The 144,179-nt window shown below is 37.1% G+C and overlaps 1 protein-coding gene across 4 annotated transcripts; it reads left to right on the top strand.

Moving 5' to 3' along the window:
- Positions 1–73,215: 73,215 nt before the first annotated feature.
- ZNF638 (zinc finger protein 638) lies at positions 73,216–142,670 on the top strand. Of its 4 annotated transcripts, XM_081254480.1 has the most exons (27): positions 73,216–74,726; positions 79,127–79,188; positions 85,296–85,334; positions 86,078–86,370; positions 87,521–87,795; positions 89,185–89,331; positions 90,322–90,444; positions 103,587–103,645; positions 103,873–103,925; positions 111,748–111,798; positions 113,683–113,754; positions 114,553–114,639; positions 114,915–114,983; positions 115,362–115,402; positions 117,354–117,485; positions 119,389–119,517; positions 121,391–121,432; positions 121,936–122,070; positions 123,226–123,351; positions 127,679–127,716; positions 131,960–133,184; positions 133,770–133,835; positions 135,682–136,636; positions 137,447–137,551; positions 139,910–140,011; positions 140,753–140,871; positions 142,352–142,670. In XM_081254480.1, the coding sequence occupies exons 1-27, from the start codon at positions 73,416–73,418 to the stop codon at positions 142,415–142,417; spliced, it is 5,922 nt and encodes a 1,973-aa protein (XP_081110606.1). In that variant the 5' UTR covers positions 73,216–73,415; the 3' UTR covers positions 142,418–142,670. The 4 variants fall into 4 exon arrangements, with proteins under 4 accessions (XP_081110606.1, XP_081110607.1, XP_081110604.1 ...); XM_081254481.1 differs by lacking the exon at positions 137,447–137,551; XM_081254478.1 differs by lacking the exon at positions 85,296–85,334 and having other exon boundaries at positions 73,327–74,726.
- The last annotated feature ends 1,509 nt before the right edge of the window (positions 142,671–144,179 follow it).

Raw genomic sequence — 144,179 nt, 5'->3', positions numbered from 1 at the left:
TGTCATGCGTCCGCAATCACTGGGGCTGGGCCCGATAGGTGTTCTATAAACAGCACACGAAGAAATGTTTGTCTAAAAAGGGAAAGAAAGAGACCCCGCAAAATCAGAAACGTGTCCCGCACTTCTTAGACATTCACAGCTGAAACCCACTATTCCAAGCCGGGTCAAGTGGAGACCTGGACGCCTCATGGTCGGCGGGGTTGGACCTCGGAGCCCGCGGCGTCGCTGGGAAGCCTGGTCCGCTCCGCCCCGCCCCTGGCTTCCTGAGCTGTGCGCCCATTGGCCGCCCTCGGGGGTGAGCGGCTCCACCGCGCGGTTCCTTTCGCCCTGGGGCCGAAGCGGCGGCGTGCGCGGAGCGCGGAGAGCTGCGCGGACACTTCAGGAGCGTCTCCGACGATGCCCGGGCACCGCGTTCCTGCCGGGGCTACGACCCGGGCGGCAGCTGGGGTCGCGGTGCCGAACTACGTCTCCGCGACTGCCGAGGTGCCGCCGGTTGCGGACTCGCTGAAGCGGTGAGCGCTTCCTGGGCTCCCCGCCCCTTTCTGTGCTCAGGGGCAATTGGCAGTGGGTGGGTAGGCAGGGGCGGGCGGGCCGGCAGGGTCCGAGCCATCGTCGCGTCACGGGGTTTGGACCCCGCACCCCACTCCACCCGGTGACTGTCACTCTCCAGTCGTCTCGTCTTCAGCGCTAAGTAAGTTGTGTTTGCGGAGGGGCCCAGCCGGTCGGCTAGCAGTGGAACGCCTCACGGGCACTTGTCACTCGACTTCGCTGTCCCAGTAACTCTTCTCGGATCTGGACAAGCTCCGTGGGCGCGGCGCTGCCCTGGCGGGTCTTAGGAGATCCCTGATTATGTAAATGATCGTTGCCCTGCGGGGTATTGGAGTCGGGGTGGGGTGAGGAGGAGTCGCCAGAGAGCCTAAGTTTCGCTTGAAGTCAATGAAATAGCTCGGATGAATTCAAGCTCTTTCTAAAGATTTCTCTTTTAAAAAATTACACCGTAGAATTGCATAATATGCTGTATTTCAGCCAAAAATAGTGTTTGATATCAAGGTAGTCGTTTGAAGGCAACACTGACACTTTTGTTTTCTAAGTAATACGTTTTGAGCTTTCTTTTTTTAGAGTAATACTTTTCTTTCATTAAAGGAATTTCTCAAAGTACAAAAAAATAAAGGAAAGAAACCATGCGTCTCAAAGTACAGAAAAATAAAAGAAAGAAACCATACGTACCGTTCTGAGTCATCAATTTTTTTTTTTTTTTTTTGGAGCCATCATTTTGGAGGGATTTTCCCCCCAGTTTGCTTAGGCTTGTTTTCACCCGCAACCGCATACCCAGGCTCCAGATTTTGGAATGGGGTAAAAAGAGAGTGCGCCCCCTCCCGGCTCCCACTGGATAGCGGAGGGAAATCGGCCACGCCCCGCAGCCCCCCTCGGCTGCGGACTCGGGTCTGTCCCCCAGGAGCGGACGGCCGCCCGGCTGTTGATCGCAGCGGTCTGCGTGTTCCAAGAGTCCCCAGGAAGCCGAGCTGCACACCTGTTGTACGGCACTGCTCAAGTCTCAGTCTGGGGGCCACTTCGTAGCAGCATCGGCTCTTTCTTTTCACTTTTGTGGCCTGAGCCTGTCTCCGGTCCTTAGAGCAATTAAGTTAATTGCTCTGACAATCCAATACCAGTACTGTACTGCCCTCTCCCAATCTCTGTGGCTTTTGTTGCGAGTTGATGGGGGCCGGGAGTGAAGAGAATGAAACACATTTTGCAGAGCGCAACGCTGTGGTATTGTCTCATGCTTCTTGGCGCTGGTTTCCGGGTCCAAGTTCTGGTGGCATTGTTTCAGTCGACTTTGCCCTTTTTCAAGCCCCCGTGGGTTAGTTTGAATAAAAAAAGAATGCTTATTTCTTAGCCCGTAAGGATGAGGAAAAGGGATTGCTGGCTTGAGAAAAAGGTGCTGGAATTTAGACTGCCTCCTTCCGAGCTTCAGATTGTGGATTTTTAAAAATGAGGGCATGTTGGAGATTGTCGAATACTGAAATTTTTGTTCTTATTAGGGAGTTGGAAAATAGAAATGCCTCTCTCTTTTATTCAGTAATTAGGAAAAGTGTAAGCCCTTTAAACACCCTTTAAAATTGTGAAAGCTTCTGTGGATTCTCTTGTAAAATCAAAAAGAACCCTTAACTTATCTTTTCTGTAAATCTTTTTTTTTGCATATGCTTAAAGTACTTGGATTGTGTTTGGCCGCCCATAGTTGTCCGGATTCTGAGTGACTTCTTATCTGAACTTCAAGTGTATTTTAGGGAGGGGAGTTGAGGGAGCTATAAGTGTAGTGAACCTTTACCTTTGGCTTCTGGGGACATTTTGTGGTGACCAGGAAAACTTATTTAGTACTGATCTATGAGAATAGAATGGTTTAAAGAATTTGTTGGGGATTGCTCTTTTTGAAAAAAGTTACATTATGTACATTATGATTTCTAGAATTGTATACTATGCTGTATCTCACCCAAAAATAGTTTTTAATGTCAGTTGTAGTCATCGGAATGCAGCAGTGACACTTGTTTCTTAAATAATAAGTTTTAAGCTTTATTATTTTATGGTAATACCACTATCTTTCGATAAAGAAATTTTGCCAAATACAGAAAAAATAATGTATATTGTTTGAATCATCAATTTTGAAAGATTACTTTTCTCCTAAATTTACTTAGGCCTGTTGCACCCACAGCTAAATACCCAGGTTCCAAATTGGGAATGGTGTTAATAGTGTTGAATATGCAATTTGGGAGACTGAGGGCTTATTAAAAAATGTTATTTTTCTCCATTGAAACGTCAGCATCAGCAGAAACTATTACAGCATTTTCTCCTTAAAGAAAGGATTGTTGGGACGTCCTTGGTGGTGCAGTGGTTAAGAATCCGCCTGCCAATGCAGGGGACACGGGTTCCATCCCTGGTCTGGGAGGATCCCACATGCTGGAGCAACTAAGGCCATGCACCACAACTACTGAGCCTGGGCTCTAGAGCCCGCGAGCCACAACTTCTGAAGCCCACATGCCTAGAGCCCGTGCTCTGCAACAAGAGAAGCCACTGCAATGAGAAGCCCGCACACCGCAACAAAGAGGAGCCCCCGCTTGCTGCAACTAGAGAAAGCTGGCGTGCAGCAATGAAGACCTAATGCAGTGAAAAATAAAATAAATAAATTTATTAAAAAAAAGGGGATGTGATGATAAAATGCTATAATAATTTTGAATATTACAATAACAAACATTAAATGCTGGAAGTTTTTTTTTTTTTTTTTTTTTTGCGGTACGTGGGCCTCTCACTGTTGCGGCCTCTCCCGCTGCAGAACACAGGCTCTGGACGCACAGCTCAGCGGCCATGGCTCATGGGCCTAGCCACTCCACAGCATGTGGGATCTTCCCAGACCGGGGCACGAACCCATGTCCCCTGCATCGGCAGGTGGACTCTCAACCACTGCACCACCAGGGAAGCCCAGTGCTGGAGTTCTTTAATGGCAGTAAGTTGGAAGATTTTGAGAACTTAAGTCTTTCTGTCATCTCTCAGTGATGTGTCATTCCTAGAAGAGTTTATCATAGAGATCTCTCTTTGAGGCCTCAAGATTTTCTTTGCAGCATTCATGTAAGAGCTGTGATTTGATGTCAAGGCTTGTCAACTTCTTTTTGAATTTTTGACATGTTACATGAGCAAAATTTTGCAGTTTTAGATTTGGGGATTTACACAGATCGAATTAGTAAACCATCCTTCGTCATTTCCCCTAAGTACCTTTTAATTTCTTTCCCATTAAGAGTTAATTAGGTTTTTGGAAGGCATATCACTCATACTTATGAAAATTCTTTAATATTTTAGATACATCTGACCCAGCAATTCCACTTCTGGGAATTTATTCTAAGGAATGGATATGTACACAGGACTAGTTACTGGATGTTTGTTGCAATGATGTTTATGATGATGGAACTTTGAAAAAACTAATTGTCCCTAAAAAGGGAAATGGTAAAATAATTTAAATCATAGAATATAATAATTCATACTATATATTAATACAATGTAAATCTATACAACCATTACAAATCATGTTGTAAATCTATGCAACCATTACAAATCATGTTGTAAATCTATACAACCATTACAAATCATGTTGTGGAAAAAATTTGACAAAATGAGAAAATGGTCATAATATCAGTGTAAAAAAGAACAACTTCTTTAAATTTATGAATATTATCCCATTTGGGGTAAAAGAAGTATAAAAAGATTGAATTGTAGTAGAGATATACTTGATTCAGGCTTGCCACTTTGAGAGAAATTCTTCTGCATAGTATAGTGCTAGACTGCAAGAAGGAAAAAGGAAAGGCTATATTCACATATCTAGGCACTGAAACCATTCTCTCTCTGAAATAATCATTGACTACCTAGAGATGAATGGGGAGTTTTCAAGTGTCCCTGCTTATCCACAAGGTTTACTCCTTTTTATTTTATTTGAGCCTCTATAATCTTATTATAGGTTAGTAGATTTACTGTTGTGAGGATTAAAAGACTGGCAAGTAGGCTCTCAGGTTGGCATGTAAGTGTGCAAGTTCAAAATATGTGATAAGATCACACTGTATGTACATCAAAATGTTTTATCTCTGGAGAGATGAGATTTGGGGGTATTGTTTTCTGTATTTTCATTATTTCCCCAAATATTGAAAATTATTATATTTTAATTTTACACCAAGATAAAGAGGTATAACTTAAAATTTTTAAAATTTTTTTCAGGTAGGCAATCATTTCACAGGGCTAAAAATCAAAAGGTTAAAAAACAGTATACAATGGAAAGGCTCCCTCTTTCCCCTGTTCTTCATCTCCTCAATTCCTATTCCTTCAATTTGCCTGCCCTGGGTAGTCATTATTACCAGTTTATTGCTTGTCCTCCAGAGATATTTAATGCATTTCCATATCAAAATAGATTTACATTTTCTCCTTCTTAGATATATTTGCACTTTTCTTCCATTGCTTTTTCCACTTGACAGTGTATCATAGAGAACTTTTTGTATCAGTACATACAGAGCATCCTCAATAAAAGTGTTTTTCTTTTTTTTTGAATTTTTGAATTTTATTTTATTTTTATACAGCAGGTTCTTATTAGTCATCAATTTTATACACATCAGTGTATACCTGTCAATCCCAATCTCCCAATTCATCCCCACCCCCCTGCCTCTTTCCCCCTTGGTGTCCATACATTTGTTCTCTACATCTCTGTCTCAATTTCTGCCCTGCAAACCGGTTCATCTGTACCATCTTTCTAGGTCCCACATATATGCGTTAATATACAATATTTGTTTTTCTCTTTCTGACATACTTCACTCTGTATGACAGTCTCTAAATCCATCCACGTCTCAACAGATGACTCAATTTCATTCCTTTTTATGGCTGAGTAATATTCCATTGTATATATGTACCACACCTTCTTTATCCATTCGTCTGTCGATGGGCATTTAGGTTGCTTCCATGACCTGGCTATTGTAAATAGTGCTGCAATGAACATTGGGGTGCATGTGTCTTTTTGAATTATGGTTTTCTCTGGGTATATGCCCAGTAGTGGGATTGCTGGATCATATGGTAATTCTATTTTTAGTTTTTTAAGGAACCTCCATACTGTTGTCTATAGGGACTGTATCAATTTACATTCCCACCAATAGTGTAATAGGGTTCCCTTTTCTCCACACTCTCTCCAGCACCTGTTGTTTGTAGATTTTTTGATGATGCCCATTCTAACTGGTGTTAGGTGATACCTCATTGTAGTTTTGATTTGCATTTCTCTAATAATTAGTGATGGTGAGCAGCTTTTCATGTGCTTCTTGGCCATCTGTATGTCTTCTTTGGAGAAATGTCTATTTAGGTCTTCTGCCCATTTTTGGATTGGGTTGTTTGTTTCTTTAATATTGAGCTGCATGAGCTGTTTATATATTTTGGAGATTAATCCTTTGTCTGTTGATTCGTTTGCAAATATTTTCTCCCATTCTGAGGTTTGTCTTTTCATCTTGTTTATGGTTTCCTTTGCTGTGCAAAAGCTTTGAAGTTTCATTAGTCCCATTTGTTTATTTTTGTTTTTATTTCCATTACTCTAGGAGGTGGATCAAAAAAGATCTTGCTGTGATTTATGTCAAAGAGTGTTCTTCCTATGTTTTCCTCTAAGAGTTTTATAGTTTCCAGTCTTAAATTTAGATCTCTAATCCATTTTGAGTTTATTTTTGTGTATGGTGTTAAGGAGTGTTCTAATTTCATTCTTTTACATGTAGCTGTCCAGTTTTCCCAGCACTGCTTATTAAAGAGACTGTGTTTTCTCCATTGTATATCCTTGCCTCCTTTGTCATAGATGAGTTGACCATAGGTGTGTGGGTTTATCTCTGGGCTTTCTATCTTGTTCCATTGATGTATGTTTCTGTTTTTGTGCTAGTACCATACCGTCTTGATTACTGTAGCTTTGTAGTATAGTCTGAAGTCAGGGAGTCTGATTCCTCCAGCTCCGTTTTTTTTCCCTCAAGACTGCTTTGGCTATCTGGGCTCTTTTGTGTCTCCATGCAAATTTTAAGATTTTTTGTTCTAATTCTGTAAAAAATGCCATTGGTAATTTGATAGGGATTGCATTGAATCTGTAGATTGCTTTAGGTAGTATAGTCATTTTCACAATACTGATTTTTCCAATCCAAGAACATGGTATATCTCTCCATCTATTTCTGTCATCTTTAATTTCTTTCATCAGTGTCTTATAGTTTTCTGCATACAGGTCTTTTGTCTCCCTAGGTAGGTTTATTCCTAGGTATTTTATTCTTTTTGTTGCAGTGGTAAATGGGAGTGTTTCCTTAATTTCTCTGAAATATCTTTCAGATATTTCATCATTAGTGTATAGGAATGCAAGAGATTTCTGTGCATTAATTTTGTATCCTGCAACTTTACCAAATTCATTGATTAGCTCTAGTAGTTTCCTGGTGGCATCTTTAGGATTCTCTATGTATAGTATCATGTCATCTGCAAACAGTGACAGTTTCACTTCTTCTTTTCCAATTCGGATTCCTTTTATTTATTTTTCTTCTCTGATTGCAGTGGCTAGGACTTCCAAAACTATGTTGAATAATAGTGGTGAGAGTGGACATCCTTGTCTTGTTCCTGATCTTAGAGAAAATGCTTTCAGTTTTTCACCATTGAGAATGATGTTTGCTGTGGGTCTGTCATATATGGCCTTTATTATGTTGAGGTAGGTTCCCTCTATGCCCACTTTCTGGAGAGTTTTTATCATAAATCGGTGTTGAATTTTGTCAAAAGCTTTTTCTGCATCTACTGAGATGATCATAGGGTTTTTCTTCGGTTTGTTAATGTGGTGTATCACATTGATTGATTTGCATATATTGAAGAATGCTTGCATCCCTGGGATAAATCCCACTTGATCATGGTGTATGATCCTTTTAATGTGTTGTTGGATTCTGTTTGCTAGTATTTTGTTGAGGATTTTTGCATCTATATTCATCAGTGATATTGGTCTGTGATTTTCTTTTTTTGTAGTATCTTTTTCTGGTTTTGGTATCAGGCTGATGGTTGCCTCATAGCATGAGTTTGGGAGTGTTCCTTCATCTGCAATTTTTTGGAAGAGTTTGAGAAGGATGGATGTTAGCTCTTCTCTAAATGTTTGATAGAATTCACCTGTGAAGCCATCTGGTCCTGGACTTTTGTTTGTTGGAAGATTTTTAATCACAGTTTCAATTTCATTACTTGTGATTGGTCTGTTCATATTTTCTATTTCTTCCTGGTTCAGTCTTGGAAGGTTAAACCTTTCTAAGAATGTGTCCATTTCTTCCAGGTTTTCCATTTTATTGGCATAGAGTTGCTTGTCGTAGTCTCTTAGGATGCTTCGTATTTCTGCAGTGTCTGTTGTAACTTCTTTTTCATTTCTAATTTTACTGATTTGAGTCCTCTCCCTCTTTTTCTTGATGAGTCTGGCTAATGGTTTATCAATTTTGCTTATCTTCTCAAAGAACCAGCTTTTAGTTTTATTGATGTTTGCTACTGTTTTCTTTGTTTCTATTTCATTTATTTCTGTTCTGCTCTTTATGATTGCTTTCCTTCTGCTAACTTTGGGTTTTGTTTGTTCTTCTTTCTCTAGTTCCTTTTGGTGTAAATTTAGATTGTTTACTTGAGATTTTTGTTGTTGCTTGAGGTAGACTTGTATAGCTATAAAATTCCCTCTTAGAACTGCTTTTGCTGCATCCCATAGGTTTTGGATCATCATGTTTTCATTGTCATTTGTCTCTAGGTATTTTTTGATTTCCTCTTTGATTTCTTCAGTGATCTCTTCGTTTTTTAGTAATGTATTGTTTAGCCTCCATGTGTTTGTGTTTTTTACGTTTTCTTCCCTGTAATTGATTGCTAATCTCATAGCGTTGTGGTCAGAAAAGATGCTTGATATGATTTCAACTTTCTTAAATTTACTGAGGCTTGATTTGTGACACAAGATGTGACCTATCCTGGAGAGTGTTCCATGCACCCTTGAGAAGAAAGTGTAATCTGCTGTTTTTGGATGGAATGTCCTATAAATATCAATTAAATCTATCTGGTCTTTTGTGTCATTTAAAGCTTCTATTTCCTTATTTATTTTCATTTTGGATGCTCTGTCCATTGGTGTAAGTGAGGTGTTAAAGTCCCCCACTATTATTGTATTATTGTCGATTTCCTCTTTTATAGCTGTTAGCAGTTGCCTTATGTATTGAGGTGCCCTTAGGTTGGGTGCATATATATTTATAATTGTTATATCTTCTTCTTGGATTGATCCCTTGATCATTATGTAGTGTCCTTCCTTGTCTCTTGTAACATTCTTTATTTTAAAGTCTATTTTATCTGATATGAATATTGCTCCTCCAGCTTTCTTTTGATTTCCATTTGCATGGAATATCTTCTTCCATCCCCTCACTTTCAGTCTGTATGTGTCCCTAGGTCTGAAGGGTCTCTTGTAGACAGCATATATATATGGGTCTTGTTTTTGTATCCATTCACAGCAAGCCTGTGTCTTTTGGTTGGAGCATTTAATCCATTCACGTTTAAGGTAATTATCGATATTTATGTTCCTATAACCATTTTCTTAATTGTTTTGGGTTTGTTTTTGTAGGTCCTTTTCTTCTCTTGTGTTTCCCACTTAGAGAAGATCCTTTAGCATTTGTTGTAGAGCTGGTTTGGTGGTGATGAATTCTCTTAGCTTTTGCTTGTCTGTAAAGTTTTTGATTTCTCCATTGAATCTGAATGAGATCCTTGCTGGGTAGAGTAATCTTGGTTGTAGTTTCTTCCTTTTCATCACTTTAAGTATATCATGCCACTCCCTTCTGGCTTGTAGAGTTTCTGCTGAGAACTCAGCTGGTAACCTTATGGGAGTTCCCTTGTATGTTATTTGTTGTTTTTCCCTTGCTGCTTTCAATAATTTTTCTTTGTGTTTAATTTTTGCCAGTTTGATTACTACGTGTCTTGGCATGTTTCTCCTTGGGTTTATCCTGTATGGGACTTGCTGCGCTTCCTGGACTTGGGTGGCTACTTAAGTCCTTTCCCATGTTAGGGAAGTTTTTCGACTATAATCTCTTCAAATATTTTCTCAGGTCCTTTCTCTCTCTTTTCTCCTTCTGGGACCCCTGTAATGAGAATGTTGTTGCGTTTAATGTTGTCCCAGAGGGCTCTTAGCCTGTTTTCATTTCTTTTCATTCTTTTTTCTTTATTCTGTTCCACAGCAGTGAATTCCACCATTCTGTCTTCCAGATCACTGATCCATTTTTCTGCCGCAGTTATTCTGCTATTGATTCCTTCTAGTGTAGTTTTCATTTCAGTTATTGTATTGTTTATCTCTGTTTGTTTGTTCTTTAATTCTTCTAGATACCTGTTAAATGTTTCTTGCATCTTCTCGATCTTTGCCTCCATTCTTTTTCCGAGGTCCTGGATCATCTTCACTATCATTATTCTGAATTCTTTTTCTGGAAGGTTGCCTATCTCCCCTTCATTTAGTTGTTTTTCTGGGATTTTATCTTGTTCCTTCATCTGGTACATAGCCTTCTGCCTTTTCATCTATCTTTCTGTGAATGTGGTTTTTGTTACACAGGCTGCAGGATTGTAATTCTTCTTGCTTCTGCTGTCTGCCCTCTGGTGGATGAGGCTCTCTAAGAGGCTTGTGCCAGTTTCCTGATGGGAGGGACTGGTGCTGGGTAGAGCTGGCTGTTGCTCTGGTGGGCAGAGCTCAGTAAAACTTTAATCTGCTTGACGGCTGATGGGTGGGGCTGGGTTCCCTCCCTGTTGGTTGTTTGACCTGAGGCAACCCAACACTGGAGCCTACCTGAAGTCTTTGGTGGGGGTAATTGCGGACTCTGGGAGGTCTAACGCCAAGGAGCACTTCCCACAACCTCTGCTACCAGTGTCCTTGTTCTCACAGTGAGCCACAGCCACCACCACCCCGCCTCAGCAGGAGACCCTCCAACACTAGCAGGTAGGTCTGATTCAGTCTCCCCCTGGGGGCACTGCTCCTTCCCCTGGGTCCTGATGCGCATATTACTTTGTGTGTGCCCTCCAAGAGTGGAGTCTCTGTTTCCCCCAGTCCTGTCGAAGTCCTGAAATCAAATCGTGCTACCCTTCAAAGTCTGATTCTCTAGGAATTCCTCCTCCCATTGCCGGACCCCCAGGTTTGGAAGCCTGACATGGGGCTCAGAACCTTCACTCCAGTGGGTGGACTTCTGTGGTATAAGTGTTCTCCAGTCTGTGAGTCACCCACCTAGCAGTTATGAGATTTGATTTTACTGTGATTGCGCACCTTCTACCATCTCATGTGGCTTCTCCTTTGTCTTTGGATGTGGCGTATCTTTTTTGGTGAGTTCCAATGTCTTCCTGTCGATGATTGTCCAGCAGCTAGTTGTGATTCTGGTGTTCTCGCAAGAGGGAGTGAGAGCACATCCTTCTACTCTGCCATCTTGGTTCAGGACCCTAAAAGTGTTTTTCTAAAAAATGATCAGAACAGTAAGAGAGAATAAAGACAGAAAATGGACCTTGATCAAAACTTCTTTTTGTTTTGTGTTTTTTTGTTAACAATGTTCATTTAATTAATTAATTTATTTATTTAGGCTGCACCGGGTCTTAATTCCAGCACGCGGGATCTTCATTGCAGCACACAGGCTCATAATTGCTGCATGCAGCGTACTTAGTTGAGGCATGCGAACTTCTTAGTTGCGGCATGCAGACTCCTTAGCTGCAGCACGCATGTGGGATCTAGTTCCCCAAACAGGAATTGAACCTGGGCCCCCTGAATTGAGAACATGAGTCTTACCCACTGGACCACCAGGGAAGTCCCACCTCTATCAAAAAATTGAAAAGACAATTAAAAGAATAGTTTTCCTCATGGTTGTTGGGGTATTGAGTACAAGACTCTCTTGCTTAGTGAAGAGGAAATCGCTCTGAGTACTGATGTAAGGAATTGTAAAACCTTCCAGTTTAGTTAGCCAATAAATTATTTTTCAAATGTTACTTCAACATCAAAGTAATAATATATATCATTGAAAAAATAAATCGATTCTTAACATTTTACTACAGAAATGTGGGACACATTCCTCTTGAGTGCTTGTTTATTTCCTGGGAGGCAACTACTTTCAACTCTTGCAACTTTTCCTAATAGTATTTACCTCTGTCTTTCTAAAAAGTATACTTTATAACTACTTCTTGATGTAAATCATTTAATGGCTTTTTTGATAAATTGGGAACTAATAAATGAAGATGAGGATTTAGCTCCTTTTCTCTGTATTCTATTTTGACTTCTTCCATCCTCTCAACTGAGATTTTTATCTCAATATTTAGTTAAATCAGTAGTGAGGTTTTATATTATTATGACTAGGTAAATATGATTAGCCTTTCAGCCAAAAGATAAACTAAGATTGTTTCTTTCATTTACTTAATTTTCTATTAATGTGTGGTTGATTTTTTCCAGTTACTCAGATGTGTTAAACAAATGCAGGAATCTGTCAATTTCATTTTTTCCTTAAGACTTCCTTTCTCTAGACCTTATTCTTTTTTTCCTGTTTTTTATTTATTTAGCAGATTACATTACATGATAGCTTATTACAAACTGTTGGGTATAATTCCCTGTGCTATACAGTAAATCCTTGTTTTTATCTATTTTATGTATAGTAGTTTGTATCTGTTAATCCCATACTCATAAATTTGTTTTCTATGTCTGTGAGTCTGTTTCTGTTTTGTATATAGATTCATTTGTATTACTTCCACATATAAGTGATAACATATAGTATTTGTGTTTCTCTGTCTGACTTATTTCACTAAGCATAATATTCTCTCGGTCCATCCATGTTGCTGCAAATGGCAAAATTTCATTCTGTTTTATGGCTGAATAATATTCCAATATATGTATATCACATCTTCTTAAGCCAGTAGGCTGTTGATGGGCACTTAGATTGCTTCCATATCTTGGCTACTGTAAATAATGCTACGGTGAACATTGGGTGCATGTATCTTTTTTAGTTAGAGTGTTCACTGTTTTTTTCCAGATACATACCCAGGAGTGAAACTGCTGGATCTTATGGTAGTTCTATTTTTAGGTTTTAAAGGACCTCTGTACCGTTTTCCATAGTGGCTACACTAATTTACATTCCCATGAACAGTATACAAGTGTTCCGTTTCTCCACATTCTCTTTGGCATTTCTTGGTAGACTTTTTGATGGTAGTCATTTTGACCCATGTGAGGTGATACCTCATTGTGGTTTTGATTTGCATTTCTCTAATAATTAGCAATGTTGAGCATCTTTTCATGTGCCTGTCAGCCATCTCTATATCTTCTTTGGAAAAATGTCTATTTAGGTCTTCTGCCCATTTTTTTATTGGATTGTTTGGTTTTTTTTGATATTGAGCTATATGAGGTGTTTATGTATTTTGGATATTAACCCCTTGCTAGTTGCATCATTTGCAAATATTTTCTCCCATTCCATAGTTTATCTTTTCATTTTGTTAATGGTTTCTTTCACTGTGCAAAAGCTTTTAAGTTTGATTAGGTCCCATTTTTAAATTTTTTATTTTATTTCTTTTGCCTTGGGAGACTGATCTATGAAAATACTGCTGTGATTTATGTCAAAAATGTTTCACCTATGTTCTTTTCTAGGAGTTTTATGGTGTCATGTCTTATATTTAGGTCTTTAAACCATTCTGAGTTTATTTTTGTATATGAGAAAATGTTCTAATTTCATTGTTTTACGTATAGCTGTACAGCTTTCCCAGCACCACTTGTGAAACAGACTCTCTTTTCTCCGTTGTATATTCTTGCCTTAGTTGTCATAGATTAATTGAGCATGGGCTTACTTCTTGGCTCTCTATTCTGTTCCACTGATCTATGTTTCTGTTTTTGTACCAGTACCATACTGTTTTGATTACTGTAGCTTTGTTGTGTGTAGTCTGAGGTCTGGAAGGGTTATGCCTCCAGCTTTTTTCTTTTTTCTCAGCTTTGCTTTGGCAATTCTTGGTATTTTGTTATTCCATATAAATTTTTTAATATAAATTTATTTATTTATTTTTGGCTGCATTGGATCTCTGTTGCGGCACACGGGCTTTCTCTAGTTGCGGCGAGTGGGGGGGCTACTCTTCGTTGAGGTGCATGGGCTGCTCATTGCAGTGGCTTCTCTTGTTGAGAAGCATGGCTCTAGGTGTGCGGGCTTCAGTAGTTGTGGCATGTGGGCTCAGTAGTTGTGGCTCACAGGCTCTAGAGTGCAGGCTCAGTAGTTGTGGCTCATGGGCTTAGTTGCTCCACGGCATGTGGGATCTTCCCGGACCAGGGCTCAAAACTGTGTCCCCTGCATTGGCAGGCAGATTCTTAACCACTGTGCCACCAGGGAAGTCCCCATATAAATTTTAGGATTATTTATTCTAGTTCTGTGGAAAATGTCATAGGTATTTTTATAGGGATTGCATTAAATCTGTAGATTTCTTTGGATTATATGGACATTTTAACAATATTAATTCTTTCAATTCAAAAGCATGAGATATTTTTCCATTTCTTTGAATCATCTTCAATTTCTTTTATCAGTGTTTTGTAGTTTTCAGTGTATAGGTCTTTTACCTCCTTGGCTAAGTTTATTCCTAGGTTTGTTTGTTTGTTTTTTTATGTGATTTTATTTAGTTAATTAATTAATTTATTTTTAACATCTTTATTGGAGTATAATTGCTTTACAATGGTGTGTTAGTTTCTGCTTTATAACAAAGTGAATCAGCTATACATATACATATATCCCCATATCTCTTCCCTTGATGTGATTTTAAATGGGATTGTTTTTTACTTTCTCCTTCTGATATTTCATCACTGGTGTATGGAAATGCAACAGATTTCTGTATATTAATCTTGTATCCTGCTACCTTGCTGAAATCATTTATTAGTTCTAGTAGTTTTTGTGTGGAGACTTTAGGGTTCTCTATAGAGTATCGTGTCATCTGCAGATAGTGAGTTTTACCTCTTCTCTTACAATTTGGATACGTTTTCTTTCTTTCTTTCTTTTTTTTTTGTCTGATGGCTGTAGCTGGGACTTCCAATACTTTGTTAAATAAAAGCAGTGAGAGTGGGCATCTTTATTTTGTTCCTGAATTCAGCAGGGAGGCTTTCAGCTCTTCAGCATTGAGTATTTTGCTGGCTGTGAGTTTGTCATAAATGACCTTTATGATGTTGAGATATGTTCCCTCTATATCCACTTTGATGAGAGTTTTTATCATGAATGGATGTTGAATTTTGTCAAATGTGTTTTCTGTGTCTATTGAGATGATCATGTGGTTTTTGCCTTTCCTTTTGTTAGATATCATTCTTCATACTCTGATCTGGTCTGGTTCTAGGTTTGCACTAACCTAAAGATTAGGATCTTTAAAGAGATAAGAAAGGAGATTGCACCCATGAAATAAGAATTGGATACTATGGAAAGAAACAGTCAGAGAAGGGGAAAGTGCCCTATAAAATTAAAAATATGTTAGCCAAGATGGAATTTTGAACTGAAGGGAGAAGATAAAGTTCTCTCAATTTGGTGCTTAGCTGGGACTTTCCTTCACGTCTCTCCTAGTTTGTATCCTTTATTTGGATCCTGGTTTGGTTTACTCAATCACTTTGGTGAAGCACTTAGTCCAGTTACTTTCTAAGAAAGGATAAATTTTCGAAGTCCTTGTGTGTCTCAGAAATGTCTTTATTCTACCCTTACACTTGATTTCTCTGGCATGCTTCTTCTGGTACACTCATCTCTGGTATTCTGAAATTTTATGGTTATGTGACCTTACTGTGGTCCTTTTTTTCCATTTATTGTGTTTTGGCTCTTTCAACCTGAGGCCTCTTTTTTCCTAGTCTGGTGAAATTTATTTCAATAAGTTTTTTTCTTTCCATTTAAAATGTTCTCTTTCTCTCTCTTTTTTTTTTTTTTTTGCGGTACTCGGGCCTCTCACTGTTGTGGCCTCTCCCATTGTGGAGCACAGGCTCTGGATGCACAGGCCCAGTGGCCACGGCTCACAGGCCCAGCCGCTCCACAGCATGTGGGATCTTCCTGGACTGGGGCACAAACCCGTGTCCCCTGCATCGGCAGGTGGACTCTCAAACACTGCGCCACCAGGGAAGCCCTCTTTTTTTTTTTTAAATAAATTTATTTATTTTATTTTTGGCTGCATTGGGTCTTTGTTGCTGTGTGCGGGCTTTCTTTAGTTGCAGTGAGCGGGGGCTACTTTGTTGTGGTGTGCGGGCTTCTCATTGCGGTGGCTTCTTCTGTTGTGGAGCACAAGCTCTAGGTGCACAGGCTTCAGTAGTGTGGCTCGCGGGCTCTAGAGCGCAGGCTCAGTAGTTGTGGCGTACAGGCTTAGTTGCTCTGCGGCATGTGGGATCTTCCCGGACCAGGGCTCAAACCTGTGTCCCCTGCATTGGCAGGAGGATTCTTAACCACTGCACCACCAGGGAAGCCTCTTTTTCTTTCCTGTTCTTTTTGTTTGTTTGTTTTTGTTTTTGTTTTGCCACACCATGTGGCTTGCATGATCTGGAACAGGGATTGAATGCGGGCCACAGCAGTGAAAGCCCAAAAATAACCAGTAGGCCACCAGAGAACTCCCGTTCTTTTTCTTTACTTAAGTGTTTTAGACCTCCTGGATTGATCCTTTAGTTTTCTTCTCTCTTCTGTTTTTTATCCTTCTCCTTTTTTTTTCAACTTCTCAAGGCAATTTTTTTTCAACTCTATCTTCTATCACTTCCACTTCTATTCCGTATTTATTTTTGATTATCATATTTAAAATTTTAACATTTCTTGTTCTCTGATTGCTTCTTTGCATTTTATAGGTGCAATATATTTTCTTATCTTTTTAAAGATATAAAGTGTAGTTTTATTTTTGGAGGTTTTTTTTGCTTTTTTCATTGTTTCTGCCCTTTGTGGTCCTTTTTCCTGTTTGTTTGGCTTTTCAGTTTCTTCAGGGAGAAGCCTCCAGTCCTCTGTAGTGTGGGATATAATCCTAGGTGTCAACATTCTGGGAGCAGGGCCAATGAAGTGGAATATGTCGAGATTACCTAAAACTACCCCCAGGTTCAGTGATTCACTAAGAGGACCCACAGGACTTGGCATGTAGTCATACTCACAGCTATGATTTAATACAGTGAAGGGATACAACACAAAATTAGCAAAGGAAAAAGGTAGGTGGGGCAAAGTCCAGAGGAAAGCAGGCACCAGCTTCCAGAGTCCTCTCTCACTGGAGTCACACAGGCTGTGCTGAATTTTATGCACCAAAATCCTAGACTCCCAGAAGGAAAGCAGGTGTTTGACACAAACCACACTGTTTGTGTTTAGGCACATTAAACCGCTTCTATCAGTTAGGGAATGGTGGGAACCTTCTTGAAATCAGAGTCTCCAGATACCAGCCAAAGGCTAGCCTTGCAAACAGGCCTTTCAAAGAAGAGCAGTCTTAGGCCTGCTATGTGAATTCTTTCCTGAATAGAAAGTGAGGGCCCCACAGTTTAATATACAGTTGACACTTGAACAATATGTGTTTGAACTGCGCAGGTCCACTTGTACACATGTTTTTTTCAATAAATATATTGGAAAAATTTTTGGAGATTTATCACAATTTGAAAAACTTGCAGACAAACTCTGTAGACTAGAAACATGGAAAAAATTAAGAAAAATGTATGTTATGAATGCATAAAATATATGTAGCTACTAGGCATAAGGTGATTGATATTTAATATAAAATTAATAATGTGTTAGTTTTCTTACTGTCTTATAACTTTGACTTCAAAGAATTACATTACCATACAGTATGCCTCTCTTTCTTCCTCCCTCCTAATTGGAGAAATTGTGTATCAGCCTATCATCACAGGTAAGTGGTTTCTTTAAAAAGGTAACAATGTTTCCAGTACTGTATGATGAATATGACTGTATTACTGTATGCCATAAAAATTTTATAATGACTTATTTATTAATGTATAGACTAAGCTTACCATAAAATAATCACATTGATTACACTAGGCTACCATAAAACAATCATGTTGCTTCTTCATTATCAATGCATGAATCGTTATACCTGTAAATAAATACAAATTTCTTTTTCACATTATCCTTTCATTTTTGATGTCTGGTGTTAGTAATACATATAATATCTACAATGTTTTGTATCTTATAAGACAATATGATGTAGATACTTATAAACAGTTGTAAACTTACAGTATCAGTAAATACAGTCCAGTACTGTAAATGTATTTTCCCTCCCTTATAATTTTCTTAAAACGTTTTCTTTTCTCTAGCTACTTTATTGTAAAAATACAGTATATAATACATATAACATACAAAATTTGTGTTAATCGACTGTGTTATTGGTAAGGCTTCTAGTCAACAGTAGGCTAGTAGTATTGATAGTTAAGTTTTCGGGGAGTCAAAAGTTATAGGTTGATTTTCTGCTGCATCAGGGAGGTTGGTGCCCCTAACCCCACATTGTTCAAGGGTCAACTGTATAGGCTTTCTCTTAACCTCCTTATCTTTGCCTGGTGCCCTATCCTTGCCCTCTACTGGTAACCTGGTGGCTGGAGCCTTTCACCTGCTGTAGGTGACAAAGTCACCTGTTTGCAACAGGGTAAGAGAGTGGCCCTGGGTGAATGAATATCCAACATTTTGCTGTTTATTTGTCCTATAACTAGGTGACTGGTTCTCAAAGTGTGGTATCAGGGGGCTCCTGAGACCCTTTTCATAATAATACTTACGTGATGTTTGCTTTTTTCTTATAAGCATACAATGGAGTTTTCTATAGGCTATATAGTGTTACAATAGACTGAATGCAGAAATATAAGCAATGCCACTCTTCTCACTAATTTATTTTTTGTTTTGGAAAATACGGGTTTTTTTCATAAAAATCATGAGCTTATTATTTTTAAATTGGACTAATAAATGGAGTAAAAATTTAAAATAATTTGAATTTCTCAGTTTTTCTTAAGATAATAAATCTAGATAGATATAACCCACATAAACAAAAGTTCTTTGGAGTCTCAATGCTGTTTAAATACGTGGGTCCTTGGACCAAAAAGCTTGAGAAACCTACATTTCCCATTCTTCTGAGTCTAGCAATTTGTCCTTTTACTAGTTGTCTATCTATACCTGTGTGTCCAATATGGTAGCCATTAGCCACATGTAGCTATTTAAATATAAGTTAATTAAAATGAAATAAAATAAAAAAATTCAGTTTCTCAGTCATACTAACCAAATTTCAAGTGTTCAGTAACCACATGTAGGTAGTTGCTACTGTATTGGGCAGCACCGATCTAGACCATTTTCATCATTGCAAAAAGTTCTGTTGGACAGTGCTGATCAAAGCTGTTAACATTTAGAAGCTGTTCTTATCTCTTCCCCTTATTCTTTTCTACCCTCATGCTCTGCTTACATTACGATAGCTGAGCCCATATACATATATTGTTGGTTCATAAAACATTTCATCACCACCAACCAAGGCAAAGGGACAGGACAGCCTTTCCTAGTGCACACACCCATGCACGCTTGTGAAGTGGAGGTGGTGTTGCCATATATGCAGTGCAGACCTGTGCAAAGCACTATGCAGTGAAGCACATTCAGAAAAACTACAATGTGAATGGCTCCCACTGGAGGTACACAGTGCAGGGGCCCTGAGTGCCTCAAAGAGCCAGGATTTGAATCCAGGTTTGTGTAATTCTACAGTCTGTGCTTTTTAAAAACTTTGGTTAAGATCACGCAATCAATCCCTCCTCTTGTCCTAGATATATGTGCTGTTGGAGGAAAACTTTCAAAAATGGGTAAAATCATGGTTTTTATACAGATATAAAATGAACAAGTGTTAAACATTTTATTTAACTCACTGATTAAATGAGGGAACCAGGGCTTCTCTGGTGGTGCAGTGGTTGAGAGTCCGCCTGCCGATGCAGGGGACACGGGTTCGTGCCCCGGTCCAGGAAGATCCCACGTGACTCGGAGCGGCTAGGCCCGTGAGCCATGACCGCTGAGCCTGCGCTTCTGGAGCCTATGCTCCACAACGGGAGAGGCCACAACAGTGAGAGGCCCGCGTACCGCAAAAAAAAAAAAAAAAAAAAGAGGGAACCAGTAATATGTTACAGCCAATTCAAAGGGAGAGTTCAAAGGGAGAGTCCAAAGAACAGATATGTTTATAGATCAGAACTATTGAAATGAATGTGCCCACGAAGGCAGAACTGGCCTCTTCCATTGTGGAGGGAAGTCAGTTGAACCTCCACCAGACAGAATTCACATGCCTAAAGGCAAGAGTTATTTTGCATCACTATCAGTTTTCTTCTGTAGAAACTAAGTAAAACAGCTCAACGGTAATCAGAGGCTAGAATCAGATAACCTGGGAGGGCGTGATCTAAATGCAGCATAGTTTTCCACTGAAGCACACATCTTCTCTTACAAAACTCATCCAGCAAATTTTGGATTTTAATTTGCCTGCCCATGTAAAATTATCTAAATGAAAATTCTGGTTAACAGAAAAGTTACATCTAGCATTGAATTGAATAAATTTGTGTTCTGGGTTCATTTTGTTTGCTAGGTTACTTGCTTGTTTTAAGCAAGTTGTTTAGGTTTCTAAGGCAAATCAGTGATGAGCTGAACAGATAATTTAGAAGGTTTCTTGCTTTGGTCCCAGATAGGTTTCCTTACTGATACAGTACTGAGAGTGACTAGCAGTTTTTTTAAGTTCAACACTGCCTGGAGCTTGGGGGGGCATCAAACTTAGTAAGTCTCAGTCCTATATTTTCATTGGAGAGACAGCCGTATACATAGCAAATCATTGTACAGTGTGATAGGTACTGCACCAGAAGTGGGAATAGTGTGATATAGAATCACGAACAAGGAAGCAATGAAATCTGGCTAGGGAGTTAACATTTCGTCAGGGCCTTGGAGGACAACTAGAATTTAACCAGAATGATTTTACCATTCATACATATATGAGAACTTCCAATTGTACTTCCAAGTAAAAAGCCCATCTCCTAGATGATCCCCAGACCTAGCCTCGGGGTAGTCACAGCCTGTGTAGGCTCCTTCAGCATTGTATCAAGATTGCTTTGTATACTTACATACATAGTGGTGGAAGTGGCAGTGTATGGATTCCAAGACCATAAAATCCATTGCTGCTTCCATCGTGGTCTCTTTTTTTTTTTTTTTTTTTTAACATCTTTATTGGAGTATCTCTTGGCTTTCTTGCTCTGAGCGTAACCAACTGTCACGTTGTGGGAACACATAAGCAGTCCTATGAAGAGGCTCCTATGGGAAGAAACCAAGTTTACCCTCGGCCAACAGCCACCCAGCCAAAGAGTATTTCCTAGCTTCCCTGTCTTTGTGACTAAGTTCTTGGGAGCAGAAGAGATGTGTGCAGCTTCTCTTACTTGCCTTTAAAACATAGTTTTGCAATCTGTTTTTCATTATCACTTCCGTAAGTAGCCTTCTTAGACTTTTTTCCCCTAATTGCCCCCATGAAATTTTTTTTTTTTAAGATGTTGGGGGTAGGAGTTTATTAATTTATTTATTTACTTTTGCTGTGTTGGGTCTTCGTTTCTGTGCAAGGGCTTTCTCTAGTTGTGGCAAGCGGGGGCCACTCTTCATCGCAGTGCGCGGGCCTCTCACTGTCACGGCCTTTCTTGTTGCGGAGCACAGGCTCCAGACGCGCAGGCTCAGTAGTTGTGGCTCACAGGCCTAGTTACTCCGCGGCATGTGGGATCCTCCCAGACCAGGGCTCGAACCCATGTCCCCTGCATTAGCAGGCAGATTCTAAACCGCTGAGCCACCAGGGAAGCCCCACCCCCATGAAATTTTAATACCACAGATGTCTATCTATTTATGCACTGTACGTAAATATCTGTGCTTTAACCATAAAAAGACTAAAGTTTTTTTGCCCTTCCACCGCCCGTGAGCCAGATTTTGCCCCTTGGGGGCAATATGTCCTTTCTGAGAATTCATGCTTTCATGGGCTGGGTTTGTTCTCCCCTTCTTCTCTTTCTTCCTTCTCATGGGCAGAATTGTGCAGTGAGCTAACTTCAACTAGGCAGACAAAAAAAGAATGCAAGCAACAAGATAGAAGGAACCTGGATGCTTAGACATCATCACAGAACAAAGCTGCTAGCCTATGTCTAGACAGTTAACTGAGAAAGAAACCTACCCTGATCTAATTTGACCCATTTTACTACAGCAACTTAGTCTGTATACTAACAAAAATGCCTCCCAGTTTTTCAAAATTGTTTTAGAAATTTAAAAAATGTCTCTTCTATTAGTCCATGTCACCCAGATCTGCTTACCCATGATACAGAAACATGATTAACCCTTCTGCCATTTGCAAGCACCTTATGATTACCAGTGCTGCAAATTATATACATATTAACATTATTTTATTCAAAATTTGGGCCCCTCTAAGTGATAGTTCATAATCATTAAACCAAGGTGTTACCATGCTTTATCTCACAGCATATATTACTAATTGGCTGCAGTTTTGTTTTGCTGGGGTTTTTTAACCATTAGTTTTGAAGCAGTAGAGTGTACGTGGAGCATGTTACAGGATCTTCATGAACATTTTAAGGTACATTTCAGAAACTTGAAAGGATAGTATTTGAGAATTTAATTCCCCAAACTTCAATAAAACGATAATAGAAGGGAATAAGAAAGGCAAAAGAGAGGGGAACAGGAGACCACAATAATTTCAAGCATCTTTTAGGACAGTGATCCCCAAAGTGTGGTCCCTGGGGCAGCAGCATCAGTATCATCTGGGAACTTACTGGAAATGCAAATCCTTGGACCTCACCTCAGACTTACTAAATCAGAAATCCTAAGGATGGGGCCCAGTAATCTGTTTTAACAAGCTCTCTAAGTGATTCTCATGTGTGTTCAAGTTTGAGCAGTACTTCCTTCAGAGAATGGAGATTCCCTTGAAAAGTAAGCCAGTTCACCACTGTCCTTCCCTCACCCTCCATGCTCAGTGTTTGTTGGCACCAGGGGCCACAGATGACGGGAATGAGATGTGCAAGCAAGGGTATCCTTTCATCTTGAGGTGGCCACCATTAACATTCTGGTTATCATCCTTTCATGCATCTCTGTATGTATATACATGTGCATATGTTTAATTTTACACATACGAGATCATATGGATATTTTTTAATAGTCACTTTTTGGTTAATCTTTCCCTGCTTACATTCCACATCTTAGCAATGTAATCTTATATTAGCAAAATAATATGTCTATTTCAGCAATGTATATATTTTGTATATAGCTACACTTTTCTTTATGCTCGTATATATATATCATACATAGACACAACACAAGTTTTTCTCTTTTGAAGTAATTCATCTAATCAAATTTTCTATTATTTCATGAGTCAATTTTTATAATTTATATTTTGCTGAGAAGTCATTTGTTTTCTTTTGGTTTTCAGATTTGTTGTCATGGAGTTGCACGTGATATTCTCTTGCTGTTTGTTTAAGCTCTTTTACGTCTTCTTTCTTCTTTCTGATCCTATGCATTTTCGTTCAGCCCTCTCCCTCTTCCCCACTATGTACCGAAATCAGGTTTTTGTTTTTTGTTCTTCCAAAGAACAAGCTTTTGGATTTATATATCCTTGCTATTTTTTAAAATTTACTCTTAGGTTTATCTGTATCAATTCTTGCTTCCTACTGTATTCTGCTTTTTATACTTTTTCCTTACTTTGCATAATAATTTCCTTATATTTTTAAAAACCCTATTTAATAATGAAGGCATTTAAGGCTCTAAAATTTCCTCTGAGGACTGTTTTAGTTCCTAGAGTGGTATCTCATGGGTCTAAATTTTTCTCCTTTTCATCACCTTCAAAGTGGTTTGAAATTTCACTTCTGATTTCTTTGATCGAAACATTATTTAGTAGCATGTTTGTTAATTTCCAAATATTTATGAGTTTAAAAATCTTTTTTACTGGGCTTCCCTGGTGGCACAGTGGTTAAGAATCCGCCTGCTAATGCAGGGGACACAAGTTCAAGCCCTGGTCCGGGAAGATCCCACATGCCACGGAGCAACTAAGCCCGTGAGCCACAACTGCTCAGCCTGTGCTCTAGAGCCGGCAAGCCGCAGCTACTGAGCCTGTGTGCCACAACTACTGAAGCCTGTGTGCCTAGAGCCTGTGCTCCGCAACAAGAGAAGCCACCATAATGAGAAGTCCACGCTCTGCAACAAAGAGTAGCTCCCACTCACCCGAACTAGAGAAAGCCTGCATGCAGCAATGAAGACCCAAAGCAGCCAAAAATAAAATAAAATAAATAAATTTATAAAAAAGAAAAAAAACCCCACACATTAAAAAAGAATTTAATGTAAATGGGTAAAAATATATTAACTTGATTACAGGTAGTGCTCCTGGAATAGTGAATAGTTGGGGTTAATACTGGACCATGTTGGAAAGAGAAGTCATAGATTTAATCATTTGTTTATTGCAGATTTTACTAGGAATAATTTTAGACCAAAAGCTTAAAAATGCAACCAATATAGTAATTATCACCATAAATTAGATACTGATTCCTGAACTTAAGATATTTCAAGACTTTGCAGGATTTATGGTATGCACAGCTCTAGTTTCCAATATGTAGTTTAGAACTCATAGTGCTTTTTTAACTGTTATAAGAAATCAATCTGGGGACTTCCCAGTGGTCCAGTGATTAACACTCTGTGCTCTCAATGCAGGGGGCACCAGTTCAATCCCTGGCCAGGGAAATAAGATCCCACATCCCGCATGCAGCACAGTGCAGCCAAATAATAATAAAAAATAAAATAAAATGCAAGGATGAGAAAGGAAAAAAAAACAAAGAAATCAATCTGTACTTGTCATTCAAGGGAAAATCTTTGCCCTCAGTTTACCAGTGATGAATGGCTCAATGATTTGGCTTGTTTGGTTGACATTACAGCTCATCTAACTACTGCAAATACAAGGGCATTCACAAGGAGTGCAGCATTTATATGATTCAGTTTTCCCGTTTGTAGTAAATAAATATGCTTTTTGGCAAACTTTTTTTTTTTTGGCTGCTCTGCACAGCACGTGGGATCTTAGTTCCCCCACCAGGGGTCGAACCCGCACCTCCTGCAGTGGATGCGCAGAGTCTTATCTATTGGACCACCAGGGAAGTCCCTGGCAAACATTTTTTTAAGGAACAATCTGGATCACTTTCATATGCTGAAGTTGGTTTCCAGAAATGAAAATTATGGCCTTAACTTCATTCCCCAAATTATGGAATTTAAGACTGAATTCCAAGCAGGCTTTTTGATTTTACACTTTATGAAAATGAATGTTTTTCAATTAATAGCACTAAGGTGAATGGATAGCTACAAATGAAAGTATTAAAAACTAAATATTATAACATCGGAGCATAGAACTCTGCAAATAGCTTTGAATTATCCTAAATTTAAAGAACTATGCAAGAACTTCATCTTTGTTTGGAAGTACCTGTGTTTAAGAAGAGTTTTTTTCTCTTATGAAACTCAGTTTTTAAAAACATACTGCTCTTAGTTCAAGGATTCAGGGCTGAATTCTATATTATACATTGCATGCTGACTACATTGACATCTTGGTACAGTTTTATATCAAAAATATATGAGCCACAAGAAAAATTTAATAATTAAGTTCCTATTTTTTAATTTTGTATTTTTTGAGTTTCAAATTTATGATCTCTTATATCATAAATGCTTGCATTATGTTACATGCCTAAATCATAGTTCATTAAAAATAATGTTTGATTCTATTTCTGGCACTGAATTTTCTGTTATCTTGATCACTTCAATTATTTATGTTACTAGCTTGTCCCCTGTAGGTATTTGAGTTTGTGACCTTTGTCACAGTTGAAAGGTAAAATCTTAGCTGTGTCCTTGGGGAAGATGCCTATGAAAATATGGTGATCACATCATTCTAATTAATTTTACACTGTTACCACTTTTCCTTAACTTAGGCATTAAATGTATTTTCCTGGTGGTTTGTTTCATGGTGGCAGTTTTAGGAACTGAAAATTGAGCGTTTATGCTTATTTATTTCAACATTGTAAGTACATATTAGACAACTCAGTATCATGGGGCAAGAGCTTTTCCCTTCACCCTTCTCTCACCCCCTGTAGAATCTTCAATGAAAATTCCCTGTGAAAACTTCTGGGCAAAACATTGAAAAATAACACCCATAAGCTGTGATAGGATCAGAGACTCCACCCAGACTGTTTAGATGGGTAATTCTGTTCAGATGAGGAACCAGAGGCTGTGCTACGTTTTGTAATAACTCCCGAGTTTCTGTCGTTGCCTCATTGAAAATCTTTGGTATGGGATCAGTCGTATGCTGTCTGTGAGAAGCTGCCTGGTACTCCTGTCTCCCTGGTAGCACTATCCTTGCCTTGGCTCCAATGCAGCTATGGCTCTGCCTTCTCAATTGCTTGCTGTGTGTTGCCTTTTCATAGAATTATAGACTTTAAAGAGTGTAGTAAAACTTTTGACCACAGAAGAAAAAGGTTTTGTCTAGTTTCTAAACTGGTCCAAGGAAAACAGAAAAAGAGGACGATGGAAAAAGTTTTTCTAAATCTTATGTAATTTGCAGGCACTGAATTGTCACTATGCATATTTCCTTTGTTCTTCCCTAAAGTTCAGTGTCTATTTGGGTGTTTAAGTTTTAACTTTGCTGACTGATTAGAAAAAATACATTTATTTAAAGAAATGACAATATCAAGAGGTACAATGGCAACTCTCCGCTCTTCACATTTCTCCTCGCTCCCTTTTGATCCTTCTTTGGGGTCAGATAGGAATAACGGGAGTTATGTTTTTGAATCTGTTCTTCAGTGGTTCTCAAGTGTGGTCCCTGTGTGAATAGTTCCCCGTACCACCTGGGAACTTACTGAAAATGCAAAATCTTGGGGGCCATCCCAAACCTACAGAATGAAAAACTGTTGGGGTGTATGTGGGCAGCAATGTGTGGTGATTGTGGCTTATACTGAAGTTTGAGAACCACCGTGCTATATGACTTGAATTATACCTCTGTTAGCTTTGTACATGGAAACCTAGAAAAGTTTACAAACTCCTTTAGTGTCTTTGTGCTTTCCTTTCATTGCTTTGGGAGTCTGAGATAAAGTATATATATTGTGGTAAGCCGGGGACCTTTATGCTAGCTGGCTGGGACTTTGTGGTCCCTGCATTCAGTGAACTGCCTTGAATGATAAAACTGATTGGTGAGGTAATGGATGAGACAGAGATGCCATGGGTACTTCCAGAAGTCAGTTAGGTCTGGCATCCCAGGAACTATTGATCAGAAGGGAACCTAGTTTTGAGACATGGCCAAGAGCAATTATTCTCATCTTGATTAGTTAGTGTATGTAATTCACTAGAGAAAAAAGAAAGTCTGAGTATATGACTTTGCGTGCAAACTCGTGTGTTTAATTTCTTTTTATTGTGGTAAAATATACATAACATGAAATTTACCATTTTAATCATTTTTAAGTGTACAGTTCAGTGGCATTAAGCACATTCACATTGTTGTGCACCTATCATCACTATCCATCTCCAAGACTTTTCCATCATCCCAAACTGAAATTCAGTACCTATTAAGCAATAACTACCCATTCCTCCCTCCCTGGAGTCCCAGGTAACCACTATTCTACTTTCTTTCCTATGAATTTCACTATTCTAAGTTCCTTATATAAGGGGAATCATACAATTTTTGTACTTTTGTGTCTGGCTTATTTCACTTAGCATAATGTCTCCAAGGTTCTTTCATGTACAGTAGCATGTCAGAATTTCATCCTTTTTAAAGGCTGAATTCCACTGTATGTATATACCACATTGTGTTTATCCATTCACCTGTGGGTAAACATTTGGGTTGTTTCTACCTTTTGGCTCTTGTGAATAATGCTGCTATGAAAATTAGTGTACAAATACCTGTTCAAGCCCCTGCTTTCGGTTCTTTTGAGTATTTACATAGAAGTGGAATTGTTAGATCATATGGTAATTCTATGTTTAGTTTTTGAGGGACTGCCACATTGTACTCCATAGTGACTGCACTATTTTACATTCCCACCAGCAAGACACAAAGGTTCCAGTTTTTCCAAATATTTTCTTTTTTCTTTTTTCTTTTTTTTATAATGGCCCCCCTAATGTGTGTGAAGTGGTACCTTATTGTGGTTTGGATTGTATTTCCCTAATGATTAGTAATATTGATTTCATGTGCTTATTGGTCATCTGGATATCTTCTATGGAGAAATGTTTCTTCAAGTCTTTTGCCCATTATTTTAATTGGGTTATTTTTTTTGTTCATTTGTTTTTGAGTTGTAGGAGTTCTTTATATATTCTGGATATTAATACTTTATCAGATATACATTTTGCAAATATTTTCTTCCATCCTGTCTGTTGCCTTTTTACTTTTTATGCTGTCCTTTGATGCACAAAATTTAAATTTTGATGAAGTCCTGTTTATATGTTTTTATCTTTTATTACCTGTGCATTGAATGTGTAGATCCCTTTGGGTATTATTGAGATTTTAACAGTTTTAAGTCTTTCACTACATTTACTTGTTGAGTATTTTTATCGTGAAAGGATGTTGAATTTTGTCAAGTGCTTTTTCTGTGTCGATTGAGATGATCGTGTGGTTTTTCCCCCTCAAATTCATTTTATGAAGCTAGTATTACCCTGATATCAAAACTAGACAACAAATTAAAAAAAAGAAAAGTACAGACCAACATCCCTCGTGATACTGAAGATGCAAAATTCTTAGCAAAATGTTAGCATTAGAATTCAACAAGATATAAAAAGAATTATACACCATGATCAAGTAGAGTTTATTCTGGGGATGCAAGGATAGTTTAATACCTGAAAATTAATCAATGTAATCAATCATATTAACAAGTTAAGAAGAAAAATCACATGGTCATATTAATCGATGTAGAAAAAGCATTTGACAAAATGTAAAATACATTCATGATAAACACTCTCAAAAAATAGGAAGAGAGGAGAACTTTCTCAACTTGGTAAAGATAATCTACAAAAAGCCTACAGCGAAAATCATATCAATACTTAATGGCGAAAGACTGAATGCTTTCTCTTTAAGATTGGGAACAAGAATGGTCTGGGAGTTATAGCAGAGAATAAAAGACATACAGATCAGAGAGGAAGAAATAAAACTATCTCTATTTGCAGATGACATAATTGTCTTCATAGAAAACCCCAAGGAATCAAAAGAAAAACTAGAACGAATACATGAGTTCAGCAAGGTTGCAGGATACAAGAAAGACATACAAAACTCGATTGTATTTCTAAATGCCAGCAGTGAACACATGGACACCAAAATTAAAAATATAGTGCCATTTACAATTGCTCCAAAATTCTGAAATACTTAGGTGTAAATCTACCAAAAAATGTACAAGACTTGTTTGCCAAAAACTATACAACACTGATGAAAGAAATCAAAAATGATCTAAATACTTCGTTGGAAAGAAATACTGTGCATTGGAAGACTCTACATAGTGAAGATGTTGATTCTCCCCAAATTGATACACAGGCTTAATGCAATTCCTATAAAAATATCAGCAGCTTTTTTTTTGGAAAATCTAGATAAGTTTATTCTAAAGTTTATATGGAAAGGCAAAGAACCTAGAATAACTACAATTTTGAAGAATAAGAATAAAATGGAAGAAGTCAGGCTACCTGACTTTAAGACTTACTATCTTTAGCTACAGTAAGCAAGACTGTTGGTATTGCTGGAAGGAGAAACAGATTAATGGCACAGAATAGAGAACCCAGTCATAGACCTACACAAATATGTCCAACTGATTTTTGACAAGATGCAAAAGCAATTTAATGGGGGAGATAGCTTTTTCAGCAAATAGTGCTACTGCAAGTAGATATCCACAGGCAAAAATACGGACTTTGACCCAAATTTCACATCTTATACGAAAATTAACTCAAAATGGATTACCGACTTAAATGTAAAATGTAAAACTCTGAAACTTTTAGAAAAAAAAAACATAGTAGAAAATGTCAAGATCCAGGGCTAGACAAAAAGTTCTTAGAATTAATACCAAAAGCACAGTCTAGAAAAGGAAACACTGATAAATTGGAATCCATCAAAATTAAAAACTTCTGCTCGACAGAGGACCTTGTTAGGGGATGAAAACGAGCTACAGAGTGGGAGAAAACATTTGCACACCACATGTCTGACAAAGGACTAGTATTTAGAATATGTAAAGAACTCTCAAAACTCAATAGTTAAACAAAAATCAATCAAATTAGAAAATGGGTAAAAGACATGAGGAGACATTTCAACAAAGAGGATATGCAGATGGCAAGTAAGAACATGAAAAAGATGTTCAACATCATTAGCCATTAGGGAAGTGCAAATTAAAACCACAGAGAGGGCTTCCCTGGTGGCGCAGTGGTTGAGAGTCCGCCTGCCGATGCAGGGGACATGGGTTCATGCCCCGGTCCGGGAGGATTCCACGTGCCGCGGAGCGGCTGGCCCGTGAGCCGTGGCTGCTGAGCCTGCGCGTCCGGAGAGGCCACAACAGTGAGAGGCCCGCGTACCACACACACACAAAAAAAAACACAGAGAGATATCACTATACAATTATTAGAATGGCTGAAATAAAAAATAGTAAAAACACCAAATACTAGCGAGGATGGCAAGAAACTGGATCACTCATGCTTTGCTGGTGAGAATATAAAATGGTACACTCATTCTGGAAAACAATTTGGCAATTTCTTATAAAACTAACCATGCAATTACCATACAACCCGGCAGTAGCACTTGGGCATTTATTTATCCTAGATAACTGAAAACTTTTGTTTACACAAAATCCTGTACACCAGTGTTCCTAGCAGCTGTATTCATAATAAACAAAGATTGGAATCAACCTAGATGTTCTTTGAAGGGTAAATATTTAAATTATGGTACATCCATACTATGGAAATCTATTGGGCAATAAAAAGGACTGAATTATTGATACGTGCAACAACCTAGGTAGATCTCCAGACAATTATGCTAAATGGAAAAATTCAATCCCAAAAGGTTACACACCATATGACTGCATTTATATAACATTCTTTTTTAAATTTTTATTTATTTTTAAATTAATTAATTTATTTATTTTTGGCTGCATTGGGTCTTCGTTGCTGCGTGCGGGCTTTCTCTAGTTGCAGCGAGCGGGGGCTATTCCTCACTGCAGTGTGCGGGCCTCTCATTGCAATGCCTTCTCTTGTTGCAGAGCACAGGCTCTAGGCACACAGGCTTCAGTAGTTGTGGCACACAGGCTCAGTAGTTGTGGCTCGCGGGCTCTAGAGCGCAGGCTCAGCAGTTGTGGCGCACGGGCTCAGCTGCTCCGCAGCATGTGGGATCCTCCTGGACCAGGGCTCGAACCTGCCAGGCGGACTCCCAACCACTGTGCCACCAGAGAAGCCCCTATATAACATTCTTAAATACAAAAATGGTAAACAAATTAGTGGTTGTTCCTGATATGGAAGAAGGTGATTGTGAGAGGGAAGTAGATGTGGGTATAAAAGGGCAATGAGAGGGATCCTCATGATGGACATGCTCTGTATCTAGGCTCTATCAATGTCAGTATCCTGGCTGTGATATTGTACTATAGTTCTACAAGGTGTTACCTTAGGGAAAATGAAATAAAGGATACAAAGCACCTCTCAGTATTATTTCTGACAACTGCATATGCATCTACAATTATGAAAAGTTTAATTTAAAAATTGTCTGTAGACAAATTCAGCAAAGTAGTAGGTTCCAAAGTCAACACACAAAAATCAGTTGCATTTCTATACACAAACAATAAACAATCTGAAAAGGAAATTTCAAAAACAATTCCATTTACAAAAGCATCAAAAAGAATAAAATACTTAGGAGTTAACTTAACCAAGGAGGCAAAAGACTTGTACAATGAAAACTATAAAACATTACTGAAAGAAATTAAAGAAGATACAAATAAATGAGTACATATTCCATGTTCGTGGGTTGGAAGACTTACTATTTTAAAAATGTCAATACTACCCAAAATGATCTACACATTCAATGCAATCCATATCAAAATGCCAATGACTTTTTTTTTTTGCAGAAATAGATAAACCCATTCTAAAATTCATATAGACTCTCAAGGGAACCCCAAATAGCCAAAATAATTTTGAAAAAGAAGAACAAAACTGGAGGATTCAGACTTCCTGATTTCAAAATTTAGTACAAAGCTACAGTAATCAAAAGTGTGATATTGGCATAAAGCCAAACATATAGACCAATGGAATAGAATAGACAACTCAGAAATAAACCCTTACATATATGATCAAATGATTTTTGCTAAGGGTGCCACGACCATTCAATGGAGGAAGGATAGTTTTTTCAACAAATGGTGCTAGGAAAACTGGATATCCACATTGCAAAAGAATGAAGTTTGACCTTTACCAAACACCATATAAAAAAATAACTCAAAATCGTTCAAGGATCTAAATGTAAGACCTAAAGCAATAAAGCTCTTAGAAGAAAACATATGGCAAAATCTTCACGACATTGAATTTGGCGATGATTTCTTGAATATGACACCAAAAGCATAGGTAACAAAAGAAAAAAATAGACAAATGGACTTGATGAAAATTTAAGAATTCTGTGCATCAAAAGACACTATCAGCAGAGTAAAAATGCAACCCACAGAATGTGAGAAAATATTTACAGATTATATATTTGATAAGGTATTAATATCCAGAAACTATACAGAACTAAAACTCAACAACAAAAAAAGGCCCAATTCAAAACTGGGCAAAGGACTTCCCTGGCGGTGCAGTGGTTAAGAATCTGCCTGCCAATGCAGGGGACATGGGTTTGAGCCCTGGTCCAGGAAGATCCCACATGCCGGGGAGCAACTAAGCCGGTGCGCCACAACTACTGAGCCTGCACTCTAGAGCCCACGAGCCACAACTTCTGAGCCCCTGCACCACAACTACTGAAGCCCACGTGCCCTAGAGCCTGTGCTCTGCAACAAGAAAAGCCACCACAATGAGAGTAGCCCCCACTCGCCGCAACTAGAGAAAGCCTGCGTGCAGCAACAAAGACCCCACGCAGCCAAAAATAAAATAAATAAATTTTTAAAAGCAGGGCCTCAAAGATATATTTGTAAACACATGTTCATAGCAGAATTATGCACAGTAGCTAAAATGTGGAAGCACCCTATTGTTCATCAACGGATGAAGGGATAAACAAAATGTGATATGTACATACAGTGAAATATTATTTAGCCTTAAAAAGAAAGGAAATTCTGCAATATGCTACTCAAAGATATGAGTCTCAAAGAAGTGACCAGAGCAGGAGGAAGCTTTTATACATTTTAGACAAAGAAACAATACATTTGTGAAGAATTGACAAGGCAGAGTTTTGGGCTAGGGACAGTAAATGGTGAAGTAAGGTTTCTGCAGCCTTCTGGTCCCTATATTCCTTGACTCTGGTTGATAGGGATTTCTCCCTTCCTCCTGGTACAGGGAGGATACCTTTCACATAAAAAGATTTATCTCTTGCTTTCAGGGAAAAAGGGCAGGGGTGGGGGCTGAGGGGGTGGTCAGAGTGATCTTGCTTCTGCCGTCTTCTCAAACTCCTTCAGCTTAAGATCCACATTCTGTGTGGCATGTCCTGAACCCATCATGTGTAAATTGGTAGAAAGTACTTTGGAAAAACTATTTGGCATTATCTACTAAAGTTGACTGAGAATTTTTACTCCCTTGGTTTATATTAGGGTAATCAACCATCCCAGTTTGCCTGGGATGAAGGGGACTTCCCTGGACATAAGACTTTCAGTGCTAAAACTGTGAGAGTTCTAGGCCCCCCGGGACATTTGGTCTCCTAGTGTATAATCAAGAGATATGCATACACATGTGCACCAGGAAACGTTCAAAGGATGTTCATAGTATCATTATTTAGAATAGTTCCAAACTGCAAACAAACTGTTCAAAAACAAAATTCAAATGAGTAAATTTCTAAAACCTTATTGATTTTATTCGATGATTCATGAATCGGGCAGCATCCCATCCAGCAGATAGAAATGAGCTCCAAGAAGCTGTACAAAATGAAAGATTTTTATAGGCAGAAGAGAGCAGGACAAGGAAGTTCTACTAGCAAAGAGTGGATTGACTGTGTCAAGGTTGCTTTCCTTTAGGGGATGGTGAGGGTCTATGTGACAGATTACCTCACTAGCCTTGACCAGGTAGTTCCAGATTGACCAGTTTAAGATTCTGTTTCCGGAAAAACTGAAAGTATAATCAAGTATTGGTTTGGTGATGTGGGGCTTAGTGTAAGTAACTCCATTTTGAGCCTGTTGTCTTGTTTTTAACAAACCCAAATGCCCTCCAACAGTGGAACAGTTAAATAATAATATGTTCAAATAATGAGATATTATGCAGCAATAAAAATGAACAATGAAAATGTAACCATATAGGTGAAATTCACAAACATAACATTGAGTGAAAGAAGCTATATACAAGAGAATACATGCTGCATGATTCTAATTATATAAAGTTTAAAAATAAAGAAATGAAATTAAAATGTTTAGGAATGCAAGATTAGGTGGTAAAACTATAACGAAAAGCAAGGAAGTGATTATCATAATTGCCAGGCCCATAATAGTGGGCCTCTGAAGGGGAGGGAAGGGATATTATTGAGAAGGGGCAAGGACCATCTTTGCAATGTTTAATTTCTTGACCTTGGTAACAGTTATATGGGTATTTACTTCGTCATGAATTATTAAGTTATACATTTCTGTTTTGTCTTTTTTTCGTGTATATATGTCATATTTCTCAAAGAGCCCCCTTCCCTCCTTTCCTCCCTCCCTCCCTCCCTTCCTTGCTTCCTTCCTTCCAAGGTTTAGCCTTGCTGGGGAAATATTAGAGAGCAACAATAAAAAGAAATCATTGCTCACCAGGAATATGATGGTAGTATCCTCTCACAGGTATCATCACATAAACTACTGCAAACCTTCAAACCATTCTCCACAATGAATGATATCTGGCATTTATCAGTCAGAATAATGACCGTTTCAAAATAGACATCTGATTATGCTCTTTGGCTTAAAATCCTTCCACGAAGACTGGTTAAGTATATTCTAGGATAGCTCCATAAAATGAAATATTCTGCAGTCATTAAAAAGGATGAGGTAGGGCCCTTTGTATTAATATAGAATAATTTCAAAGAATTAAGTCAGGGGCTTCCCTGGTGGCTCAGTGGTTGAGAGTCCGCCTGCCAATGCAGGGGACGCGGGTTTGTGCCTCGGTCTGGGAGGATCCCACGTGCCGCAGAGTGGCTGGGCCCGTGGGCCATGGCCGCTGAGCCTGTGCGTCCGGAGCCTGTGCTCCGCAACGGGAGAGGTCACAACAGTGAGAGGCCCGCGTACCGCAAAAAAAAAAAAAGTGTTGATATAGTGGAATTTCATCAAACTTCATTTAAGTTACTCAAAATCAACCAATTCATGGAGGTGAAAGAAAGAGAAATAATATATTATTAGAGAGGGCCAAGGAGACTGCCATTGCCTTTTTCCCACTTTTTGAATATATAGTCCACTGTATAACAGTCTCTGGAAATAGTGTGTGAATAATTTTAAGGGTTTTACTAACCATTTATAAAGAAGAGTTATGCATGATTTGAGAGGCCAGAGAAATGAACGGTAGTGTTTTTCTTAACTATCGTGCTGGATTATTAATTTTAAGAGAGTGTCTCGCACATTGCAGGATTTTAATTTATTTTTTTAATTGAAGTATAGTTGATTTACAATGTTGTGTTAATTTCTACTGTTCAGCAAAGTGATTCAGTTATACATATATATACATTCTTTCATTGCAGGATTTTTAGTACATCTGACCCTCAACCATTAAGTGCCAGTACTTCCTGAGTTATTGGGTCAAAGAACCACCCTTACAGATCTTCAAACATTAGTGGGTGGGGCAGGGGTTAGGAGCATACTGTCTCAGGTTGAGAACACTAGGAGAACAAAAGAAGAAAGAATATAAGGTCATAGAGAAAGAAAGCTGAGTGAAGAAGAATTAGAGGAACTGACCACCTGGTCTTTAGGATTGGTTGCACAAAACTGTGAATGCTGTATTTGAATAAGCAATTTTCAAAGATTATTTCGATCATAAGCAAGGCAGAAAAGCAGGTAAGGTGGGTTCATTCAAGTTCTCTCTGGGGCTTAAGTTGGGCTCTCAGTTGCCAACACCAGGGAGCTGCCAGGAAATGGACTTGTGCCTAAGGGACTCATCAGTCTTCCCCTCTGACCCTCACTGAGAAGTGTTCCCCTGAGACCTGCACTTGCCTTGTCTCCCCAGTGCCAGCCGGTCCCTCCTCCCTCCCAGAGGAAGGGAAGGGGAAATATCCTTGAGGGGGAGACTAATTTAAGATTTCTAATTTGATACAATGTGTTACTGGAGTTAACTAAGGAAACCCAGAATGAATTCTGCATAAAGAACTGTCTTGAGACTGTTATAACTGTGAAAAGTCACACGGAGTTCCCCTCAGAAGGGGCTTGGTGGGACTTTCCTTTCTGGTTTGGGCATGGCCATCCTTCATCTAGCACTTCAGTGATAGACTGGATAATGCCCAGTTTTGGTTTCTACACTTTTTTTTTTTTTTTTTTTTTGCAGTACGCGGGCCTCTCACTGTTGTGGTCTCTCCTGTTGCGGAGCACAGGCTCCGGACGCGCAGGCTCAGCGGCCACGGCTCACGGGCCCAGTCGCTCCGCTGTATGTGGGATCTTCCCGGACCAGGGCACGAACCGGTGTCCCCTGCATCGGCAGGTGGACTCTCAACCACTGCACCACCAGGGAAGCCCTGGTTTCTACACTTTTTAAATGATGTAGATAAATTCAGGAGCCGGTGGAAAGGTGATCAGAGCCCAGCCCAAAGGTTTAAAGTTTTCAGTAGCGATACTATAAAAGACCACAAGATGGCAACAAAAGAACTCTAACATACCACTTTTCTTTCTTTCTTTCTTTCTTTTTTAAAGCTAGATTTGGTAGAGGCGATTATCAGATGAGATGTTCCTTGATGAAAACAAGAAAAAGAGTTTAAGAATGTCTATATTTTAGGTGGTGTGATGAATTGGGCGATTGGGATTGACATGTATACACTGATGTGTATAAAACTGATGACGAATAAGAACCTGCTGTATAAAAAATAAATAAAATAAAGTTGAAAAAAAAGAATGTCCATATTTTAAAACTTATGAAATGATCAAAATACTTGCTGTGGTAAATTTTTGCAGTGCTTGCTTATTGTTTAGGCGAAGGATTTCATACATGTTAAAGAACAATATTGTGGTATCACTTATATATGAATCGAAAAAAACACCTCAAACTCATAGAAACAGAGAGTAGAAAAGTAGTTTCCAGGGACTGGGGGGTGAGGGAAATAGGGAGAGGTTGGTAAAAGGGTACAAACTTTTAGCTATAAGAGGAATAAGTTCTAAGGATCTAATATAAAACATAACTATAGTTGATAACACTGTATTGTATAATTGAAATTTACCAAGAGAGTGAAACAAATATTTTCATAATATATATGTGTGTGAATCTAGTATATATATCATTTATATATGATATATACAATATATAGAGTTAATTAATATATCCATCACTATATAGAGTATAATATATATTAAAAATATATATATATATAAGGATCTTAGTAAAAAATATATATGTAAAGCCACATGTTGAGATGGCAGTGTCACAAGAAGATGGAACCATTTCTTGGTTCCATGGACATGGACACTGTGTGACTACTTGGAACAGAACCCTCTACCAAACTGCATTGGACAGGTAGCACAAGCAAAAAATAAACTTTGTTGTGTTAATTTAAATATATCAATATACATGTATATATACACACACATATGTCATGATGGATGTTATATGGTGATGGATGTGTTAATTAACTAGGTGGAGGAAGCCTCACAATTATATCTATGTCAAATCATCATGATGTACACTTTAAAAGTCTTACAATTTTATTTGTCAAGTTACCTCAACAAAGCTGAGAAAAAAAAAAGCAATATTGTTAAATGAGTTACATATTTGTTTCTCAGACTTTAACAGGTGTCAGTATTGCCTCCTTAGCTTTCTGCCCTCTTTTTCTCTCTTTTCTGACCTCTGACCCTTTCTCTGCTTCCACCAAGACGTTACCAGAGGAAAACAATATAACAAAGTGGTGAAGGGCATGGGTTATGGAGCTCTACTGCTTGAGTTCAATTAGAGACCACCAGTTATTAACTGTGTGACATTCAGCAAATTGCTTAACTCTGTGCCTTGGTTCCTTTGTCTGTAAAATAGGGATAATAATAGTGCCCACTTCATTGGCTTATTCTCAGGATTAAATGAATTGGTATGTGTAAAAGTACTTAAAACAATGCCTGGCATAGAAAAATGTTAAATCTTTATGGAATTAAGGTTTCAAATTTTTCTACTCATTTATAGAGTTACATTGTTTTAATTTATTAAGCAGATGAGTTAACTGTTTGAGGATTTTCTCATTAAAAACAAAAAACAAAAAAACTTTTAGGGAATTCCCTGGTGGTCCAGTGGTTAGCACTCTACACTTCCACTTCAGGAGGCATCGGTTGGATCCCTGCTGATCGGGGAACTAAGATCCTCCAAGTCACGTGGTGTGGCAAAAACAAAAACAAAAACAAACCAAAAACCAAACTTTTAAATCAAATAGTTGCTTTTGGTGTAGGTGGCATTTAATAGCTTTTTTTTTTTCTGTCAGTCATGTTTCCCTATTTTCCACTCTTAGATAAGTCACTGAAGAGACGATGGCATGAATTTTGTTTATTTATATGGAAGTCTTTTATTAAAGGGTTTAGGGTTGTTATATTCCAGAAAGTGAAACAAGAAAATAAAAAGACAGATTAAAACAGAATAGATTTTTATTTTATAGATATTTGCTATCTGTATAGAAGAAAGACCTTTTCAGTAATCCAGAAGGTTTTTTTTTTTTAAAGGATACTATGCTTACTTATTTAACCATTTCAGGAGAATATTTTTTTAGGTTTTTTTTAAATTGAAATACATAGTGATTTAAAATTTTTATAGATTAGACTCCACTTACAGTTGTTATAAAATATTGGCTATATTCGCTATGCTGTACAATATATCCTTGTAGCTTATTTATTTTATTTTACTTTTTTTTAAATTTATTTTTGGCTGCGTTGGGTCTTTGTTACTGTGTGCAGGCTTTCTCTAGTTGCAGTGAGTGGAGGCTACTCTTCGTTGCAGTAAGCAGGCTTCTCATTGCGGTGGCTTCTCTTGTTGCAGAACACGGGCTCTAGGCGCGTGGGCTTCAGTAGTTGTGGCACACGGGCTCACTAGTTGTGGCTCACGGGCTCTAGAGCGCAGGCTCATTAGTTGTGGCGCACGGGCTTAGTTGCTCCGCGGCCTGTGGGATCTTCCCGGACCAGGGCTCAAACCCGGATTCTTAACCACTGTGCCACCAGGGAAGTCCCCTTATTTTATACAGAGTAGTTTGTACCTCTTAATCCCATACCCCTATCTTGCCCCTTCCCCTTCCCTCTCCCCTCTGGTAACCACTAGTTTGTTTTCTATATCTGTGAATCTGTTTCTTTTTTGTTAAAAATTCATTTGTTTGTTTTCTTTTTTAGATTCCACATATAAGTGAAAACATCCAGTATTTGTCTTTCTCTGACTCATTTTACTAAACATACCTTCCAGGTCCATCCATGTTGTTGCAAATGGCAAAATTTCATTCTTTTTTATGGCTGAGTAGCATACCATTGTGTACATATATATCTTCTTTATCCATTCAGCTATTGATGGACACTTAGGTTGCTTCCTTGTCTTAGCTATTGTTAATAATGCGCTGTGGGACAGGAATAAAGATGCAGATGTAGAGAATGGACTTGAGGACACAGGGAAGGAGAAGTGTAAGCTGGGATGAATTGAGAGAGTGGCGTGGACATATATACACTACCAAATGTAAAATAGATAGCTAGTGGGAAGCAGCCGCATAGCACAGGGAGATCAGCTGGGTGCTTTGTGACCACCTAGAGGGGTGGGATAGGGAGGGTGGGAGGGAGACGCAAGAGGGAGGAGATATGGGGATATATGTTTATGTATAGCTGAGTCACTTCGTTATACAGTAGAAACTAACACACCATTGTAAAGCAGTTATACTCCAATAAAGATGTTAAAAAAAAATAATGCTGCTGTGAACATTGGGGTGCATGTATCTTTTCAAATTAATGTTTTTGTTTTCTTCAGATATATACCCTGGAGTGGAATTGCTGGATCATATGGTAGTTCTATTTTTAGTTTTTTGAAGAACCTCCATACTGTTTCCCACAGTAGCTGCACCAATTTACATTCCCACCAACAGTATACAAGGGTTCCCTTTTCTCCAAATCCTCACCAACATTTGTTATTGTGGTCTTTTTGAGGACAGCCTTTGTGACAGGTGTGAGGTGCTATCTCATTGTGGTTTTGATTTGCATTTTCTGATGATTAGTGATGTTGAGCATCTTTTCATGTGCCTGTTGGTTGTCTGTTTGTGTTCTTTGGAAAAATGTCTATTCAGTTCTTCTGCCCATTTTTAAATCAAGTTGTTTGGTTTTTTTTTTTTTTTTAAATATTGAGTTGTATGAGCTGTTTATATGTTTTGGATACAAACCCTTTATCAGTCATATCATTTGCAAATATCTTCTCCCATTCAGTAGGTTGTCTTTTCATTTTGTCAGTGGTTCTTTTGCTGTGCAAAAGCTTTCAAGTTTAAATAGGTCCCATTTGTTTATTTTCACTTTTGTTTTCTTTGCCTTAGGAGAGAGATCCAAAAAAAAAAAATTGCTACGATTTATAGTGTTGTTGTTTTTTTTCTTGTCTTACCTCACTAGCTAGGACCTGCAATGTAATGCCAAAAAAAGCAGGGAAAATGGTTATAATGATTGAACGGCATTCCTCAAAATTCACGTCTGCCTGGAAACTTAGAATGTGAACTCATTTGGAAATTGAGTCTTTGCAGCTGTAACCAAGGATCCAGATGAGATAATACTGGATTAGGGTGGGCCCAAATTCCAATGAAAGCATTCTGATAAGGGCAGAAAGGACACACACAGCCACAAAGAAAAGAAGGTGATGTGAAGATGAAGGCAGAGGTTGTAGTGATGTATTTACAAGTCAAGGATTGCCAGCGACCACTGGAAGTTAGGAAAGAGGGTCATGTCCCTGTTTCTCCCTCAGAGCTTTCAGGAGAAACCAACCCTGCCAATACCTTGCTTTTCGATTTCTGGTCTCCTGAAATGTGAGAATACATTTCTGTGTTTTTTGGGGTTTTTTTTTTTGCGGTATGCGGGCCCCTCACTGTTGTGGCCTCTCCCGTTGCGGAGCACAGGCTACGGACGCGCAGGCTCAGCAGCCATGGCTCACGGGCCCAGCCGCTCCACGGCATGTGGGATCTTCCCGGACCTGGGCACGAACCCGTGTCCCCTGCATCGGCAGGCGGACTGTCAACCACTGCGCCACCTGGGAAGCCCCATTTCTGTGTTTTAAGCCACCCATTTTGTGATTTATTAATACAGCTCAGGAAACTAGTGCAATGGGCATCTTTATCTTTTTTCTGGCATTACTACTGTATTTATTTATTTAATTTCTGTGTGTGTGTGTGTGTGTGTGTGTGTGTGTGCGCGTGCGCGCGTGTGTGCGTTAGTTTTAAATCTGAGAGAAATTTTAAAAATTACATTCTTTTAAAAAATTATTTTGAATAGGCAATGTATTTAAATGGTTCCAATTTAAAAGGTATAAAAGGCTATACTCCAGCCACCCACCGCACGCACTGTTCTGCCTCTTATTTTTTGCTTGTCACTAAATATAGCTCAGTGATTATTCTTGATTATTCTACAGATTCCTTGGTCATTTCCTCAATTTCACAGTATTTTTATTTGTTGAATGTACCATAGTTTTTAAACTAATTCCTTACTGGTGGATATTTAGGATGTTCTCAATTTTTTTGCAATTACAAATATTGCTCAGTGAATAATCTTATATGTTTGTACAACTATGAGTACATCACCAGGATAAATTCCTAGTAGTAGAATTCCTAGTAATTCCTAGGAATTGCTGTTTCAAAGAGCATGTGCTTTTGTAATTTTGATAGATATCGCCAAATTGTCCTCCATAGAGATCACAACAGTTTACACTCCAAATAGAAATATATGGGGGCGCTGCTCTCGGCCTTAGCGCCATCTTCTGATAAACCTCCGCGCCATAGGACCGGAGTGGAGGAAGATGCGAATGCGCATGCCGAAGCGCAAAAGAAAGATGAAGCGGATGTCACAGTAAACTCTTACACCCATGGAATCCACAGGGGCAGAAACAAGGGAAGCCAGAGGCCAGGGACGCTGGTGCAAATTGTTGGACTGCATGCCTACTGCCTAGAACTTGTCTCAATGGATCTGAAACATATATGGCCATTCTGATGGCCTTGACCACCTTTGAGAGACCCACCTTGCTCTTATCAAAACAGCCTCTTTTGGTCCTTTGCCCTGGACCTGGGACATTCTGGACTAGTTCTGTTCTCAGTTGTGACTGAATGTAACATGTGTACAATAGATTTTCTCTCTTGCTATCTTAGCTGAAGAAAAAAAATATATATGTGGGAGTGCTGATCACCCACACTCTAACCAATGTAAGTCATATTTTTTGATCTATGCTAATCTGATAACAATAACAATGAGTTATTTTTTCCTTTTTGATCTATAGGTGCTGTGTTGGGAAACTAGTCCTTTGTTTGAAATATGCTTTACAAATATTTTCCTTGATAATTTACTCTTTAATAATGTTTTCCACACTTTCTGATTTTGTGAATTTTTTTTTGTAAATTGGTTTTTTTCCCTTGGTGCTAGTATGTAGCTGTGATAGGTGTCAAGCCAGAAAAAAATAGAAATTTAGCATGCCCGAGAGATTGTATTTTCAGAGAATCCTTATGTGACTTTGGCAATCTTTAGTCAAAACTTGAGGGCTCTTATTCTGTGTTTCAGGTAAAATTTTAAATCTGAGAACTGTATCTTGATGGACACATAAGTTTTGCAAAGTTTGCTTTGGCACGAGGGAAAAACTGTGGTCATTTAAAAAAAAAAGAAAAAAAGTAGATATAAAAATAAGCAGGAAAAAAACCCTCTCAATCTCTTCCACTGTTAACACCAGGCTTTTTATGACATATACTTTTGGATATATGATTGCATATATATTTTGTTGTTTAAAAATGGAACATACGATAGATACCTTAAACTTTTTCAGCTAATCGTACAAATCTAAAAAATGTAATAGGTTAATAATATTCTATTATATGAATATAAAACAGTTATGTGGTCTGTCCTCAATTATCGCTTCATGCTCATCCTCTTCTTCCTAGTTATTCATTATTGCCTATTCTCAACACTTGGCCTTGGCCATCTGCTCTTCTCACTCAATATTATCTCCCCAGGTAATCTCATCCATGGTTTTCAGCTTCAATTATTAGATACAAGCCAGTGACTTCCAAATTTACATCTCCTAAGCCTCTTCTGAGCCCCAGCCTAGGTATCTAACTGCCTATTTAGCACTTCTAAATGTGTCAAAGACACCTCAAACTCTGCGTATCCAAGCTAGACAGAACTAATGAATCCCCTCTCCCCCAAACCTGGCAGTCTTCCAGTGTTCCCTGTCTAAGTGAATAGCAAGATCATCTGTCCCACTGAATAAGCCATAAACTTAGGAATCACCATTGCTGCATATATCACCTCTCCCCTCTATCTACTGTATTACCAAACCATACCAATTTTTCCTCTTAAATATCTCAAGTCTTTTCTTGTCTTAGTGTTTTCAGTGCCAGCGTCTTAGTCTCTGCTATGATCTTTGGCCAGACCAGCTGGTTTCCTGGACCCAATCATGTATTTTTTGTAAGATACAATAAAAATAAGTTACGGGAAAAAATGAAATAATTAACAAAGATAAAGTACAAGCCTCACATTTTATTAGATTTAACAGACATAAAACTGCTCTGTCAAATTGGTATAAAAGTTTCTGAACACTCTTGATGTTTGCACGTAACTTGATGTGTTGCATCCCCAGTGCTTAGCAAAATGCCTGGCATATAGAAGACATATAGAATAAATAAATTAATAAGTGTTTGTGAAACGAAAGATATAACTTTGGCAATTTGGGGACATTTAAGTTGTTTCCAGTGATTGGCCATTTTGAATACTATGAGAATGTTCTCATAGTATAGTTAAATCTCCATTTCTTTTTTTTTAAATTGAAGTATAGTTGATTTACAATGTTGTGTTAGTTTCTGGTGTACAGCAAAGTGATTCAGTTATACATATATATATATATATATATATATATATATATATATATATATACACACATATATATATATACACATATATATTCTTGTTCATATTCTTTTCCATTATGGTTTATTACAGGATACTGAATATATTTCCCATTCTATATATAGTAGTTTGCATCTGCTAGTCCCAAACTCCCAATCCAACTCTCCCCCGACTCCCTTCCCCCTTGGCAACCACAGGTCTGTTCTGTGTCTGTGAATCTGTTTCTGTTTCGTAGATAAGTTCATTTGTGTCATATTTTAGATTCCACATATAAGTGATATCATATGGTATTTGTATTTCTCCTTCTGACTTGGTAAATTGGGAGGTTGGGATTGACATATATTGTACACACTACTGTATATAAAATAGGTAACTAATCAGGACCTACTGTATAGCACAGGGAACTCTACTCAATTCTCTGTAATGACCTATATGGAAAAAGAATGTAAAAAAGAGTGGATATATGTATATGTATAACTGATTCACTTTGCTGTACCCCTGAAACTAACACAACATTGTAAATCAACTATACTCCAATAAAAATACAATAAAATAAAAAATACGGGTGTTCCCTGGCTGTCCAGTGGTTAGGACTCCGTGCTTCCACTGCAGGGGGCCTGGGTTCAATCCCTGGTGGGGAACTACGATCCCTCAGGCCACGCGGCACAGCCAAAGTAAATAAATAAATAAACAAACAAATAAATAAATAAACTAAAAATAATAATAATAATAACCCTGGCAACTATAAGTTTGTTTTCTACATCTGTGACTATTTCTGTTTTGTAAATAAGTTCATTTGTACCATATTTTAGATTCCACATATAAGCTATATCATACGATATTTGTCTTTCTGTGTCTGACTTACTCACTCAGTATGACAATCTGTAGGTCCATCCATGTTGCTGCAAATGGCATTATTTCACTCTCTTTTATGACTAATATTGCATTGTACATATGTACCACATCTTCTTTATCCATTCATCTGTCGATGGACACTTAGGTTGCTTCCATGTTTGGCTATTGTAAATAGTGCTGCAATGAACATTGGGGTGCATGTATCTTTTCGAATTATGGTTTTCTCTGGATATATGCACAGGATTAGAATTGCTGGATCATATGGCAGCTCTATTTTCAGTTTTTTAAGGAACCTCCATACTGTTCTCCATAGTGGTTACGCCAATTTACATTCCCACCAACAGGGTAGGAGGGTTCCCTTTTCTCCACACCCTCTCCAGCATTTGTTATTTGTAAGTCTTCATTTCTTTAGGATCAATTCCTATATATAAAATTGCCATATCCCGGGTGGATACATTTTTAAAAAATTTTTATTGGGGTATAATTGCTTTGCAATGGTGTGTTAGTTTCTGCTTTATAACAAAGTGAATCAGTTATACATATACATATATCCCCATATCTCCTCTCTCTTGCGTTTCCCTCCCACCCTCCCTATCCCACCCCTCTAGGTGGTCACAAAGCACGGAGCTGATCTCCCTGTGCTATGCGGCTGCTTCCCACTAGCTATCTATTTTACATTTCGTAGTGTATATATGTCCATGCCACTCTCTCACTTCATCCCAGCTTACCCTTCCCCCTCCCCGTGTCCTCAAGTCCATTCTCTAAGTCTGTATCTTTATTCCTGTCCTGCTCCTAGGTTCTTCAGAACCTTTCTTTTTTTTTTTTAGATTCCATATATATGTGTTAGCATATGGTATTTGTTTATCTCTTTCTAACTTACTGCACTCTGTATGACAGACTCTAGGTCCAAGGGGTGGGATACATTTTTTAAAAAGGTTTGTTTTTGGAAATTCCCTGGTGGTCCAGTGGTTAGAGCTCAGTGCTTTTACTTTGGGGTCCCGGGTTCCATCCCTGGTTGGGGAACTAAAATCCCTCAAGACACAAGGCATGGCCACAATATTTCTTTTAAAAAGGTTTTTGTTATGCTAAATTGCCTTCTAGAAAGACTGCATCCCCATCGATATTGAATGGGAAAGCTCATTTCTGTTCCTTAGGAATAGGCCTCTTTCTCTGTTAAGCTCCTTCCATCAATTTGACTGTTTCAGTCTTGGCCTCTGTCTTCGGGCAGCTTTGAGGTGGGGAGGCACAGCTTGTCTTCCACTTGTCCCCAGTCTGCATCCCAGAGACTGGCTCACCTATGTGCTATTTACCTTCGTCCCACCTAGAGCCATTTGGGGTGGGCTGGAGGAGGCAGGAAGGACCTTGGCCCTTCAGCTGTCCTGGTTCTTTGGCTCTTCCTGGATCCTGATCAGATCTCCCATTGTGTCTCCTTCTTTACTTTAGCATGCCGTAGAAGTTTTGGCTTTTGCACCCTAGTAAGGTTATTATATCTGACTCACACCATTTTGGGATTTCTGTCTAGGCAATAAAGGTACCTCTTTGCAAGGTTATCTATCGTATTTCCTGTTTGCTTTCAGATGGACCAGTTTGACTGAAGCTTGTTCTTTCCTGCAAGAATTATATGCCAGAAGTAGCCAATTATATGACTTAGAATAGTTTTTGACTTTGAGATACAGAAAAAAACAATTCAAAGAAATTTATTGTCTTATGTAACCAAAAGTTCAGCAGTAGGGTGGGCTTCAAACTGCTAAACATCAGCAATGGCTCATTTATGTCATTATAGACCCAGGTTTATTCCTCTCTTCCTCTGCTATTATCAGTAGAGGCTTCATCCTACAGTAGAGGCGTCATCCTAAGACTGGCTTCTTGTGGTGGCAGGGAAGCTGCCAGTAACTGTGGAGAGCACCAGAGACTTCCTTGGTGATTTCTTGGAATAGAGGCAGGGAGGATCTTTCAACTAAAATGAAATAAGTCTTTTTCCTTAGTCTGATTGGAACAACCTAAGTCATGTGTTCACATCTAAAATTTTCTAAAATCCTCTAAAGCTTTAGGTGTGATAGGCACAAAGTCAGTGTTCCAAGTTACAGCAGTTTTAATGAGCTCCTTTGTAACCACAGAATAAGACTTGCTACTTCCCAGCCAGAGATAGAAGAATCCTCATGGCATTCCATACTGTAAGGTCTATCATTGCCACCCCTCCCCTTTTCCATATCAATTTACATATTAGTTAGGACTCTGGTTTGCAAGTGACAAATACCCATCTCAAACTGGCTTAAAGAAAATGGGAATTTATTTACACATGGAACTGACAGGGCTGTGGAATAGCCTGGATTTGGGCATGCCTGGATATAAGGGCTCAAGTGATGTCATCTACGTCCTCCTTTTTTCTCTAATAGGTTTTCTACATTTGGTAGTCATGAGGGTCACCAGAAGCTCAAGACTCACATGTTATCAGTTTAGCAACCTTGGCAGAAAGAAAGCATCTGCTCTGATAAGTCTGGCAGAAAAATCCCAGAGAAGATTCTGATTGGCTATGTCCTCATTCCTGAATCAATCAATCATTCCCATTCCTGACCATGGGAATGGAATATTCTGACTGGTCATGTGTCTACTATGGTCAGGGGAGGCAGATCAACCACACCTAAACTACTTAGAAGTGGCTCCCTTCTGGAAAAGGGTTTGGTTACTGGAAGAAGGCAGGATGAATGCTGGGAAGGCAAAAATAACAGCTGCTCACTATAATGGTATTTTAGCAATTCGAAGGAGGTCAATTTGGCTAGAGCAGTGGCTCTCAAATTGTGGTCTCCAGACCTACTGAATCAGAAACTCAGCAATCTGTGTTTAATAAACCCACCAGGTGATTCTGATACAGGGTAAAGTTTGAGATCCAGTGATAAAGAGGTTTCCCTCAGGGGCTATGGAAGTGCAATGGAGCTAGCAATTAATTTTGGGTATGGGGGGATTTCTTAGGGGAGGTGGAATCTATTTGGGTCCTAAAGTAGGAGGTGAACCTCATGTGTGAGGAAATTTCCATCTCGTACTCTCTAACTTCCTACTTTTCTTTTTCACTGAAGCCTGGCTGATGCCAATTTACCATATTTATCCTGCCTCTTTGAGCCACTGTGACTCATCTTTTCTTTCTCCTAGAATATCCTTCTTTTTCTCTTCACTGATTCAAACCCTAGCCATCCTTGAAGGTTCAGCTCAAACTTTCATCTTTTCCAGGAAATCTTACCTGATAATCTCAATTTTCACATGCTTAATGCTTCCTTATATACCAGGTACTGGTATATAAGGTGTACTCTTTTTTTTTTTTTTTTGCATTTTAACACGTGTAGATTTATGTAACTACCACCATAATCAGAATAAAGAACGGTTTCCTTATATACCAGGTAAGTACCATGGTAAGTACTGGAATTGCTTAAATGGATTATACTCCCTGGTTTAAAGGCTATATGCATATTTTTAAAGATGCCATTAGAATGCCCTCTAAAAACGGCTCTACCAGTTTACATATTCACCAGCATGTGAGGCTGCTTAGTTCCCCACATGCTCATCACCACTATAGACACTATCAGTCTTTCTCATTTTTGCCAGTCTGAAAAATGTACAATATCTTGTTGCTGTTTTAATTTGCATTCCTTTGACTTTTAATACACCTGAACATCTTTTCTTTGTTGGCTATTTGCATTTCTTCTATATCTTGCTTGTTAATACCTGTCTTAGTTTGGGCTTTGGCAGAATATCATAGAATGAGTGGCTTATAAACAACAAAAATTTATTTCTCACAGTTCTGGAGTCTGGAGTCTGGAAGTCCAAGATCAGGGTGCCAGCATAGTCGGGTCTAGTGAGAACCATCTTCTAGGTTGTATCTTCTTGTTGTATCTTCACATGGCAGAAAAAGAGCTATAGAGCTCTCTGGGGCTTCTTTTCTACGGGCACTAATCCCGTTCATGAGGGCTCCATGCTCATGACCTAATTACCTCTCAGAAGCCCCACCTCCTGGTACCATCACATTTGGGATTAGGATTTAAGTTTATGAAATTTTGGTGGGAGGAAAGCATAAACATTCAGTCCATAACAATATTCTAAGCCCATTAGTTTTTAGTTTTTTTGATTTACTATATTAAAAAAATGATTTTTTTCTTTTGGTGTACTTTTTTTTTTTTTTGCATTTTAACACGTGTAGATTTATGTAACTACCACCATAATCAGAATAAAGAATGGTTTCATCATTCCAAAAACCTCCCCTGTGCTAACCCTTTGTAGTCATACTTTCCCTCGACCCATAACTTCTGACAACTACTGATCTAAGCTCCATAACTATAGTGTTGTAGTTTTGAGGATGTCAAATAAATGAAATTGTATAGTATGTAACCTCTTAAGGCTGGATTCTTTCACCCAGCATAATGTTTTGAGATTCTTTCAAGTTGTTGCGTGTATCAGTAAATTTGTTCCTTTTTACTGCTGAGTAGTGTTAACTGTGTAGATGTACCACAATTTCTTTATCCATTCACCCTTTGAAGGACATTTGGGTTGTTTTCAGTTTGGGACCATTACAAATAAATCTGCTATGGACAATTTGTGTACAGTTTTTGTGTGAACACAAGATTTTATTTCTCTAGGGTAGATACTCAGGAGTGGGATTACTGGGTTGTAGAGTAAATGCATTTAGCATTACAAGAAAGGAGTAAACCATTTCCTAGAGTGGCTGTATCATTTTGCATTCCCACCAGCGACGTATCATATCACCTACTGCCCTTGCCACAGCTAATTGACTTAGGGGTAATTGCCTTAGCTAAAAGGTGTATTACATTAGCCAGACCAGTGACTTACGAGTGGACTAGCATGAGAACTCTGCAGAAAAGGGCACAAGAATATCCGACAACATTGAATCGGAGACTCTCAAAAGGAAGAGAGGCAAAAGCCAAGACTAGAAGTGAAGGAGAAGTCCAGAAATACTGAGTCACTTCTGAAGTAGACTTACTAACGTAGGGGACAACAGTTGCCTGTTTCAGAGGGAATGAAGAGAGAAGTCAGCAGGGCTGCTGTCGGATCGTGAATGATGACAAGTTCGCAGCCCAGTGTTCCTTGGAAACTGGCCTTCCGGTAGCTGAGCTGAAAACTTACACTGTTTTCTTCTTTTCTGTGTAGCCTTAAGATAAACTCTCATTAGTTATGAAAGGAACCTTTAATATAAAAGCTTTATTGAGATATAATTAATATACCATAAAATTCCTCCATTGAAAGTATTCACTGAGTTTCAGTATATTCGTAGAGCTATACAGCCATAACCACAATCAACATTAGAAACATTTTCATCACTCCAAAAAGAAACTCCATACCCATAGCCAAACCACCTTTCTTATTATAGGGACCAGGCACAGTTCCTGCTTATCCCTGAGTAACAGTTTTCCTTTTCTTGCAAGTCTGTGAAAGTATGCAAACAAGACAATCACAACTCACTGCAGGAACCAGGTATCAACCCACCTTCTTGAAATTACAAAGCCTACCTCCCACATGGGAGTTCTTGAGTACAACTCCCGTGGGGTCCTGTGTGGTGTGTGATGTCCTTCTCCCCCAGGCTGTAAGTATATGTGTAACAAACTGCTCTCAATCTCATGTGTCCCGTTTTGGTTGTCATGTGTTCAGGCATGCCCTTAATCCTAGAATGGGTGTCCCACCCTCACTAATGGGTGATTAAGGAGGAAATTAAAACAAAGTGCCCAATAGCTAATTTGGTCAACACACTTTAAAATAGTTAATTGAGATTTTCCAGTCGGAGGGGCAGGAAAGAAAAAATAAAAATTTAAAAAATGAACAAAGCCTAAGAAGCGTGTGGGACATCATCACACGTACCAATGTATTATAGGAGTCCTAGAGAGAGAGGAGAGAGAAAATAGGGCAGAAAGACGTTTTGAAGAAATAATATACAAAGACTTCCCCGATCTGGTGAAAGACATGAAATTACATATCTAAAAAGTTTAATGAACTCCAAACAGGATAAATTCAAAGAGATCCACATGAAGACACAATATAGCCAAATTGTTAGAAAAGACAAAGGGAGAATCTTGAAAGCAGAATGAGAGAAAGGACCTATCTTGTACAAGGAAGCCTCGGCAACACTGGCAACCAGTTTCTCTTCAGAAACCATGTTGGCTAGCAGGCAATGGGATGACTTAAACTGCTAAAAGAAAAAATTGTCAACCAAGAGTTCTATATCTGGTAAAACTCCTTGAAAAATGAAAGGGAGCCTCACTCCTTCAACTGCCACTGCTGCCACCTCCAGGAAGAGGGAAAGTGGGAGAGGAGCCCATGTCACCTGTCACCCAAGTCCTCCAACTGTGTCACCCCAAAGATATAGTTCACCTATGCCAAGCTTGTCTGCACTCCAACTCTGATCTAAGCTGGATCCAGGATTGCATCCAGAGGAATTTCTGCATCATCGATATTCTCTTTGACTGGAGAGAGCTCTACAGTATTTAATGGGGCCCAGAATGGTGTCTCAACTAATCCAGTGGGAGTTTCCGACCAGTACAATAAGCAGAGACATTGATACTGCAGTCCTTGGTGACCTTATCATTGGTTATGTCAGAAACCCTTCATGAAACAGTAACTGCTCTCATATGCTATTCTTGGATTTTCCTTCTCTGAAGCATTGGTTCTCTTTTGTTTGGTGGTTGCTTTCTTGATTTTGTTTGCCTTGTAACAGAAACTACTGCTTAAAATGTTGTCATTTGTGGGCTTCCCTGGTGGTTCAGTGGTTGAGAGTCTGCTTGCTGATGCAGGGGACATGGGTTCGTGCCCCAGTCCGGGAAGATCCCACATGCTGCGGAGCGGCTGGGCCCATGAGCCATGGCCGCTGAGCCTGCGTGTCCGGAGCCTGTGCTCCGCAACGGGAGAGGCCATAACAGTGAGAGGTCCGCGTACCGCCAAAAAAAAAAAAAAAAAAAAAAAAAAAAAGGTGTCATTTGTATTAATTACAGATGGAATTCTGTGTATCTTACTGTGACTCTGAAAACTATAGTGTTGGTGTCATGGAAATGTATGTTATTTCCAAAGTTATTTTATTAAAGGTTAAAAAAAAACAAATGAAGGAGAAATGAAGATATTCCCAGATAAACAAAAACCAAGGGAATTAGTTATTAGTATACCTGCCCCATAAGAAATGCTAATGGACGTCCTTCAGGGTGAAATGAAAGAGCACTAGACAGTAACTTAACGCTATATGAAGAAATAAAGAAAAATAGTAGAAGTATCTACATAGGTGAATGTAAACGTCAACATTATTGCAAGTTTGGTTTGTAACATTTCTTCCTATATAATTTAAAAAGCAAATATGTGGTGTAAAGCAATAACAATAAATCTGTATTAATGGGCACACACTGTATAAAGATATAGTTGGTGACAGTAGCAACATAAGGAGGGTGGAGCTGTAAACAAGCAGAGTTCTTTAATATAATCAACACTGAATTGGTAGAAAGTCTATTTTATCTAATACTAATATATCCACTTCAGCTTTTTATTATTGCTATTTGCTTGGTATATGTTTTTCCATCCTTTTACTTTCAACCTATTTGTATCTTTGAGTCTAAAGTGTGTGTCCCATAGACAAAATATATTTGGAGATATATTTTTATCTATTTTGATGAGCCCTGCCTTTTGATTGGATTCTTTAATCCATTCACATACAATGTTATTATTTATGTGATTGGATTTATGTCTGCTGTTTTACTTTTAATTTTCTGTTAGTCTCATAACTATTTCCCTCCTTTATTTCTTTTGTATTATGTGGATGTTTTCCTACTGTAATATCTTAATTCTTTTATTAATTTTTTTATTATATAGATATTTTTGAATTATTTTCTTAGTTGTTGCTCTAGGGTTTACCATGTACATTTTAACTTTTCAGAATCCATTCAGATTTATACTGACTTATTTGTAGTGATATTTAAAAGCATTACTCTTGTGTAGCTCTAGTACCCCTTCCCCTTTTTGGTGCTTTTAAAGTAACATTACTTTATATATGTTACAAACCCCAAAATATATTGTTATAAGTATTACTTTATATAATTTTATGTCTTTTAGGGAAGCTGAGAGAAGAAAGGACAGCAAGTGTATATTTATAGAGTTTGTTAAAGTAATCTTCTTATTTACCATTTTTGGTTCTCCTCATTTGTTCCTGTGTTTTCAAGTTACCACCTGGTGTCATTACCTTACTGAAATACAAATTTGCTTCCATTCACTTCCTTATATTATTGTCAAATAGATTACATTTCTATGTGTTGTAGGCCAACAAAACAATTATATACCTGTTGTTTTAAAAGTTGATTTTTAAATCACTTAAGAGAAGAAAGAAGAATAAATAGGCATTTATATTGTCTTTCATAATTACCTTTACTGGTATCTTTGCTTTTTCATAAGGATTTGAATTACTGTCTGCAGTCTCTTGTTTTCCACCTTAATAACTTCCTTTCGCATTTCTTGTAAGATAGGTCTCCTTGCAACAAATTCTCAGTTTTTGTTTGTTTGCAATGTCTTTATTTCACTTTCATTTTTGAAAGATTTGCTGGATAGAAGATTCTTGGTTGACAATTTTTTTCCTTTAATACTTCGAATATGTCATTCCAGTGCCTTTTGGCCCCCATTGTTTCTGATGAGAAATCAGTATGCGATGAGTTGTTTTTGTACTGCTGCTTTCAAAATTCTTTTTGTCTTTGTCTTTCAACATTTTTACTATGATATGTTTGTGTGTGGATATATTTGTGTTTACATGACTTGGTCGAGCTTCATGTACGTGTAGAATAATGTTTTTCATCAAATTTTGAAAGCACTTGGACATTATGTCTTCAATTTTTTTTTTCTGCTCTTTTCTCTGTCTCCTCTTTCCTCTTCTGGTACTTACATTATGCATATGTTGGTGCACTTACTGGTATCCAACATTTCTCTGAGGCTCTGTTAACTTTTCTTCATTCTTTTTTTCCCTCTGTTCTTTGGGTTGCATAATTACCATTGGTCTATCTTCAAGAGAGCTGATTCTTTCTTTTGTTAGTTCAAACCTATTGTTAAGCCCTTCTAGTGAACTTGTCATTTTAGTTATTGTACGTTTTTATCTCCACAATGTTCATGTAGTTCTTTTTAAAAATTACTTCTCTCTCTTTATAGACATTCTCTATTTATTGCAATGTTGTCATACCTTTGTCTACTTCTTCTAGCATGGTTTTCTTTAGCTCTTTCAATACATTTATAATGGTTATTATGAAATCTTTGTCTGTTAAATCCAATATCTGGACCCTCTCACAGCCAGTTTCTGTTGCCAATCTATTTTCCTATGTATGAGTCAGTCACACATCCTGTTTCTTTGTATGCCTTGTAATTTTTTGTTGTTGAAAACTGGACACTTAAGGTAATATATTGTAGCAAATCTGATACTGATTATCCCTCTCCCCTGGGACTTGTTTGTTGTTGTTTATTTATGTGTTTAGTGACTTAACTATTTTAGTGAAGTCTGTTGCCCCTGCAGTGTGCAGACTCTGTACTTGCTCCTTAGAGATTATAGCCTTCAATGTGCACAAGTTGCTCTGGGATGACAGTGTTTTAGCAGTGCTCTCTTTGACTGTCTCTTTCCCTGATCTCTCTGTTAAGCTGTCTGCTTCTGTTGGTATCACATCCAGCTTTTAGGCTGATTTCTCTATTGTTTCGGACATAAATTTCTTTATAATCTTGTCCAATTCAATTTGGGCTCCTTGGCTGGTGTACTTTTTGAGACTAGTCTCTGACATGTCTTCTGTCCCCAGGAGGCTATTTTAACTTTTTCTTTCCCTGATTCTCTCTGTTAAACTTGCTGATCTAACAGTTTAGCTTGCTGATATTATGAAGCTATCAGCCTTCCTCTTAATTTCCTACCCAATTTCTCCATTATTTCTGAGATTGCCAGTATAGGTTTGAACTTCCCTACACTGTTTTAAATAAAGTCATTTCCTCTGAGGAGAGCTTAAGAGCTCTCTGTTGTTATGACTGCCTTCCTCCCTAGGCAAAATCTCTGAGCCACTGCTCCAGAGCAGGTGTTGGGGACAGTGGCCCACTTCTCTTGGAATGACAACTCTGCTTATGAACAGGACTTTGGGTGGGGGCAGTAGCCTCTGGTCTTCTTGGCTTGCCTCTCCTGGAGTAAAATCTCTGTCCTACCAACAGATTGGGACAAGGGCAATTAGGGCCACAGTATTTTTGGCCTGCTTCATCTGGGATTGAGCCTCCAATTTATGAGTGTGGTCTGGGCTTAAGAAGGGAGCCCTAAACCTCTGTGCTGCACTTGCCTGAAATTTAGCGTCTATAACACAGAGCTGGGAAGGAACAGAAATGTTGGTGGCCCATCCTTCTTGATGGGGGGTGGGGGATGCCATATCCCTTGGGAGTTAGGGGAAGAGGGAGCCCCATCCTCTTATCAGTAGCAACTGGAGTAGAGCTTCCATCACACTGAGGTTGGTGGGAGCGGCAAGTGCGTGGGCCATGGGCAAACTGCCACAAACGCTCACGTCTCATCAAGATTCAGTAGATTTTCTTAAATAAATATTTCTTCATTTGCCATCTAAACTTAGGACAATTTACAGACACATTAAATGATGGGTTTTTTTTTTTTTTTTGCGGTACGCGGGCCTCTCACTGTTGTGGCCTCTCCCGTCGCGGAGCACAGGCTCCGGACGCGCAGGCCCGGCGGCCATGGCTCACGGGCCCAGCTGCTCCGCGGCATGTGGGATCCTCCCGGACCGGGGCACGAACCCGTGTCCCCTGCATCGGCAGGCGGACTCTCAATCACTGCGCCACCAGGGAGGCCCTAAATGGTCGTTTTTTAAAAATAATTTTCACCAGTATGTTTGGTTCACTGGGGAGTATGTCTATAGAACTCTTCATGCTTCCACTCTTGAAGTGGATCTTTTTCTTGAATTGCTTTTGTAGCTGATATGTAGACTCTACACAGAATGTATAGGGGTAAGGAATTCATAAGATGAAATTCCTGAAGGTAAAGGATTATTCTCATTTTATGCTTGTGGAAACTATTATTATTGCTTAAATTAGATTCAAGTCAAAATTCTATTGTTTCTAAATCCCAGGTCTTTGTTCACTGATTGATATATCGTGCTTTTGATTTGTATTTTTAATGAATTGAGACCCTAATCTTCAGATAACAAATGCATTAGTTACATACGGCTACATAAAAAATGACCCTAAAACCTAATGGTGCAAAACAAAAATATACTTTTTAAAACATATTTTATTTATTTATTTATTTATTTTTGGCTGCATGGATCTTCGTTGCAGCACACAGGATCTTAGTTGCAGCATGCAGGCTTAATTGTGGCATGTGTTGCAACATGCGGCCTTCTTAGTTGCAGCATGCGAACTCTTAGTTGTGGCATGCATATGGGATCCAGTTCTCTGACCAGGGATCAAACCAGAGATCCCTGCATAGGGAGCTTTTAGTCTTACCCACTGGACCACCAGGGAAGTCCCCAAAACTATACTTTTTTATCCTTACCATTTCCATGGATAAGGAATTCATAACTGGGTAGTTCCTCCTTAGGGTCCGTCATGAGATCGCTTTCAGGATGTTGATTTAAGCTGCAGTCATTTATGCTTCACTGAGGCTGGAGGTTCTGTCTCCCAAGTGGCTCAATGAAATGGCTGCCAATTTGGTGGTAGTTGTTGGCTGGAGGCTTTAATTTCTCTCCTTATGGGCTTCTCAAAGGCTGTTTGGATGTCCTCATGACATAGCAGCTGGCGTTTCCTGGTGTGAGTAATCCAAGGGAGAGAAGGGAGGGTCAGTCAGAGGCTACCCTTTTCATGACCTAGCCTTGGAAGTCACATAGCATCACTTGCACCACATTCTATTCATTAGAAACAATCTGCTAAGTCTGACCTACATTCAGAGGAAGTGGAATTAGGCTCCACCTTGTGAAGTGAAATGTATCAAAGAATTTGTGGACAGGTTTAGAAACCACCTTAACAAGAAGAGGCAAACAGATTTCTGGTCACCATTGCACTAGCTTTGACAAAAACTCAGAAAAATAACTGCTTGGTTTTTTTTTTTTAATATTTATGTATTTATTTGGTTGCACCAGGTCTTAGTTGTGGCAGGAGGGCTCCTTAGTTGCGGCTTGCCAGCTCCTTTGTTGCAGCATGCATGTGGGATCTAGTTCCCTGACCAGGGATCGAACCCAGGCCCCCTGCATTGGGAGCACGGAGTCTTATCCAATGTGCCACCAGGGAAGTCCCAACTGCTTGTTTTCTTGAGTTAGTTTCTAAAATTCTATATATGTTAACACCTGGGTACACACCTTATAGTCTGGCATGAATGCTGCAAAATTCAAGTATCAGAACTAAGTATTCTCGATGTTTATGTTCTATTGCAGGACATGAAATATTGTGGGATTTCTCAAACTTTCATCATGGCCCTGTGTCTATCCCAGTCATTAGATTTGGATTCTAAAGACAAGAAGGAAGGCAATGGTTGTCCCCAAATCCTATTTATTAGGACAGTTGCAATTGAGATGAAATAGTGATGAGATTCTTTATGTCATTGAAACAAAGCCCCATTTATGTTAACAAATCACAGGAAACAGTTTGTGATGACTATTCTTTTTCTAATACGTTCAGGCATTGAGCTGTGGCTATGCTGAACAGGCAGAAGCTGAGCTTTGGATAGAGCTGCTCAGGACTTGTCTGGCCAATCAGAAAAGAGAGTGGGTAAAAGTAGAGGATGGGGAATTGTAAAATAGCGTAATGGTGAGAAGATGTGGGGTAGGATACTTTTTTTTCTGTTAAGAATATTGACATTTTTAGATGGGAATGAGAATTTCTGTAAGTGGTCCAAAAAGACTAGATGACCTAAAAGCCTGGCATAAAAGCATGAATACAGTGGACTCCAAGGGTAAAAATATATTTTGCTTTGGAATGCCATGAATATTGGTGAGCATCTTTCAGTTTACAGGAGATTTCCAGGCTCACATCTTATAGGCAAGCTAATCTAGTCCCCTCCCTTATAAGAAATTGAAATCCAGTGAGATTAGTATCAGAGCAGGGACTAGAAAGGTAACTCTTTTGATTCCTAATCTAGGGTTTTATTCAGTGTTCTATATTGCCGTGAGGGGTTTATAAGGCTTTGCATTAGCTGGTTCCTTGCTACCTCAACTTGCCCTTTCTTTACATCACTTCACCTCAGCTGAGCTGGCTTTCATGTTATTCCTCAAACACACCCGGCATGCTCTGGTCCCAGGGCTTTTGCACTTGATGTGTCCTCTATTGGAAAGCTCTTCTTCTCTATGTGACTTTCCTCCTCCCTCCCTTTATATCTCTGCTCAGCTGTCACCTCACCAGGGAGGACTTCTCTGATTACCTGATTGAAAGCATTACCCAGCCCCTGCTTCATCATTTTCCCTTACTTGCTTTATTTTCCTTTAAAGAAGTGATTACAGTTAAATGAGATCATATGGGTGGGCCCTAATCCAATATGACTGGTGTCCTTATGAGAAGAGGGAGAGACAGACACCTGGGATGTGTAGGCATACCGAAAAGCCCACATGAGGACATGGCAAGAAGGTGGCCAGCTGCCAAGGAGAGAAGGCTGAGGAGAAACCTAAACCTGTCCACACCTTGATTTGGACTTTCAGCCCCCAAAACTGTAAGAAAATAAGTTCCTGTGGTTTAAGCCACCCAGCCAGTGGTATTTTGTTATGGCAGCTCAGGCTGACTAATACAGCCTGTAAGCATTCCCTGTTCCCCTCCACTCATCTCCTCTGTCTCCTCTTACTCATGCTGTTGCAGCCTTATTGGCTTTCTTGCTGTTTCTCAAATATGCCAAACTGGCTTTCACCTCAGTGCTTTTGTGTTTTACATTTACTCTGCCTGTAATACCCTTCCTCCTGGATATCTCGACTGCTTATTCCCACACTTCATTCAGATTTCTGCTCACATGCTGCCTTCTTAGTGATGCCTTTCTTGACCATCCTATTTAAATTATAGCTTCTGTCACCTCCTGGTTCCCTCTGTCCTGATCCCTATGCTTGTTTTTATCCATAGCACTTAACACCATCTGACACACTACATACTTACTTGTTTACTGTCTGTCACCCCAATCAAGGCTGTAGGTGTCATGAGGGCAGGAGTTAGCATTGCTGTCTGGTTTGCCACTGACCCTTTGGTACCCAGAAGGGTTCCTGGCATAGAGTAGGCCCTCGAGTAATATTTGTTGGATCGGTTAATGAATGAACAAATGGTACTGGCCCATAGGTAGACAAACAGATTGGTAGGATAGACTAGAGAGTCCATAAATCCATTTTTATATACGGGAATTTAATAATTTGTGGTTGTTGTTTTTTAAGGGGAAAGAGCATTTCAGTGAAGGGGGAAAATGGTGGTTTACTTAGTATCTGGAAACTTCATGATGGATCAAATACATTTGGAAGAAAACAAAGTTAGGTTGCTACTTCATGTCACAAAAAGAATACATCTTAAATTAATTGAACATCTAACTGTAAAAACTAAAGTTATAAAATTGTAAGCAAAAATATTGAAATTTTAGAAGAATTTTTGTATAATTTCCGGGTGTATATGCTTCTGGGGGCAGGGGGTGAGATGAGCCTTCTTAGACCAGAAACAAACAAAACAAAAACCCACACCATTTAGAAGTCATAAAGGAATAGATGACAAATTTGATTGCATTTAAATTTTATAATGGCAAAGGACACTCAGAAACAAAAAATATCAATGCGGAGAAACCAATTGCAACATATTTGACAAAGGGTTATATTCCTTATCTACCAGCACCATCTCCTGATAAAAAAGAGACAATCAGCTCATTAGAAATACCAGCAAAGAATATTAAAGGTTTTTTTTTTTTACCCATCAGGGTCATTCACCCTTTCATCAAATATACACTGATTTTCTACTGTGTGCCAGGTATCGTTCTAGGTATTAGAAATAAAGCAGTGAAGAAAACAGACAAATATCCCTAACATAGAGCTCATGTTCTAGTGGAGGGAGATAGATAAGAAATAATGAGACAAACTATATGGTATGTTAGAAGGTGATATGTGCTATAGAAATAAAGCCATGTAAGGGGGCAACATAAAGGAAATGAATCTAAGAAGTTAGTTTGCCCAACTCTAGGGAAATGAATTAGAAAACCTAGATGAAATGGATGCTTTTCTGGGAGAATGTAAATTATAGGAATCATTATGGAGGAGAGAGAAAAATTGTAATCAAATTATATATCATAAAATATCTAGAGAAAGTTGTTCAAGAGCAGCCCCTAGAAAAAGCACCAGAAGAGATATTTCAAAGATGAATTCTACCAAACTTAGAAAGCAGACAGGTCCATTGATTTTTAAACTACGTCACTTTAGAAAAAGAAGTGAGGTTGTGGAGAAATGGTCATTCTTTTACATATTTAGTGACAGTGGGAATTTGTATAAGCTTTTTGGAAAGTATTCTGTCAATATCTAGTAAAATTAAATATCTATCTATCTATCCATGTCCTTTAATCTAGCTGTCTCACTTGCCTTTGGAAATAAAAATATTAGTTGGTAAGGCTGTATAAAACAATGTAAGTATCAAAAAGACTGAAAACAACTTTAGTGTTCAGCAGGTTGAATAATTGATGATAGAGTCATACTGTGAATCTTACGCAACTATTAAAAAAAGAGGATTTATAGGGTTTACTTGGAGAAATGTCAGTAATCAGGAAAGTAAATAGCAGGCCAATGTGTAAATCTTTGGAAAAAACAGAATGAAGAACATTTCCCATTACATGCAATTAACACGTTTGGGTATGTTTGTGTGAATATAAAGAAATATATGGAAGGAAATAATCACACTTTAACATTGGTTACTTGGAGTTTGGGGAGAGCTTCTTGGCTTTTTCTTTGTTGTTTTTGGCTTGTTGCCTCTATCAGCACTTTAAGTTTGAAAAGAAAATCCGGTAAGATATATTTTACAAAAGACTTTTCTTTCAGCCTTTTCTATGCTTAATGTGAATAAAAGAAATGCATCTACTCAGGTACTAGCAGTTGCTCGTAGGTGATGTGAATTGCATGGTATCCAAGGGGTAGGACTTGTGAATTCTACCAGATTTTGCCCAATGATTGAATTTTTTTGTTGGTGTAGTAGAGGTACTTTGAGACGTTACTCAAAGTCTCTCAACTCAAGGTTTTTAATCAGTAAAATAAAGGTAAAAAATATCTACCACATTAGGTAGGTATTTTTATTATGAAACGACCCAAAGGATTTTCCAGGTGTTAAGCTTTTAGCTCAGTTAGCTTTAATTGAATTCAAATTTCCTGACGTTTTCAGTGGCTATGATATACCTCGCATCATTGCAAATTTATATCTATTGATTTGATATTGAAATATGAAGTATTTCTATATCTATGTTTAGAGGATAAAGGCAGGTGAAATTTTAATCATACAAAGCATTACGATATCCAATGCCAGATGAATAGTATGTATTTTAATGTATTATTGAAGGCAAAAATGATCAGGGAAGGGCTTCCCTGGTGGCGCAGTGGTTGAGAGTCCGCCTGCCAATTCAGGGGACACGGGTTCGTGCCCCGGTCCGGGAGGATCCTGCGTGCCGCGGAGCGGCTGGGCCCGTGAGCCATGGCTGCTGAGCCTGCGCGTCCGGAGCCTGTGCTCCGCAGCGGGAGAGGCCACGACAGTGAGAGGCCCGCGTACCGCAAAAAAAAAACAAAACAGGGAAGACTTAACGGAGGTGAGACAATGCAGGTCTCACATATGCGCATGATTTGAACAGGACAATACAGGACAGGCACAGAACAGGCAGAGGCACTGATACCGGTGCTCGAATTTTGCCGGGGAGGCCTGGAACGCCACACGAAAGAGCGCCCCCTTCCGGAACCGAGTTCCTCCTGCCCCTCTCTCGTGCCTCCGGGCGAGCGCGGTGCCGGCGGTACGCAGGCGCCGCAAGCAGCTGAGGGCTCGCAAAGGCTCGACAGGCGCGCATGCGTGCGGCTCTTTGGAGGAGGTAGCTTTTTCGGCGTCGAGACTGGAGGCCGAGTCTAAACTGTGTGGGGCGCAAATGGGATCCGGCTGTTAGTCGGGTAGGCATAGGTAGGACGGCTGCCTTGTGGGGAGCAGGGGGCTGGAAGGCGGGAGTCCGTAGCGTGGGGGTCCTGAGCCTTTCCTTTGCAATCCGGGCCGACTATTGTATCTGTGTCGCAGCGGCTGCGCACAAAATGGCGGCGGGCTGACGGCGGGGGCGGGAGGAGGTTGGGGGACCCCCGGGATGGGAAGGGAGCTCGGCTGCCTCGCCACCGCGTCGTTTCACCGCACTGCCCCCGGAGGGCCGGGTCGGGGCCTGTGCTAGGACCCTACTTCAGGAAGAGCCGCCTGACGCCGTTTGCACTGGGCGGAGGAACGAAAACAGCCCTTTGACAAGGCCGTGGCGGCCCCTTCCCCATCCGCGCAGGGCCTGCCGAGAGCGCACCAGGCCTGACAGCCGGAGGAAGCGGTGGTGAGGGAGCATCGCGAAGGGAGTAACCATTCCCGTCGGGCCTGGAAGAGAGGCGGTGGAGCTCGAGCTGAGCCCTTTGGCGAGCAATATTGTGCAAGAAGCGTGGAGAGAAGAGCGTGTTTGTGTTTGGGGCTGGGGAAGGGGGAGTTGGGGTGAAGAGGAAATCTACGATCTAGCGGCTTTTGCTGGTCGGGGTTTCCTCTGCCTGCCTTGTGCGGGCCTGAAAGCAAAGAGAGTGTCACCTCTGTGCAGGATACCGAGGGCTCGTGAACTGCTCTGATACTTATATCCATATTACTCAGAGGAATCCAGAATGTGGATCGTTAGTTTTGCGTGATTCCTAGCTTGGGCCCCGTTCTGTTCAAGGTGGGGGGAGAATGTGTACCACACACAAGAATCCTGGAGGACAACTGAAACAGATCTTTTGTTGTTTGGGATAACTGTGAATAAGGGAGACTTATATTATTACAAGATCTTTAGTTGAAGTAGACAACGAAGGCTGCCTCAAGCTATTTTCTCTTAATTTTAAAATTTGCTCTGAGGCAAAATTTGGGGGGAAAGTAATATTTTAATCTGGAGGAGTTCTGAAGAAAAATTTGTTAGCAGGATCCGGCGACTTCTGTTGATTCAAATTCTTTTTCTAACCAGCTTTGGAATTGTGCACAAAAATTTTTTCTTCTTTATTTGTTGTAAAGGGTTAACTCATTTTTCAAGGATGTTTGCTGGCTCAGATTTGCAATTAAAATTGATAACCTGAAAAACAGTTTACAAAAAAAGTGAGTTTAATGAAGCTTATACAGAAAAATGAACGCATAATTTACATTATTTCAACATAGCTTTAAATATTGTTGATGATTAGGTGTTCTAGACTTAGTGGGCTTATGTTGCATTCTTTTTCCATTTGACAGCATTTCATATACACTTTATATTCTCATACTCGGTAATACACACTTAAATTATCATGTGAAATTAACATGTTAATACACAGAAATAATGCTGGGCCTTCTTGATTGTGTTGGAACCAAGTGAGGGTAAAGATAAAACAGCTGGAAGAAACCACGGAATCTCGTTCGTTTTTATTAACTAGTTTTCATGTCACGCATATCTATTACCTTGAGTAGTGGTTGTATTTTAGTTTTGTAATCTCTTGTATTTTGTTATGGAGGGTGTATACAGCATATACTCAGGTTTAAAAAAAATACTTCTTACAATCAGCGATCACTTTGTACTTCATGGCCGACTTAAAATTTTTCTCTTGGGTGTTCTTAGGAAGGTGATCTCTGGAAATTTTTTTTATGTAGTGAAAGAAAATGCGAGACAAATAGTTTAGTGGAAAGAGAATATAGGCTTTGGAATCAGAAGATCTGGCTTCGAATCCCTGTTTTCCTCTTACTGTATGAGTGAGATTTGGGGTAGGTTATTTTAGTCTTTCTGAACTTTTGTTTCCGTATCTGTAAAATGGTGATAATACTACTTCCTGCTTGGGATTATTGTGAGGATTAAGTTAGAAAAGGTATAAAAAGCCCCTATCCTTTGGCACATAGTAGGTACTTAATAAATGTTAGCTGTTACTATTGTTGCAAATTTTTAAGTGCTTAGGCAGCATCTTTTAATAGAAAATTGCAACCTGTGGATACTACCTCTTAATTAAAAAGAAGAGGCTTAAAGGAATTTAGGTTAAATTGATAGAAGTTTGGAGCTGAAAGATCATATAATCTTTCATTAAAATATTTTGTTCATCTATTGATATAAACTTATCAAAATAATATTGTATCCATTTATTTATATGATTGTTATGTTCGTCTTTGTATCTGTCCCAGTGCCTGGTATGTATTAGATGCTCACACACTGAGTGAACGAACTCAGGTGGTGGTTGCCAGAGTCTGGATAAGAACACAGGCCCTTGGGAGTGCAAATCGTGCTCTTTCTACTGTGACTTAATGTATACTGGTCAAGGTTTGGAAAATATCTGTCCAAATAATTAGTAAAATGCTTTATATACTGAGAAACAGTGCTTCCAGTATGGGTACCCAGTAATATATTTTGGGCTGTTGTGCAAGGAAACAAGTTACTGAATGTTGAAATGTGGTGGTTTTAGAGATCCTCCAAACTGAAAGTAATTATACTTGTGGCTAAAGCTAATAAACCCTCTTTGTATCCAACTTTACTTACTCTTTCATTGCTTCAGCTTTATTTACTGTAGTCTGAAATTTGTGATTGAAATGAAAATGGAAGGAAGATAGGTATATGGAAAATAAGAGAATAATAGAAAGGAAGAAATAATGGTAGGGAAAAGGTGAGGTACAGAAATAAAACACAGCTCTTATGATCAGTGAGGATCAAGAGTAACGGGCTTTGTATTGAAAAGAGAAATGTTCAGGGAGTATAGGAGAAGGTTTTAATGTGCATATGTTTTGATGTTTTCTTAGTGCTTACCTTGGGGTACGTACATTTTGGATTATTTTTCTACTCTTTTGAGCCCCTTAAATAACAAAGTATATTTATTGTTACAGTCATTCTTAAGTTTTCATACTTTTTTCTTGCCTTATTTCCACAGTCTTCATTTTATTAATCTTGCAACTGATTTCCCTGTTGTTCTTGCTAATGAGTGAATGTTGCCAACTTTCTATTCTTTTGAATTTCTTCACTTCTTTAAATAAAATTTTTTTTATTAGGGAAAATGTTAAAGATACACAAAAGCAGAGAGTATTTTATAATGATTCACCTATCACCCAGCTTCAACAATGATAAGCTAATGGTCAGTCTTGTCTCTACCCTCTATGCTGTTATTTTTAAGCAAATCCCATAACATATCATTCATCAATTTATAGTTGAGAATTTTTCTCCAAAATATTTAGGAAAAAACATGCATATCACACCTAAAGTAATAATAGTTCCTTGATATCAGAAATTCAGTCAGTATTCAAATCTCCCTAATTGTTTCTTACACACCACACACGTGTTTTTGTGTACATGTATTAATTTAATTTCTATTACCATATTGAAATTTTCAGAAATTACCCACGTCTTAATAAAAGGAACAAACAACTATCTGCTTCTTAGGTAAAGCATTTTGTTTACTGTCTTAACATTTTTTGAGCATCTGTTGCATGTCATGGGGTATAATTTTAATCATTCTTCACATCAACATTCTGTGCTGTTATACTGAGTCTTGGGTTAATCAGCTTGCTGAGGCTCACACTTTTAGCAAGCAACAGGATCAGAATTAAAGCACTGAGTCCAGGGTCTAAGTTCTTAAAAAACGCTATGCTGTGTTAGTGTTAAATTTTACTTATGGGAGTTACCCGATTTTGCATGAAGTCACCTGCTGGCACCCCTTGTAGCAGGGTGGATATCTTCAGATAAGTGGAAATTTCCCCAAAGATGAGATTATTATGGATTGCATAATGGGCTGACTAAGTCAATAGTTAGGGAGTAAACTGTTGCAGAAGAAGAATAGCCAAATCCAAAAATGTGCTTAGGACTGATGCTCTTTATCATTGCCAGCTTTCTGCCTGTTGCCATACTTGCTTATAGTCCCTTTTTGACCTAGTACTAAGGTGTTAGATAGCCTGGTATTGGGTCATTTACTATTTGAATGAATTAAAGTGCTGGCTGACAGGGGAATTCCCTATTTCCCTTCCCTTTATCCATCATTTTGCGTGCTTGCATGCACACACAGGCACGCTTATTTTTTTCCTGAACTATCTTGAGAGTAAGTTGCATGTATTGTGTTCCTTTACCCTTTATTAGTTTATTAATTAGTGTAATAGTTTATTTCCTAAGAATAGGATGTTTTCTTTTGTAGTCATAGTGCCGTCATCAATCTCAGTAAATTTAATATTGATAAAATTTTTTACCATATTCTGATTTTGTCAGTTGGCCCAATAATGTTTCTTACAGCAGTTTTTTCTCCCTTCCAGTACAGGATCAGTAATTGCATTTAATTGTCAGGTTTGTTTAGTCTTCCTTGCTTTGGAATATTTCTATAGTCTTTTAATCTTTTTGTGAAATTGCCATTTTCGAAGAATACTATTTGCTTTCTTTTTTTTTTTAATAGAACTTCTTCATTTTGGATTTTTTTTATGTTTCCTCTTGAATAGATTCAGCTTATGCATCCTTGGAGAGAAAAATCAAATTGCTTTGTTCCCCCATGGTATCAGATCTGGAGGTGCAGGAAGTCCATCTGCCCCTCATGGATAATATGATGTTTGATAACATGTTTGGTCAAAATGTTTGAGGTTTTTTCTGCCTTGAACTAATTGATCTGTGGAGAGATATTTTAAGACCATGCAAATGTCCTATTCCTCATCAAAATTTCACTCAGGATTTAACATGCACGGATGATTCTTGCCTGAACCAATCTTTACATTACTGTGATGGTTATAAAATGATTTTCCAACTTAGCATTTCCTCTACATTTACAGTGATTGATTGGTATGGTGTTATGGACTCCTGGTTTTCACAGTGGTTACTGTCCAGTTCTTTCTTGCTTTATCTTATTAGATATATATATATATATATATATCGATCTTGTTTTCCACAGTGAGAACCCTGGTTCCCAGCACTATCAAAACATTTACTTATATGCTCAATCCCCTGATATATCTAAAGTAATTTAAGAATTGTTTCATCCATACCACTGCAAAAAAAAGCAAAAGACAAAACAAACTACTAAAAAGGGTAAGAATTTGTTTGTAGTTCTCAGTTTTCTCCTAGCTCCACCAAAACTGAGGATGTATAAATCAAATAGTGGGTTCATAAATTACTTGTTTTTAGTTTAGTTTTCTTTTTCCCCTTCAGTGAGTTATGGTATTCATTTGAAAAATGAATTAGTTTGCTTTCAGTTTTAGCTTTTTTCCTTCTTCCCATCCTTGATTTAATTTTTAAAAAAATTTAGTTTGTTGACATGCTTCTGAAAGTCAAAATTATATAGTAAGACATACTCCATGAAATAGGTTCCCATTTATTTCCTTTCAGTCCTGTTTTCTGTGTTATCCTACCTATATTTCTTTTTGTAACCATAAGCAGATACATGTGTTTTCTCATTCCCATTTTTTATATAAAGTAACATTATATATGCTCTTTTGTACTTTGTAAAGACTTTAAGGCATTTGGCATTTTAAGGCATTTGGCCAGATAATTTTGGTACGCTTAATTGAAGATTTTGGAAACCCATTTTAGGCAGATGGGAACATTTTCTGGCTCATGCACTTCATGAAAGAAGTGAACAACCAAATGGCAGGAAGGGTAGGAATGCAGTTTGACTTCAAGAACAATTGGAACTGGGTAGTGAATGTCTTCAGTACTATATTTACCTCTTGGTCCTGCTTACCTATTATACTGGCTTTCCTTTTTTCAGTGTTCGTGCTTTCTCACTAAGGCAGTGAGTATGCCGTCAACAGCATTTTGACAACAGAATTTTATCAGTATTCACCATTTTTTCTCATTTCTAGTTTAAAAAAAAAAATCCCAGAAAAGATTTCTTTATTCCAAGTTGGATCTAGTGGTTTCTCTTGGACTAATGTGTTGTATTTGTTGAGGGTAGCAAAGTAATAAGCAGGACCACCAATGAACATCTCAGGGGGGTATCATTTTCTGTGGGAATACAGTGTTGTCTGTAGAGACCCATTTATGTATGCAGTATACATATTCCTGAAAAAGAAAAAAGCATCTGATTATACTCACATATCCTGTTTATCAAAAAAGTTGTTTTCCTGGAAATAATAACTATTAAATCATTGCTGTATAAGGTTGTTAATGGTGATCTGTTCCTGGTATTGTGCCTTATTAGCAAGTTGATCTTCCGTTTTCTTTCAGATCTGAAATCATGATGGTTACCAATCCTTCCAGGTAGCAGTGAAGTTTGATGATGCCCTTCATGATAAAAACAATGTTGCAGTTTTCTGCTTACTTTTTTCTTTGTTTCTTTGACAGTTTCGTTGAGGTGTACCACGTTTTGGCATTTTTAACATCCAGCATGGTACTCGTGGCACCTTCAGAATTATGACTTGTGTACCTTTTGTGAGACATGAGGGGACAAAACTAAAGGTAGAAAAGAGTTGGCTGAGTGGGTCTACCTATATACTAGAGGAGATTAGAAGATTGAGTACCAGTCAAACTGAGAAAAGCACGGAATGACGTGTACTGTTGTATTAACTGGCCAGTGTAATACTTGCATTCTTAGGTGTGAAAGTAGATTTTATATATTTTGAGACAAACAGTTGCTCTAACACAGGGTATCAAATGAAGTATGTGGGTATATACCTAGTAAATAATGTTAATTGTAGTTTTCCCTTCATGGTAAGATTTCTTATAGAAGACTTTTTAAATTCTTTCCTGCTTGTCAAGAGGATGATTTTTCTTCTTTTCTTTCTTTTGGAGGAGGGTGTTAATGAACATGTATTGCCTTTTTTAATAATTAGAAAAAACAAAGCTATAAAATTTAAATTTTATATATCTAGAATACAGCATGGTAAGAACACCGAGAGGAGTCACAGGTTCTGCTTGTGACCTTGCCACTTAGTTCTAAGGCTTTACTTAACCTGTAAACTTGGATTCACTTGCTCACTGGGTTGTTGCAAGGCTCAGATGAGATAATGGATATCAAATTGCTTTTTAAACAGTGAAGTGCTATAAAGTTCAAGTATGGGGTTTGATAAGTCTTTTCATTATGAATCTAATGGAGCCATTATGATCTGGCTGACTAATTTTTGATGATGCTTTTATATTTTTAGATTTCAGATTTCTTTATGAATATCTGTAAAGAAAATTAAGGATTCCCTTCTATCTGAAAGACTGTATCAAAATAGCAGGTAGTGGACATCTCAGAAATATGTTATGGGATATCACGGTGATTTTAAAAAAATCTGTTAAGCCATTTCTTCATGTCTGCCTCAAGAACTCAGTTTCTACTAGGTGCTTCTAAAAGAATTTTTATGGTTGACATTTTATTGAATATTTCATTTCTTTTCAGAGTGGCATATTTTAGTTCTTGATAGGACATAGAAAAGAGTTTTTAACTGCTACTTGTCAAAATAATAATCCTTCAGGAGTTCAGAATGTTTTGTGACCATTAAATATCCTGTTTTTGAAAACCATTAAATTTAAGAAAATAAAATGTTGATTGAAAATAGCAAATAGCGTAGTTCACACAGTAACGTTTGGTGTACCTCTTCCCCGTCCCACCCATGTATGTATGCACACACACAAAACTAGAAGAAATTACATCAAAATATTAGTTCAGTGTTGGTAATGGTTTTCCTGATAAGCATTTCATTTACTACTTTTTATTGTTTTCTTTAACAAACATCTGTTATATCATCAGGAATAAAAATTTATTTTAAAGGGTAAGTATTATTTAATTGCAGTTGTGTTCAGAGGAGTTAATAATTAAGAACTCAGATCTCAACTCAGATTTTTCTAAGTTAGTTTAATGATTTGATGTGTTGGCTCTCTGTAAATTCCATTAGGTGAATGAACCTCTTTATGGCCAGAACTCCTAGAGTTAAGTGAAGAAGGCTTTATAATTGTTGTCTTTATTTGTTCAGTTGTTTTCCAGGTGTTAATGCCAAATTTACCCTTGTCTTCCTGGTTCTTGTTTCTTATCACATTGTTTTTAGGTTATATCAGTTTCATTCTCCAAAGACTGAAGGTTTATTTTCTTTGGTGTGGCATAACCTAATTCTTAATCAGGGGTTTCATATCAAGAGTCCTTTGCTTGTTTTGCTTAATTTTACTTTTTTCATCTCACAAATAGTTTTTTTTCCACACAGAGAAAGAGTGAAATATGAAACTGTTTAATAACTAGTAAGTCACTTGAGTCAGGTGGGAAGGAATGATGTAGGGGAAAATGAACTAAAATGAGATTTTTAAATCTGCATGTTATTTATACATTGCCTGTTAATCATAGCAAATTAGCTGATTTTGGCTTTTGTTAGACTTTGGTGTGATAATATTAGATTAGATTGAGAAGTATGAAGTTACGGTGGTTTTATACTCTCCCACCCTCCTTTTTTGTTTTGTTAAAAATGTCATACTTAATATTTAGCACTTTAATTTTTTATTTTGGTAATGTTCAAACATGTAAAAAAGTAGAGAGGAAAGGTGATAAATCCTTTTGGACCCGTCACTCAGCTTCCACAACAAATATTTTTGCCAGTTGTGCTTCATCTAACTTCTCACTCACCAAACCCCACCCCTCACTACCGCCGACATGCACCCTTTGTTTTCTAGATTATTTTAATGAAAATCCCAAATTCATCATTTCACTTGCTAGATACTTGAGTCAACTTTTGATGCTTTAAATGCCAGTGCATCAGCAAATCTATGTGGATAACTGTAGATTTTCAGTTTATAACAGCCAAGGAAAAAGTGTTAACTTTAGACTGGAGCATACTATTGTGTAGCTGGGAAGCTTCCCTTTTTCTGATCTTTTTGCATTTTGAGTTTTTTTTTTTTTTTGAGACATTGACATTAACAGGAATTAATTGCTTCAAAACACTTTTATAAAGCACAGCTGACTTTTTGGATTGCTTTTACTTTGGGGCTTACAGAGCACCTGTTATATTGTAGTTCTTCCAGGATAGGTTTTGTGTTCAAGAGGTTTAACTCTATTCTTCTGAATCTGTTAAGATAGAAAGAGGTTGTATGTGAATAGAGGTAGAAATTATTTTTATGATTTCTGCTTTTACTCATCTCTTACCCTTTTTGCCCCCCTAAATTTAGCTACCCTCTGCTTTGCAGAGGCAGAGATTAAAAGATACTGATGCTTAGGAGTGAGGTTTGTCTGCCTGAAAGACCCCTGCTCAGTGGAATGAGGGGAGGGAGAGTGAAACTAACATTTAGTGGGCAGCTCATTTGTTAGACACTGTACATATTTGTATTTCATCTTAGTCCTTAACAGTAATCCATAGAGGAAGATACTTTCCTTTTTTACAGATGAGGAAACTGATGCTCTGGAGATTAAGTAGCTTGCCCAAAATCTTAATAGTAAATGGTGAATCTGGTAGAATTCAAACCCTTCTCATCTGACATATAGAGATACATTACTAGCTTAGAAATGAATTTGAACATTGCATGTATTACTGCATTTATTAGATTAATAGCTTAATGTGTGCCATAGGAGATGATCAAAGAGATTCTTGTGGGGTGGGACTTGGAAACAATCTTGAAGATTGAGTTTGATTCAGAGACCTAGGAGTATTCTAGGTAGTGAGGTATGAATGAAGTATGGAATGTGTTGAAAGTGGTCAGGAGATTGCAAATAGACCAATTTGGCTGTAGCAAAAGTTTTTCATTAAGTATTATTGGCTAGGAAAGCGTGAAAGGTAGATTGGATTAGGTTATATACTAAGTGCCAAGTTGACAAGTTTGGACACTATCTTGCGAGAAGCAGTAAAGTGGTGAAGATTTTTATGTAGAGGAGTGATAATAAAAAGTGTTTTAGGGGGCTTCTCTGGTGGCGCAGTGGTTGAGAGTCCGCCTGCCGATGCAGGGGACACGGGTTCGTGCCCCGGTCTGGGAAGATCCCACATGCCGCGGAGTGGCTAGGCCTGTGAGCCGTGGCCGCTGAGCCTGCATGTCCGGAGCCTGTGCTCCGCAGCGGGAGAGGCCACAACAGTGAGAGGCCCGCATACCGCAAAAAAAAAAAAAAAAAAAAAAAAAAAGTGTTTTAGGGATATTAATCAGTAACGACAGAATGAATTGGGGTGGAGGCCAGCTGTGGTATAGAGTGATGAGAGCTTGCAGTAGGGTGGTGGTGGTGGTGAAAGGAAAAAGGAAAGTATATATTAGAGACATTGACAGGAATACGCAGAATTTTATGATTAGTTAGAAATGGAGAATAAAATGTTTTTGAGCCTCATTAACTAAAGGAATTGGTGTAGAGAACAGAGGGTTGAAAATGGATAGTTTTGGGAGGAAGTTCCAAAGTCAGTAAAAACAGTAGCTAAAAGTTGGCATAAGGGAGAGAGGTTCTGGCATTTTTTTTTTCCTGTCTTCATAGATAATTTTATTAAATAGTCCTGGGGTTAATGAAGAATCACATGTCTTAACTGAAACTATATTTTGTCTTGGTCCAGAATTTTATAACTTTGTCAGAAACACGCAGTTAATAAGTTTAATCAGTTTAAAAATTTTAAATCATCCTAGCAAGCTGTTTCATCTTATTACAGTGTTTTATTCAGAAGCCTTAACCTAGGCTATTCTACATTTTAAAAAATTTGATAAACACATGTTTAGTAAGACCTTGTTATCTGAAATCTTTCTTATCCCAGTTCCCTCAAAACTCTAGAAGATACTCATAAAACTCAACTCAGACATTCATGACCTCTTCCAGAAATAAATCCTTTTATGATGCTTTTTAGCATTGTTGTAATAATGAAAAATTCTATTTTGTTTTTCTTGTTAGATTGCTTGCACTTTGGCAGGAATCATGTTTTATTTGGCTTGAAAACTCCATAATGACTGTCACATTAGACAAAAAATGTTTAATAAATTGAATGATTCTGAACTCATTCCTTTCCACTAAAATCAAAAAGAAGGGGGAAAAATCTATGATGATAAAGAAACAACTTCTGAGAACTTACTGATCACAGCAACTGAATGTATATTCTCACCCCATCCCCCAGTGGCATGCAGGATTTGGACACTTCTAAGAAGTTTTAAAAGGAGTTGTAATTGCCGCTCAGCACCTAGGACAGCACCCAGTGCAACACAGTGTACATGAACTCTGGCTTGAGGTTTGGGGTTTGTGTTCTGGATTCGGGAAAGAAAAGAAGAGAAAGTTTTGGGGAAAGTTTAATATCCTCGTAAACACCCTAAAAGTGTATGAAATGCAGAATGGTTTCATGGCTTTGTTTCAAAATGTTTTACACTGGCTGTAGAACCCACTTCATGAAGTAGTTTGAGTTAAAATGATCTAATATTTGTGTTTTAACTTTCAGCTTTGTGTTATTCTTGGAAAATTTCGCACCACTTGTGAATTCCTTGAACCTGGGCATTGCAAACCCACTTCTGTTGGGCCCATCTCCTTTGCACTTTGCTCAGATTAAGACTCAGTTGGCGCTTCAGCAGCTGAATGCCGTTGCCTCACATAGTTCAACACCACCTTATACTTTATTAAATCAGGCTTTCTTGAAAATAGCCATGTCGAGACCCAGGTTTAATCCTCGAGGAAACTTTCCACTTCAGAGGCCACGAGCACCTAACCCTTCTGGGATGAGGCCTCCAGGACCATTTATGAGGCCTGGATCTATGGGTCTTCCAAGATTTTACCCAGCAGGGAGAGCCCGTGGGATACCACACAGATTTGCTGGCCATGAATCTTACCAGAACATGGGACCACAGAGAATGAATGTTCAGGTAACTCAACACCGAACTGATCCAAGATTGACCAAAGAAAAATTGGATTTTCATGAAGCACAACAAAAGAAGGGGAAGCCTCATGGTAGCCGGTGGGATGATGAGCCACATATGTCTGCATCAGTGGGAGTGAAACAGAGTTCTGTAACGCAGGTTACAGAGCAGAGTCCTAAAGTACAGAGCCGCTATACAAAAGAGAGTGCCTCAAGTATCTTAGCAAGTTTTGGATTATCTAACGAAGACTTAGAAGAGCTCAGTCGCTATCCTGATGAACAACTAACTCCTGAAAATATGCCATTAATTTTGAGGGATATAAGAATGCGAAAAATGGGGCGCCGCTTACCTAATTTACCTTCTCAGAGCAGAAATAAAGAAACACTTGGTAGTGAGGCAGTCTCGAGTAATGTGATTGATTATGGGCATGCAAGCAAATATGGCTACACAGAAGATCCACTTGAAGTACGTATTTACGATCCTGAAATTCCAACTGATGAGGTCAAGAATGAATTTCGGTCACAGCCAAGCATTTCTGCATCTGTTCCTGCTCCAAATGTGATATGTAATTCTATGTTTCCTGTTGAAGATGTGTTTCGACAGATGGACTTCCCCAGTGAGTCCTCCAATAATCAGTCCTTTTTCCCAGTTGAGAGTGGAAGCAAGATGTCAGGCTTACACATTTCAGGACAGTCAGTCCTTGAACCTGTAAAATCTGTCAGCCAATCCATTAGCCAGCCAGTTAACCAGACAATGAGTCAGTCTCTGATTCCTCCTCCTATGAACCAGCAACCGTTTTCATCGGAATTAATTTCAGCTGTAAGCCAACAAGATCGGATCCCACGTGAACCTGTCATTAACTCATCTAATGTACATGGATCGGGAGGAAGTAAAAAGAATTACCAGTCAGAGGCTGACATCCCCATTCAGTCTCCCTTTGGGATTGTGAAAGCATCATGGCTACCAAAGTTTTCACATGCTGATGCCCAGAAGATGAAGAGACTTCCAACTCCTTCTATGATGAATGATTATTATGCAGCGTCTCCAAGAATATTTCCACATTTGTGTTCTCTGTGTAACGTAGAATGTAGTCATTTGAAGGTGAGTGTTTTTAAAGATCACTGTATCATGATACTCAGCGCCCAAGTTTCCTCTAAATTCTCATGTATGCTGGTGTTAACTAGTCATTAAGGAAAAGGCAGAAATTTTGATTGCAACATCAACACTTAGTTATAATCTTAATAGCCTGGCCTAAGTACTGAATTGGGTGTTAGGCTTTCTGTATTCCTGTGACTGGGCACACCACATGGGTCTGTCCATTTATTTTGAGCTTCTGAGAAGTTATCCCAGAAAATGCAACATAAAATTGATATGACGTAAACCGTACTTATAAGACAATGTCACATGAGTTACCTTTATCTAAATAAGAGAATCTGTTAGTATAAAAATAAAAACTTGGAATAAAACACTTGTACTGCACACTTTTAAGAGACAGTCTATTGTAGCCTTGCATGTATCTATCGGTCTTGAGCTAAAGACAGTTAATGTTGACTTAAATATTTTCTGATTCTGTCTGAAATAGGATTTTTAGCATTTCATGAGAAGGAGCTTCCTAAAATAACTTAGTCCATAGCAAAGTTGAGTCAAGATGAATTATTCGGACCAGCTGTGGGCTCAGAGCATAGATTATAGAATGATAGAACTTTAGAGAGAAGAGTCTTTAAAAAACAAAGAAGCCTTGGGTGTCTTCATGGTTAGTATAGTTAGAATGAAGTGTTTTTCAGAGGTGCCGAAGAGTAATGTAGACTCTACAGTTTGATAGTAATCATTGGTGGATTTGAGTAGAAATTTCCAAGTATGTTTTATTTACTTACATATGTTTGGAAACCACTGTTTCTTCTATTTACTAATGTGATTTGAAGATGTATATTATTCAGTGGTCAGGAAGTGGTCAGGAAGGAATGTACTTCCCATGGGGAAAAGGCCCATGATTGGCCTTTGATTCAAGGCCATAGCATTGGTTGTATACTTTGAATAGGCTTAAAAGTCTTTCGGTGTTAATTCTCTTGTTTTTTCTCCTTCCAGTGCTGCCCTTTTATTGTCTTTCTATTACCCACTCACCAGGTTTCAGCCAACAAGAATCTGATACCTAAAACTGATGCTTTTGTCATAAAGGTTAACGCCAACAAAGGAAATCAGCATTCTACCTCATTTTAGCCATATTTGCTGAGTTCTAATAAAATAATAATTGCCTTGCCCTATCACAGGGGATAGCAATAGCAAAGTCTTGAAAAATCTCCGAATAATTCATAGCACTTAGTTAAAATCTGTAAGTAGTCCTGGCCTAAGTACTGAATTGAGTGTTAGGTCCCCTGTATTCTATTTATTTTGAACTTTCAGTTAGTCATGATAAATCCAAGAAGAATATCTTAAATGTTTTAATTTTTTATCTGGTGAATAGAAAAGGTATACATTTATTCAGTAACTATTTACTGATTACTAGTTTTGTACATGACTATATTAGGTGCTGGGATGGAAATAAAGAACTATATAAAGTTTACATGTTGTTCCTAAGCAGTTTTTACAGTCTTGCTGAGGAGAAAAATTATATACCTAAAGAATTTTTTAAAAATTGGAGGGTAACAAATGGTTCATAATTAACTTGTTTAGATATGCTGTAGGGGGAGAGATGTTTAATATTTCTATCTTGATTGCAGACTTATATCAGTTGAGGCTAGCATTGTCAATTTACTGACACTTGTATATTTAGCAGTATATAATTAGAAAGTATAATATACTTTCTGACATCAGAAGACTTCTGTATTCTAGTTAAAGAAGACTAATTGAGTGACTACTGCACTAAGTCTGTCTGGATTAGAGTGGTCTGGGAGGGAAAACTTCATGGAGTAGGTTGAAGATGGGTCTTGAATGATGAGTAGGCTTAGATATACCCAGGGAAGGAGGGATGACATTTCAGATAGGAGCAACAACAGTAAGTTTGAGGGGCCTTGAAAAGCTAGCCTAAGGAGTTTAGACTTGAGGTGAGAGGCATTAGGAAGCTAATTAAGGTTCTTGATACGTGAAGTAACACATTAAAAATGTATTTCAGGGAGATAAATCTGACATGGGTACAAGATGAATAGAAATGAGAAGAGATAAGGTAGGGCACCTAATTTGAGAGTTCCCTGGTTATTCAGGTGTAAGTTGGTGAAAGTATGGATTACTATGATAAAAGTAAAAATTAGAGAGGAAAAGAAATCATTTAATGATTATTAGAATTCACAGAGATTGATTGCCATTTTAAATGAACAGATACCTTTTAATAGTCAGAACAACACAATGGACCTAACTAATGAATTCTTCACTACTGGATGACAAATGATAGGGATTTGCGAACATGGACTTAGGTAGTACAAACTACCTCTCTTGTTTCTGTGATATATCTTGCTGCCTTGTAAGTGTGCATGTATTTGACATTATAAATATGTAACCAATAAATATAAATTACCAACTGCAAATTTTTTCTTGCTAAGTAATATCTGACAGTATGTTCCCCATCTCTGAGTCTTTAAAACTATAGCCTGAAAAAGACAACAAGAAACTGTGAAATTATTTTTTTTCTAAATTGGGTTTCAGACAGAGGAGGAGCCGACCTTAGTTTAGAAGTCACGTCTTTTTGACTGTCACAGTTGGTTTAGAAGCCATGTCTTTTTGACTGAAATAATTCAGTTTGAGAAAATACTGACAAAAGATTTTTGAAATAGTTGGTGGGTAGAGAGTGAGCTCTGATATGGGTAGGCATTTTCACAGTTTGATTCTGGGCCCACTCCAGTCCTTGTAGCATCTCCTGCTTAGTAGATAATTATCACTTTTTCTCTGGAGAGGAGTACTGCTCTTGGACCCTTGTCTTACTGGAGAGTCTAGAAATTGGGGTGGTGTACATATATTTATTGAGCTTAAAAGCGAGTGATGTCAGTGAGTAAAGCGGGCCTGTTAAAAGGGTGTGTGTGTGTGTGTGTGTGTGTGTGTGTGTGTAGAACTGGAGAGAGTATGCCTTAAGTAAGTTAGCTGTCAGCATCACCTGATGGTTGCTATATCAAATACATGTCTAGTATTAATTACATCTTCATATTTTTTCAAGAAAAGCTGGAAATCTCTGGATTTTTAAATATCGGCAACTTATTCAAATAAAACACTTTGGTCCAAATAAATCATGCCCAACTTGATACCTGCCAGTGTGTCTGATGTAAACAATATCCAGTTAATGTCCAAGACATGGGTTTAACAGTACTAAAGACTCTTAACTGCCAATCTCTTCTAGCTTTCTAAATATTTGTATCACTGAGCAGGATATACAGACATTTCTTTTTTGCAATCTACAATGAGTTTCATGGCTTAATGAAATAATTTAGGGTTTGTCATAACCTGCTGCTGAGCATTGCAAATAGCATGCACTTATTTTCAAATAGTTCTCGACAAGGCAGATTCCAAAATTAGTGTCAACTGTTGTTTTTAACTCTGGATATTTCTAGTTCGTCTTTGGCAATGACAAACTAAAATGTTTTTGAAATGGAAATGAATAACATTTTCCTCAAGGAAAGCATTAAAATATGGAACTGTTCAGGAAGTTTTCTGCCTTTCCAAATGTTGGAGAAACAATAAAACATTGAGTAATATACACATTGCTTTTAACTAACTGTTTCATTTGGGAGACTGTATCTTTGAAAACTGTATTGCCTTAAAAAAAAAAATCAGATGTATCTTCCAGGAGCTTTTTATGGATACGGAATGTAACTTTAGGGCAGCTTTGTGACACATGAAGTTATGTATAAGAAAGCATTTTGTTCATTGTAAAGCTCTATATGTAAGGGATATTATGTCTTTGAAATGATGTTACTTTGCATTATATCCTGAAAATAAATTAGATTTGATCAGCAGCATTTTTTCATATTTTTACTAGTCTTATCCTTTGCCAATACATAGTGAGTACCTTGTTTGGAATAGTATTAGCCTAAGAGGCAGGATTTTTTGTTGTTAATGTTGTTAGCTTCAATTTTAGAGTTGTAAGGCATTGAGACTGTATTTTAGAGACTGTGTTTTAGACTATATTTTATAGAATGATACCATTCTATTTATAGAGTTTTTGGTGTTGTCTGTAGTAGTGTTTTATATTTGAGATGAGCTATTTCTGATCCATGCTTTTATTTTCTCCAAGTTTACATGTATATTTGACTTCAAAACGAGTATCCGTGGGTATGATTTTAAAAATGTTTTCTATACTAAAATGTTTTAAAATGGTATCAGTGAGTTGGTATTAAGTGCTTTTGTTTGGAGGCCTTTTATTTTTGTTTGTGAAAATTTTATTGTAGCCAAATGGTATTTATAACTAGATTTGGTTAATTTTTGATAAAACAAAGTATGCTGTGTCACGTTAAAAAGCCTAATTTCATTAGTCAAATAAGGGATGTTCTAATTTGTGCACTTTTCTCCTTTTACAATAGGATTGGATTCAGCATCAAAATACATCTACTCATATAGAGAGCTGCCGACAGTTACGTCAACAGTAAGAACAATTTTTTCCTTTTTTATAAGTAGCAAATTTACAAAATAAATAATGTTTCAGGTATGACTGCTTAATACCTTTAGTGTGGTACTTTGGAGAAAAAAATTTTTTAGAAAGCTATTGTCTATTTGAAATATTAATATAAAAATATATTTAATCTTTTTCCCAAAGGAGAGAATTAAATATGATCCTTTCTTCTGACTCCTTCCTAATTTAATCCCAGTAGGTAACTTTAGTATCATTGGTTCATTCCTGCTGGCTTGCCTTCCCTTGGGATGGTTTATCTTTTTCAGAGCACATAGTCTACCCTTCTCCTATACTTCTTCCCCCTCATCCCCACCCCTTTCCCAAAGGATAAAAAACTAAAAACCACCCAAACCAAACACTAGTCTTTAATTTCAGGTCTAAACCTCTCCTGGTTTAGAACCTATATTCAGAAAAAACCTTAAGTAGGAGATGAACAGGCTAGATATGGTGCTTCCTCAACATTGGTTCTTCAATTCGTTGACCTTTTCCTTTTTTAAGACAGGGCACCTATGAAGGTGAAAAGTGTGATATTAACAGTATTCTCTAATATCACCTGGAGTTACATAAAATTGTGCTCCTTTTAACATCATTAAATATGCTGATATAGTTGTGTGTCAAATTCCTGGTCACTACACTGATGATAATAACATGTTCTTGAGCAAATGGATTTGTGGCAGCTATTTTGGTGTTTTGTTGTTCTTTATGAAAATATCAACAAAATTTTTTGAGATTATTCAGGACTCTTCTAGTCATATGTGATAAACCTAACTCAGACTAGTTTTTTAAAGTAAGGAAATTTATTAGCTCATTTAACTGGGAAGCTTAAGGAGTGTTTCTAGTTTCAGGAACAGCTGAATTAGATGCTCAAACAAAAATCAGAGTGTCAGAAATATTTTCATTTCTTGGCTGTTCTCTTCTGCTTTAGCCTCAGGAGAAAGGCACACTTTTCTCCACAAAGCAAAGTGACCCCCTTAGTTCCAGACTTAAGCGATATGTATAGTTAGCAATTCCAGGAGTTAAAAAATAAATAAAAACACTTCTTTCCTCATAAATTCTGCAGAAGTCCTTGGTTTGACTCTTTTGGTTCACTGTGGGTTGGTTGTCTATCTCTAAACCAGTTATAATGGTTGCAGGAATAGGGTACTGTACCTCGGTTGGTGTCATGTGTTGAGTGTGATATAAGCCCTACCTTAATTGTATAGACTAATAATAGAGTTGCTTACCTGTATAGATGTGTGCACACAAACATCGGTTATCATGCGGAGATAATTTGTTACTTGAATTGGATAGGCCTTACTGCCACTTAAGTGGAAGATCTCTCCTAAGCCACAAATTTTCCCACAGATACCCAATGGGATGTCTCATTTTTATGAAGGTAAGGTATTTAGGTGGGAGTTAGTTAGTTGCTGTAGGTAGGCATTAATGCTAGTAAGAGGATTCTAGCTACATGCACTGCCATTAATTTACTACATCAAATGGCATTTATACCTATTTAAAGACTTCTGTGTAGATAAGCCTTTTTTTTTTTTTTAATGCACACAGGACCCCGATTTTTTTTTTTATATATATATTTTTATTTTTGGCTGCATTGGGTCTTTGTTGTGTGTGGGCGCTCTCTAGTTGTGGCGAGCGGGGGGCTGCTCTTCATGGCGGTACGTGGGCTTCTCATTGTGCTGGCTTCTTTTGCTGCGGAGCACGGGCTCTATGCATGTGGGCTTCAGTAGTTGTGGCTCATGGGCTCTAGAGCGCAGGCTCAGTAGTTGTGGCCCATGGGCTCTAGAGCACAGGCTCAGTAGTTGTGGCACACGAGCTTAGTTGCTCCGCGGCATGTGGGATCTTCCCGGACCATGACTCGAACCCATGTCTCCTGCATTAGCAGGCGGATTCTTAACCACTGTGCCACCAGGGAAGTCTCCAGGATGCTTTTAAAGCATGTGCTTTCCATGCCTGCTACTTCATTGCTTGTTTTACATTTTTATCTTTTTCAGGTTACGTGCTCTTGAATAGTTTCTTTATGGCTTTCTGTCTATTGCAAAAAAAAATTTAACAAATATGTTAGATTTGATTAGGTGCTTTGGATCTTTCCATGGCAAAATATATGCTACTTCATTCTTTTTTTTTTTTTAAGCTGCGTTGTGTTTCTAAACCTTAATCTGTTCAGTCATTCCTCTGCTGATGTATATTTAGGTTCTTATTCCTTTTCTTAAGGCTGATTATCTCTTCTCTCTCTTTGTCTTGGATCTTTCTGGATTATGACATAAGAGTAATTGGTTAACTTGAGAAAAGATACAGTGCATTAAAGTTTTAGTATTAAAAATAATAAATAATAAGAGCTGTATGCTTGTGTGCTGGGCGTTCTTCTAAGTGCTTTACACAGTGTCTTTAATCTTCAGAGCAACCTTATGAGATATATGTATAATGATTATTTGTGATTTTACCAGTGGGGAAACTGAGAGGCAACTTCCCTACTATAAAACAGCAAATAATTGGCACAACTAATCTGTCTAACTCATGGATCTTCGCTCCTTTTTTTCTCTCAACATTTTATTTTGAAAAGTTTCTAAGCCGCAAAAAAGTTGAAGGGATAATAAACATTCATATAGTCTTTGTCTTTATTAACCAATTATTAACATTCGACATATCTATTATATCTTTATATGCACATTTTTAATATTATAGTTTTTGAAAACTACTTGAAAATAAATTACAGACATTATGACACTTTACTCCTTAATTCAACCTCTGTCTCTTAAGGATAAGGAAATTTTTCTACAGTGGTTATCTGTTATTACCACAGTATAGCACAGTGATTAACAGTGATTTCATAATGCCTTCCAATACATAGACGAAGTTCAAATTTTCCCATTTGTTTCCAAAATGCCTTTATAACTATCTTTGCCTACCCCGCCCCTAACACTTTATTTTAGCATTAATTTTTTTTTATTGGAGTATAGTTGCTTTACAATATTGTGTTAGTTTCCACTGTACAGCAAAGTGAATCAGCTGTATGTATAGACATATCCCGTCTTTTTTTGGATTTCCTTCTCATTTAGGTCACAACAGAGCATTGAGTAGAGTTCCCTGTGCTATACAGTAGTTTCTCACTAGTTATCTATTTTATACATGGTATCAATAGTGTATGTATGTCAATCCCAATATCCTTTTGAGGAGGATATTTTCACAATGGTTGACTGCTGAAATGTCCACAAAAGTTGTCTTAGAATATTCCACATTCTGCACCTTTCTGGGTTTTTTTCCTCTTCATTAAATTCAGGTTGAACATTTTTGTCAGAAAAACTTTATAGGTGATGTGTATACTTATTGCATCACATTGGGATACAGATAATGTTTACTTAGGTCCTTGTTCTTAGCCATTATGTTTATATCGCTTATGTATCATGCTTCTGAAACACATTTTAAAAAACTAGTTAGTACCAAACGTAAAATAGATAGCTAGTGGGAAGCAGCCGCATAGCACAGGGAGATCAGCTCAGTGCTTTGTGACCACCTAGCGGGGTGGGATAGGGAGGGTGGGAGGGAGGGAGACGCAAGAGGGAAGAGATACGAGGATATATGTATATGTATAACTGATGGACTTAGTTATAAAGCAGAAACTAACACTGCTGTAAAGCAATTACACTCCAATAAAGATGTTTAAAAAAACCCACAAAAACTAGTTAGGCAATATACAGGCAGTCCAAACTCTATTTGCAGAATAGTATGTATGCTTTATCTTTCTGCTCTGGGCAGCAGAGACAAGAATATGTATTCTAGCAGTTAACCTAGATCTGAAACATCATTTCACATCTGAAACATCGTTACCCACTCTTGAACTGGAAAGCTCTGGAAATTTAACGACTTCTGTGTGTCGACAACCAGCTATATTTCCAGCATTGTACATAAGAGAAAGCTAAGGCTTACTCATAGTAAGTAACTGGCTTTCAGATACATGGCCATTAAGTGGCATACCTACACTTACACCCAGCTGTGTTTGATTCCAAAGGTCTTGCTTTAGTTTTTTTTTTTTTTTTTTTTTTCTTTTGGCCGTACCACATGGCTTGTGGGATCTCAGTTCCCCTACCAGGGATTGAACCCAGGCCCCAGCAGTGAAAGTGCCAAATCTTAACCAGGAGACCACCAGGGAACTCCCAAAGGTCTTGCTTTTCAACACAGTAACATGAGACCAGAAATGTATCTTCTTACATGGTACAGAGTAACAAAAGTTTTTTAAAATGTAGTAGTAGATGAAACAAAATTGTTCATGTTTTAACAATTGTTGATGCTGGGTGATAGATACATTGGATTGAAGTTAAGTTTTTTTGCCTTCATAGTTTGTCACATTATAGTTGTAAGATGCATCGTGTCTGCTCTTAAAGCAGGAAGAAGTGGGCAGAAGCTTTCTCAGAAGTCTGCCAGTGATTTTGCACCTATGTCTGTCTCATTGGTTTGAACCTATCACTGGCTATCTTCTAAGGAGGCTGGGAAAGCAAATATTTAGCTTTTTTAAGCCTTTGTTGTGGAGGCAGGCATGGGAAAAGAGAGTTGAGAATTGCTTTTGAGTTAACCTGCTAACGATGTCTGAGACAAATATCAACAAATAAAAACCACTTTACTTTTAGTAAGGTTTTGACCTCACTTTATTTTCTTGCCAGGTGACTTGTTGAGTCTGCTGCCTTCATTTCCTTGCCTGGCTCTCCTCTTGGTTACTGAAATTGTATTTTTGAACATCAGTGATTCAATAATTTAATTTAATCACCATTTCCAGTTAACTTTTAAGAGTCCAGAAAATCTAGAAAAGATGAGGATAAAGATGTCTTTTTTTTTTTTTGCTTCTATGATGTTACTCTTCCTCCTACTTTTTCTTTCTGTAATTAACCCTTAATCTCTTTCATTGGTGTATCTTTGTCTGCTTTACTCTTAAGTGTTAGTGTGCATAAGATTCTGTCCTCAGTCCTCTTTTTTCCCCACAAACTCTATTCTCTGTTTATCTCACTCATCCTTAGTAGTATAGCTGATGCCTGATTTCTAAATGTCCCAGCCCTCATCTTTTTTTTTAACCCAGATATTTATTTCCAGTTGTTCTGAAAACATTCTATGTTCCCTTCATTTCAGAAATGTTTATTGTTCCCCGTTGCCTTTTACTTATGTGCAGCCTCCTTAACCTGATTTCAAGGACATTCATAGTTTGCCTCTGAGCTGCCTTTCCAGGTTTTCCCCCTCATAATTGCTTTTCATCACTTCCATCCTGCAGCCGTACCGGTTCCTGGAATAGAACACACGTTTTGCCTCCAATGCTTCTTTTATGTATCACCACTGTATGAAACCTAACCTGATCCATGCCTATTAACAGACCTTTCGCCACATGGCTTGTGGGATCTTAGTTCCCCTGAAAAGCAACCTTTTTCTTTGAATTCTTCCCTGAATCCTCCCACTAGATCCTCTCTTGAGGAGCACTTGGTACAGTGTAAGGGGCACTATTCATGTCTTATTCTGTAGAGTGGTGTCCCCTGGAGTTCTGCAAAGTGGGTGAACTGTCTTTAACCCCTACCTAAGCTTGTGTTTTATACCTCTTCTATACCTCTCAACACTTCTATGTGTACTGCTTATTTTACCTAAATAAACGTCGAGGCCTTTGAAGTATAGGGAATGTGTTTCTTTTCCCTGAATTGCCTAATACCTTATTTATTGAATTAGACACTCAAAATATTTTACTTTGAAGAAAATATTCATATTTTAATATACTAATAAATCACTGTGTTAACTTTGGTTTTTTATCTTTTTAAAATCTTTTTAAAAATACTTTTTAAATTTTAAAAAATTTTTTAAAATTTTTTTGTTTTTAAAATTTTTTAAATTTTTATTTATTTATTTGTTGCACCACATGGCTTGTGGGATCTTAGTTCCCTAGCGAGGGACTGAACCCGTGCCCTTAGCAATGAAGCACGGAGTCCTAACCACTGGTCCGCCAGGGAATTCCCTTAACTTTGGTTTTGAACAGTCCTCTTGATATATTGCAGGGAAAGATTGAGCCTTATAATCTTATTTTAACTGTTCATTAATATTGTTTATTCTCAAAATAGGTATCCCGATTGGAATCCTGAGATCCTCCCATCAAGAAGGTAGTTATTTTTTTTAATAGTGGTATTATTGAAATTTGATTTTCTTTTAAAAGTAAACAAGTACTTTTTTTTTTTTAAGGTACTGTTTTGAATAGAGTCCTGTTTTGACCATTTTTACTTTTAAACAATAGGCAAATGCAACCATCTCAATGAATCTTTCTTTAATTACCCCAGTTTCAGTGTGATAGCTCCCATCTGTGAACTTTTTTTTTTTTAAGTCTGTTCTGAAAATACTTTGTACTTTTATTATTACTTTATGTTTGTGGGATCTTAGATTTGAAGGCTGGGAATGGGGTTCCCGGTTCAATGTGTAGGTACACAAGTACAACAGTCAAAGAAATATTTGTGGATGGCATCATGTTTCAGGAAAAATTGTTGAAAAACATTTGTTTATGTAAGTCATTTCCTAAATTCTTCATGTAATATAATACTTTCAAAACATAATTGGATATAATAGTGGTATAGGAAAACTGCAAGAAATGGATGATGATATTCTTTTGTAAATTAACAAAACAGAGGAATCTAAGCAATGAGAGAGGTGATCATCTGCTCTGATTGTTTCTTACTCATCTACAAGGCTGAATTGCATCATGTCAAACAGGTTTTTGCTTTACGTAAATACATGGTATCAGAATTTGGCATTGTTAATAGTCTGTTTTTAAGAAGATAAATCTGTCATTTAATATAGATTTAAATTTATGTTAAATTGATGAATCTTGTGTTTTTTTTCCTGCACTTTGTAGAAATGAAGGCAATAGAAAAGAAAACGAAACTCCAAGAAGACGATCTCATTCTCCCAGTCCTAGACATTCTAGGAGATCAAGCTCAAGTCACAGATTCCGTCGATCCCGAAGCCCAATACGTTATATGTACAGACCAAGAAGTCGAAGTCCAAGAATTTGCCATCGTTTCGTTCCTAGATACAGATCCAGATCCCGTTCACCGTATCGAATGAGAAATCCATTTAGAGCTAGTCCAAAATGCTATCGATCAGTTAGCCCCGAAAGGACATCAAGGAGATCAGTGAGATCATCAGGTACACTTATGGTTGTGAATAATAAGTACTTATTTTGACAAATTTTTTTAGTTTTTTTGTTTGTTTGAATTTTTTATTTCTATTAAGCTTGAAATGGTGACTTATATACTACCGTCAAGATTTTTTTAAATGTTGACATTTTGAGGTATTTGGCTCAGCTCTTTTTAAAACTTTCAAGGTTTTTAAGAAATGGAATGTTCTACTTTATTAAATTTTAGAATTTCTATATGAAATCCAACCGACATCCCAACCTATTTCCTTCTTCTTCCCTTTATTATGTATCAGAAGAAGTGTGGGAGACTGTATCTATCCACCCAACATCAAACTTAAAAACCAAGGATATACAAACATCTTAGTTTGCTTTAGTAATTGATTATAGACTTGTCTTCGGTGAATTAATTTAAAACATTTCAAAAATTATTCATATTTTCAACCTGTGTCTTTGTATTGGTTTAGTGACCTTTCTGAAAATAGCTCTTACATAATTCTTTTCTGAGATCTTTGCAGAGGTCTGTGAGGTCTTTCCTTTTCCAACTACATGTCTTTGTGAAGCTGGATTTTTCTTCAAATATTTCAGCTGAAATAATGTATCCAGCAGATTGGATGCAGAAGCAGATACGAGAATTCAGACTTTTTTTAAGCCCAACATTAAAGTGTTTGGAAAATATACAGTGGTGCTACTCATCTAACTAATTTTTTTTTGAAGTTAAAGTTTTTTATAAAAATATATTATTATATTAACATAGGAGTTTATTATTATTAAATGAATTAATATTTTAAAAATTCTATTTTAGTTTCTTATATGGTAAACAGTGATAAATTGAACACAAACAAAAGCTCTTTGGAGTCCTCTATTTTTAATAGTGTAAAGGGGTACTGAAACCAAAAGTTTGAGTACCACTGGTATAAGAGAAGCTCACTGAATAAGGGATCTTCATGTTTTTACATCTTCACTTTTGAGTGAAGAATTAAAGAATAATAATTTTGTGTGTGTGTGTGTTTGCCACCTGTTTGGCCTAACAGTAGCTCAATGTGATAAATATTTGGACAGTTGAGAGATGATTCTTTTTTTTTTTTTTTATAATGTGATGAGATGTTTCCTACCTTAAGTTCTTTTCAGTTGAAGTAGTATTTATGTCCTTTTTACTAGACAGAAAAAAAGCATTAGAAGATGTAGTACAACGGTCTGGGCATGGGTCAGAATTCAGTAAACAGAAACATCTCGAAGCAGTTGATAAAGGACACTCACCAGCACAAAAACTTAAAACTGTCAGTGGAGCAAGGCTGTCAGTTAAATCTACGGGCTCTACAAAGAGTGATTCAAATATAGGACATTGTACTCGTTACAAATCAAAGAATCTTGAAGATGACACCTCACCAGAAAGTAAACAGGTGTCTGATAAAGCTGTTTCTCTACAACGTAAGGTCAGTGGTTCTTTGTTACTGGAAGTGTGTGCATACATTTGTTAATATGACAAAGAGAAAACAAAGTTTTCAGAATTTTAAATTTTCATATTTCCAAAAGTTTGAAATTGTGACTTGTTGTATTGATATGGAATATTTATTGGTTTCTCTTCTGAATATAATAAAAGTCCAATAATTAAAGTCCTGTAGATTACAAATCCTAGAGGTTTGGCATTTGATACGTCAAAAGTGAGAACATTTTGACGGTTTGGTGTTTTTGGCTAACCACACAAAAACAGATCCTTGTGATAAGTTTTGCTCCCTGATTGGGGAAATGGATGTAATCAGCAGCATTAATGAGGTTTTATAATCTTTGTTAGTAAGTTATTAGTGAGTCTCTGCTGAGAATTGGTCATTTTTAATCTGTTTTGTACTTTTTGCAGTACAGTTCATAAGTTAAATACTTCATTGTCCAGTGTAGAATACTAGTCTCTTTTCTGAGTACTAACTTATTGGTGTATTTTGATGGTATTGCTTTATTGTATATGTTAATGAAATTACTATTATAGCAGATAATATATAAAGCATCCTGAGACTATCAGAGTAACTCCCGATAGGCCAGACTTTCAAATGTTTATTATATTGTAATAATAACAAGTCTTCAAGTATTTAGGTATACATTGCTTTTAACATTGTCTTAACTTTGAACAACTACAGTTCCCTGCCCCAGAGAGCTTATATTTAGAAGGATAAACTTAAAATAATCAACCTGCAATTACAGGATTTTGAAGAGCATTAATTAGGAAGAAATGTTGAGTACAGGGAATTAATCTCGAAGAGGCTTAATTATTCTGTAACGTTCTTTCATTTTGTTTCTAGACTTCTAGATGGTGGCAGTGGAACTTTTAAAAAGTTTTTTTTTTGAGTCAGTTTTTAACATAGGTGGCAAATTTGATAAAATATATTCAAATTGTATGTAGTATAAATCTTTAAAAATATTATGCCTATCTAGATAACATTTTTAATTACTAGAACACAGAGTAAATAAAGCTATAATTTCAGCTTCACTAGTGATGTGCCATGCAGATTCATACAGAAAAATACTGTTTAATAGTTCTGGACCATTTCATTTCATAGGTCTTGTTTGTTACAAAATGCTTCTAAACAGAAAAGAGCATCTGTGATTGGTTACCCATAAACTCTGACCACTGTTGGGTTTGAGTGGTAAAATGTAAAACATATTTCTTACTACTTTTCTTTGGCCTTTAAAATTTTTTCAAATATGCTAAAAATATGTTGAAAAGACTGCTTAAAGGACTAAGATTAGTGGTAGAGGAAATTATATTGGGTATTATTGTTACTGTACTTTGTCACTTAATTTGGTTTAATTTTCTTTCATCCCAAAAAAAGCTTCGGAAAGATCAGTCTTCACATTATGGTCCCGTTCTTCTTATATCTGAATTACCAGAGGATGGCTGTACTGAAGAAGATATTAGAAAAATATTTCAACCATTTGGAAAAGTTAATGATGTCCTGATTGTTCCATATAGAAAGGAAGTGAGTCATTTAGTCTGTTCTAAAATCCATATAAAGTCATTATTTTATAAAGACTGTTGTTGGATCTTTTAGCTGCTTTTCCTGCATACACAATTGTTAATTGAGTTATGTAAATGTTTGGATTCGAATGAACAATGTTCCTAAATGCTGCTTTATATCGTTTCAAACAGCACACTGTTTTTTTAGAAGAGCACACTTTTTCTGTGAAGGGCCAGGTAATATTTTAGGCGTTGCATGTTATAGGATTTCAGCTATTCACCTCTGTTATACAACTCTGTTGTTGTACAGGTCTCCCTCCCAGTGGGTATGGGATTTGATTTTATCATGATTGCACCCATCCTGCCCCCTCGTTGTGGCTTCTTCAATATATAAATGAATGAGTATGGCTGTGTTCAAAAAAACTATTTATAAAAACAAGTGGCAGGCCATAGTTAGCCATTCATTGCTTTAGTACACCAGTAAGGTCATATTAAAAAAAATGATTTTATCTGTACAGTATTTTTTTACATATGAGTCGTATTCCTATAACTCACATAGTAGAGTTCACCAGAACTACAAACCCTAGGTTAAGCAGAACGTAAAAAAATTGTGAGGTAAGACAAAGGAACATAGTTGGTATTGTTTTCTTTGTTGCAAGAACCCTTAAAAAGGTCAGACTTAACAGCAGCTAGACAAGATCCTGCCTTCTCTTCGATTTTTCAGTGAGCCCTCCTTCCCATTTCTTATTGTTCCATGATTCTGCCATGGACCCATGCTTCCTTCTTACCTTGGTAATGGTGTAGAAATTCTTTCTATAAGGTTAAGTGTCCATTTCATGTGTGAAAACATCCTAAACATCAAATTACACTTTAGCAAAACAAAAAGTGGTGAAAGCAACCAGGACTTGGGGTAATTTCAGTTTTATATTCCACAAAGAAGTATTATATTAGGTCATACAGAGAAATTTAAGGAAGATTTTTTTGACTAAAAGTGGAATACATTTCATTTTAGGCTTACTTGGAAATGGAATTTAAAGAGGCAATTACTGCAGTCATGAAGTACATTGAAACAACACCACTTCTGATAAATGGGAAAAGTGTGAAAGTATGTGTTCCAGGAAAGAAAAAGTCACAGGTAAACTGAATTTAGTTCTTATGTGCTTCATTGTTGATTAATTTTTTGTTTAAGTATGGCACATACAGAAAAAGGCATAAAACAAAAATGTTCACTCCACAGATTAGGTATAAATTCAAATACATTGAACTTAGCAACTTCTTTATGCATACATATATATATCACACTGTAAACAGTATTGAATGATAAGCAATAGACTAGGGGAAAATACTTAACAGAATTAGCAAAAGTCTGTGAAACCTCTACCTAAGTCACAAACTACAACACTGACAACATCCTGGAAGCCCCTTGCGTACTTCTTTTGAATACTTACTTCGGGGCAGAAGGGAGTGTGTAACCCCACCTTGGTTTCTAATACCGTACTTGAGTTTTGCCTGTTTTGAAGTTTCTATAAACAGAATCATAGTGTATATATTCTTCTGGGCCTTGCGCTTCCTTAGAAGTATCAACGTTTATGAGTTTAGTCTTTGTAGATCATTTTCTTTGCTTTAGTTTATATATCCATAGATAATGTCTATAGAAGTACTTAAAAATATCCAGTAAGTTTTGCTTTGTGTATATGTGTTGCTTTTATTTTATTTTCTTATTTATTGAAGAATGCCTGCGTTGGAGCATGCATTTTTCAATTACTACTTTGATTTGGAGATCAAACCATGTTAGTACCTTATAGATTTTCCTTATCCTTTTAAGCTTATATGTGGTGTTACTTCCTGTGAATATACCACAGCTATTTCACCAGTTCCTTATGGATTGCTATTTAGGTTATTTCTAGTTTACTATAAATTGCTATAAATAGGACTTCAGTTAACTTCCTTGTATATGGCTTTCACAGGCCTTTCTTAATGCACTTATGATAGTGTTTTTTAAGGTGATATCTACAGTGGAATTGCTGGGTTATAGGGTATACAGTAATAAATAATATTAGATTGCCTGTTAAATGACTAATAATTTATAGTCTAATAATTTATGTGAGTACTGGTGTTTCTCTATTATCAATGATATCTTAATATTTGCAGTTTTAAAATCCAGTATGTAAAAAATGGTATCTAGTTTTGAGGATCATCTTTAGTTTTGATTTGGGTTGTTTTTTCTTTTTTTGTGTGTGTATCTATGGTAGTTTTTTGGTTTGCTGTTCCCATGAGGTTTTGATATAGCAGTCTGTATATGTACAAGGTTGTTTTAAGTTGCTGGTCTCTTTCCCGCTTGAGAAGTTCCTTTAGCATTTGTTGCAAAGCTGGTCTGGTGGTGCCGAATTCTCTTAGCTTTTGTTTGTCTGTTAAGCTTTTGATTTCTCCATCAAATCTGAATGAGAGCCTTGCTGGGTAGAGTGTTCTTGGTTATAGGTTCTTCCTTTTCATCACTTTAAATATATCATGCCACTCCCTTCTGGCCTGCAGAGTTTATGCAGAGAAATCATCTGATAATCATATGGGTGTTCCCTTGTTGTTTTAATATTTTTCCTTTGTCTTTAATTTTTGTCCATTTGATTACTATTTGTCTCAGCTTTCCTCCTTGGGTTTATCCTGCCTGGGACTATCTGCGCTTCCTGGACTTGGGTGACTGTTTCCTTTCCCACGTTAGGGAATTTTTCAGCTATTATCTCTACAAACATTTTCTCAGGTCCTTTCTCTCTCTCTTCTCCTACTGGGACCCCTATAATGTGAATGTTGGTGCATTTAATGTTGTCCCAGAGGTCTCTTAGACTGTCTTCATTTCTTTTTATTCTTTATTCTGTTCTGCGGCAGCGATTTCCACCATTCTTTCTTTCAGGTCATTTGTGCATTCTTCTGCCACTGATTTCTTCTGGTGTATTTTTAATTTCAGTTATTGTGTTGTTCATCTCTGTTTGTTTGTTCTTTAGGTCTTTGTTAGTTCTTCTAGGTCTTTGTTAAACATTTCTTGCATCTTCTTGATCCTTGCCTCCATTCTTTTTCCGAGATCTTGGATCATCTTCACTGTCATTATTCTGAATTCTTTTTCTAGTAGGTTGGCTATCTCCACTTCATCTAGTTGTTCTTCTGGGGTTTCATCTTGTTCCTTCATCTGGGACATATTCCTCTTCCATCTCATGTTTTCTAACTTTCTGTGATTGCGGTTTCCATTCTGCAGGCTACAGGATTGTAGTTCTTGCTTCTGCTGTCCTCTGGTGGATGAGGCTATCTAAGAGGTTTGTGCAGGCTTTCTGATGGGAGGGGTTGGTTCCTGCCTAGTGGTGGGTAGAGCTGGGTCTTGTCTCTCTGTTGGGCAGGGCCATGCTCAGGGAGACTTGTCTGCTGATGGGTGGGGCTGTGTTTTCGCACTGTTGGTTGTTTGGCCTGAGGCGACCCAGCACTGGAGCCTACAGGATGTTTGGTGGAGCTAATGGCGGCCTCTGGGAGGGCTCATGCCAGTGTGTACTTCCCAGAATTGCTGCTGCCAGAGTCTTTGTCCCCGCAATGAGCCACAGCTGCCCCCTGCCTCCGCAGGAGATCCTCTAATACTAGGCAGGTAGGTCTGACCCAGTCTTTTATAGTCACTGCTTTTTTCCCCTGAGTCCTGGTGTACACATGACTTTGTGTGCACCCTCCAAGAGTGGAGTTTCTGCTTCCCCCAGCCCTGTGGAATTCCTGTTATCAAACCCTGCTGGCCTTCAAAGCCAGTTTCTCTGGGGACTACTCCACCTGTTGCTGGACCCCCAGGCTGGGAAGCCTGACATGGGGCTCAGATTCCAGTTTGTGGGTCTCCCTCCCAGTGGGTATGGGATTTGATTTTATCGCGATTGGACCCATCCTGCCCCCTCGTTGTGGCTTCTTCTCAGTCTCTGGATGTCGGGTATCTTTTTTGGTAGGTTCCAGCATTTTTTTGACGATCGTTGTCCAGCAGTTAGCTATGAACGAAGTGGTGCGTGTATCTTTTTGAATTACAGTTTTATCTGGATATATGCCCAGGAGTGGGATTGCTGGATCATATGGTAATTCTATTTTTAGTTTTCTGAGGAACCTCCATACTGTTTTCCACAGTGGTTGCACCAAATTACATTCCCACCAACAGTATAGGAAGGTTCCCTTTTCTCCACACCCTCTCCAGCATTTGTTATTTGTAGACTTTTTAATGATGGCCATTCTGACCGGTGTGAGGTGGTACCTCATTGTAGTTTTGATTTGCATTTCTCTAATAATTAGCAGTGTTGAGTATCTTTTCAAATGCCTATTGGCCATTTGTATATCATCTTTGGAGAAATGTCTATTTAGGTCTTCTGCCCATTTTTCAGTTAGTTTTTTTGTTGTTGAGATGTATGACCTGTTTGTATATTTTGGAAATGAAGCCCTTGTTGGTCGAATCATTTGCAAATATTTTCTTGTATTCTGTAGGTTGTCTTTTTATTTTGCTTCTGGTTTCCTTTGCTGTGGAAAAGCTTGTAAGTTTAATTAAGTCCCATTTGTTTCTTTTTGTTTTTATTCTGTTGCCTTTGGAGACTGACCTAAGAAAACATTGGTATGACTTATGTCAGAGAATGTTTTGCTTGTGCTCTCTTCTAGTTTTATGGTGTCATGTCTTATGCTTAAGTCTTTAAGCCATTTGAGTTTATTTTTGTCCACGGTGTGAGGGTGTATTCTAACTTCATTGATTTACATGCAGCTGTCCAACTTCCCCAACACCACTTGCTGAAGAGACTGTCTTATTCCCATTGTATATTCTTGCCTCCTTTGTTGAAGATTAATTGACTGTAGGTGTGTGGGTTTATTTCTGGGCTCTCTGTTCTGTTCCATTGATCCATATGCCTGTTTTTGTACCAGTACCACACTGTTTTGATTACTATAGCTTTGTAGTATTGTCTGAGTCTGGGAGAGTTATGCCTCCTGCTTTCTTTTTTTTTCCCTCAGGATTGCTCTGGCAATTCTGGCTCTTTTATGGTTCCATATAAATTTTTGGATTATTTGTTCTAGTTCTGTGGAAAATGTTATGGGTAGTTTGATAGGGATTGCATTAAACCTGTAGATTGCTTTGGGTAGTATTGCCATTTTAACAGTATTAATTCTTCCATTCCAAGAGCATGGTATATCTTTCCATTTCTTTGAATCCTCTTTTATTTCCTTTATTAATGTTTTATGGTTCTCAGCATATAAGTGTTTCACCTCCTTGGTCAGGTTTATTCCTAGGTATTTTATTTTTTGTGTGCGATTTTAAAAAGGTATTGTTTTTTAACATTCCTTTTCTGATATTTCATTGTTGGTGTAAAGGAATGCAACTGATTTCTGAATGTTAATCTTGTATCTTGCTACTTTGCTGAATTCACTTATTAGATCTAGTAGTTTTTGTGTAGAGTCCTTAGGGTTTTCTATGTATAGTATCATGTCATCTGCATGTAGTGACAGTTTTACCTCTTCCCTTCCAATTCAGATATGTTTTATTTCTTTTTCTAGTCCGATTGCTGTGGCTAGGACTTCTAATACAATGTTGAAGAGCGAGTGAGAGTGGGCATCTTTGTCTTGTTCCAGATTTAGCAGGAAGGCTTTCAGCTTTTCACTGCTGAGCATTATATTGGCTGTGGGTTTGTCATAAATGGCTTTTATTATGTTGAGATATGTTCCCTGTAGTCCCACTTCAGTAAGAGCTTTTATCATGAATGGATGTTGAATTTTGTCAAATGCTTTTTCTGCATCTATTGAGATGATCATGTGGTTTTTGACTTTTCTTTTGTTAATGTGGTGTATTACATTGATTGATTTGCATATGTTGAACCATCCTTGTGAACCTGAGATGAATCCCACTTGGTTGTTGTGTATGATCTTTTTTATGTGTTGTTGAATTTGGTTTCCTAATATTTTGTTGAGCATTTTTACATCTATATTCATCAAAGATATTGGCCTGTAATTTTCTTTTTTCGTGGTGTCTTTGTCTGGTTTTGGTATCAGGGTGATGGTGGCTTCTTAGAATGTCTTTGGGAGTGTTCCCTCCTCTTCAGTCTTTTGGAAGAGTTTGAGAAGAGTTGGTATAAGTTCCTTACATGTTTGGTAGAATTTAGCTGTGAAGCCATCTCGTCCTGGACTTTTGTTTGTAGGCAGTTTCTTTGTTACAGATTCTATTTCAGTTATAGTGATCGGTCTGTTCAAATTATCTATTTCTTCTTGATTCAGTTTTGATGGGCTGTATGTTTCTAGAAAGTTGTCCATTTCTTCCTAGGTTGTCAGATGTGTTGGCATATAATTGTTCATAGTATTCTCTTATTGTTTTTTGTATTTATGCAGTATCAGTTGAGATGTCCCCTTTTTCATTTCTTTTTTTGTTTATTTGGGTTCTCACTCTTTTCTTTTTGGTGAGCCTGGCCAGAGGTTTGTCAATTTTGTTTACCCTTTCAGAGAACCAGCTCTTGTTTTTGTTGATTTTTTTTAAAATCTCTATTTTATTTATTTACTCCCTGATCTTTATTATTTCCTTCCTTCAGTTGACTTTAGGTTTTGTTTCTTCTTCTTTTTCTAATGCTGTCAGGTGGTAGGTTAGGTTGTTTACTTCAGATTTTTCTTGTTTTTGATGAAGGCCTGTATCGCTATGAACTTCCCTCTAAGAACTGCTTTTGCTGTGTCCCATAGATTTTGTATGGTTGTGTTTTCTGTCCATTGTTGTTTGTCTCAAGGCATTTTTAAATTTCCATTTTGATTTCCTTGTTAACTGATTGGTTTTTTGCTAGCATGTTATTTAGTCTCCACGTAATAGTTTTTTTCTCGTTTGTTTTCCTGTGGTTGATTTCTAGTTTCATGCCACTGTGGTCAGAGAAGATGCTCAAAATAATTTCCATACTCTTAAATTCGTTGAGGTTAGTTTTGTGACCTAGGATGTGGTCAATCCTAGAGAATGTTCCGTGTGCACTTGAAAGGAATATATATTCTGGTTTTTTGGATGTAGTGTCCTGAAAATATCAATTAAGTCTAACTTCTATTGTGTCATTTAGCGCCTTTGTTGCCTTATTGATCCTGTCTTGAAGATCTGTCCATTGATGCAAGTGGGTGTTGAAGTCTCCTAGTATTATTGTATTCCTATTGACTTCTCCCTTTATGTCTGTTAGTATTTGTTTTGTGTATTTGGGTGCTTCTATATTAGGTCCATATATGTTGATAAGTGTAAAATCCTCTTCCTGTATTGATCCTTTTATCATTATATAAGTTCCTTTAGCCTTCTCTCTAGCCTTTGCTTTAAAATCTATTTTGTCTGATATGAGTACCGCAACTCCCGCTTTCTCGTCATTTCCGTTTGCATGAAATATCTTTTTTCATCCCCTCACTTTCAGTCTATGTGTGTCTTTTGCCCTAAGGTGGGTCTCTTGAAGGCATCATATTGTAGGCTCTTGTTTTTTTATCCAGTCTGCCACTCTATGTCTTTTGATCAGAGCATTCAGTCCACTGACATTTAAGGTAATTATTGATACATACGTATGTATTGCCATTACAAACTGTTTTTCAGTTGATTCTTTGTTTCTACTCTGTTCCTTTCTTTTTCTTTTTGTGGTTTGATGATTTCCTTTTATTTTATGCTTGTGTTCTCTTCTTTTAGGTTTTTGTGAATCTATTGTATGTTTTAAATTTGTGGTTGCCCTGTTTTTCAAGTATGTTAACCCCCTCCTATGTCTGCTTGCTTTAGACTGATAGTCAGATAGGCTCCAACACATTGTAAAAAAAAAGAAAAGAAATCTGCATTTTCTTACTCTCCTTCCCCACATTTTATGATTTTGATGTCCCTTTTTACATCTTCATGTTTATCCTTTTGCTGTTCCTTGTGTTTATCATTGCTTTCACAAATAAGGTGTTTTGTTTTGGTTTGGTTTGGTTTTTTCTTTTTGATGTGTATACTGGCTAATTTAAGTGATTTACCTTCCAATTGTGATTTCCTCCCTCCTATTTCTTCTTGCCTCTTTTCCATTTAGAGATGACCTTTCAATATTCTTTTAGCATAGGTTTAGTATTGCTGTATTCTTTTAGTTTTTGCTTGTCTGAGAAATTCTTTATTTCTCCTCCTATTCTAAATGATAGTCTTGCTGGGTAGAGTCTTTTAGGTTGCAGATTTTTCTCTTTCAAGACTTCGAATATATTTTGCCACTCCCTTCTGGCCTGCAGTGTTTTTGAGAGAAATCAGCTCATAGCCTTATGGGGGTTCCCTTGAAATGAACTGTTTGTTTTTCTCTTGCTGCCTTTAGAATCCTCTCTTTAACTTTTGCCACTTTTATGATGTCTTGGAGTAGGTCTCTGTGGGTTCATATTGTTTGGGACCCTCTGTGTTTCCTGTATCTGGATATCTGTTTCCTTCTTCAAGTTTGGGAAATTTTCAGCCATAATTTCTTCAAATACATTTGGAATTCCCTCTCTCTTTCTTCTCCTTCTGGAATCCCTATTGTGTGTACATTGGCCCGCTTTATGTTATCCCTTAGGTCTCGTATATTGCTTTCATTCTTTTTCATTTGGCTTTCTGTCTGCTGTTTTGGTTGTGTAATTTCTGTTAGTCTTTTTTCCAGGTCACTTATTCTTTCTTCTGCATTATTCATTCTGCTGATCATTGCCTTGAGCTCAGCTTTTGTCTTGGCAAATGAAGTTTTTAATTTTTCTTGGCTCCTCCTTATAGTTTCATTCGTTTTCACAGTAAGATGCATTTCTGTCAATAGCCTTTCTTAACTCTTTCAGTATTTTCATTACCTCCTTTTTGAACTTGGTATCTATTAGACTAAAGTGGTCTGTTTCGTTGTTGGTTCCTTCAGGGGAATTTTCTTGGTCTTTTAACTGAGAGTGTTTCCTCTGCTTCTTCATTTTGCTTATGTATCTCTTAGTTTGTGAGTTTAGGGGAAACAATTATCTACTGTAGTCTTGGAGGGCTATCTATAAGTGGGAGTGTCCCTGTGTAGCTGGTGCGGGTTTAATATTTTTTTGGCATGAGGGCTGTTTTTGTTTTGGATGCTTGCTGTCTCTTTCCTTAGCATGTGCTGGCTGTTATCCCCTTGATAGGGGTTGTGCAGGTGCACAGCTCCTGCAAGCTCCCAGGAAGGCAGGGACAGCAGTTGGCTCCTGGTTGTGGGTCACTCCACAGTGGTGGTGGTGGTTTGCACACCCCCGGGGAGGTGGGGGCAGTGGTTGGCACTGGGTCGTGAGACCCTCAGCAGCAACGGTGGGCCATGCACGCTCCCAGGGCAGTTGGCCCCAATCGTGGGACCCTTGACAGTGGTGGGCTGTGCAGGCTTCTGGGAAGGTGGGGGCAGTGACCTGCACCCACTCACAGGGCCCTTGGCATCAGCAGTGGCTCGCACCTGCCGCTGGAGCTTGTGTAGGCAGTGTCCTGCCACCTGTGAGTGCACAGAGAAAGAAGCTCCTATGGTGGGCCAGCCTCCTCCTTGCGTACCCCCCAACAACAGTGGTGCCTTGCCTCTCTGGTGGGCCCAGGCTTCTTCCTGGACTTCCTCAGTTGTGGTGCCTTACACCGTAGCCCCCTCAGGGCTGTCTTCACTCAGCCAACCCCAGTACTCTCCCCAGAGTCTGACCTCTGAAGCCCAAGCCTCAGTACCTAGCCCCCACCCATCCCAGCAGGTGAGCAGACAGGCGTCTCAGGCTGGGGAGTGCCAGTCGGCATGAGCCTCTGTGCAGGTGTCTCCGCACTTTGCGCTCCACACACCTGTTGCTGTGCTCTCCTCTGAAGCCTACGCTCTGGCTTGGCTGATCTACTCGCCAGTGAGGGGACTTCGCAGTGTGTGGAAACCTTTTCTCTTTCACAGCTCCCTCCCAGAGGCACAGGTCCTGTCCTGATTTCCTTTCTTTCTTTCTTTTTTAATTTTTATTTGTTTGTTTGTTTGTTTGTTTATTTATTTATGGCTGCATTGGGTCTCCGTTGCTGCGTGTGGGCTTTCTCTAGTAGCGGCGAGCAGGGGCTACTCTTCGTTGTAGTACACGGGCTTCTCATTGCGGTGGCTTCTCTTGTTGCAGAGCAACGGGCTCTAGGCGCGCAGGCTTCAGTAGTTGTGGCACACGGACTTAGTTGCTCCGTGGCATGTGGGATCTTCCCAGACCAGGGCTTGAACCCTTGTCCCCTGCATTGGCAGGCGGATTCTTAACCATCATTTCACTATGACATAGTGAAATGGATGGATTAGAAAGACTCATCAGGAAGTGATATGCAGAATGAATTAGTTGGGCAAATGACTCTGAAGGCAAAGAAAGCTTAGCAAATTGATTAAAGGAAAGAACAGAAAAGATCACTGATCCAGTTAGAGTGCTCATCTAGCCAACCAGACTGTTATAATAATAGTAACGGTTTGGGGTAGATTAGTAACCTTGAGAATAGAAAGGAGAAATAGCTTATACCAGTGACTCTCAAGCAAGACTGGCTGATCATTAAATTTGGAGAACTGGGGAGATCAGTCTTCTTTAATTCTAAAACGTTTAATCTGGGAAAATGGGTGACTAAGGATACATTTAGGGTATTAGAGTATTTCAAACAGTATTTTAAAAATTCTCTTGGATGACTTATTGATAAGTTTGGTAAGGCAGCAGTGTAAGTCAGATAGCCCAATCATATTTATTTATTTATTTATTTATTTTTGACTGCTTTGGGTCTGTTGTTGTGCATGTGCTTTCTCTAGTTGTGGAGAGCAGGGGCTACTCTTACTCGCAATGCGTGGATTTCTCATTGTGGTGGCTTCTCTTTGTTGCAGAGTACGGGCTCTAGGCGTGCAGGCTTTAGTAGTTGTGGCTTGCGGGCTCAGTAGTTGTGGCTCACGGGCTGTAGAGCACAGGCTCGGTAGTTGCAGTGCACAGGCTTACTTGCTCTGTGGCATGTGGAATCTTCCCCGAACAGGGCTCAAACTGGTGTCCCCTGCATTGGTAGGCGGATTCTTAACCACTGCGCCATCAGGGAAGTCCCCATATTTTACTGTTTTGATTTTCATAGTAATGAATGGGCTAAGTATCAGCACTAGAAACTAGAAAACATGCCATCTACCTGTCAAAAACGTTGATGTTCTTCAATTAAATATGGTTTGGATGGTGCTGAAATGAAGCCTTAGAACGCTAACTCCTGACTTCTCTGTTGTGACTCACCAGAGGGGATCCCCAACAGAACTCTGGTTATGGCTTCTTCAGATTAGAAGTATATGGGACAATCTTTCTGACCTGTTATCACAGGGGAAGACATTAAGTTTTCCTAATAGAGCGAGCCCCAAATAGGCTTGAAACTCAAACTAGAAAAGAAAGGGCAGCCCTAAAGGTTTCTTGATCCACGTCTTAATTTTGGCATGAATAGTCAAAACTACGATGAAACTTTTCTGCCCACGTTTGATATTTCATGTTAGGATAGCCTTGGACTCTGGTTGTGGATTCATAGAACATTCTCTTCATTTTGCTACTTCTTGGAGTCAATAATGAAATGTTAGAGAAAAGGTTAAAATTTTCTACATCCCTGTATTTAAGCCTGAAAGATTAAAATATGGGTCTGCACAACTCTGCCAAGCTCAGTAACCTTGTTTTTAATCATAAGCCAGCATAGACCTCAATCCTTAACAATGATTCTTAACTCATCTCCTGAAAGCAAGCATTCTTTTCCAGAGAAATGGACACATGTTGATACTGAAAATTTTCCTTAAAGGAGCAGGAGCCCTTGATAAAAAAGTAGAATCAGATTTTCCAACAAACAGAACCCTTGTAATTGTAAAATAGTGCTGCAGGTTAACCCTTTGCAAAAACAAAACAAACAAGACTTAAAAATTTTTAATTTACTGTTTTCAGCAAGATTCACGGGGACATTACATCTAAAACCTAGAGCAAGCAGCCAGCTTATATTTAAGAAGACTGAATGGAAACAAAAGCAGTGCTGGGAAGCAGTGAACAGTGGTTTGAGTTTTATGGAAAATCTAATGAATAACAAAGAGATAAAACTGCAGAGATACAAGCAATTCAGAAGAGAGTTTAGTTTTACTTTAATTCAGAAACTATTTCTTGAACATCTGTTATGTGTCTGGCATTATGGTACATGCAAAAGATGCAGTGATGAACGAGGCAGATGTGCTCCCATTCTTCTTAGAACTTATTGTCTATTAAGGAAGGTTAAAAAGTCTAAAATGATTAAGAGCAAAGGCATGGTGGATACATCTAGGAGACCCAATCTGCATATAACTGGAATTCCAGAAAGAGAACATCACTTAAAAACTGGTGAAGATGTTAATTTTCATAGTTATAAAGGTGCAAGCTATAGTGATCCAGGCAGAAACAGTATAAATGTAAAAAGTAGACTAGCCTTAGATAGCCAAGCAACACATTCTCAAGGTTGAGTGGAAAAAAAGATTGATTGTAATGCAGTACATGCATTTCAGGTCAAATCCCAAGTTGTATGCTAGGGCGGTATTCTCAGACATGTATGGGCTCGAAGAACATTTCATCTGTCTATCTTTCCGAAAATATTACTATCAAAATGAACAACTTAAGAAATGGAGAAGTTATGATATAAAATGATTGGTGATGAGTAATGAAACCATTTAAGCAGAGTAAGATCCAAATAGTCGTTCGTATCTTTATAAAATAACATAAATTGTAAAAAAAAAATTACTTAAAATTAAAAACAATAATAATTTTGGTCTAAAATATGTCATCAGAAATTGGCATGGGGACTTCCCTGGTGGTGCATTGGTTAAGAATCCACCTACCAATGCAGGGGACACGGGTTCAAGCCCTGGTCCAGGAAGATCCCACGTGCTGCGGAGCAACTAAGCCCGTGCGCCACAACTACTGAGCCTGCACTCTAGAGCCCGCAAGCCACAACTACTGAAGCCCTCACGCCTAGAGCCTGTGCTTCACAACAAAAAAAGCCACTGCAATGAGAAGCCTACACACCGCAACAATGAGTAGCCCGTGCTCGTCACAACTAGAGAAGGCCCGCGTGCAGCAACAAAGACCCCACGCAGCCTAAAATAAATAAATTAAAAAATTTTTTTAAAGTGCCATGTAAGCCAAGGTGTAAGGGCTTTTAAATTTATACAGAAGAAATCAGTGGATTCACATTTCTTTTAAAACTGAAGATACCCATTAGTAGAATAAAAGTAGGATGATGATTATCTTCTAAACCATTGGGGTGAGGAAGATGTTTGGGATAAAATCCCATATAGAACAAAAGGAAATGGCAAGGTTGCCCCAAAAGAACAGAAAACATAAAATAACATGACAACAATTTTTGTTAAGTTCAGATCAGTTTAACACATTTATTGAATGTTCACTAATTGCCAAGCATGATTTTAGACACCAGTGATAGTGAAGAGGAGAAAGACCACAAGGAAATTAAATATATATATATATATATATATATATATACTATGTCTATTAACAACAAGTGCTGTGGAGGAAAGTAACAGAAAAGGGAAATAGAAGTGCTCTTTTTGGGGAAAGAGGAGCCGTGCAACTTTCAATAAGGTAGTTATAGAAGCTCTCATTGAATAGGTGATATTTGAACAGACACCTAAAGGAGGTGAAGGAGCAAACTGTTCCTTGGATTGAGAGCATTCCAGAGAGAAGGAACAGCAACTGCAAAAGGCTTCTCAGGTCCATGCCTATGTAGTTTGTTTTGTTTGAGAAGTATAAAGGATGCTTAGGATTGGAAGTAGAGAAGGATGGGGAGAAGTATATGGTAGTCTGGGGGTAAAGAGTGCATGGAATGTGTGGTGTAAACGCTTAAGTATTAGCTTTTTCTCTGAGTGTGATGAAAGGTTTTGAGTTTAGGAATGGCAAGATCAATCTGGTTCTGTGTTTAAAATGGAGTGAGGATGGGTGAAAAGGCAAAGACAGAAGCAGAGACCATTATGAGTCTATTATGGTAATTAAAGGAAAAGATGGTGGTAGATTGGACCAGAGTGATAGCAGTTAGACATCAGAAATATTATAGCACTATTTGAAATAATGTTTTTGAAAGGTAGTGATAAGAAAATGTAGATAAGTGATAAAAGGCAGGATGTAAAATTACACTGTATGATCACAAATTGAAGAATATCTATAAATAGAAAACGGTGATTAGCATTTATACTTTAGGGTAGGAATATTTTAGATTGATGTACATGTGTGTGTGTGTTTCTTATGCTTTTGTGTGTTTTCTAAATGGTTTTTTATAATTGGGGAAGAAACTAAATTTTTCAAAATATTTTTCTTTCATAGAACAAAGAGGTGAAGAAAAAGATATCAGATTCAAAGAAAACATCTGCATCTACTTTAAAGTAAGTAATTCCATCATCTCCTATGTGAGAATGACTATGCATATGAATTAAAATTTTTTAATTTTTACAGTGACATTTTTAATATATTTTATCATCCTGACTCCAGTTAAATGGGACATCATTCAAACTGAATTATTTTAAACTTTTTTAGATTTAAGCTTTGCATCTTTAGAAGTTTTAGAAGTTAGAATTTTATTCTTTGCTAAATTTTTTTCTCCTTTTAACAGAAAAGATACAGATGCTTCCAAGGCTGTTGAAACTGTGACTTCAGCTTCTGCTAGTAAGTTGTTACTTTCAGTACTCCTCCAAATGAGTATGTTTTGTCAGATGATTGGAAACTTCTTGTAAGATGATGCTAGGAAAACATTATTCATTGTGCTTTAGGAGAAGGGGGACCCACACTGGCTCCTGTATTAAGCTAATGGTTAATATTAAGTGTTTAATTGTGAAATCTCTTGTGGAGTAAATATAAGGACTCAATGAGATAATGTATGCAAAGTACCTATCATAGTTCCATAGTAAATAGCTATTTAGGTTAATTTTGCAGTATCTGTCTCCATTCCCTCCCAGTAAACTGACAAGACAAAACATAAAGGTATGTTAAGATTGCTTGGGTGGTCCCCTTTGATTTTGAAAGTCTGCTAAGAACCAAAAAGTAAACAAAAAAGACTAAACAGAAATAGATGATATTACACTCATGTGTTATTTCTTTACACACAGGCAAATACTTCAGGTCTTTATTATGAATCTAGCTAAATGAATTTTGCATACAATTTTAAACCCAGTTTATTATTTTTTTTCTCAGTCCATTTAGGATTGGAAATGTCGAGAGAAAAAAGTTATTGCCAAAACATACACTCTTGAATCTAGTAAACAGTGTGATAGTGAAGGACAAGACAGAAAGGCTGAAATAAACAATATATTAGGAAACTTAAATTGTGTTTTGTATGTTATCTTTTCGAAAGGTAGGTAGTTTATGGATTTATATTCAGAATAGATAAAGAGTTTTTGGTATTAGAACTAATATTCAAGTGACTGGAAAATGGGATTGTGTAGAATATCTCAATTTTCCATAACGTTTAGTTGGATAGTGTCCTGAAGTTATTGGAAGTTAGTGCAGGTGACTATGAGTGGCTTCTGGAACGCAATAAATTTTTACTAAAGTTTTAAATGTGAACCTGTAAATGGATAATATTTAGAGGCAGAAGATTACTTCAGTTAGGGAGATGACGTAAAAAAGGTAACAGAAAGGCCTTGAAGAGTAGTGCTGGGGTGTTTTTTAATTTGACCCCATTAACAGCATTTCTCAAAATGTGTTGCTTGAAAGACTTATTCATAGAACATGTTTTGGATCAGGTAAAGTTTAGGGTATGTATTATACCTTTTTTTTTTCCTTTAAAAAATAATCCACAAACACATTCACTTTATGAAATCCTGCAGGAAAGAAACCCGTTTAACTTTGTTTAACCCACTGTTTCCAAAGCTTGGATAAGTGCACCCCATTTTTTCTGTGTAAGACCTAGTAATAATTGGTACAAACTCTGGGAAATTTCCTTAGAGAATAAAGAACCACTAGTTGTTTAGGATTCTCATGTAGATTGGATACATGGAGTGATTGAAAAATCCTATTGAGAAAACATTTGGGATTCACTTTCAGGTAATTAGGACCTGATATTAAAAGGTTAATTAAAATGATCTGGGATGTTAAAATCTTAATTTTTATTATACAGAATTTTTTAGTGGATAAAATAAAAAAAATAATTAAAAAATTTCAAGGTTTCAGGCCGGATGGAGTTTTCTAGATGAATGTGGTAATGTTGATTATAATAAAATTTAGCTGTAGTGATTTCTTTGAACTGGGGGAGAACATTGCTAAATATCAGGTATCAAGGAATATCTATGGGAGATATCATTTAGTCAATCACATGGCATTGAAAGTGGGATACTTAGGAAAATTTTTTGTTAAGTTTAAGGTCTGAATTTTGGGACTGGCCCTAACATAATAAAAGTAATGCGTAGGGGGAGAAGTGCTTCAAGTTAAGTACTTCCTCCCTTCTAATATAAATGTAGAAAGAAAGAGAGGAGCCCAAGGCTGAGAAAGTGTCAGGTGAGAAAGATAAGATAGCTTTTTGAGATCAGCAATGTCAAATTGAAGAGGGATAGGAAGTCAGGGTAGTTTTAAAGAGAACTTTGGTGGGGGGCTTCCCTGGTAGCGCAGTGGTTGGGGATCCGCCTGCCGGTGCGGGGGACACGGGTTCAAGCCCTGGTCCGGGAGGATCGCACATGCCGCGGAGCAGCTAGGCCCGTGCGCCACGGCTGCTGAGCCTGCGCTCTGGGGCCCGCAAGCCACAGCTGCTGAAGCCCGTGTGCTGTGGCTGCTGAGGCCCGTGTGCCTGGAGCCTGTGCTCTGCAGCGGGAGAGGCCGCCACGGTGAGGGGCCTGCGTCCCGCAGCGGGGAGTGGCTCCCGCTCGCTGCAACTAGAGAGGGCCTGCGTGCACCAGCGAAGACCCAATGCAGCCAAAAATTAAATAAATGAATAAATAAATAAATTTATTTAAAAAAAAAGAACTTTGGTTATAAGCACAAATCTAAAAGGATGTAGGAAAGTACAGGGAGGGAGCAAAAGCCTAATTTTATCAGAAAGGGAAACTTTAGAACTTTTACCCAGTGCTAATTACTTACTGAGCACTCGGCTATATGCCCATAATTAGATACGTTTTATAAAGTAGTTAGGATACATCAGAGAGTTATTTCTAAGTAGCTTATAGTTTAACTTGTGCCAGAAGACAGAAAACAAGGGAAAGAAACCTGTCATGGTTACACTATTTATAGTAGGCAATTTGTTATTTCACTTAATATTTCAGACCACCCTATGAGTATAGTTCATACTGTTCTCGTTTGATAGATGAGGAGACAGGTTCAGAGAGCTTAAATGACTTACTCAAGGTCACATGGAAGAGTTAGGATTCAAACCCCAAAACTGTATGCTTCCCAAGCTTTTCACCTATACTAAAGTACCTCTCTGAGAATAAAAACTTGGTTCTATATCTCCTTTGAATGCTCTTCTTTTATCTTCCCTTCATTGTTTCCCTAAATGTCTGTTCCTCTTCTCATGTCCTACTTTTCTTGCTGGTTGATTTCTTTCCTTTCCATATCTTTAAGGACCAATGACATCTCCCATACAGACATAAACCTCTTCTGCCCCCTCAAGTTTATGCCTCATTTTCTTATATTATCTAACAACACCACTAGTTATCCAGTGTAGGAATCTATTAGTAATCCTTTACCCTGTCTTGTCTTCTTTTTTGTCCCACCCAGTTCAAACAAATAACATCCTTCCTCTTTTCATCCAATAGGTGGCTGATTCAAATTAGTTCTCTCTTGAATATACCTCAAATTATCTCACCTTTACTCCATCACAGCTGTAAATGTTTTAGTTTAGACTCACATTTGAATTTTTGAAGATAGCCTCCCGACTGGCGATTTTTATTCTACTCTGCTCCGGTATTAACACCCTTGTCCTGAGGTCACTTTAAAGCAGATCTGATCATTCCACTCCTAGTGACCCACAGAGGAAAGCCCAAATTCTTCATAACGACCCCTTCCCCTTTGGCCCAGATGACTTTTTCAATCTCTTGTCACGCAACTGTATATTATGTTTAAGCTACTCAGAATAGTTTATTTTCCAGCTGTGGTATTTCATTTCTCGGGTCTTTATGCTATCCATTTGTGTGGAATCATTGTCTAAATTCCAGTTAACTTCCTTAGTAAGCACTTATGAAGTAGCTATTTAGTAGGTGCCAGGCCTTGTGCAAGGTATTGAAAATACAAAGTCAATTAAGACTCCTTTTGGAGGGTCGAGGTGGGGCAAATTCTAATTTATTTTTTAAGGCCCATCTCGGATGAAGCTTCTTTGTGATACCTTCCCTGACTCTTAGGCAGTTAAATGCTCCCAACTCCCTCCTAGAAATACTGTATTGTGTACATTAAATCACTTGGTATTAACAGGTTGTTAATAAGTCTGTCTCTTTCACTTGGCTGGGTAAGGGAATATTGTAGTTTTATTTTTCTGTACCTTAATATCTAATGTGGTGTAAGGGTTAGTGAATAAATATTTGCTGGAGGAAGAGTATAGGGATACTCAAATTACATTTGTATTAGTGTCATAACTGAACCCATGGAAGGCAACTAGAGATTATCATACTAAGTGAAGTAAGTCAGAAATAGAAAAATAAATACCATATGATATCACTTATGTGGAGTCAAAAAAATGACACAAATGAACCTATTTATGAAACAGAAACAGAATCACGGACATAGAGAATATGTGGTTGCCAAGGGGGAGGGGGGCAGGAGAGGGATGGATTGGGAGTTTGGGATTAGCAGATGCAAGCTGGTATACATAGAATGGATAAACAACAAGGTCCTACTGTATGGCACAGGAAACTCTATTCAGTATCCTGTGATAAACCATAATGGAAAAGAATATGAAAAAAAATGTATATATTTGTATAACTGAGTCACTTTGCTATATAGTGGTAATTAACACAACATTGTAAATCAGCTATACTTCAATAAAAAAAATAACAACCCATGGAAAAACACATAGTGAACCAAAATTTTCTGATTAGTCATTCTTGATTTAATGATTTTTTCTTCTGTAAGATTTTATTGGTTTCCTTTTTTTTTTAAGTGCATGTCTTTTTCTTTTCAATTCCCAGGTGAAAATGACTTTTTTTGTTTAAGTCAGTTATTTCCCCAATAAAAGCACTCTGCCCAAATAGTTCCCACATGTGAGTTCCAGCAAACCTTAAAGGAAGTAATAACTCTAGTTCTGATTGCAACAATTCTATAGCATGCAGAGGAAAGGAAGACATTCTTTAAAAGGGAGTATGGAGGGAGGGGAAACAGGAAGGAAAAAACAGGCTAATACCAACATCGAATACTGACAAAGACACTGCACACTTAGCACAGTGGCTAAAATAAGAAAATAGTAATACCAAATGCTATTGAAGATGTGGAGAAACTTGTACATTGCTGGTGGGAATGTAAAATAGTATGGCCATTCTCGAAAAAAGTACTGTAGTTTTTTAACAAAGCTAAACATGTGCTCACCATAGGACCCAGCAGTTACACTCTTGGGCATTTATTTCAGGCAAGTGAATTACATTTCACACAAAACCTGTTCACACAAAACCAGTACACAAATACTTATAGCCTCTGTATTAATAGCCAAAAGCTGGGAACAACCCTAATGTCCTTCAGTAGGTGAATGGCTAAACAAACCGTGTTATGTCTGTAGCATGGAATACCTACCACTTAGCAATAAAAAGGAATGAATTATTGATACATGCAACAACTTGGATGGATTAGAGAGGAATTGTGGTGATTTTAAAAACTAAATCTAAAAAAATTATGTATTGTAAGCTTCTATTTACATAACATTCCTGAAATGATAAAATTAAAGAGATAGAGATCAGTGGTTGTCAGGGATTCTGGGGGAGGAATGAGATGGTGCTTTCTATAATGGGTAGTAGGAAAGATCCTTGTGGTGGAACTCCTCTTTGTCTTGACTGATGGTCACCGTAATCTACACATATATGATAGAATTTCATAGAACTAAATATACATTACGCGCATGCAATCTGGGGAAATTGGAATGTTTGTAAATTACATCAATGTCAGTTCCCTGTTTATGATATAGTACTTAGTTATGCAAAATATTACCATTAGAGGAAACTCCGTGAAGGGTATATGGGATCTCTCCCTATTATTTCTTACAACTCCATGTGAATATACAGTAATCTCAAAATTAAAAGTTAGAGAAATGTTGTAAAATGCTGATAAAGCTATCATAGTAAATGAGAATTATAGAACAATTTCACTTCTGAATATTTGATGTAAAGTTTTTAAGTAAAATTTTAGTGTCTGGAAGTATATTAAATGAATAACATAGTATGCCCAAGATGGGGAGGGGGGTTATGTCAAAAGTATAAAGATGGTTCAAAATTAGGAAATCTGTCAATTCCATTTACTATATTAAATAGAGGGAGATAAATGCTGAGAAATTCTTAAAGTAGGTGACTACTTCCTTAATATGATAGGGTGTTTGTGTATACGTACTTTATTTATATACATAACAAATATGCATATATCAGGTCAAAAGCCAGCATATGCTTAAGTTAAACAGTAGAAGCATTCCCATTAAAGTTGGGACCAAAACAAAGGATACTCATCATCACTTCTGTGAGTTAAAATAAATATTGTTCTAAAACTAATAGCCATTAGCTGGTGCACTACTATAAGTCAAGGCATAAAAATTGGAACGTATGATAAAACATTATTGTTTGCAAATATATATATATGATGGAAAACCCAATAGAATCTATTGAAATGCTATTAAATAATTAGCCATCTTAATTCTCTAAATTACTATAACATTTTAATTGCTTTATTACATAAAAAAGAACCATTCATACTAATATACTAATAAAATATTAATATACTAATAAAATATTCCATTTATAATAAAAAGGTAGAAGCTATGAAAAGAAAACTTTTAAATACTAAGAGGCATAAAATAAGGCTTAAATGAGAAAACAGCTCATTTTTGGATAGAAAGCCTCTCACCATTATAATATGCCTTTTTTTCTTATATTAAAAGATAAATATTAGGCACCTAATACCAGTAAAGATTTTTTGAATCTATATAAGCTGATAATAAAGTTTATACATAGAATAGACAAGAAAATTCTGCAAAGGAAGAGTAATTAGGACAGACCAGCACTAACAGATATTAAAATATATTACAAAGTTAAAAGATTTATATAGTTTCATATAATTGCATAAATAGACAAAAGATCAGTAGGACAGAATAGATTCCATGAATACTCCCCCAAACATATGGAATATCAGTAAATCATTATGGTAATATTTCACATTAGCAGGGAAAAGATCAATTATTCATTAAATTGACTGTAGCCTCTTTGTAAAGTATATAGTTTATAGTATCAAAATAAATTACAGGGACTTCCCTGGTGGCGCAGTGGTTAAGAATCCGCCTGCCACTGCAGGGTACACGGGTTCGAGCCCTGCTCTGGGAAGATGCCACATTGCCGCAGAGCAGCTAAGCCTGTGCGCCACAACTGCTGAGCCTGCGCTCTGCGGCCCGTGCGCCACAACTGCTGAGCCTGCGCTCTGCGGCCCACATGCCACAACTACTGAAGCCCGCACGCTTAGAGCCTGTGCTCTGCAACAAGAGAAGCCACCGTAATGAGAAGCCTGCGCACCTCAATGAAGAGTAGCCCCCACTCGCCACGACTAGAGAAAGCCCGCGCACAGCAACAAAGACCCAACGCAGCCAAATAAATAAATAAACAAACAAACAAATAAATTACAGCTGGATCAGAGATTTAACATGATACACAGACAGCAGTTAAAAGTATTGAAAGAAAATTTGGAGGGTTTTTTGGTTTGTTTTTAATTTCAGAATGAGAAAGTCCTCCCCTATCAGGAAGACATTGATTACACGAAAATATTTTTGTATAAGTATTTCTCATAACTTTTTAAAAAGTTGTTACCTATATGATACAGATTAATTTTAATGTAAAAAGAACTCTAATAAGAAAATCCTCAAAACCCAAAAGATAAATTGGCAAATATTAAGAATAGACAGATCACGAAGAAATAGAGATAAATTTACACATATGAAAATTGACACAGCTTTCCTTAAAATTTAAGAAACAAAGATTAAATCATACTAGTTTCTAGCTCAGATTGGAGTGATTAATAACTTCTTTTACATACTGTGTTTGTGTGGAAATGGGAAGCCCCACTCTTGTATACTATTGATGGCAATATTAATTGGTACAGCCTTTCTGGAGGACAATTTCATGTTTGTTAAAATTTAAATCTATCCCTTTGTCTCAGCAAGTCCATGGCTAAGAATTTGCCTATAGTTATAGTTCCATGGGCATACAAAGATGAGTATAAGGATGTTTCTTGCAGTGTTTTTACCAAAATTATGCTAAGTTAACTCTTTCCTAAATCTAAGTGATGTTTTTTGTAATGTGTTACTGATATATTTTTCTTGTTATTTTAGCCAAACCTGGACAAACCAAGACATCTGCAGCCAAAGTAAATAAATCTTCAGGTATGTTTTCTGTATTAGGATCCTAGACATGTTAACTTTAAATTATTTAAGCAGTTTTTATCAGTAGTCTTGAATCTCATGTGACACAGTGTGTGCTGAGTATATACCAATCTGTGAAATTTGTAGTCATCTAGAAGTTTTGAGAAAGCAGGTTTAGTAGATAATGCTCTTTCCTTGCAGTGATTATCAAAATAAAATAATTTAACTGGCAAACTGTTTCTCATGATGAATATTGACGATATTTCCGTCTTTCTCTTTTATTGAGGTCTTCTCTGTTTACTTTCTTTTATAAACAAACTAATAGCAAATTATGTTCTCTTTGCATTTTTTATGGGCTATAGTGGATTTTAAAGTAATTATTAATTTTTTTCTCCTTCCACTAGCATTATCCCCATTTCTGTTTTTCCTCCCATTTCTGCTAAATGCTGGTTAATTCAGAGTCATCTTTTTAAGAGGATAGAGATCAACGTATTAAATTGTCTTTATAATGGTAGGAAGGAAAGGAAGCGGTCTTGAACCACTGTTGGTGGCAGATCCATAATTATCATATAGTAGTTTCTTAGAAACAGTGACCTGAGGGAGTCAGGTGTGGCTAGAAAACATGTTTTGAAGATGCACTTATTTAGCAAACAGTTTGATACTACTTTAATAGTAAGTTTATAGGAGTCATTGGTGGAAATCTGGGGGAGTGGGTGCTAAAACCAGTAGCTTCCCCCTTGAGTGTTGGAAATTAATTCTGGATATTTCTTCCTTAAGTTCTGGTACCCAACTAGAAGTAGTAAAGTGAATTGACTTGTGGTAGTAACATAGGATAGTGAGAGAAACACCTTAAGAGCTCACTGGGGCTAAGGTTACTGCAGTGTGACAAAACTTGGGAATGACTAAGAAATGACTGGTTGAGTGACAATCTATAAAGATTGGTATTTCTCTTTTTGAGCAAAAATTTAGGTCTGTCTTTGGATATAAAGTGTGGATTTGTAAACTATTCTGATTAAATTTTGCAGATGTCAGTAATTCTTTTTGTTTGTTTAATAACTTCAAAAGCATGATCATATTCTCACAGAATGTCCTGTTAGGTAGTTAAGGCAGTTACCACCCTGGTTTATAAATGGGGAAACGTGCACAGAAATCAGTAAATTCCCCCAGACTTCACACCTTGACTTGGAATTCAACTTGAATTCACTGACTTGTGATCCTGGGCTTTTTCCTTATACTACCTTGCTCGTTGGGCATCCTAATTTTCAGAGCTAAAGCTCCTGTTGCTCTCTGAATGAAAAGGTTTTTGACTCTGGTAATCTTTTTAGTGACACTTAGATGATCACAGTCTTTATAAACAACATCATTTTGGAATATAAGCAACAGTAATATACATATGTACAAAGAAGGGTCAGACAGTTTAAATAATCCTGTTCAGATAGGGCCCATTAGGAATGAGTCAAAATAGTCTTTATGTAGCCTGACCATGATGTAGTTATTCTTAAGTGCTTTTTAATCAACTGGGAGCCAAGGAAGCATGAGCTGGGAGGTCCTCAATATAACTGCTTTTGGAGCCATTAAAGGCATCATGGGATTGTGTTTATATCCTTGAGGTTAGTAATTTTGCTTCTAATTACTAAGTTGATTCACACATTTAGAGATCTGTGTAACTTGGCTGAATGCTGTTTTTAAGTACCCCAAAGGGGAGGTGAATTCTTATTTCAATGATATTTTTCTTCCTAAAGAAATTATCATTTCTAATTTAGCAAATGACCTGTGTCCCTAAAGATGATAGCATTTTATTTTGAATAAAATATAGTTTGTTACTCTTATATTCTTTGTGAGGTTCTTTGGGAATTGTTGATACTAGTTAAATAAATCAGTTTTGACTAAGCTTTTGTGATTTAGGGAAATCAGCGGGTTCTGTAAAATCTGTCGTAACAGTAGCTGCTAAAGGTAATAAAGCTTCAATCAAAACAGGTAAGACTGTTGGAAAAGAGAGGTTATATTAAGTTTATTCTTGATTCTGCATTAAAGAATGTAATAAATATGATATCAAAAGCAAGTTTTAATTTGTAGTATGTAATAACATCTTGAAAAGTTTAGTAAATAATTCTTTGATATTTAGAACCTGACACACATAGGACTTTTGTTTTTTGATGCTTTGGTCTTTGACAGTATCTGCCATTGCAATTACATTTTTGTTTAGGAAACATTTCTGACAGCCGTATAATCATAGGTTGCTCTGCCACTTCCCCCCCGTTTCATCTTTTTTTTACTCATTTTTTTAGAGCTGTCACTTGATATTACCTTCCCCAGCTTGTAAATTTCCTCTGATACTTGGTACTTTAAAGATTTTCTTGCCATGTTACAAGGATGTATCCTCCATAAAGAAATGGAACACTAAATTGTAACATGTTGAAAATAACATGAACCGTTTATTTATATATTTTTCCAATTGACTAATGTAATTTTAAAGAATCTTTGTGGAAGTTATAAAATAATGATTTTTGTGTGTGTGATTATGATTTGCTTTTGCCACATGAGGATTTAATAATTTGTGAATCATTAATAGCCCTCAACAAAAGTTGTATCTCAGTTTAAATTTGCTTTTAATCTTATTGGTAAACAGATACTGAAAATAAATGGAAATAAATATGTGGAAAAGAGCTGCTTTTATAATAAAGTTGAACTACTTATTTACTAATATATTAGTATGAAACATGCTAAATGACTGAATAGACCCTTAGAATAATGGTTCAACTCTACTTTTAAAAGCAAAATCTAGTGGAAAGAAGTCTCTAGAAGTCAAAAAGGCTGGAATTGTCAGAAACAAAGACGCCGGTAAACCTGTGATTGTACCAGGTAAGCTTGAAATGCTGTCATGCAGTGCTTTCTTTTCATTAAATCCTATTGGTATACATTCTAGGTATATTTTGAAAACGTTGCTTAAAAATCTTCAAAAGGATTATTTGGTGTTTCAAAGGAAAACATGTATTAGCTTTGGCTTAAATCAGGTCAGCCTAAGGAGACTTGAAGTGAAGTAACAAAATAAACTGGCTTAAGTTCCTGTTTAGATTCATTAGTTTAATTATATTAGTGTGTTTTTCTAGACTATTAAAGCAGACTATTTCATGCAGAAAACTCTGAAATAAAGACGAGTGTGGAAGTCAAAGCCACTGAAAATGGTGCTAAAGAAACTATTTCAGGTAGGTCAATAGAAATTTTATTTTGTTCTCTTATGTTTAAAGATAGAAAATTAAATTTTAGGAAAATAATTTTGTGTCTCATATATATATATATTTTTTCAATACCAGAGTCATACCTAAGTGAAATTAAGAATATTATGATTCAGATCTTCACCTTGTCTCTTGATTAGTCTGAAATTTTGCTCTCAGAAAGAATAAAACAATGTATTATTGAAAAGCCAGTGTTACTTATGTAGCTATATCCTACTTAAATTCTCTAGTCTTTTGCCCACTATATACATTTTCATGTAGCTACTGTTTAATCCATTGTGGAATAAAGTGGGATCTTGATAAATAAAGTATATCTGCATGAATTCTTATTTTATTTTGTATCTTAAGAAGCTGCTTTGGAGGCCACAGAAAATGAACCAGTTAACAAGGTCAGCTTTTATATTTTACTTATTTTTTTAAAGCTTAAGAAATTTTGACACAATGTATTTTTCTTACTATAAACCTAGGTAAAAAATACACAGATTTGGTATGGTGAAAAATCCTGGTCATTGGAGACTTTTAAAATATGGTTTGAGTTAAAAAAAATCTTGAGTTACAAAAATTTAGGTGCCGATTATCAATAAATGTACATGTTATTGAGGATTACTTTTCACTGAGAAGAAAATGATAGGCCAGTTGGGTTTTTGAATAGATAACAGGTTGTCAAATTAGAACCAATGGAATTTTGTGAAATTTCTTTTTTCTTAGAAGCAGATTGGAGATATGTTAGTATTTAGATATGTTAGTATTTAGAATACCATTTATTTTTTGTGTTTTTAGAGGAGCAAGTGGGGTTTGTGGTTCTATTTGAAGGGCATAAAGTTTACTTTATTGTTTTCATGTGCTTATATCTGTTATTATGAATATATGAAGATTTCATTAATTTAGACTTTACTGGTTAAGATCTTGAGATCCTTCAGGTGCTCAGGATAAGTTTATTTTAGACTGGTTGCTCCATTCTTCGAGTAGTAACTAAGTAAGTAGTATGTGTTAACTTACTGTTTTGTTTTAAGAAGAATATTGTAAAACACCAGTAGGGTATCTTAGATTTACTTACTGCACTTTAGAAGGAATCTTTTTTTTTTTTTTTTTTTGCGGTACGCGGGCCTCTCACTGTTGTGGCCTCTCCCATTGCGGAGCACAGGCTCCGGACGCACAGGCTCAGCGGCCGTGGCTCACGGGCCCAGCCGCTCCGCGGCATGTGGGATCCTCCCGGACCAGGGCATGAACCCGCGTCCCCTGCATCAGCAGGCGGACTCTCAAACACTGCGCCACCATATATATATATATATATATATATATATATATATATATATAAACTTATTCATCTTATTTATTATTTTATTTTTGGCTGCGTTGGGTCTTCGTTGTTGCATGCGGGCTTTCTTTAGCTGTGGCGAGTGGGGGCTACTCTTTGTCGCAGTGTGCAGGCTTCTCATTGCGGTGGCTTCTCTTGTTGCAGAGCACGGGCTCTAGGCACGCAGGCTTCAGTAGTTGTGGCACACAACCTCAGTAGTTGTGGCACACGGGCTTAGTTGCTCCGTGGCATATGGGATCTTCCCGGACCAGGGCTCGAACCCATGTACCCTGCATTGGCAGGCGGATTCTTAACCATTGTGCCACCAGTGAAGCCCAGGAATCATTTTTGAACATAATTTACTTGCTAGTTAAAAATCATTCTCAACTAGCTTATGAAAATTATAATTTCCCACCTTCCCCCACCAAAAGAAGTCACAAGTTGCTAAATTTATGCCTTTGGGGATTTCGCCAACATCCAGTAAAGGAAAAGTTGGCATTTATGAGAGTGATCTTGAAGAATAAAATAGATCTGAGAGAAGAGAAGGCAGAAATGAAAGTATTTACTTTGTAGTGGGGATTGGGTTATGGGGTAAGGATCCTAAGAGACTAGGTAAGCTTTTTTATATTGCCAACAAAGGATTATTTTACTCAGTAAGATAAAAGAGTATGCACTGATTTAGAGCATGGGGATCTTAGCATCACAAGGCATAGGAATGGCAACAGTACACGAAAGGAAACACCTGTAGTCAGAGACAGGCAAACCTGTGTTTTTAAATTTATTTTTAAGCAGTGGTTGCAGAAGAGAACTGAAGACCTTGACTAGATGACAGATGGTATGACTGAATTATTCTGTGTACTTGAAGAGTGGAAAAGTGCATTTTGTTTTGTTTTTAATTTGTGGTTTAGACCAGCCTTCTGAATTAATCAGATTTAGTATTAAATACAATTTAAATACTAACATAACATATGATCTGCAGTGTAAATTTAAGTAAATATAACGGCAGTTAAGTTTTAATGTCAATTCTTAAATTGGTTTTGAAGGAAACAGAAGAAATGTGTGTGGTACTTATTTCTGATTTGCCTAATAAAGGATATTCTATTGAAGAAGTTTACAACCTAGTAAAACCATTTGGTGGTTTAAAGGATATTTTGATTTTATCATCTCATAAAAAGGTAAGAGTTGAAAATAGTTGTGAATTCATGTTGTCTGCAAGCACATTTTGAAAAACATTAACTTCACAAAACTAGGACGAAAGGGTTTAAGAGCAGCACCTCAGAATAAGCTGTCTCAAGTTAAGGCATGTTTAAAATATAAAACACAGATAATCCTTTATTTTAAAAATATATTATTCTAATCAGATGTAGTTTTACGATAGGAAGGATGGATTTCCCCATTGAAGTTTTGCTCAAACGTTTAGTTTAACAGAAAATACTTTACATCTGTAATATGTTAATACAAAGTTTTTTTTAACAACTTATAAAATTTTGTTGAGCACTCTTTACTAGTATTTCTGTTTGTTTTTTTTTTTACCAGTTATACTCAAATGGGAAATAACCATTTTCAGACTCAGACTAGTGAAGTCATCAGCATTTAGAGCAACCTAGATTTATCTGTATGTCTTCAGTTTTCTATAATGAGTATATATTGCTTTTGTAATTTAAAAACAAAACAAAATACTGTTAATAATGAACAACTTGTGGAAGGTATTTTATAGGAAGTGAATTTCAGGGAAGTTTAAATAACGGAAACAACACCGTTAGAGTGGTGGGAAGTAGTGTTCTTACTATAGGAAGGAGTTAATGATCACTAGAAATTTTTGAGAGTCAAGCAAGTGTGCTTAAGAAAACAAAGTAGGAGGGGAGAGTAAGTGTAAGTAGTCATATGCAGTTTTACCTTATGTTAAAAGTAGATTATTTGAATGGTTGCACAACTCTATAAATGTATTAAAAGCCATTAAATTGTACACTTAAACAGGTGAATTTTATGATATGTAAACTGTATTTCAGTAAAGCTGTTTTCTAAAAAGCACATTATTTGTAATGTTTAGAGATGGACAAGAATAAGAAAGAATACATTTTTTAATGTAAGAATTTTATGTGATGATACATTAAAATAGGGGGAAATTGTGGGAACCTGGAAATGAATAATTCAAGTTCATACTTTGCATCATATACCAAAGTGGATGTGTATGTAGATAAATATAGAATCCAAATACAGAAAATCTAGATTATTTATGCCCAGTTTTGATTAGAGTTGAGTAGAATTATTTGGAGATTTAATTTAATTTAATTATTTGGAGATTTAATATTTTTCTAGATGTTATATGGAAAAATATCAGATTCAGTCATATAAACATTTTAAACATTTGTGAAACCAAAATTAACATAAAGCAAAATGGAAATAAAAAATTTTAAATATTTATGTAAAATGAGAAACACGGTTCATATAAACATGCTGTAAAATATTAAAAGTTTAATAAATAAATTGGCAAATGACATAAAGAGAATTTATTTTTAAAAATTACAACTATAAATAAAAATATGGACTATTTCCACCTCATTAACGATTAGGCATATGGAAGAATGTTCGATCTCTTTACTTACCCAGGTATGAAAATTAAAACCAAAATGTATGGAGTTACAATTTTACACTTAGGAAAACAACAAAATAAAAAATAACTTGGTAACCATTACATGTTTCTTTGATTCTTTCATTCCTCATATTTCTCATATTTTGTCAATCATTAAATTTATTTACTCAGTAAATGTTCATTAAATGTTTGCTACATGCTAGATACTGCTCTAGGTACTAAGGGTATAGTGATGAATAAGATAAATAAGATTTCCCTAGTGTCATTTACTACAGTGTCCCTTCTTATTTCTCTTTAGTATTGCCTATGAGTTCAGTCTTTCATTATTTCTTGGTTATGGTAGTAATGTTCTAAGGAATGCTTTTTTTATCTTAAAAACATTTACTAAGTTATTCAATTCATTTGACTCTTAAATATTAAATTTTTTTTTAAGAAAAAGTAACTTAAGATTTATTTTTTCATTCTTGTAATTTGTATTTTAAAAGGCATTTATAGAAATAAATAGAAAATCTGCAGATTCTATGGTAAAATTTTATACCTGCTTCCCAATATCACTGGATGGGAATCAACTCTCAATAAGTATGGCTCCTGACAACATGAATTTAAAAGACGAGGTAAATAATAGACTTACCATCATATTTACTAGAATATTACTAAATTTTTAAATCATATTTATTATAGTCCATTATGTTTTCTAGTTTTCTTCTTTGGGTCACATATTTTCTCTCAAACACTGAGAAAGCATCTTCTTATTTCTCCATAGTTGCCCATCTCATTGTTTGAGAGTTACCTCCATATTGAGGGAATCTAATCCCTCATGTATGTTGGAATGGAAAAAAAAAGTCTGTAAAGAACCCTATTCTTATCTCACTGCCATTATCTGTCATCCAAACTGGAATTCCAGAGGTTACCTTTATCATTTTTTCCTCTCATTTCTCATAACCAGCTGGTCACTAGGTCTGGTCTGTTTTAACTCCTGCATATTTCTGGAATTTGTTCCCTCTTCATCCCATTCACCATTGCTTCACCTCTTTAAAACGCCGGCTAAAATAGTTATTCTTTATATCCTCTACCTTCAGTCTTATCTCCCTCAAAACCTTTTTCCCAAAGTCATGAGACTGGCGTACAATTCAATCTCTTCAAATTCAACTGATTTAGAAACCCTTCATTGTTTCTGTGTGGCCTACAAAAATTTACTGCTAAGAGGCATGAAACAGAGATACTAGAATCTCTAGAGGAAGGTGGAAATGCATGTATGTTTTAAAATTAATACTTATTGGAGTATAGTTGCTTTACAATATTATGTTAGTTTCTGCTGTACAGCAAAGTGAATTAGGTATACGTATACATATATCCACTCTTTTTAAGATTTCCTTCCCATTTAAGTCACCACAAATCATTGAGTAGAGTTCACTGTGCTATACAGTAGGTTCTCATTAGTTATCTCTTTTATACATAGTAGTGTATACATGTCAATCCCAGTCTCCCAGTTCGTCCCATCCCCCCACCCCTGCTTGGTAACTATGTTCTCTACCTCTGTGACTCTGTTCCTGCTTTGCAAATAAGTTGATCTGTACAATTTTTCTAGATTCCACATACAAGTGATATTATACGATATTTGTTTTTCTCTTTTTGATTTTCACTCTGTATAACAATCTTAGGTCATCCTCATCTCTGCAAATGTCACTATTTCGTTCCTTTTTATGGCTGAGTAATATTTCATTGTATACATATACCACATCTTCTTTATCCATTCCTCTGTCGATGGACAATTTAGGTTGCTTCCATTTCCTGGCTATTGTAAATAGTGCTGCAATGAACATTGAAAATGCATGTATTTTGTAAAAGCCTTTCATTGAGAATCATTCTAATGTGATGTAATCGCTGAGGTGGTTTTATATATATCAGTAGTGTCGAAGAGAAAAAAAAATTGAAGAACCATAGTCTCATAAGATAAAGTTCCTTTTCTATACACTTAAGCCTTTTATCAGCTAGCTTCTCCCAGCTTTGACATCCCTGTCTTGTGCCAGTCTTGGCCTCTTTATATAATTCAGCAGCACCAAATCACTACACACTTAATACCCTGTGATATTTTTTTTACTAGCCTACATCTCTGTTCTTCCTCATCCCCTATTTTGCTTAGCTGACTTTTTGTTGCGTAATTTGAATTCTCTTTCTGCTAAATTAAATCTCTTATTCCTTGTATATGAATTTGAGTGTCTTCCCCTAAATGGTACCACCTTATTAGTCTTTAATGTACTTAGGGGATTAGGAAGAATTAAAGTCTGTGGGTAGGGTGGGACTTAGATAACTTGTTTTAGAAAGAGGGAAGGATTTTTGGAAGGAACAGAAATTTTGCTTACTCATTTTATGAAATAGTTCTTAATGCGTATTCATATAGATTATTATATCAGTAAATCTTGACTAATTAAATACACAAATAAGAAAGAGCTTACACCTTCAATCTTCCTCTGTTTGCCTTTCTAGGAAGCTCTATTTACAACCTTGATTAGAGAAAATGACCCAGAGGTGAGTTTTGCATTTAAGTGCTTTTGTACACTTGTTTAGTTGATAGAAACATTGGTTGTTTTATTGTTCACCTGTCAAGAATTAAAGAAAATCTTAGCACTAGTTTTAAAATATTGAGGTGATGGAGATGTCAGATGAGTCTTCTCTTGGTAAAAATAAGAAATAGAGGGTAAAGGAGTCCTAATGTGCAATAGTTTTTAGATTCTCGAGCCATATTAACTGACTTGGGTAAATATTCGGTATATTAAGTGTTTCGGGTATGTATTATGTTGATAGAAGAAAGATTATACTTCCTTCTTTAGTATATTGTTTCACTGATATTCACATATAGTACTAAGACCTCACTATCTTTACCCATATGGTCATTTTCTTACTCTTGGGAGAGGACATCACCTGACGTCTGAAAAATAAATTGTTAATCTGTGTTTTACACTTTGATACTTCAGCTGTTTTTCTCTTTTTCTATGCTATCTCTTAAAAAACAAAAACAAAAAAAACTACAGGCAAATGTAGATAAAATTTATGATCGATTTGTACATCTTGACAACTTACCAGAAGATGGACTTCAGTGTGTACTTTGTGTTGGACTTCAGTTTGGAAAAGTGGATCACCACGTATACATGAGTAATAAAAACAAGGTAACAAGATCCCTTCTATTTTCACTGTATGTTCTGTAGAGAATATATAATTGAACCCTATATTCTTATGGTCTGTAACTTTTAATTCAGCTTCTGAACTGAAGCACCTATAAACATTATTCAGCCTCTTAGCAGAATTATGATATACCATCATATTTTCTCCTGGGCTGTGGCAGGAAGGAGGAAGAACTCTTAGTTTGAAGGGGAAATAAAAACTTGCACAAGGGAGAAAGGTAATACGTGCAAAGAGCATTATCTTTGGGGGAAGTGCAGACTTTCGTTCATCTAGCCTTAACTACCTCTGTGACCTTAGCTAAGTTGGTTTACACTTTTAGTTCTTATTTATAAAATGAAAGGGTGTCAACCAGGTATTTCTAAAGTCCCTTTACATTTTCTGTGCCCTCTGTCTTCTCTATTTAATTCAGACGAGTCCATAAAAATTAGATTTTGGTCAACCATGTATTACCTAGAAAGGTAGAAAGGGTTTTATAGCAAAGTTGACAGTATTTGCTTCATAAAAAATACCTAATTGACCAAGTAGTAGATACTAATTTCTTTGACATGTTTAAGAAATTTCTTTAACCATGTTTAAGTGTCAGTTCAGTGGCATTTAAGTATATTCACGTTGTTGTGCAGCCATCACCACTATCCATCTCCAGAACTTTTTCATTTTCACAAACTAAAACTCCCTGTCCATTGAACAACAACTCTCCATCCCCCCTTTTCCTAGCCCCTGGCAACCACCATTCTACAATTTAAATTTCTGTCTCTGAATTTAACTACTTTAGGTACCTCATATAAGTGGAATCATACAATTTTTGTCCTTTTGTGTCTGGCTTATTTCACTTAGCATGTCTTCCAGCATGTGTTGCAGCATATGTCAGAATTTTCCTTCTTGAGGCTGAATAATATTCCATTGTATGCATGTACCACATGTGTTTATCTACTCGTCTGTTGATCGACACTTGGGTTGCTTCCACCTTTTGACTGTGTGAATAATACTGGTATGAATATGGGTGTAGAAATACTTGTTCCAGTTCTGGCTTTCAATTCTTTTAGGTATTTACTAAAAAATGAAATTGCCGGATCTTATGGTAATTCTACTTTTAATTTTTTTAGAAACTAGTAATTAATACTTTTCTGTCTTTTCCAAAGGCAATTCTTCAGTTAGATAGTCCTGAATCTGCTCAGTCAATGTACAGCTTTCTGAAACAAAATCCACAGAGCATAGGTAACCATGTATTGATCTGCACATTATCTCCAAAGATAGACTCATCAGAGGTAAGATTATTTTGTATCAACTTTTGTGCTTTTAGAAAATGAGGAAAGCATAAAGGTCATTCTCCCAAAGCTAGAAGATACACTCTGAAGCTGATTCGAGAATTATTCTTGGACAGTAGTCAAACTCATTCTGAGTTTAGATACTGTTTCTTTTAAAATTTTATTTTGCAATCATTATTCCAATTTTCATGGTTTATGGAACAGTATAAATTTGTATAAATGAGAATAAATTGAGGTAATTTTAGAAAATGTAGCATATTCATTCTGATGCTTACTATGGACATATGTGCAGAGTGATGCCATATACATAGCATGATTATCTCCAGAATGCAGTCTACATTGAGTCCATTTTTACTTCCTCCTGATAGAAGTTTGTTTTTTTCTTTTACTTGTTTAAATTATTATACTCTCTTCTTTTATAAGAAAGAAGATTTTACAGGTTCTTGGCTTGCACAGTAATAATCTTTGAAAACTATGAATAGTTTACCTTTGAAAGAATTAAATTGAAACTCAGATGTTTTCTCTTCCTAATAGTTTCATTGTATCTCAATAGCAAGAGGTAAATAGGGCCTTATATTTGGTATCTACAGGTTTTTGTTAATCTGCCAAACTCTTGTGCTAGCTCAAGAAAGAGAAAATTCCACCATCTAAATCCAAATTAAATAGAGCACCTATAAGTAAATGAATGCATCATGATACTGATTTAAGTGCAATTTTTAAAAAAAAAAATTAATTTATTTATTTTGGGCTGCATTGGGTCTTCGTTGCTGCGTGCAGGCTTTCTCTAGTTGCAGCGAGCGGGGGCTACTCTTCATTGTGGTATGCAGGCTTCTCATTGTGGTGGCTTCTCTTGTTGTGGAGCACAGGCTCTAGGCACACAGGCTTCAGTAGTTGTGGCACACGGGCTCCGTAGTTGTGGCTCGCAGGCTCTAGAGCGCAGGCTCAGTAGTTGTGATGCACAGGCTTAGTTGCTCTGTGGCATGTGGGATCTTCCCAGACCAGGGCTCGAACCCGTGTCCCATGCATTGGCAGGCGGATTCGTAACCGCTGGGCCACCAGGGAAGTCCTTAAGCACAAATTTGTGTGGCTTGTTTAACCTGATTTCAGAACAAAAGTTTTTTAAGTTTTTAACTTTTTTTTTTTCTCAACAGAGCATTGTATTTTTAAAACTTTGTGTTGTGGTATGTTTCAAGTTACTGCTTTCAACTGTGTTCAGAATTACAGTAAACACAGACTACACAGAAATTTTTCTTCCAGAATTGTGGTCCCAAATTCTTAGACTTAAAGAAAATGAAACAAGTGGAAATTATATGAAACTTCTGCCTAAAATTAATGCTTTATTTCCCACAGCCTAACTCAACCTCATTCTTACAGCTTATTAAATTGAAGAGCACATTTAACTTACTGTAAAAGACTTATTAGCTCAACCACTGATAAGCTAGCCTTGTAATCTTGAGCATGTCACATAGTGTCCATTATATCCATTTAACAAATCATAAATTGGATCAGGTGGACTAATTTCAAGGTGTTGTAATAGTCTATATGAGAGGTAATGAAAACCTAAGCTAGACTATGAGGTGGAAATAAATCCCGCCCCCAGATTTTTTTAATAACAGTTTTTAATTTACCATGTTTATAATGAGTTAATTAGTATCCTATGTTACCCTGTGTTCAATATTCTCCCCCCATTTTTGTTACCTGTAATGTTACTTCCACATGTAATCCGTTACAACCTTTAATTCTATAACTATAGTTACCTTGCATACAGAGTATGAAGGCTTAATTCTAAGTACTGAAACCCAGTACCTGCATTTTTGATATCTTGATTATGAAATATTTACTGCAGAATTTAGTAATGAGAGTAGTTCTATAAAGAAAGAAATACGTGTAATTTGCACACTTGGAAGTGACTCTCTTATACTCCCAGTCTTTTCTCAAAATGATGATGTGTTTTTGTTCAGTATTTGGGTTATGGCTTTCCTGTACAGTTTAGGGGTTGTTTTTTGTTGTTGAAAGGAAAAAAGAAGACTGTCTTCATGTTACTCGGGTCACATAACTCAGTTACTATTTGTTGAATAGAATATGTTCTCTTCTTAGAGCTATCCTTCTGACACCCTGTTCTAAATTTATGGCCATTTGCTTTGTAAAGCATCTATATACCTTTGATTTTCTTTTTATTGCTCTTCTGAATTATTTCTGTTATTTCTTGGACTCTGTATCTCCTACTCTCTTGGATTACTTTCTGTTTGCCAGACTATATTGTCAATTAATTTTCCCAGAAAGTATGTATGGCCAGTAAACTTTCTAAATCCCTGCATATTTGGAAATGACTTTATTTTTCTCTTACATGTTTCATTGATGGTGTGTCCAGGTGGAGAATTCTGTGCTCAGATTGTTCTTGCTTTTATTGTTTTGTTTTTCTTAACCAGTGTTGTTAAGGAGAAGGCTGATTCCAATCCTACCTCTATGTAATTTTTTTTCCTCTTTGAAACTTTTTAGCATTTATTCCTAATTCATTTAGCAAATAGTTATCTATTTCCTTCTCTATGCCAGCACTGTTTTAGACTTTGGAATACATTGGTAAACAGGGGAGATAATGGCTCAGTCTTCAAGGAGCTTATTTTATATATATACACACACACACACACACACACGTATATATACACATAGTGTGAGGTGGTAAAAAGTGCTATGAAGTGCCGTGGAGAAAAATCAAGAAAAAATGATAGAGTGTGCTGGATGGTGGGGTGTGCAGGGGGATATGTGTATTTTAGAGTGGTCAGGCCCTTCTGAGAAAGAGTTATTTGAGAGACCTGAAAGAAAGAAGTAAGAGAGCGAACTCTACTGACATATCAAAGAGAAGAGGGTTTTTAGAGAGAACAAGAGCCTAGGCCTTAAGGGACATATTTGGTGAATCAGGAATTCCAAGGAGGATCAGTATGGCTAGTGCAGTGAGCAAGATTTTTACTTGGTTTGGGACTTATTTTCTATATCCTGCTTAGATCGTTCATTGAATTTATGAAATCTAAAAATTAGTGTGTTCCTTCACCTGAGGAAAATTTCCCTCTTATGTCTTCGAATATTTCTTCTCTTCAAATTTTAATGTTCTGTCTTTCTGGAAGTAGCACCTGTACTGATATTATGGATGCTATATCCTATTGAATTTTTTTTTAGAAAAATTTTTTAGAGAGTATTCTTTAGAGTTGTTTTTAAAGCAGTTCTCTGAAATATCTTCAGTCAGTTTTGTATGCTTAATTTGTTCTCTCTTGTGCATTTGTTTTTCTTTTCTATTAATTTATGAATAACGAAGCAAGTTAGCTAATACAGGTATCTGGTATAGATTTTCTCTACTATCATATAGGTTGGTTTTGGTTTTGGTTTTGGTTTTGGTTTCCGTTTCCTCTAACAAGTTTCTCCCATGAATGAGAAGACGGCTTGTAAGCACTGTGGATGGGACTTATCAACTGCCATCTTTAATTTTCTTTATATACCATTACAATGTAGACTGGATACCTTACCAGATACCCTAGTAAAGAAGGCCTTTACTCTGGGACTCCAACACCCACACCGGGAACCTCTTTAGAAATATTATTCAGTTTCTATACAATATAATTCTCGGCTTTTAATCTGAGAAAATCTAGAGAAAGATAATTCTCAACTCAGCACACAATTCCCCACAGAAAAAGCCTTCAGCTAGTATATGTAAGTTCTAAAGGGCAGATATTTTTGCTGTTTTGTTCAGTGATGTATCCTAAGTGCCTGGATCAGTGCTTGGTACATAAGCACTGAATTTTAATTCCTCCTTTCATTTTGGGCCCCAGGACATTGCTTTCTTGGTGGTTCAGATACATGTTTAAAAGGATTATTGTTAAATTTTGTCCAGCACTTCTATGTGTTTTGAGTAGAAAGCTTTCTAAGTCAACTAGTCTCTCATAAATAGAAGTCTTTTAAAATAATAATTGCACAAAAATATGTTGATATTTCAGGTTGATTGTTTTTATTCTTAGTAAAAGGTGGTATTTCCAGGCTTTTAAAGTTAAAATTTTCTTATTTATTATAAACATTATGGACACTTATTTTTCTCATTAATTTCTGTGTGTCATTTATTCTGTATAATCTTATTTAGAGATCTTTATCTGAAAATGGGGAAAAAGTTCTAGAACCTGATGGTTATGTGGACACTGAAAACTATCTGTTTTGATATATTTTTAAGGTATGGGGTTTTTTTTTTAGCTTAGATTTTAAGAACTGAAAACACTGCATTGATGAGTTAAATATTTTAAATCCAGTAGAATAGCCCCTAATAAAATGTGGAATTATATTACAGGCTGAAGCTGAGAAAAACCCAGAACTAGGGAAAAAAAGGTATGTTGCTTTAAGTTTGCTAACAGTTTTTATAGTACGTAGTTAATTACTGAATATTATTTCTGTATTTTATGGTAATTGTTCACTAGTAACAAAAAGTTTGTATCTTTTATGAGTGTTATGAGGGTGTTTTTTGTTTTGGGGTTTTTGGAGAGCTCTGTTTGACCTAGGGGCTTTTTTTGTTACTATTTTTGGTCTCTTTCAGATATTTACTGATTTTTTTTTTTAGGAGAAGTGAATGTGTACACACAGTTTGAATTAAATATATAAATTTGCCTTCTTTATGAAATGTTTTGCTAAGACTCTTGAACAGCTCAACTCTGTCATCAGTATTATATTCTTGTTAGATTTTTCTATTCCAAAATAGTTAGGCACAATAGTAAATTTTAAGTTTGTATAATTCTTTTAAATTTTCATTGAGTTTTTAAAACCAGAAAGATAATATTTAGTGTGTATTTTGGTATAAAACAAAATACTCTGTACGCTGCTTTATATTTTCAGAGGTTGAAAGGTTGTTCTTCAGAGTCTATACAAACTGGAAACTCACAACTTTTTTTGACCACATATAGTATATCCTCTTCGTAGTGACTTCCTCATCCTGATGAATACCACACTCATCACACCCTTGTCCCACCAATGAATTTACTGCTCTTCATTGGGAATCACTGATAGAGAATTCTTTCTCTCTTTCATACTAAGTGATTTACCCTTATTTCTTAGTCAGTGTAGTAAGAGCTTATCAGTTTGAAAGAGGAGTTTGAGTGTTTAAATATGGAAAGTTTATTTTATTTGATACACTGCCTAATTATAAGATGCCTGAAAAACAGGATGTCTTATAGATTTTTCTTCTCAGTAATTAATTTTTATAAAATGAGACTTTTAAATGATAAGATGATTATGAGTACATTAAAATGTATTGGCAACTTTAAGCAATAGGTTGGCTATACGTATCCACACAGACTTTTTTAAGTTGCACATCAGCATACCAATTATATTTACATGCCTAAGAAGTAATAACCAACAGCAAGCAGTGTTTGCTACAAAAGCCCGCAAAGGGCTGAATAAGTAACAATGTTGCATGTAGTAGTATAGATAGACCTGCAGTTTGGCTGTAGTAACTCTGGCTGGTAAGTAAGTAGGCTCTTCCAAAAATCCATTTTATATATTTCATTTGACAGTTTCTTTCACGTCCAAAAGAATAGTTATTGTATGCATTTGGTCATTTTCTCTTTCATTGTTTTCACTTATCTTTTAAAATCAGATATGTCTTAATGAATTTACAAATAGTTGTCTAATCTTACTAATTTTTAAAGTTCTAGCACTAATAATTTCTTAATTCCCACTTTGCAGTTATTTTTTTCTGACTTGTATGACATTAGAGAAAAAAGACATGGGATGTGGCTGAATTCTTCACATTTCATTATTGGAGTAAGCTGATCCTGAGAAAATACTGGTCCTTGTAATTTTTTTTAAGCACTTGTGGATGCTAATTCGTTAATATGATCCTCTTGTTTATAGTTAATGTAAAGTATTTGTTTCCTTTTTAAAAGAAATCTCACATGGATATATTAATAATTTAATAAAATTCTACATTTTCCCTGTTTTAACCAATCCCCATGTGAACATTATTTATTTATCATATGATTAAGGCTCCAAATAAGGGTGCAAGAGGAAATGTTCACCAGTTCATTAATAATGTTGGGCAGTACTCAGTGGCCCTCTGAAATAAATACTGATCTTCAGTGTTATGTCTCGGTCTAAAGTTTCTCAGAAAGTGTATGGTGTGTTAACCTTTGTTCTCATGGCCAGCTTTTATTGTATACCTTCTCTGAAGATTTTGAAACCCTGGTTTTATGGAGGGATGCGGTAGGACAGGGGAGTGGGAAATTAGATACCCCTATCCTGAACCCAGCCTTCCTGGAATCCTTTTTTGGTCCAGTTTCCAGAATATGATTTTGTTTTCTTTGTTCTTTTAAAAGACTGTTTTTTATACTCTGGTGTTAATAATTTCATTTATTTGATATTTCAAACTGACTTTCCAAGCTAACTTGATGAACACTGAAGGTTTTTACCATATCAGCCAGAAAACTAGATACTAATTTTTGGAAAATAAATCCTATGAAGAAAGCACTATAATTTTAAAAGACTGGCACACAAGACCAAATATGGAATTAAGCCATTTTCCTGAGTAGGTTCATGCTGTCTGTTTCAAGTGTGAAACTGCATAGTGATTCATTTTGTATAAAAGATAACAGCTTTTTAAATTTACTGACAAACTTTAAATGTGGTGAAGGGGGAGGACTTGCTATATCCTAGAGCCAGAAATCAAAATCTCCATTGTTCTCCTTCTAAAGCCCAGTAAATTGGTGTTTTTGTATAGCTCTAGTTTGTGAAGCCTTTAGGGTTAATATGCAGTTCTGTAATGAGGCAGGAGTTTGAATTTAATGTTCATTATTGGAAATGAGTCTTGTAACTTAAAAATGAAAGCTTATTTCTTGAGAAATAATATTTACATAACTGCTTTAACTGAATATCACAACTTTTTCTTGGTTATACTTGTGCTTGGCAGCAAGTTTTTTTTTTTTTTTTTTTACTTTTCCTAAGAATTTGGAACACCAAAAATCAGCCATTGGTATTTTTTAATATAAGGGATGTGAACCATTTCAAGTACAAACCTTTAAACCCTTTCAGCATACAAAGGATAGCTTATACAGTTGAATAGAATATTATTTGATAAAGGTCTATGGTTACTGACTTTTTAACTTAAATAAATTCCTCAAACTCTTTGCCTTAATGGCTTTTCTTTAAGAGGTGTTTCTCTGATCTCTTAGAAAAGTTTCCTCCTCTGAAAGTTTAAACTGACCATCATTGGAGGAGCGAGGAATAGTTTATTGGCTCATATGATTAGACCCTGATGTGGCAGCACTTACTTCTCCCAAACTTCTGAAATATTATTAATGTCTCAGGACACGGACACCATCTTGCAGTAACTAAAGAGTATATAGCCACCCTTTGAGAAGCGTATCAAAAGGGATGTCTCATCCCCTCCTTCCTTGAAGAGTAGGAGGAGAAAGTCAACACTGAGATATTGAGATGGCAGGATCACTTTCTGGAGTCTTTTTCCAACCTGTACCTTCTCATGTAATTAAGCAGATGTATTTGTTAAACGTTATTGTGTTGACGGCGTGCTGGATGTTGTCTTCAGAAGCTAAGATTTTCCTTATTACTATTCAGGATAATCTCTTATCTATGGAGCATTAATATAAAAATTAAAACAATTCTGTCTCTGTCTCAGTGAAAATAGTTGTATCGCCCACTTTTATTTTTATGTTGGATTTGGGAGGACCTTGATGAATTAGATCAGTTGCATATATTTGCCATGTATTTCCTCCATTTCTTCTAAATAATTTTACTTAAAATTTTAAGCTATGTATTAGAATCTTAAATTAGTCTCTGTAACTGGAAGGATTTCTTTTAACAAATTTCTTCTTGTGATATAGCCAAAGGCACATACTTTATAATAAGAATACATGTTTATGTTAAGGTGATTGTATCAGCTTTGCCTCTAACTTTAAATCTCCAACAGAGTATTTAAAAGATATTTCCAAAGAAAGTTTTCTTTTAAGTATTACTAATAAATACAGTTCTTGGGAAATTGAAAACAAATCTGTTACACATCCAAAAGAAAGAGGTGACGTGGTTAAGATAAGTGTGGCCTATCAGTTTCTGTTTCTGTTCCTTTTAGGTAAGGCTCACTTATAAAATTGTAAATTTTGAAGCATGGATCATTAGTTTCACGAACCATAAACATATTTTATTATTTCAGTTACCACTGTTGGGGAGATAGGACCTAATAATAATTTGAGATGTCTCAAATTCACATTCAGCCTTCTGGTCTCAGAGGCAAACTTGACACAGAAGGAAAAAGATATGGTTATTACTCATAGGAGTAAAATGATCGTATCAGTGGTCATAATATTGCCATAATTTCCTTTGAACTAAAAAGAAATCTTTAGTGCAATGGAGGATCTTTTTAAAATTTTATGTTATTTGTATATTTACATCAAAACTTCTTAACCATTATAATGCTGATTGGCTGGATTTCCCAATGCTTATTGCTCTTGTATCAGGAAGTCTTAACAATTAGCATCAACAGGATTATTTATGATGATTGAATTCTCATCGTAGTTTGATTTTTGTTTGTGTTTTTGTTTGTGTTCTTTTTGTTTTTAAATACTTTTAGCCCTGACTTGAAAAACCGTCCAGTTGTTGAAAGTGAGATGCAAAGAGCAGCTGATAGTCCCTCTGTTAAACCTAGTGAAGTTGAAGAAGAATCTATTCCCAGCATTCAAATAGAAACTTTTATACAACAGGAAGAGCCTTGTGAGGAAGAACCAGAAAAAGCACTATGTGTCTCTGACTTTGCCATTGAAACATTTGAAGTTGAAACTCAAGGAGAGGAGGTCAAAGTGGAAATTCCTCTTGTAGCATCCACTCCAGCCAGTATTGACTTATTCACTGAAAATGGAGAGCAGTCTGTTTTAAATCAGCAGGTGTATACCAGTGACTTTGAGAAGGAAGAGGCAGAAATTATTAACCCTGAAACAGAATTATCATCATCTGATAGTGCATTTATAGAAGAAAGGAACATCAAAGGAATTCTAGAAGACTCTCCATCTGAAGCAGAAGATTTCTTTTCTACGATTACACAGTCTATGATAGAAGCTGTAGCTGAAGTAGACAAACATGAAACTGTTTCAGAAATAGTACCATCTACTTGTGTTGTGGCCTTAGTACCTGGAATTTCCACTGGGGATGAGCAGGCAGTGAGCACAAAGGGAATTTCTGCAAAAAGTAATATGGATGAAAAGGAGGAGAATGAATTAAATACCAAGGAAACCAGAATGGATCTGCAAATACGAATAGAGAAGGCTGAAAAGAATGATGATAAGATGGTTGCAGAGAAGTTGGAAAAGATTGTGGCTGCAGTGAAAGAAAAGCCTGCAGAAAACTCAGTGACCAAGGCATGCCCAAATAAAGGAGTGGTTCAGGCCAATAAGTCTGATGAGACTAGTAAAATTAGTATGCTGCCTGCATCAAATGCATCTAGTAGTAAATCAAGCATCAAGGCTGGTATGGTCTCTTCTCTAAAGGCAAAAGCTACAGCTTCAAAATCTGAAAACCAGAAAAGTTTTCTAAAATCTGTACTCAGAGATCAAATAAATGCTGAAAAGAAACTTTCAGCCAAGGAATTGGGTCTCCTTAAACCTCCAAGTGCCAGATCAGGCTTGGCTGAAAACAGCAGTAAATTGAAGCCCACTCAGAGCAGTGTTACCAGAGGAGGCAGTGGAAGGATCTCAGCCCTGCAAGGCAAAGATTCTAAACTGGATTACAGGGATATTACAAAACAGTCTCAGGAAACAGAGGCTAAACCTTCCGTCATGAAACGGGATGACAGCAACAATAAGGTGAGGAGGGTAGGAAGAATGTTCAGAGAATCTTTGAAGTGATCAGCTCTCTGTTGTAGCTAAGGAGTAGGAGATGTAATCTTGTTTTATGCTTTCATCTCCTCACTCCCTTCACCCCCAAGCTCCCTTTTCCCTTTCTTAAATGACTCCATTGATTTAAGCCAGTAGACACTTAGAATAATAAGCTCAAGTCTGTAATTTATTAATAGATGTGAAAGCATTATTTGGATAAAGTGTGGTCGGAAATAAAACTTGCATTAAAAAAAAATCTGCATTGAATCTCCTGAGGTGATTTAGCACTCTGCTCCTGAAATGGGAAACCGTTTTCTCTTCTAAATGGAAGCTCCCTTTATCAGCTTACTGATGGCCCAACTTAGACAGTAAAACTGAATTTAACTGCAGCTTATGGAGATGATGCCTATACTGTTAAATGATTGTTGACCTAGCTTGGTATACCTGTTAAATATTTATATAATTGAATGTGTTTGGGTAATACTTGCTTTTTGAATTCTTTTTGTGTTTTAAAGAGCATTAATAACCTAGTTGTAAATTCTGTTTTTCTGTATTTCTTATTTAATATTTCAGACTTTGACTGGGCAAAACACTAAGACTTCTAAAAGCACCACTGGTAGAAGTTCCAAACCCAAAGAGGTAAGAAACAATCTACTAACACAGACCCATCTGTTCCATCATTCCATAAAAGAGTTCGTCCACCTTGTAACTTGTGTCTCTCCTGTAATAATTAGTTTGATATAGAGCAAGGGACAGGAATGAGAGAGTATATTTTTGACCCCACCACCAGTTTGGTTTCTGACCTTGAGCTAGGCTAAATAGTTTGTTCTTGGTGTGGGACAAAAAGTTACACAGGGATGGAAAGGGGATTAGAGTAGGAAGACACGTCCAGTCTCACATCAGTAGGAATGGGTTGTAACACAGAATAAAATCATCTATGTAAAGGAGGTTGACATTTGACTGGAGTCCTCTCCCTTTTGTTTTCCTTTTGGTATGGCTCAATTTAACCTAACTAGACGGGCTTTAAGATTTACTTTCTTGGTACTGACTTCTACTGCCAAATAAACATGTTACAATTTATATTTGGCTGTTTGGTATTTTAGATTTCTGTTATTCATAGAATATTATTTCAGTTATTTTACTTTTTTCCCCTGGTAGAGCATAAATTTGGGTCTGTTTTATTAGGGCAAGGAGAAATGTTAGTAGTTTAAGAAGCAGAAGTAAGGATTATGGTTCTTCCATGGCTTAATAAATTGATAGTACAGTTGCTTACAGATTCCCCCTCCTGCCCTAACTTTACTGGGTATGTATTGTAATGCCATTATTATATTTACTAGTAATTGACCATTGATAGTGTACTAAATGTGTAGGAGGCCTGCCAGGAATTTATTTTCTTTAGTAATTAGCACCATTTTTCAAATTACAAATACTATTTTTTTTCAAGTGCAGTTACATTTGTCATTAAGTCTTAGTAATAAATTTTCCATATAACTTTCTCAAAATATAAATCTTATATAGGCATACCTCCAGACCAGAATAGTAAAGTAAATATCTCATAAAAGTGAGTCACACATATTTTTTGGTTTCCCCGTACATGTAAAAGTTGTGTTTATACTATACTGTACTCTATTAAGTGTACAGTAGCACTGTGTCTTTAAAAAAATGTGCATACCTTAATTAAGTACCTTATTGCTAAAAAATGCTAACCGTCATCTGAGTCTTCAGTGAATCGTAATCTTAATGCAGTAGTAACATCAAAGGTCACTGACCAGAGATCACCATAACAAATATAATACTAATGAAGAAGTTTGCATATTGTGAGAATTGCTGAAATGTGACACAGAGACATGAAGTTAGCAAGTGCTGTTGGAAAAATGGAGCCAATAGACTTGTTTATCACAGGGTTTCCACAAATCTTCAATTTGTAAAAAGTAGTATCTGCAAAGTACAATAAAGCAAAGTGCAATAAAGCAAAGTGTGCCTGTATCTTAGTATTACATAGCTTAAAATATGTATATACAATTGATTGATGGAACAATCTAGTTAGCTATTAACTTTCTAGTTGCATTTGAGGTGTTTTTAGTAGTCCTTGAAGTCTCCAAAACACTTGCTAGATATCATTTAACATATGGAATGGTAAATTCTTTATATTATATTAATTGTTTGACAAATGCTCTTAATGTAGTATTTTTGTACATCATATTTCCAATTCGCACATCATTTAGGAAATAATTGTAATCTTACTGAAATTAAGTAAAGGTGGAATTAGATTGATATTGTTAGGATTTTACCATTGGCATTGTTTACTCTTTGGATTTGTTTGTGGGGCTTTGAAAAATAACTAATTTCAGCTTTAGGAAACATCTCTATACTGAAATTCTCACAAATGATAGATATGTCATGCACATTTATTGAGACTGTATGGAACCTAGCCAGTTATCAGTAGTTGTTCACAATTCTGTGAGTTTTTTCACCTTTCCAACAGGAACCCTTATTTACATTTAATTTGGATGAATTTGTTACTGTGGATGAAGTTATAGAAGAAGTGAATCCTTTTCAAGCCAAGCAGAATCCACTGAAGGGAAAAAGGAAAGAAGCTCTCAAAAATACCCCTTCCTCTGAACTTAACTTGAAGAAGAAGAAGGGGAAAATCTCTGCTCCTCGTGTTGTTGAGGGAGAATTATCTTTTGTAACATTGGATGAGATTGGGGAAGAAGAAGATGCAGCTGCACATATAGCACAAGCTCTAGTCACTGTGGATGAAGTAATTGATGAAGAAGAAATAAATATGGAAGAAATGGTAAAAAATTCAAATTCACTTCTTACATTAGATGAGTTAATCGATCAAGATGATTGCATTTCCCACAGTGAACCTAAAGATGTTACTGTACTGTCCGTGGCTGAAGAACAAGATCTTCTCAAACAGGAGCGCTTGGTAACTGTGGATGAAATTGGAGAAGTAGAAGAGCTACCTTTAAATGAGTCGGCAGACATAAGGTTTGCTGCTTTAAATACTAAAGGAGATGAGGAAAATACTGGAAGGGATTCCATTGGGTTCATTTCTTCTCACATGCCCGAAGACCCTTCTGCTTTAGTTACTGTAGATGAAATACAGGATGACAGCAGTGATCTGCATTTAGTGACATTAGATGAAGTAACTGAAGAGGATGAAGACTCTCTGGCAGATTTTAACAACCTTAAAGAAGAGCTTAATTTTGTTACTGTTGATGAAGTTGGAGAGGAGGAAGATGGAGACAATGATTTAAAAGTTGAATTAACACAAAGCAAACATGACCATCCCACCGATAAAAGAGGGGATAGAAAAAAGAGAGCTGTGGACACAAAGAAGACAAAACTTGAAGCTTTGTCCCAAGTGGGTCCAGAAAATGAGAATGTTATGGAAGAAGATCTGAAAACCATGATTGAAAGACACTTAGCAGGTAGATACTCAGAAGTGGTAGCTTTTGTTTTACGAGGGGACTACATTTAAAATTTTTTAAAATATATGTTACAACAATGCCAATAATTTCACCGTGTATTGACATAAGCCAACAGATAGTTAGGGCCAAGTGATATTTTCCAAAGAAATATGTTCAAGTTTCTCAAATTTCTCTTAGTTCAGACCCTACCCCAAGTTACTATATCTCAAGAAAAGATAACAAAACCAGAAAGCAAACTAGAATACCCAGATTAGAATTGGAATGAAAATGATATATTTGCATTATTGAGAAAATACAGCTTTTGATAAGTAGAAGGCTGTTTATACCAGCCTGCCTCCTAGTTTTTGCTTAGACTTAGGGTTTGGGAAAATTTGTGAAGGTACCATTTCACTTTTAAGTAATATTTTGATGGTATAGAATAATAGGTCAGCTCACTTTCAGTACTTTAGGGAGATCAAAATAATTTCAAATACAAAAATCTGGAAAGATTTAACCAAACTAAGAATAAAAAATACTAGCAAGGTCCCACAGTCTTGAACAAAATAGAAAAATGTGTGTAGGCTCCTTGAGAAAAGCAGAGGTGGGAAGGTGGAGTTTTGATCAGGATAAATGGGAAAATAAAAGGAGAATGCTTAGACTAGTGCTGAATTTTTAAAAACAGAGTTCTCCTATTTTATATTAGAAATAGGTTTCCTTCCCAAATTTGAGTAATATCTGTCTTGTTTGCAAAAAAGGTTAAAGTTGTTATTCAGAGTTAAAAGCAATTTAAACACTGTTACTGTAGCAATAAATTAGACTTTCTCTTTAAAGCTAAAGTGCCAGCCAAGAGAGTTAGAATTGGGAAAACGCCACCATCAGAAAAAGCTGTTACGGCAGAACCAGCAAAAGATGAAGAGGCCTTCCAAATTAGTGAAGGTAAAGCAGGATTGATAGAAGTGGGGGAGAGAGTAACACAATATGAGGAGGTGGTTAAAGTTCCAAAGATCTACTGTCTAAGAAGAAAAGTAGAAAAAGAGTCTGTAACAGAGCAGGGATGGGAGTTGAGGGAGTGAGGGAAGGCAGCCCATTAAGGATTAGATCTGGATAAAGATTTTTATCTTTGCAATTATAGAGATAATGGAACATAATGGAATGGGATAATAGAGAATAATATGTGGTCCTATTATAATAGAATGGGAAAATTTTCGTGGAAATGATCCACGAAAGGTTATTCTGACCATGTTGCAGCATCGAGTAAAAATTATTTATTAACTAGCTTTTATTTGTGTACCAGGTCCCTTGCTTTGTGGGTGCTGCCAAGCAGGCAGCCAGTGAATTAAATAAGATGTCTTAATAACATTAATACAATTTATGTTGAGACAAATAGGGAACAGTGTCTAGAATACTCCAGTTAACAAGTATTTGTCATTGTGTCCACATATTCATAGCAAAATCCTAAATCCCTTGTACCATTCTCTTTGAAAACGGCACCCTCATTGCCCTCCTGCTTTTGTATCCTATGTTCTCTAAGGAAAAACTACCAACTGTGATTCAGTCGAATCTCATTGACCTAGCTCTCAGCTGGGTCCTCAGTGCTGCTCCACAATTTATTTGGGCCTCCTTCCTTTCCCATTTCCTAACCAGGTGTAATAAAAACCTAAAACCCTTCTGCTTGTTGTCATACTAGATTAAGTTTTTTTCTTCTTAATTCAGTCTTATTTGACTTCTCTGCATCATTTGTTACTGTTGGTTATGTCCTCTTCCTTGATGATCTCTCCCTTGGCTAAGTGGGTGCTCCTCCTTTGTTTATTCTTCTGCATTAACCTCTCCTTGATACCAAGCCATAGTCAGTGGTTTCACTAACTGACAAATGCTTCTAGCATAATTTCATGAGGGCTTTCCCCCCTCAGGATTTCTGTTGTGATAGGGCAACTTCAGCTACCAGCTTGCTTAGAACTGCCTCATCTCAACAGAAGAATAGAAAAAGAATCATTTCTTTACTGCTTTTGTAACCATTTATTTTCATTAATAGACAATATATTTGATGAAAGAACCTAGCTTAAGAAAATCATTTTTTAAATAATTTTAAACTTAAAATATTTGTTTTAATCTCTTAAATGATTATGTAATTATATATAATATGTATTATTATTGTTGTTATTATTAGATAAAGGTGCCTTTGGAGTGCTGGCAGCAAATGTGTTTGAGAAAGTATTACTCTGTTGAGGGTTGTAGCAAGACACTGGAGGCTGTTTTAAGCATCAAGTCAAGAAAAGCGAGACAGCCTTTTTAATCGACTCTTTGGGACTTGATGACTGGTAAAATGCAAGGAGTAAGAGAACAGTAAATAACGATTTCATAGTTTCTAACCATCCCCTCAGATTTGGGAAAGAGTAGCCCAGTTACATGGGGAGAGCACTGAACTTGAAGTCACAAGTCTCTGTCACTTACTGGCTGTGTATCCTTGGACATAATCAGTTTCTTACCTCTTTTGGTTTTGCTTTCTCCATCTGTGAAGAAATAGGGATAATAATGATTTGACCTGCCTGTCTCACATGAGATAAAAGCTAAATGAATGATATATATGTGAGAGAGATTTGTCCAGTGCTTTACAACAGTTAGGTATTTCAGCTACTGAGGGTAACCAGAATTGCTTGGAACCAGTTTTTGTTTTTGTCTTCCCCCAAGATCCTGTTAGGCATTTTGCTGATAACATTGAGTGCTTCTTACATGTTAATTCACTTTGCTGGGTTTGAATGTTTATAGTTTCACTTGTGATTCAGTGTAACAAGGGTCTTAGTCCATCAGTTTAGGCTGTGTTTTTCTTGGTTGGAAGGGTTTCAATACAGGACAGCAGAATTATTCTCTGCTCGTGTCCTTTTCCCCTCAATCCGCACCCTTCTCCCACCCCAGCACTTTTGCATACACACGTTAACTCGTGCCAGTAATATAGAACTTGAACTTCTTGCATTACCTTTTAAATTTTTTCCTGAACAATGTGAAAATAAAATATGCTGCTAAGCTTTAGTCTCATATCCTTGAATCTATTTAATAAGGTTGAACAGATTTACCCATTTATTCCTTATATAAAGACTCTTGGAAGAATAGTCGGGTGGGATTAACCAAGAATGGTTTACTTAGAGAGATGATCCACAGATTAATCTTTTTTTTCATAGATTAATCTTTGAAGGCAGAAGTTATCTGATGTTAGCTTCAGATAACATCACTTAGTATAAAATCTATAAATCTATTTTGAATAACTTTTTTTTTCCTTGAAAAATTTAATGACTTTAGTTGATGAAGAATCTGGATTAATGGATTCAGAACCAGAACGAAAACGCCAGAAGATTGAGGACTTTTCTTTGGGGAAATCAGTGGCACCTGATCTCCCTGAAGGTAAAGTAAAAATGACATTTTTTCCTTATCCATGTGAAATAAAAATTCAGAACCATAATAAGTGTTCTGTTGTTTAGATAAGCAATGCGATGACCTTGCTTAGATGATTAGAGTGGAAATCAGCAAGCTTTGCACACTGGCATTTCTGAGAACAGTTTATTAAGCTGTGTTTTTATCTGGCAAAGATATTTTTATTGCACTCTTGAAGTCTGGGATATGTACTCTCTTTGTTGCTCTGGTAAGAACTGAGTTATACTTGCCCAGGCAGAAATTCCAGTTGAGTACGACATGCTGGAAAAGCTTAGCTAGCAAACTTTGTTCATGGCCAGCTCAGATGAGCAAAGGGGCACCTTATTTGTTTACCCATTGTATTCCTCAAGCAGACAGTTGACTATCATTTTGCCTCTTCTCCCTGTTTTATTTTAACAGTGGATTCCTAAGAGGTTTATTTCAAAGACTACCAGATTCTTTTCCAGTGAACTGCTATTCTGAAGGAATTCCCTGCCATTCCTGGAGGCTCTGGAATATTACAGAATTTGTTTAAAAATAAAGACTTCTGTTTTGTGATTACAGGCTTAATTGCTCTTAATCCCTAGATATATAACAGTGTGTGTTATGTTTGTACGTAAGTGTATACTGTGCTTAGTATGTTTATCATGTTTAGATAAGTTAACACAGCTCTAGAGAAATTATCGTTAATTTTTTTCCTTCCTCTTCCCCCTCTCTCTTCCTGTCCTGTAGATTTAGACTTTCTTGTACCGAAGGCTGGATTCTTCTGTCCAATTTGTTCCCTCTTCTACTCAGGTGAAAAAGCAATGACAAATCACTGCAGGAGTACACGTCATAAGCAAAATACAGAGGTAGATATTTTTTATTTTTAACTCATCAAAAAGTGTCCACACAAAATGTACATTCTTTCCTTTTGGAAGAACTTTTTAAGGTTTGTTTATTCCTCTTAAGTTTATTCCTCTCAAGTTCAAAGTACTATTCATGTCCTTCACTGTATCTCGCCAGTTACTCCTAGTTTTTATTCCTTTTCCTCTGGCAGCGTTTGCCAGAGTAGATTTTGCATATCACTAGTCCCATGTGACACTCCATTAAAGTGTGGGAAACTGTATATTCTGATGCCCTCTTGCAGAGTCATGGACACATAACATGTTAAAGTTTCAGGCTTGTCTAGCCATAGAATCCACTTAACTTTATTTAATCCATTTCCTCACTACTACCACCCCTTTTTTTAGTTGTACATGTCTTTGGGACACATTTAGATTAGAACTCTAGAGAATCATCATTAGCCATAGTTGAAACAGTGGTTCTGATTCCTCCTGAATATTTGAGAGTCGCTTTGTATATCCTCTGTATTGAATTCGTGGCACAGACACTCATCTAACATTCATTGAGCTGTTATTTGCTGGAAGCTTATTCAATCCCCCAATCAGTTTTATGAGGTAGATGCTATCAGTTGCAATTTTGAAGATGAGGAAACAGGATGAAAGAGTACCTAATCCCCAAGAGCACATATAGCTAGTTAGTGGCAGATTTAGGACTTGAACCTACCTTTGTTTTATTCTAAGCTTATGCCCTGAAACATCGTGCTGTGCTACCTGTGCTCTTAACATGTCACTTTTCCACTTGAAATCTTCCACTGGTTTCATATTACACTTGGAATAATATCCAAACTTATTGTGGGTCTGTAAGGCCCTACATGATCTCATTTTTTTTTCCTGCTTCTCTGACCTCACTGTTATTGCTCACTGTGTTTCAGCTTTTTTGGCTCTCTTTTTGTTCATACATGAAAGGCCCCTTTGCTGCCTTTGCACCTTTATATTGCTGTTCCTTTGCCCTCTCCCAACCCCCCTTGTATAGCTGGTTCTTCCTCATCTTTTAGGTCTCGACTCAAATAACAGCTTCCCTGAAAGGCCTTTGACAAAGAAAGACCTAGCTAAAGTAGAACGCTCCTCCCACCCCAAAAAGCAGTCAATCTCATTTGCTTTACGGTCTTTCTTTCCTTTATAATACTTACCACCACCCCCTAAATTATCTTGTTTATTCTTTTATTGTTTCTCTTCCCCCACTAGAATGTCAGCCCCATTAGGTAAGGGGCCTTATCTATCTTGTTGACCACTGAGTCCCCAAGCATCAAGATAGTGCATAAGTATATCATAAATATCAGATGATTCACAAATGGAAGGAAGGAATGTTAATGTAAGGCACTGTGTTTCTAATCTTTATTCTGTAGGATCAAGCTCTTTAAATTGTAAATACAATGAAATATATTAGATACATTTGTAACACAGCAAAGCAACATCTAATAAATATATTATGAATTGCTTTTAACAGAAGTTCATGGCCAAGCAAAGAAAGGAAAAGGAGCAGAATGAGGCTGAAGAAAGAAGCTCTAGGTGATTGGGGGAAAGGGAAAAATAGTCATTAGAAATTCGTTTAGGGTCCAGTTGATTTGTGTATTTTTGTTATCACTTAATTTGTAATTTTTGTTTCAGAAGCAAATATTCATGTTGTACAAAGTTCTGATTGCCCTTGATGTAGAGAGACTGAAGGGGAAAGTATGATGGGTTTGATTTTTATATCAAATCATCAGGCATGGAGAAATATCTTTTAGAAGTGTTAAAATAAATGTTCCTACTGTATATTTAAAATACCATGTGTTTGTGGCTGATTTATTAAAGACTTGCTGGCCTCTGCGGACAGGCTTCTCTACAACCACTGAGACTTGGGAAGTTTGGGGATTCTTCTTGTGTTACTGGAAGTCATAGGCATGACAGTGTTTGGCTTTGCTTCAACTGGTACAGGTCAAAGATTTCTTAAAACTCTCAATTTTTCTGGATAAAATTCAAGTACAGCATGTTTGGCTCAGGTAGGTTTGAGTAAAACCTTGCTTGACTTTTTTAATGGGTTAGAAAGATATTTTTTCTGCGTCTGGTAACATCTGCTATTTTTGCCAGGACCCATTTAAGGTAGCTCCTAGCAAGTCATTTAATATTAACTTGAAACTACAAAGACAAAGTAGCCTTTACTTTCTGTAGACCACAAGAATTGCTTTTTAAACCACTTGAATTATTATTTAATATGTTTGTGGGGAGTTGTAAAGGTACAAAAAAATAATTCACTGGATTGTTAGGTGCTGGACATAGCCCTGTACTGTAAAGTTTTAGATGAGGCCATGCTTCAGACATAAGCCTACTGACTGAGAATTTTTAGTATCTGATTCTTTATCTCTTTAGATTAGAATGCACCAATTAACAATAGAGGGTGAATGGAGGGAAACAAAAAACAACTACTTTTTTAGATCTCTTACTCCCATCACAGCACAAGAGTTAGCTCACAGTCAGCAAGAGTGGAGTGAAGAACACAACATCTTTTTGTTGTTGCTCACTAAACTCACTGCACACTCAGTTCACACTTAGCCACAGCCTGAGCAAAATGATAAAATACTACGCGCCACAGAGTAAGGAACAGGGTGGGGAGAGGGATGGCTTGTGAATGCCAAGAGTCTGTTGTAATTAAAACCATATAGGTGAATGAGGTACTAAGAGGGAGAAGAGCTATTAAAAGGTTGGAGTATAAGGTGCTGGCAAGTTGAGGTGGCAAAGTAGGGGAGTTCCATGATGGTCTGGTGGTTAGGATTTGGCTCTTTCACTGCCAAGGCCTGGGTTCAGTCCCTCATCTGGGAACTGAGATCCTGCAAGCTGTGCAGTGCAGCCCGCCCCCTCCCAAAAAAAACAAAACACCAGTAGAGTAAATAAGACTCTTAAAGAATCTTTTCCTGGGGCTGCTTCTGAAGCTTTTAAAACCAGAGAAATTAGGAACTTCTTTAATCTTGCCTGGATCAACCTTGGTATTTAATCTTAAGAATTTATTTTTATTTATTTTTTTCTTTTTGGCCACACCGTGTGGCTTGTGGGATCTCAGTTCCCCAACCAGGGATTGAACCCAAACCACGGCAGTGAAAGCACCGAATCCTAACCACTAGACCACCTGGGAACTCCCTAATCTTAAGAATTTAAATGTGAAACTCTTGTTTCCTTCAAATTAGTTATCTGGACATTGGGATTCTAAATTAAAATAAAAGGAACTGCTAAAGCATAAAAGTATAGTAGAGGTGATTTGTGTGTTTTATCCTAGTGACAGATGTTGGTGGTTCACTATA

Source organism: Mesoplodon bidens, assembly GCF_964165515.1.
Source record: "Mesoplodon bidens genome assembly, chromosome: 14".
Classification (NCBI taxonomy): Eukaryota; Metazoa; Chordata; class Mammalia; order Artiodactyla; family Ziphiidae; genus Mesoplodon; species Mesoplodon bidens.
Note: the sequence above shows the minus strand (reverse complement) of the source record. Positions and strands in the feature narration are given on the sequence as shown.

Bases quoted from the DNA above. Each gene is read 5' to 3' on its own strand.
- ZNF638 (XM_081254480.1), top strand. From the start codon at position 73,416: ATGTCGAGACCCAGGTTTAATCCTCGAGGAAACTTTCCACTTCAGAGG. The intron at 103,926-111,747 runs GTAAGTTGTTAC...TTGTTATTTTAG, and splicing joins TGTGACTTCAGCTTCTGCTA to CCAAACCTGGACAAACCAAG. The intron at 133,185-133,769 runs GTGAGGAGGGTA...TTAATATTTCAG, and splicing joins GGGATGACAGCAACAATAAG to ACTTTGACTGGGCAAAACAC.